The 144,179-nt window shown below is 47.1% G+C and overlaps 1 protein-coding gene across 2 annotated transcripts; it reads right to left on the reverse strand.

The window, feature by feature from the left end:
* Nucleotides 1-26,127: 26,127 nt before the first annotated feature.
* On the reverse strand, nt 26,128-106,699 carry LOC134945656 (uncharacterized). Of its 2 annotated transcripts, XM_063935094.1 has the most exons (11): nt 106,600-106,699; nt 85,252-85,534; nt 75,547-75,738; nt 74,163-74,185; nt 48,525-48,572; nt 41,345-41,428; nt 35,422-35,499; nt 33,559-33,639; nt 29,873-29,941; nt 27,561-27,644; nt 26,128-26,267 (listed from the first exon to the last, which is right to left on the reverse strand). In XM_063935094.1, exons 2-11 carry the CDS (start codon nt 85,514-85,516, stop codon nt 26,208-26,210), a joined length of 984 nt encoding a protein of 327 aa, XP_063791164.1. In that variant the 5' UTR covers nt 85,517-85,534; nt 106,600-106,699; the 3' UTR covers nt 26,128-26,207. The 2 variants fall into 2 exon arrangements, with proteins under 2 accessions (XP_063791164.1, XP_063791165.1); XM_063935095.1 differs by lacking the exon at nt 48,525-48,572.
* Nucleotides 106,700-144,179: the final 37,480 nt, after the last annotated feature.

Consider the following 144,179-nt stretch of genomic DNA (forward strand, 5'->3'; position numbering starts at 1 on the left):
TATGCAATGACCTCCATGCTGCTAAATCTAAGAGACACTACTCTCTACTTATTCTACTTGATCTCTCTGCTGCTTTTGACACTGTAGACCATCCTCTCCTACTGCAAATCCTTCACTCCATTGGTCTGCGTGACACTGCCCTCTCTTGGTTGTCATCCTACCTTTCTGACCGTTCATTCTCTGTCTCCTCTCATGACTCCACCTCCCCTCACTTCCACTAACTGTAGGGGTACCCCAAGGTTCTGTCCTTGGTCCTCTTCTCTTCTATTCTCTATTCGTCCTCACTAGGTAAGCTCATTAGTTCTTTTGGTTTCCAATATCGGCCCTCATTCCGAGTTGTTCGCTCGCAAGCTGCTTTTAGCAGCTTTGCACACGCTAAGCCGCCGCCTACTGGGAGTGAATCTTACACCATGGAAAAATATGCAATATATAAACTCAAGCCGATATGAGACTCTACGAAAGCTAATAATGGTGACAACTGACGTCCTTGAACACATACTACGGACACGCGTCACCATGACAACGGCTGAGTACAGCAGTGGAAGTGATGCATTCGTTGCTATAGTAACGGACCAATGGGAAACTACAGGAGTCCGTAGTTCGCGATGCCCGCTAAACAGGAAGTCAGAAGCGGCAGGCAGGGCGGGGCGCGAAGAGGCTCATGGGACTTGTAGTATTCATATGTATAGGAGCCAACAGCACCCGCCCTGCACTACAAACGGAAGTGACGCACTGAGGACTTGTGGGAACCGTAGTTTCATTATACCTGATGGGACACACCAGGGTTAGCTGTACCGGGATTGGTAGGTTGATGTTTAAAAAGGGAAGCAATATGGTATTATACAATATTCTTGGAAGCCTTGAGAAAGCTTAGGGGAGAAACGCGTTGACACTTTAAACCTGACAATCGGAGGGAGATCCTGGACTCTTTACCGGACGGGAGAAGAAGTAGCTGCTGCTATTGCCGTGGACTGACATACATTACATGCCTTCTTTTCACCTTGATCCGGTAATTGTACATTTGGACTCCCTGTGTGGATATCTTATTTGCTGCTAGACACATTGCACTTTGTGTTACGTTTGTTGCTGCTTCTACACTGATCTACGTGTGGACAGATGTTTTAATCTTACATACTGAATGTTTTTTAATATAAATATTGAACTGTCCAGTATTTAACGGTTCTTCACTATATGCACTTTGTTTTTGTTTTTTTACCTATGGGAACCCATTTATGAGGACCATCAACCACAGTGGCACTCTTACATGAAGCGCTAGGTTGTATGTATTTGGTACCGTTTTCTCTTTGCATGATCATTTCCACTGGTTGGATGGGAGATTTTTTCTAGAGAGTTGCCTCCAGGTTACCATATTACGTCAATAAGCTGCTCCCATTAGTGCGCACTTAACTCGGTATCTATATCTACTCTGTTCTGGGAGTGAATCTTAGCTTATCAAAATTGCGACCGACGGATTCGCAATATTGCGATTAGACCTCTCTTAGCAGTTTCTGAGTAGCTCCAGACTTACTCGGCATCTGCAATCAGTTCAGTGCTTGCCGTTCCTGGTTTGACGTCACAAACACACCCAGCGTTAGTCCAGACACTCCCCCGTTTCTCCAGCCACTCCCGCGTTTTTCCCAGAAACGGTAGCGTTTTTTCGCACACACCCATAAAACGGCCAGTTTCCGCCCAGAAACACCCACTTCCTGTCAATCACATTACGATCACCAGAATGAAGAAAAAACCGTGAGTAAAATACCTAACTGCATAGCAAATTTACTTGGCGCAGTCGCAGTGCGGACATTGCGCATGTGCAGTTAGCGGAAAATCGCTGTGATGCGAAAAAAAATACAGAGCGAACAACTCAGAATGACCACCATCATCTCTATGCTGATGACACTCAAATCAATATTTCCTCTCCAGACCTCTCCCCTACTCTCCTCACTCGTATCTCCAACTGTCTCTCTGCTATCTCTTCCTGGATGTCCCAGCGCTTTCTTAAACTTAACATGTCTAAGACCGAGCTGATCATCTTCCCTCGCTCCCGCATAACCTCACCTCCTACAATCTCATTATCTATTGATGGCACTACTATCTCCTTTACCCCCCAAGTGCGCTGTCTTGGAGTAATCCTTGACTTCTCCCTCTCCTTCAAAACACACATTCAGCACCTCTCACAAACCTGCCGTTTTCATCTAAAAAATATTTGCAGGATCGGACCCTTTCTGACCCAGGATGATACTAAGACTCTTATCCACTCACTGGTCATCTCCAGACTGGACTACTGTAATCTCCTCCTGACTGGCATTCCTGACAAATACCTCTCTCCACTCCAAACTAGGGGTGTGCACTTGAAATTTTTTTCGGGTTTTGTGTTTTGGTTTTGGGTTCGGTTCCGCGGCCGTGTTTTGGGTACGAACGCGTTTTGGCAAAACCTCACCGAATTTTTTTTCTCGGATTCGGGTGTGTTTTGGATTCGGGTGTTTTTAAAAAAAAAAACTAAAGAACAGCTTAAATCATTGAATTTGGGGGTCATTCTGATCCCATAGTATTATTAACCTCAATAACCATAATTAACACTCATTTTCAGTCTATTCTGAACACCTTACACCTCACAATATTATTTTTAGTCCTAAAATTTGCACCGAGGTCGCTGGATGACTAAGCTCAGCGACCCAAGTGGCCGACACAAACACCTGGCCCATCTAGGAGTGGCACTGCAGTGTCACGCAGGATGGCCCTTCAAAAAACACTCCCCAAACAGCACATGACGCAAAGAAAAAAAGAGGCGCAATGAGGTAGCTGTGTGAGTAAGCTAAGCGACCCTAGTGGCCGACACAAACACCTGGCCCATCTAGTAGTGGCACTGCAGTGTCACGCAGGCTGGCCCTTCAAAAAACTACTCCCCAGTCCCCAAACAGCACATGACGCAAAGAAAAAAAAGAGGCGCAATGAGGTAGCTGTGTGACTAAGCTCAGCGACCCAAGTGGCCGACACAAACACCTGGCCCATCTAGGAGTGGCACTGCAGTGTCACGCAGGATGGCCCTTCAAAAAACACTCCCCAAACAGCACATGACGCAAAGAAAAAAAGAGGCGCAATGAGGTAGCTGTGTGAGTAAGCTAAGCGACCCTAGTGGCCGACACAAACACCTGGCCCATCTAGGAGTGGCACTGCAGTGTCACGCAGGATGGCCCTTCAAAAAACACTCCCCAAACAGCACATGACGCAAAGAAAAAAAGAGGCGCAATGAGGTAGCTGTGTGAGTAAGCTAAGCGACCCTAGTGGCCGACACAAACACCTGGCCCATCTAGGAGTGGCACTGCAGTGTCACGCAGGCTGGCCCTTCAAAAAACTACTCCCCAGTCCCCAAACAGCACATGACGCAAAGAAAAAAAAGAGGCGCAATGAGGTAGCTGTGTGACTAAGCTCAGCGACCCAAGTGGCCGACACAAAGACCTGGCCCATCTAGGAGTGGCACTGCAGTGTCACGCAGGATGGCCCTTCAAAAAACACTCCCCAAACAGCACATGATGCAAAGAAAAAAAGAGGCGCAATGAGGTAGCTGTGTGAGTAATCTAAGCGACCCTAGTGGCCGACACAAACACCTGGCCCATCTAGGAGTGGCACTGCAGTGTCACGCAGGATGGCCCTTCAAAAAACTACTCCCCAGTCCCCAAACAGCACATGACGCAAAGAAAAAAAGAGGCGCAATGAGGTAGCTGTGTGACTAAGCTAAGCGACCCTAGTGGCCGACACAAACACCTGGCCCATCTAGGAGTGGCACTGCAGTGTCACGGAGGATGGCCCTTCAAAAAACTACTCCCCAGTCCCCAAACAGCACATGACGCAAAGAAAAAAAGAGGCGCAATGAGGTAGCTGTGTGACTAAGCTCAGCGACCCTAGTGGCCGACACAAACACCTGGCCCATCTAGGAGTTGCACTGCAGTGTCACGCAGGCTGGCCCTTCAAAAAACTACTCCCCAGTCCCCAAACAGCACATGACGCAAAGAAAAAAAGAGGCGCAATGAGGTAGCTGTGTGACTAAGCTAAGCGACCCTAGTGGCCGACACAAACACCTGGCCCATCTAGGAGTGGCACTGCAGTGTCACGCAGGATGGCCCTTCAAAAAACTACTCCCCAGTCCCCAAACAGCACATGACGCAAAGAAAAAAAGAGGCGCAATGAGGTAGCTGTGTGACTAAGCTCAGCGACCCTAGTGGCCGACACAAACACCTGGCCCATCTAGGAGTTGCACTGCAGTGTCACACAGGCTGGCCCTTCAAAAAACTACTCCCCAGTCCCTAAACAGCACATGACGCAAAGAAGAAAAAAGAAAAAAGAGGTGCAAGATGGAATTGTCCTTGGGCCCTCCCACCCACCCTTATGTTGTATAAACAGGACATGCACACTTTAACCAACCCATCATTTCAGCGACAGGGTCTGCCACACGACTGTGACTGAAACGACTGGTTGGTTTGGGCCCCCACCAAAAAAGAAGCAATCAATCTCCCCTTGCACAAAATGGCTCTACAGAGGCAAGATGTCCACCTCATCATCATCGTCCGATTCATCACCCCTTTCACTGTGTACATCCCCCTCCTCACAGATTATTAATTCGTCCCCACTGGAATCCACCATCTCAGATCCCCGTGTACTTTCTGGAGGCAATTGCTGCTGGTGAATGTCTCCAAGGAGTAATTGATTATAATTCATTTTAATGAACATCATCTTCTCCACATTTTGTGGAAGTAGCCACGTACGCCGATTGCTGACAAGGTGAGCGGCGGCACTAAACACTCTTTCGGAGTACACACTGGAGGGAGGGCAACTTAGGTAGAATAAAGCCAGTTTGTGCAAGGGCCTCCAAATTGCCTCTTTCCCCTGCCAGTATACGTACGGACTGTCTGACGTGCCTACTTGGATGCGGTCACTCATATAATCCTCCACCATTCTTTCAATGGTGACAGAATCATATGCAGTGACAGTAGACGACATGTCAGTAATCATTGGCAGGTCCTTCAGTCCGGACCAGATGTCAGCATCAGACTGCCCTGCATCACCGCCAGTGGGTGGGCTGGCTCGGAATTCGTAGCCTTTTCCTCACACCCCCAATTGCGGGAGAATGTGAAGGAGGAGATGTTGACAGGTCGCGTTCCGCTTGACTTCACAATTTTCTGACCAGCAGTTCTTTGAACCCCTGCAGACTTGTGTCTGCCGGAAAGAGAGATCCAACGTAGGTTTTAAATCTAGGATCGAGCATGGTGGCCAAAATGTAGTGCTCTGATTTCAACAGATTGACCACACGTGAATCCTGGTTAAGCGAATGAAGGGCTCCATCCACAAGTCCCACATGCCTAGCGGAATCGCTTTGTTATAGCTCCTCCTTGTTAGGCGCCGGGGTCCGCTCGTCGGTGCGGCCCGGCGCCTAGCAACCAGGGACGCCATGCGCGTACAGCCGCCGGCTCCCTGGCAACGCTAGACGCCGGGCGCACGGAGCCGCACGGACCCTAGCAACGGGGACGCCACTGGCGGACCGCGTTCCCCGTTGCTGGGTCCATTGAAATTAGTAAGGGCACCTGTTTCCTGGCCGTGCAGCAAGGCAGCTGCACGGCATTCATGCAATCAGCACTGGCAGCAGGTGATTGGAGGGCTTCGGTTTATATGCTCTTGCAGTGCCTCACACAGACGCCGGTAATAGCTTCCTGCATGCTGTATCTGTTTGCTGAGAGTGTTTCCAGTCCTGCTGTATCCGGTCGTTCCTGTCCTCAGTTGTCCTGTACTCGGAAGTCGTCATCTGTTCCTGGAGTCCTGACTGAGCACCGTAAAACATCCAGTGGTGTTCGTGAGTCGCGGCGTAGCCGTGTGTTGCGGCTTGGCCGCTTTATTACTTATTATTTATTATTTGTGTTTTGGAGCTTTTGCGGAGGATTCCGCTCCCACAGATCCACTCTGGTATCCAGCGGTGCTGGGTAGGAGTAAATGGACTAGTGGATTTTGGTTGTCCTTTTATCTGGCGGTTTTTCCGTAGTTTGGTTAGTTAGCTTGTTGCCCTTGGCCTGTTGTTAGTCAGAGGTCCTCTTGTCATCATCCTGCCTCGGATTTCCCTTTGTCTCTCACTAAGACCGGGGGGCACCGGGGTTGGGCAGACATAATCCGCCTTTCAAACGTGGCTGCCAGGGACTCAAGAAACCATAGTCTTGCAAGGGATTTCCGATAGCACGGGTGAGACAATAGAGTTAGGGCGCCAGGGGCAACTAGTATTTCCTGCTCCCGTAACCAGCATTCCCTTCCAGTACTCTGGCCCTTGTCATAAGATCTCCTCCGGTCAGGAGTACTGGAATCATAACACTCCTTCAATGCCTCCAGCTTCTTCTGCAAAAGCCTGATGAGGGGAATGACCTGACTCAGGCTGGCAGTGTCTGAACTGACTTCACGTGTGGCAAGTTCAAAGGGCAGCAGAACCTTGCACAACGTTGAAATCATTCTCCACTGCGCTTGAGACAGGTGCATTCCACCTCCTTTGCCTATATCGTGGCCAGATGTATATGCTTGAATGGCCTTTTGCTGCTCCTCCATCCTCTGAAGCATATAGAGGGTTGAATTCCACCTCGTTACCACCTCTTGCTTCAGATGATGGCAGGGCAGGTTCAGGTCTTTTTGGTGGTGCTCCAGTCTTCTGTACGCGGTGCCTGCACGCCGAAAGTGGCCCGCAATTCTTCTGGCCACCGACAGCATCTCTTGCACGCCCCTGTCGTTTTTTAAATAATTCTGCACCACCAAATTCAAGGTATGTGCAAAACATGGGACGTGCTGGAATTTGCCCAGATGTAATGCACGCACAATATTGATGGCGTTGTCCGATGCCACAAATCCACAGGAGAGTCCATTTGGGGTAAGCCATTCTGCGATGATCTTCCTCAGTTGCCGTAAGAGGTTTTCAGCTGTGTGCGTATTCTGGAAAGCGGTGATACAAAGCGTAGCCTGCCTAGGAACGAGCTGGCGTTTGAGAGATCCTGCTACTGGTGCCGCCACTGCTGTCACAGTCATGTAGTCCTGAGTCTGCCCTGCTCCACTTGTCCACATGTCCGTGGTTAAGTGGACATTGGGTACAACTGCATTTTTTAGGACACTGGTGAGTCTTTTTCTGACGTCCGTGTACATTCTCGGTATCGCCTGCCAAGAGAAGTGGAACCTAGATGGTATTTGGTAACGGGGGCACACTACCTCAAGAAATTGTCTAGTTCCCTGTGAACTAACGGCGGATACCGGACGCACGTCTAACACCAACATAGTTGTCAAGGCCTCAGTTATCCGCTTTGCAGCAGGATGACTGCTGTGATATTTCATCTTCCTCGCAAAGGACTGCTGGACAGTCAATTGCTTACTGGAAGTAGTACAAGTGGTCTTCCGACTTCCCCTCTGGGATGCCGATCGACTCCCAGCAGCAACAACAGCAGCGCCAGCAGCAGTAGGCATTACACTCAAGGATGCATCGGAGGAATCCCAGGCAGGAGAGGACTCGTCAGAATTGCCAGTGACATGGCCTGCAGGACCATTGGCATTCCTGGGGAAGGAGGAAATTGACACTGAGGGAGTTGGTGGGGTGGTTTGTGTGAGCTTGGTTACAAGAGGAAGGGATTTACTGGTCAGTGGACTGCTTCCGCTGTCGCCCAAAGTTTTTGAACTTGTCACTGACTTATGATGAATGCGCTGCAGGTGACGTATAAGGGAGGATGTTCCGAGGTGGTTAACGCCCTTACCCCTACTTATTACAGTTTGACAAAGGCAACACACGGCTTGACACCTGTTGTCCGCATTTCTGTTGAAATACTTCCACACCGAAGAGCTGATTTTTTTGGTATTTTCACCAGGCATGTCAATGGCCATATTCCTCCCACGGACAACAGGTGTCTCCCCGGGTGCCTGACTTAAACAAACCACCTCACCATCAGAATCCTCCTGGTCAATTTCCTCCCCAGCGCCAGCAACACCTATATCCTCCTCATCCTGGTGTACTTCAACACTGATATCTTCAATCTGACTATCAGGAACTGGACTGCGGATGCTCCATCCAGCACTTGCAGGGGGCGTGCAAATGGTGGAAAGCGCATGCTCTTCACGTCCAGTGTTGGGAAGGTCAGGCATCGCAACCGACACAATTGGACTCTCCTTGTGGATTTGGGATTTCGAAGAACGCACAGTTCTTTGCTGTGCTTTTGCCAGCTTGAGTCGTTTCATTTTTCTAGCGAGAGGCTGAGTGCTTCCATCCTCATGTGAAGCTGAACCACTAGCCATGAACATAGGCCAGGGCCTCAGCCGTTCCTTGCCACTCCGTGTGGTAAATGGCATATTGGCAAGATTACGCTTCTCCTCCGACGATTTTAATTTAGATTTTTGAGTCCTTTTTTTACTGATATTAGGTGTTTTGGATTTTACATGCTCTGTACTATGACATTGGGCATCGGCCTTGGCAGACGACGTTGATGGCATTTCATCGTCTCGGCCATGACTAGTGGCAGCAGCTTCAGCACGAGGTGGAAGTGGATCTTGATCTTTCCCTATTTTTGGAACCTCAACATTTTTAGTCTCCATATTTTAATAGGCACAACTAAAAGGCACCTCAGGTAAACAATGGAGATGGATGGATACTAGTATACTTATGGATGGACGAGCGACTGCCGACACAGAGGTAGCTACAGCCGTGGACTACCGTACTGCGTCTGCTGCTAATATAGACTGGATGATGATGATATAAAAAATATATATATATCACTACTGCAGCCGGACAGGTATATATTATATAATGACGGACCTGCTGGACACTGTCAGCTCAGCACTGCAGACTCCTAAAGTAAGCTACTAGTATCAAGAAGATAGAAGAAGAAAAAAACACCACGGGTAGGTGGTATACAATTATGGATGGACGAGCGACTGCCGACACAGAGGTAGCTACAGCCGTGGACTACCGTACTGCGTCTGCTGTTAATATAGACTGGATGATGATGATATAAAAAATATATATATATCACTACTGCAGCCGGACAGGTATATATTATATAATGACGGACCTGCTGGACACTGTCAGCTCAGCACTGCAGACTCCTAAAGTAAGCTACTAGTATCAAGAAGATAGAAGAAAAAAAAAACACCACGGGTAGGTGGTATACAATTATGGATGGACGAGCGATTGCCGACACAGAGGTAGCTACAGCCGTGGACTACCGTACTGCGTCTGCTGCTAATATAGACTGGATGATAATGATATTAAAAATATATATATATCACTACTGCAGCCGGACAGGTATATATTATATAATGACGGACCTGCAGAATGCAGAATGCGTTTATAGAATAAAAACACCACATGACGAGTGTTTAACTTTTTCAGGCAGACAATCACAATATACTGGTGGTCAGTGGTCTCTGGTCAGTCACACTGGCAGTGGCACTCTGGCAGCAAAAGTGTGCACTGTTAAAATATGTACTCCTGCTATAACTGCTCCCCAGTCTCCCCCACAATTAAGCTGTGTGAGCAGTGAGCACTCAGCACAGTCAGATATACAGTATTACATAGATGATGCAGCACACTGAGGCTGAGCACAGATATGGTATCTATGTGACTGTGTCACACTGTGTATCGTTTTTTTTCAGGCAGAGAACGGATTAATTAAACTGGTGGTCACTGGTGGTCACACTATCAGCAAGTAGTACTCCTAATATGCTCCCCAAAATTAGTAAATCAAGTGTCTCTACTACTCTCTAGTCTAAACGGAGAGGACGCCAGCCACGTCCTCTCCCTATCAATCTCAATGCACGTGTGAAAATGGCGGCGACGCGCGGCTCCTTATATAGAATCCGAGTCTCGCAATAGAATCCGAGCCTCGCGAGAATCCGACAGCGGGATGATGACGTTCGGGCACGCTCGGGTTAACCGAGCAAGGCGGGAGGATCCGAGCCTGCTCGGCCCCGTGTAAAAAAAGCTGAAGTTTGGGGGGGTTCGGTTTCCGAGAAACCGAACCCGCTCATCACTACTCCAAACTATCCTCAATGCTGCTGCCCGGCTCATTTTCCTCACCAAACGCACTATGTCCACCTCTCCTCTCTTACTAGTCCTTCACTGGCTCCCCTTCCCTTTCAGAATCCATTTCAAGCTTCTCACACTTGCTTACAAAACCCTCACCCACTCCTCTCCAATCTACATCTCTGATCTTATCTCGCTTTACACTTCCACTCGTCCTCTTCGCTCTGCTAATGCACATCGACTCTCCTGCCTACTGATTATTTCCTCCCACTCCTACCTCCAAGATTTCTCACGTGCTGCACCACTTCTCTGGAATTCCCTACCTCTCCCCCTCAGACTCTCCACTTCTCTACAAAACTTCAAACAGGCTCTCAAGACCCACTTCTTCACCAAACCCAGCCAAATCTCATCCTAAACCTCTGTTCCACGCTTTCTATGTACCCCATCTGTCTTACCCCTGTCTGTCTACCCCTCCCCTTTAGAATGTAAGCTCTCACGAGCAGGGCCCTCTTCGCTCATGTGCTTACCCTTTTCTTACTTTAATAATCTTCAGCTGCACCAAATCCAGCAGTCTTCTGCCACCTGATACTTATTCCAGTGTCATCTGCTGATGTAGCTATGTTTATTTACCCTGTACTTGTCCTATATTGTCGTCAACTGTAAGTTGTTTTCCTGTTTGATTATTTGTTTATGTACTCTGCGGAACCCTTGAGGCGCCATATAAATAAAGGATAATAATAATATTAATAAAGACATCAGTATATGCACAGAGATTAGCGGCTACTGTTTACCATTCACCGCCTGCGGGGGGGGGGTATATTGTACTATAGAGCTTCTGTTTCCCCGGCGCTTTTCATTAATATTGCCTAAATTTAAATCCTGACAGTTTTTGATTAATAAGGGGTCAAAAATTAAACTAAACATAATTGTATGCTCAGAATAACTCTGTGTACACATGGGATCGCACACTTGCACAGCGAATTTACACTCCCCCTGGAGGCATCGACTATCTGAACGCAGGACAGCAAGTTTGCAGCCCAGCGATCAGGTCTAAATTACCCCCATAGTCATGAGAGGCAGAAGAAGATGCCTCACAGACAGTTGCAGAACCACAACTCATAAAGGTCAAGGCCTTAGCCTTTCCTTGCCACTTCGTGTGGTGAATCGCATGTCGGCAATTTTATGTTTTTTGCAGCAAACTTACCTTCCCTTTATTAGAGGTGTTTTTTTCTTTACCACTGTAAAATATTGGTTCTTTGATTTTAGATGCCCTGACTTAAACCTTCTATGCCCTTGTGCATAAGCTTTACTAGATGACGATGAAGAACTAGTATTGTCATTAGTGGTGGCAGCAGCTGCAAAGCTAGTACTTGGTTACTGCTTCATCTCTAGGGGTTGATCATCCTGATCCATATGACTGGACCCATTGACCAATAAACAAGTCAGCACAGCCTTTCTGTCTTGACTGAATGCACACACACACACACACACACACACACACACACACACACACACACACACACACACACACGTACTTTATAATAAAAATAAAATATATATATTTTTCTTTTTTTTTCTTGGGAGGGGGTTGGTTGCAGCATGCAACACCATTGCAATGTATTTTGGCAGTGGCCCTTGACTGGACCCACTGACTGTTAGACACAGTCTTCCTAAGTTGGCAACATGCAGCTTCATTTTTAAGAAAAGGGGTGAGGATGGGACTGCAAGAAGCAAATATCTTATTATGATGTTAGTCTATTCAAGGCCAAAAACTTGGTAAATCACACATGACTGATGGTTCAAACACGTTGACTGGAATATTGTCATACTGTACTGTAAGGGAGAGAATGCTGCACATTGGGTTTCATAGTATGAATTGGTATACCGTATTTGGCTGGTTATCAGCGGACAAATAAGAATGATTATAATTATTGTTATTCTGTGTAACCCTCTCATTACGGATGTTCACCAACAGACAGAGACTACCTATCCGCTCTAGTATGGCTACTGCCTGAGCTCTGGAGCTCAGCTCTCTGGATAGAAGCCATATAGATGGGAGCCTATGTTCCATAATTTCATGCTCTTGGTCGCAGAAACTAAGGAAGCCTCCTGCCGGAGGGACAGCAGGAGTCCTTCCACCATTTTTTTTGTTCGGAGCAGCTGCGCATGACAACAAAAAGCTGCCCTGAAAATGCCACCAACACGCCCCCGTTTCTTCCCTCGCTATTCCTGCAATGCTCCATCGCCACCCTCCGCCCGCCGCAGGAACGCGTCTGCATTTCAATCAGGCAGGGGCGTCCGCAGTTAATGCGAGCTAACCGCAAGTCAAAGATGAGCTGGCTTCTAGAGACCTGCCGTCATCCCTGAATGATCTAATTTCCTTGTGCATCAGGGTGGTTCTCTGCCGTAGAGAGAGAGCTCTTTAAAGAGATCAGTCACATTGTTTTAAGTTTCAAGTTAGTCCCTCTTGCTTTGGACAATACTGATGAAAAATTAAAATATTGCAATTTTAACATATTCATTTATACAATGAATATAAATTACGAAAACAGGACTATAATAAATATTACTATCAATGTAGGAACTTAAAAAAACTACAAATTACATGATGTTATCAAGTTTTGACTCAGTTTTAGATAGCCAGCTCCCTGCAGCCTTTGCGCAATACTGATGAAAAAGTTTTGAGGTGGTCATTTATTGACTGTAAATGAACACTAATAAAATGAATAGTAATGTAACAATTAAAAAAAATAATCTACAAATTACATGATGTACCCTATTATTGACTAATTTTAACGAAATCTAAAAAGAAAGCACACAAGGAATTTTGGACAAAGCCACAACACAAAAATGGTTTTAGAGCCAAAACCAATACCAGAACTAAAACACTGGAGCCAGTGCACATCTCTTTTCTATTTAAGAAAATTTATATATATATATATATATATATATATATTCATAGAAGAACAAACAGCGGCACTCAGGAGACTTCTTTAAAGGTAATAAAATGCAAAGATTTTAATCCATGTTGAAATCAGGTGACCAACGTTTCGGGGCCGTGGCGCCCCTTTGTCAAGGTGATACAAACAAAACTTAAAAGTGACATACCTTATAAGTGAGAGAAGACCCGCGAACGGGACACACGCCGAGGGAGGTGGGTGGGAACTGCATCCGTCCCTCAATCTCCTGGCCGTGCAAAACGTCAGCGCGTCTGAACCGCATCTGTCGTCACTTCCTGGAAACCAGAGCTCACTCGGTGACCATGGTAACCGGCGCTTCCTGGCAACCAGGACTCAGATAGGCGGCAGCGCTGCTGAAAAAACAAAGTGCATACATGGAACAATGGATGATATACCATTGTTGGTGCTAAATGAACAAAACAGTGCATGAACAAATACATGGACTACATCATTAAAAAGCATTGTAGTGAAACTGTAATAATTAATGTAAGAAAGCATTGTAGTAAAACTGTAATAATTAATATAAGAAACATTGCCATAGGGGAGTCAGTATATGAATCGACATACCAGGGCAGATACAGATAGACGAAAAACATAAAAATATTAATAGGCTAAATTTAAGCAAAGTATCGGTGTACGTCTATCATATATCCACATATATATAGCTGCCCACATATGTGATGGCCTTACCTGGCAGGCTGAATTACACCAGTTTGCCCGCAAACTACGCCTACAGGAATATTTTCAGGATCACTTATCTGTTCCTTCAAGTGACCCGCACCAGGATTTTCTTAAACAAAGGCTAAAATCATCGTTTGATCCACAGTCCAATAACTCGTCAATTAAGACGTTCACTAGGTTACTTGAGGACTCTGTCACCAAATATACCGCTGCTTCTACAGCTGCCAACCACAATTTGTCTAGATCCGAATACAGGGCATTGAAACAACTGAGTTCATATAGGGATATCATTATCCGCCCCGCCGACAAGGGCGGCGGGATAGTGATTATGAACCTTTCTCACTACAGGTCTGAAATTTACAAACAGCTAGCCGATAACACGTCTACATGAATCTTCTGTCTGATCCTACATCACGTTTCAAGTCTGAGCTGGATCGCATTTTAGACCAGGCTTGCAGGTCTTCACTAATATCTGACAAATTATGTTGTGCTCTCAAGCAGGAATTTCCCAGGGTTCCTATATTGTTTACAGTACCCAAGATCCACAAGGATGCGGCCTGTCCCACAGGCAGGCCGAACATCTCTGCTCATCAATCCATATACCAGCCCATTTCTGTATTTCTGGACAGCATTTTACAGTCACTCATTTCCAGACAACGTAATTTCATCAAGGATACCACCTCCTTCCTGAATCAACTGTCACTGCTTAAAGACATACCTGAGGGCAGAGCCGGCCCTAGGTATAGGCAAACTAGGCAATTGCCTAGGGCATCTGGTATGCCTAGGGGCACAAACAGCTTCTGCTGATTAAAATGATATGCGGCATGCCTGTAGTCTGTGTGTAGCATTTCGTATGCAGATACAGCCACAGTCACACACAGTATATAGGCATGCCGCATATCATTTTAATCAGGAAAAGCTGCTTGTGCATCCTAGCCACATAGCAATGCAAATAAGATGCATTTTCATCAAAAACAGGCACCTGAAGTTAGCAGAGCTACCAGTTGACTCGCGCCAGGCATCTCCTGCTGCATGGTGTAAGATTTATGTATCCAAGCAGAGGCAGAGGTCACAGTGTTAGCGGCCGTGTGAGTGCTGTGTGTGTGAGTGGGTTGGTTGTGCAATAGTGTTCAGCATATGTGTAAGGGTCATTATGGGTTTAATGTGTATAATGTATTAATGTGCAGCAAATGTGTACAGAAAGGGCACTAGTGTGTGGTCTAATGTGAATAAAGAGCAATATGTTATGGTGTAATGTGAATAAGGAGCAATACGGTGTGGTGTAATGATAACAAAGAGCAATATGGTGTGGTGTAATGTGAATAAGGAGCAATTCAGTATGATGTTATGTGAATGAGGGGCATTACTGTTGAGGAGTAACGTATATAAGGTAAAGTGGTACAACTTCGTGATGTAATGTGAATAAGGGATACTATCGCATGATAAATTGTGAACAAAGTTGCAGTACTGTGTGGCATAATTTGAATTGGGGGTACTATTGTGTTTCCATGACCCTTCCCAGCAAGAACACATACCTTTTTGGGCTGTGCGCTGAATGTGCACACTGTTCTTATTTAAATTACAGGGGGTAGGAAAACCAAAATAAGGACTGGTATAGGTGAGGGGTGATGGTGCTGGGAAAGGGGTGCAGGGTTAGAGGAGGAACTAGCGTTGGTGCTAGGGGGCACCAGCCAAAATCTTGCCTAGGGCATCATATTGGGTAGGGCCGGCTCTGCCTGAGGGTACCCTGATCTGTACCATTGATATATGTAGCTTATACACAAGTATCCCTCACAATAGCGGCCTTAGGGCTATGAAACACTTCCTCATCAGTGAAAACCTGACAACATTTGATGTGGGACTATTCCTCAAATTACTGGAGCTCACTTTGACAAAAAACAATTTTTTGTTCAATGGGACATTTTTCTGTCAGACCAGCGGATGTGCGATGGGGAGCAATGTCTCCCCCTCCTTTGCTAATGTATTTATGATTCAGTAGGAACAGGAGATGTTTTTTTCCGATGTCACCACTAGCCGACACATCCTATATTACGCACGCTACATCGATGATGTATTTATACTGTGGACAGGGGGCCAGATACTGGTCGACCAAATGGTCGCTGGAATCAACAACAGGGACTCTCCGATTAAGATTATGGCACAGAGTGACCTCGCCTCCCTCAGCTACCTTGATGTCAAAGTCACCTTGGATAAAGGGATAATTCATACCGAGGTATTCTACAAACCCAACGATAGAAATACCCTTTTACGAGCTAGTAGCCACCATACCTGGGCACTAAAGAAGGGGTTGCCCAGATCCCAATTAATGAGAGCTGCCAGGATCACAAGTGACCCGTCAAAATTGGATCAAGCACTGTGCACAGTAGTGGAGCGCTTTTCTGAGAGGGGATATGACCCTACTGAGCTCCGGAGACATAAGCAGGAGGTCATTAGCATACCTAGGGAAGTATTGTTGGATAAGGAGACAAGGCCTCAGCAACAAATCATGCCGCTGGTTACTAAATACAATACTTCTAGTCCCGTCTTGCCCAGGGCCTTAAAAGCAATGTGGCCAATAGTAGCTTCAGACAGGAAGTTACCCACATTCAGGGACAAACGTCCGTTGGTTTGCTACAAGAAGGGTAAGAGTATTAAAGATTACCTCATCCATATGGACATTACAGGATTCGAAGAGCACATGCCAACCAACTTTTTGACCAAAGCACCGGGTTGCTATAGGTGTCTCGGATGCACGACCTGTACCAGCATGAAGCCCGGGACCTCCTTTAGTTCTATGTCTAAAGGCAAAGTGTTTTCAATTAGACATGTGGTCACCTGTACCACCACCCACATAGTATACCTGATCACATGCCCCTGTAGGCTACAATACATGGGTAAAACTGTATGGTGCGCACGGAAACGGCTGGCCATGCACCGATCGGCTATCAAAAATGCCATTCCGGGAAAATTGTCGGACCAGCCGGTAGCAAAACACTTTGCGAAGCAAGGTCATTCATTCCAGGAACTGAAGTTTAAGATTATTGACCACATCCCCAAATCCATCAGAGGGGGCGACCGAGGTGGACAACTCCTACGGAAAGAGGCCAGATTGATGTACAGTCTGGAAACCATCAAACCGAAGGGCCTTAATGACAAGATCCAATGGAATGTCTTTCAGTAATATCCTAGACTGATTATGTCTATTAGGCAGTGTCAATTTGTCAATTAGGGTGCCATTTATGGGATCTAATGATTTGCCATACCATCTATTTAATTTTTGGTGACAGAGTGTGCATCCATATTTATGCTTTTATATATATATATATATATATATATATATATATATGTATGAAGCCACGTATGTGGGCAGCTATAAATATGTGGATATATGATAAACGTACACCGATACTTTGCTTAAATTTAGCCTATTAATATTTTTATGTTTTTCGTCTATCTGTATCTGCCCTGGTATGTCGATTCATATACTGACTCCCCTATGGCAATGTTTCTTATATTAATTATTACGGTTTCACTACAATGCTTTTTAATGATGTAGTCCATGTATTTGTTCATGCACTGTTTTGTTCATTTAGCACCAACAACGGTATATCATCCATTGTTCCATGTATGCACTTTGTTTTTCAGCAGCGCTGCCACCTATCTGAGTCCTGGTTGCCAGGAAGCGCCGGTTACCATGGTCGCCGAGTAAGCTCCGGTTTCCAGGAAGTGACAACAGATGCGGTTCAGACGCGCTGACGTTTTGCACGGCCAGGAGATTGAGGGACGGATGCAGTTCTCACCCACCTCCCACGGCGTGTGTCCCGTTCGCGGGTCTTCTCTCACTTATAAGGTATGTCACTTTTAAGTTTTGTTTGTATCACCTTGACAAAGGGGCGCCACGGCCCCGAAACGTTGGTCACCTGATTTCAACATGGATTAAAATCTTTGCATTTTATTACCTTTAAAGAAGTCTCCTGAGTGCCGCTGTTTGTTCTTCTATGAATATATGTGTATACTTCCAGAGGGCACCGAAGCATCAGTGAGGGGGAGTGCCAGTTCTAACAGTCGTATATATATATATATATATATATATATATACTTCTATATTTATATATACTTTGCTAGAGCTTTCGACACAGTACTGAACATGAGACTTATCTATAAGTTACAAGAACTAGGGCTAGGGAGCACAATATGCACTTGGGTCAAAAATTGGTTAGATAATAAGGAGCAGCACGTTGTGGTAAATGGAACTTTTTCAAATTGGACTGAAGTACTAAGTGGTGTGCCACAAGGGTCTGTACTTGGACCACTATTGTTCAACATTTTAATTAATGTTCTAGCAGTAGATCTGGAGAGCATGGTGTAAATTTTTGCAGAAGATACCAAATTGTAAGATTATAAATACGGAGGGGGATGCTGAGTCTCTTCAGAACAATTTAGCTAATCTGGAAGCATGGGCAGCCAAATGGAATATGCTCTTCAATACAGACAAGTGTAAGGTAATGCACTGTGGTAGAAGAACATAAATAACACCTACATATTAAATGGGGTAAAATTAGGGGATTCTCTACTGGAAAAAGACTTAGGTATTCACACAGATAGCAAACTAAGCAGCAGTAACCAAAGTAAGATAGCGGCAAAAAAGGCTAACAAAGTATTAGCATGCATAAAGCAGGGAATGTATGCAAGAGATGAGAGTGTTATACTCCCATTTTATAAATCACTAGTGAGGCCACATCTTGAATACTTTGCACAATTTTGGGCACCATACTACAAAAAAAGATATCTTTGAACTAGAAAAGGTTCAGAGGCGGGTGACCAAACTACTTAAAGGGATGGAGACGCCGGAATACGAGGAAAGGCTTGCAAGGTTTGGCATGTTTACACTGGAAAAGAGGAGACCATGAGGGGACATGATCAACATTTACAAATATATAAGGGGACAATACACAGAGATTGCAGGGGATCTGTTTTTGGTAAGATCAACACAGAGGACACGTGTACACTCGCTTAGGTTAGAGGAGAGGAGATTTAACACACAGAGGGAAAAATATTTTTTCACAGTAAAGACAATACGTGTTTGGAATTCCCTGCCTGAGAGAGTAGTAATGGTGGACTCGGTCAACACTTTTAAGAATGGGCTAGATAAATTCCTTATGGATAAGGATATACAGGGTTATTGTGCGTAGTCACGCACTATAGATATAAAAAAAAATGAGGAATAAACACAAAGGCCAACATTAGCAACAGATAAAATGAGTCCTAAAAATAATAGTGTGGGAGACTACAAATAGGTTGAACTCAATGTACAAATTGTCTTTTTTCAACCTCAGAAACTATGTTACTATATATATATATATATATATATATATAAACATATACAGTGGCAGAACTAGCGAGCGGTGGGCCCAGGTGTGAGAAAATGCTTTCATTCCATCTAAGTCCACCCACTCACCCCTAGAGAGGATCTGGTAAGGGGGACCTGCCCAGGGCCAGAGAAATGAATACCTAGCAACAGTGCTGTAACTAGACATTTTAGTGCTGTGTGCAAGAAATGGCATCGGAGGCCCCCTTTATGTAAAACAGGGGCAGTGCATTCCGTAGGCACGTGCAAAAAATATAGGGGCGTTGCTTCGTGGGGAAGGGGTGTGGCCACAAAATAATGCCAATTCATATAAAGGTGCACAGTAGTCTCCATTATTCAAATTATGCCGCACAGTAGCACCACTACACCAGGTAGAGCCCCTTTTACACCTTACGATGGACAGATTCCTCTTTAATACACATTACGGCAGACAGCGTCCCCCTTTTTACACATTACGGCAGACAGCGTGCCCTTTTTACACATTATAGCAGACAGCATCCCCTTTTTGCACATAACGGCAGACAGCGTCCCCTTTTTACACATTAAGGCAGACAGCGTCCCCCTTTTTACACATTATGACAGACAGCGTCCCTCTTTTTCCACATAACGGCAGACAGCATCCCCTTTTTACACATTACGGCAGACAGCGTCCCCCTTTTTACACATTATGGCAGACAGTCCCCCTCTTTACACATTATGGCAGACAGCGTCCCCTTTTTACACATTACAGCAGACAGCATCCCCTTTTTACACATTACGGCAGACAGCGTCCCCTTTTTACACATTATGGCAGACAGTGTCCCCTTTTTACACATTATGGCAGACAGCATCCCCCTTTTTACACATTACGGCAGACAGCGTCCCCCTTTTTACACATTACGGCAGACAGCGCCCCCCTTTTTACACATTAAGGCAGACAGGAAAGAAAGAAAGAATAGATTATACTTACTGTCTCCGCTGGCTCAGGCTCCATGGGCAACTTCTTCTAGCAGAGATCCCGGGCAGGGGAGAAGGAGGAGGAGAGGGGGACCCGCCACTGTCCAGGGGCCTAAAGCAGCAGGGCATGTAATAAGTCAAACTGACTAATTACATGCCACTGTGTGCTGCGGGCAACCGCCACCCGCAGCAAATAGCCGCCGCCAAGGAGAGGAGCGCAGCGGCCACAGTCGAGGAGGAGGGAGCCTTAGCAGCGCTGTATAAAGGGTGGAGGCGCTTCTGCAGCTGTCCTTCACCATAGGCTGTCCTCCGCCGCTGTGAATGCTGGGAAGCGCTTTCCAGCATTCACAGCAGTGGAGGAGAGCCTATGTTGAAGGAAAGGGACAGCAGCAGAAGCGCCTCCACCAATTACACAGTGCTGCTGAGGCTCCCTCCTCTACCTCCCTCCTCCTCCTTCTCCCCTGTGGCCGCTGCGCTCCTCTCCTCGGCGGCGGCTATGTGCTGCGGGCGGCAGTTGCCCGCAGCACACAGTGGCATGTAATTAGTCAGTTTGACTCATTACATGCCGCGCTGCTTTGGGCCCCTGGACAGTGGCGGGCCCCACTGCAAGGCACTGCTTGCACTGGCGGTTGTTCCACCACTGTAGATAGATAGATATGTCCTCATTTATATCCTGTGTGGTCCAGTGGGAAGACAGCCAGCTTCTACATTTGAACAGTGAAGGCTCCAGCCTTGGTACCTGAGAGGCAGCTTCACCAGGGTTTAGTTTTCTACTCCCTTGATCACATTTTCAACCAGAAGGAGAATCCAGACCCTGGAGGGAGGTGGAAAAAAATACACCAATGTCCCTGTTTTTCCAGTGCCTGGAATTGGCCAAGGGTTTGGCTTTCTCCCAGTTGAGCATCATGCACAGATGGGAGAATATCTTCTGTCCCCTGGAAAAAAATGTATACTTCTTATGCTGGATGCACATGTGATCTGTTTTAGGACTGTATAAAAGAAGGGATCTAAAAAAACAAATGTGTGTACATATGCATTGTGTCCAGGGTCAGAATTAAAGGGGACGTAACCTGTCTGCAGTCTGTGTGTGGCCCCCTCTCTCATCGGAAAATGTGCATAATAAGACCAGTGCCATTTCCCAGAGGTTTCTGTGATACTGATGGAAAGGAAAGTATTGTGTTTGGGTACACTCATTATAGCTATGCCCGTGCAGGTAATATCAACTGGGTAAAACAATCATTTTACAGCCACTTTACTGTACCAAAAATATCCATTCAATCACATGAGATATTCTTAGTACACACATACAGTATTCAGAACAACATTTGCTGATAGATGTTACAGCATTGCTACCATAGCTAGATTAAGGTGGGGGCAAAGGTTGTACTATACCCCAGGCCATGCTCTGTCAGGGGGCCCCGAGACCAGCGCACACTGACAATACAAGCTCTCCCTCTTGTGCAGCAGCAGAACCAGGCAGCCAGAATGGGAGCAAAACAGTATGTAGTGCAGGCAGACACACAGGAGTACCCGGTTTCATGAGCTACTAATAAAGCTTCCTGACCAGAGAAGAAATAGGGGAAGGGGGGGGGGGGGGGGGGGGGAGTGGTAAGTGACACAGGGATCCCAGATTCTCCTCCTTCCCACCTGGGTATTTGGCTCTTGTGTAACCTTTTATCTAATGAGAGCATTCGGGCTTAGTAAGACACACACAGAGATTCCTCCTGAGTCCTATCCCAGTGTGTAAGTAGTACAGAGGCTGCTGCTGTTGCATTTTTACAAGATAAATGATAATTTTATTTTCCTGTATGTGTATTTTAAGGTTGTTTAAGTTGTCTTTGTTCCAGCAAAAGGAACTTTATAAAATAATTGTCTCTCCATTAGTTAGAGCTGTAAACAGTACATAGGCGTTATTAAGCTTAGTTAAATATAATACACACCATTTGTTTAAATGTAATATACAAAATCCAGACATCCCAACATGACCCATTTCAAGAGGGAGAAAATGCTACCTGGAATTCCCTCTTAATTTATGATTGCCGGCACCTGTGGTGAAACACCTCTTTTATCAATTAAATAGTTCAACAGAGGTGATGGCAATCATATATTAAGAGGGAAGTCCAGGTAGTGAGCATTAGGTCCCTCCTGGAATAGGACATGTTGGGATGTATGCACAATTTAATATACAACTCCCCCTTCCTCCGGGCCCCCCTGTTTTAAGTCCCCCGGGTCCCCTCAAGGCTTAATACGGCCCTGATTGGTACAATGGGGCTGTGCTCTGCAAACACTTAACTATTAGTTGTCTAAGGAAACTGAGATACTTTACCCACAATTTAACCATACAATGAATACAATGACACACAGACCATCTTTCAGTGTTACAGTTGCAATATGACATTGTTTGGACATGTTCTTGATACAGAAATAAATAATTAGGAGAGTAACATGTTCAGAGCTGTAACATATGCAGAGAGTTTACATTTGTAGATAGATCATGAATAAAAGAAGTAACATAGCCTGTAACTGATAATACTTCATTATTTTCACAACTTTTATATTGTTTGCCGGTCCCCACAGCAAAATTATATGGGCCTTGCAATTGTAGTTTCATCTGAACATGGGCAGGGACAAGCATGAGCTGATGAGATAGCACCCGGCTGGAACTTCCATCTGCTCAGCTCACCCCAGTACACTTTCCATGGTACTTCTCCAAGATGGTATTACAATAACAGGAAGAGGTGTACATGCTCTGTGTGCTTCCCCACCCCACCCCCGATGTGTGGGCACAGTAGTAATTGTAGTCCCTGCGATCATGTAGTGGCATTAGGATAATTAGTGAGTGTGCACTTTGTCCAAGCTGTGGTTGTATAGATGCTATCTGTATAATGTGAGTAGAACTGAAAGTAAAAGTAATAAAATAGTAAAAAAACAAGTAATTATCTGAGGTCAGTACAAGTCACGGACAGTAATTACCTGCAATGTCTCACATATCACACAGAGCATAAAACTACAGTATGATTAACCAACATCCTAAAGTCCCTGATATCAATAATACACAGATAGTACACAGACTGCAAAATCCCATTTCTCATCTATAAATTCAATTAAATTAAACTTATGCTGAGAATGAGTTCTGATCCACACGGACGATTTAGGGTCTGATGCTGATGCAGGCGTGTTTTTTTGTAGAGATGAACGGTTTGAACTCTTTGGAATCCTTGACCGCCGGAACTTCCGGTATATGAGTTTATCCAAGCTGCAGCTCAGGTTTTCCTACCAGACTTAGATTGCGAATTGAGACAAAACGTCATCATCCTGGTGTCGGATTATTGCAGGTTTTGGATTCTCTATAAGGGACCTGTGATGGTGATTTGGCTCCATTACACTTTGTTCTCAGGCACGCTGCTGTATACTGCACTGTACTCTGCTGGTTTGTGGGTGTGCTCTGTCCAGACTGTGTCCAGACTCGATACTAGTTGCTGTACTGTGTCCATATAAGTGGCTGTGCTGTGTCTGGACTCTAGACAAGTGGCTGTACTTTCCAGATTCCATATACAAGTGGCTGTGCTGTGTCCTGACTCCAGACAAGTGGCTGTACTATATCCATCCATACAAATGGCTGTGCTGTGTCCAGATTCAATATACAAGTGGCTGTGCCCATCTAAAGTGGCTGTGCTGTGTCCATTAAGTGGCTGTCCAGTGTCCATTCGCTCCAGCGCTGTTGACTTACCTGTCTAGTGTACATCCACTCCAGTACTGCTGACTTACCTGTCCAGTGTCCATCTGCTCCAGGGCTGACAATGCAAATGTCCTGTGTCCATCTGCTCCAGTATTATAAAAGTTACAAGACATTTATAAAAACTGCTAAAATCACACAATTTGGCCCTGTTTTTGTCCCTAGAGTACTTCTTTCCATAGTAACAGTAATTTCCAGTGACTTCTATTTAAACACATCACTGCTCACAATATTATTTTCACATCTATTGTATGTGGCACATCTATCAAACATTGCCACACAGTAGTAAAAGAAAAGAAATGTGGTGAAAGATGGAATTGTCTTTGTGCCCTCTCACCCTTATGTTAGATATTAAAAAGGACATGCACAGTTTAACAAACCAAGCACTTTTGTGACAGGTACTGACACTTTTGTGGCTGAAGTGCTTGGTTTGTTTGGCCCACTACAATGGGTTTAAGGCAGCTAAGCTATCAGCTAAACAGTGGCATGTCATCATTATCATCCCCACCCTCAGCTATGTGTACACTATCCTTAAACAACTGGAATCCACCATTGCAGAATTCTTTGATGCTGGAAAAGGTCTTCCACTTCATTTCATTCTGATGAACATCATCTTTTCCACATGTTGAGGAGGTACTATAGCCTCCTACACCGACTGCTGACAAGGTTCCCGGCTGGGCTGAAAAATCTTTCCAACTATACATTAGAGGGTGGGCAGCTCAATGCAAAACAAGGTTATGCAAGGGCCTCCATATTGCCTTTAACACAATGAGACTCTTTTAATGTTGACCATATCAGATGGAATTATGGTAGATGTTAACTAAATTTGTGCAGTTCTTTTAGAACTGACCAGATGTCAAAATGCTGAGTTGATTCCTATTCATCACCACTGGGTCTCTTGGGGAAGTTTTTACCTGGAAACAGCAGTTATCAAAGAAAGTGAAGGAGACATTGTCATGTCAGGTACGACTTGAGCTCACACCTTGCTTACCAGGAGCTCATTGCATCACTTAAGACCTGGGTCAGTTGGACAGAAAGATACAAATTACGACTTAAACCTACAGTAGGATCAAGCACAGCCCCCTTAATGTAGGGATCCAATTTCAATATATTGACAATCCTTTGATCTTGGTGAAGCGAATAAATGACTTGATCTACAAGTGTGACATACTTGGCAGAATTACTTTGTTTAATCTCCTCATTTCATTTCTTGAGCTGCTTTTCCAAAAGTCTTATTGGGGGAATCACCTGACTCAAGCGGGCAGTGACTGAACTCACTTCACAGGTGAATACTTCAAATGGTTTCAGCTCCTTGCACAACATGGAAAGTATTCTCCACTGTGCTGTAGTAAGATACGTTCCCTTTCCTCTCCCAATGTCATGGCTTTTTGTTTAGTTTTAGATGACTTTTAACTTTTCTTATATCCACTGAAGCATGTAAAGGGTGGAGTTCCACTTGCTTCAGTTGGTGGAAGGGAAAATTGAACTGCTCTTTCAGATGCTGCAATCTCCTGCATGCTGTTGTGGAATGCTGAAAATGTAATTGATAATATGGATGGCTGCCATCGACTCCCTCTGGACAAAGTGGAACATCTGCTCTTGGACACAGCACTGCTGGCATGATAAGCTGTGTCATGAACAGTCCTTGCTTGGATTGTTGAATTTTGCTTGCAGTGGAGTCACTATGGCCATGATTTTCAGCATAACAGTTTGTCATCATTTTATTTGTCTGGCCTCTGAAATGAAATTCAATTATCTTAATAGCCTGGGTAATTTTTTTGAGTATTTCCAGGATTCTCTCCTCCGAGTTTCTCCTGTGGTAGCTAGTGCTCAGTTATACATATATATATATTGATCTTATTTCAGGGTGCACTTGGATGGTGCCTGGTGTGCTGCTCCTTGGTATTCAGACTGGGTTCAGAAAAGCTTAACCAGGAATTTTCTGCTGTTGGAGCTGTTCCCTATTATGGATGGTATCTAGATTTAGTGAATGTGTTTATGCAATCAGAGCATTGGGTCCTGGTGATACAATTTGGATATAGTTGAAGTTATCTACTAGCAGCTTTTCTTCTTCTTTTGTGCCAGAGTCTACTGTGCATGCGCAGGTCTCCGGAAACATGGTGCCCGCCATGATCCGGAGACCAATTTGGATACCGCGCATGCCCGGTGGCCATTTTGGCGGTGATTTCCACCGCGAATGCAGCTCCCGGCGCTGGACTCCGGAAAGGTAAGTATTAAAATCGGTGCAATGGGTGCGGTGTGGGCCCCACCGCACCCATTGCACCCATTATAGAAACGCCAATGGATCTGGAGAACGCCCGGCCCAGTATACAGTACTAGTGCATGAAATGTATATACAGGTAAGACTCTGGTGGTTAGGGTGGCAGTAAGTGAGTGCTAGAAATAAAGGGGAAATCACCGCAAACGTTACACATTTATTATACACATCGCGTGTGACACAGTGTAGATTCTGTTGTCCAATCACTTTGGTTTATGATAGAATCATTCAGATGCCAGGATAGCGGGAGAAAGGAGAATAACCCGATAGATCTGCCCTGATACCTGGAAGAGAAGAAATTACGTCATATATTTGTATATTTCATCATACTGTATGTGAGCACAATTACCGTATACCCTCGCTGGTTTACTGCTCTCGCCACACAATATAGCAGACAGCAATGGTTGGATGAATAATGAATTTTTTTAAATAATTTAAAAATAATTCAAAAACACAGTATCGCAAGGTAAGAATCAGGCATAGAAATAAAGCGTGAAAGAATAATGAGATTCTCAATTATAACTGCAGCACATTTCCCGGCACCCGGCGCCTCCTCAGTGGGTGTGGAGTTGAATAATAATGGTTTAATAAATTAATATTGTTCTATACCCAGCTAGCTATCCACACCCAATGTAAATGGCTGCCAGGGCGTGCTGACGCTCGATTATCCACAAGTGCCAGCATGCCCTGGCATACAGTCCTGGCATGCATTCTTATTCATTCCTATGAGATTTCCGGCATCAAATATCTCTAATATTATACCCAGAAATTGGTACATTGGGGGTCATTCCGTCGCCGCCAATGGGGGAGGGCATTTCTGCATAGCAAGGCTGCAATCGCTTGTGCAGCCCTGCTATGCAAAAAAAGTTTTGTGCAGAACTAGACCAGGGTATAAGTTACTTACCTGGTGCGATGGATCCAGCGATGAAGGTCCCGGAATTGACGTTAGACATCCGCCCTCCAAACGTCTGGACACACCTGCGTTTGCCGCACCACTCCCAGAAAACGGTCAATTGACACCCCAGAATGCCTTCCTCCTGCCAATCTTCTTGCGATCGCTGTAGCGATCGCTTTCTTCATTCTGCTTGTCGTTGCCCAGCAACGGCCGTCATTGGGTAACAACGCGCCTGCGCATTGCGGCCACCGCGCATGCACAGAACTGACCCGTTCGCACCGCTGCGAAAAACAGCAGCGTGCAAACGGGTCGGACGACCCCCTATATGTGTATAATTGTGTATATAACATTCCTGGAAACAATGCGCTTACAAATGCTGATTAATGATTTCAGGATTGTATAGATCGTTGGGGACTGTGTGTGATAAGAAAACATGTTTAATAAACAATACAGCAATATGTTACTGATTCCCTATCTGTGGAATAAATGACGATCTCCTATCTCTTTCACCCCTGTGACCGTCGCTCCTGTGTCAGAGTAACAGTCGCTATGAATAATAGTAATTACACTCCAGCTGTGTTTGTGAATCTGGAGACTACAATAGGGTTACACACAGGAGCGCAGTCTTCTCACCGGTGATGTCGATCTATAATGTGCGTATTACACAGTTACACATACTCACTTCAGTTGTGATTCGTGAATGCCAGGCTTTCCAAAAAGTGAACAGCGCTAGCCCGTACGCCATTATCCGCCAGACGGTGACACTCTAGAGGACAGCAGAGGGCACTGTATCAGTAACACACAGAACATAGACACATAGCTGGGCAGAGGAACGCCATTTGCACTTCCAGAAATAACGTAACGTCTATGCAGCTTCCCACAGTGATCTTCCTTAGACACAAGAGAATAAACCTCTAACGTACTTTGGGTGGGATGTACTAAAGTCGAAAATGGATCCAAAACTCTGAAAGTCCTGTTTTCTACCTTTTGGACGCATTTCCATAGGCAATACATTCCAGAGCCTGGACCAGGTGGGTGACGCCATCTTTATGTGACATTACCCAATAGAAGCCTATATGCTGCTCTTTACAATTTCCCCTGAAACGTATCACTCCCATCACCCCTGCCCCGCTCCCCGCCGCCCGCAGCCGCAGCGTCACTCTTTGTACATGCAAAGAAGGACTCCCTGGTCCTAAATCCCGGAAGTACTGTACATCTATCACAAAGAACAGTTCTTATCTAGAGACGTGCGATTTTAATTGCATTTCCCAGCATTATTAACACCGGCATGCAACTGAAAAGTGGATGCATCGTATTGCGGATGCGATGCTTAGTACATCCCACCCCCTTTGACTACACAAGATTATCTCTTTCATAAAATCCCACCATTTATTCATCCCCTTGAGACAGATTGTAATATTAAAGCAGAATCTATATTTTTTTTATTAAACTTTCCTTGTGACAATTCAAACCAATTCCTAATTTATACTCAGGTTGCACTGAATAACCCTAACGGTGCTTTACCGACGGACAACCGGTGGCTTCTCAGCGCTAAATGTCTGCTGCCAACATTTACATCTTCTTAGGTACAGTTTGTATTTGTTTTTGTATGCATTTGTTTTGTGTGTATGTATAACATGCTTATTTATAATGTGTTCGTTAATAAATGTGTATTTTAATCATTTTGTCCGCATGTTGAGTTAGGTACAGTACCTAATGAAGTTATAATAACTTCATGTGCCCTGTACCTCTGTCTGCACCTACAGTATAGTCATCCATTAAGGATGGAAAATGAGATAGGTTAAACTAAAACGGGGGGGTATTTGCACTTTTTGAAAAATTTCTCACCAATGAGTTTTCGCCGGTATCCAATTACATCGACCCATTTTTCTCACGAAAATACATAGGGTCCACAAAAAGCCGCAGACCTATGTATTTTCACAGCATTTATCGCGGCAAAAAATAATAACTTGTCGGGGATTTTGCTTCGCCAGCTTGAGGCTGGCAAAACCATTCCTGATAAGTGCCGGCTATCAGGGCTAATAGCAATACATAGCCCCCTAAAGTATTATACAATAAAAAAAATTGCATACAATATAGAAAGGCATTTACCTATTACAATGTCCATATGGCCTACAAATATTGGTCTTTCCAAAGCTAAAAACCAAAATTTCAAATAAGAATTTTCAAACAATCTGAGAACCATAATAAATGTCATTTCTATATGGAGCCTCTTTAAACAGTTTATTTATAAACGCAAACAAGACCCATCTCTACTATTGTACAAAGGGATAAAAGAGGTAAATAAATATTGGAGGGGTCTATACTTTAATAATATAAAATAAAGTGGAATAATAAAATGCAGCACACGGGTAAGCCGTGTCGATGAGACCAGGGACCCGTTCACACCATAGGAAGAGGCGGCACTCGGAGATCAACTCCAAATGCCGCCTCCGGAGGCGTCGGCGGTGATGTCACAAACCCGGCAATAAGCCAGGTCGGGCCGCCGACTTGCACCCGGGAAGGAGCCGTGTACAAATCCAGGGTGCGACTTGGCGTTAGCAGTTTTTATTGTTTCTATTTGATCCAGTTTATTTTATGTTGATTAGATAGACCGTAACAGATGTCTATATATAGCGCGTACCTCTTTGTATGTCAGTAATTATCTAGACTTGTTTTATCACTGTTCTATTGCTGCTTTGTTCCCAATTGTAACAGTAATTGTTAATAAATAATAAATATATACTAACACAAGGGACACAACATAATATAACAGGCCCATCTTATAGCACTCCAGGGTGATAATATTTGTGCTTTACCTATATGCACTTACTGTAGTGTCATATAAAGATGTATGTGTTTCTATGTGAGCTTACTTACACAAATAAGCGTATACAACTACCCACATACAGTAGGTATATTAATGCTAACATGTGTTTATATGTAGCAAGTTTTAGTTACATATAGACATAGTTTGTGATTAAAAATACTCACTGAACGTCTTTGTTTCCGATAGAATAAATGTCTTGAGCTGGCGGTAACCCACAGGACGGAGAGCGTAACCTGTATAACAGACAGTGAGACCTCACATAAATAACAATGTACTCACTCACTGAGCTCTTGTGAGTAGCCGAATACTGATGCTGTACAGCACGCACCACAATTCATGGGAGAACAGGCAGTAACAGGCGGGGAAAAAACAAGTCCAGAAAAGGAAAAGGAAAAGAGAAAATGACATTAAAGAGAAAATTACAATAAAGAGACAATGACAAAAAAAGAGACAATGGTGGTCATTCCGAGTTGTTCGCTCGGTATTTTTCTTCGCATCGCAGCGATTTTCCGCTAACTGCGCATGCGCAATGTTCGCAGTGCGACTGCGCCAAGTAAATTTGCTATGCAGTTAGGTATTTTACTCACGGTTTTTTCTTTGTTCTGGAGATCGTAATGTGATTGACAGGAAGTGGGTGTTTCTGGGCGGAAACTGGCCGTTTTATGGGTGTGTGCGAAAAAACGCTACCGTTTCTGGGAAAAACGCGGGAGTGGTTGGAGAAACGGGGGAGTGTCTGGGCGAACGCTGGGTGTGTTTGTGACGTCAAACCAGGAACGACAAGCACTGAACTGATCGCAGATGCCGAGTAAGTCTGGAGCTACTCAGAAACTTCTAAGAGAGGTCTAATCGTAATATTGCGAATCCGTCGGTCGCAATTTTAAGAAGCTAAGATTCACTCCCAGTAGGCGGTGGCTTAGCGTGTGCAAAGCTGCCAAAAGCAGCTTGCGAGCAAACAACTCAGAATGAGGGCCAATGAGAATAAAGAGAAAATGACAATGGACAAAGACAATAAAGAGAACATGACAATAAAGAGACAATGACAATAAGACAATGACAATAAAGAGAAAATGACAATAAAGAGACAATGAGAATAAAGAGACAATGGGAATAAAGAGAAAATTACAATAAAGAGACAATGACAATAAGGAGACATTGAGAATAAAGAGACAAAGGCCCTCATTCCGAGTTGTTCGCTCGCTAGCTGCTTTTAGCAGCTTTGCACACGCTAAGCCGCTGCCTACTGGGAGTGAATCTTAGCTTATCAAACTTGCGAACGAAGGATTAGCAGAATTGCGAATAGACCTCTCTTAGCAGTTTCTGAGTAGCTCCAGACTTACTCGGCATCTGCGATCAGTTCAGTGCTTGTCGTTCCTGGTTTGACGTCACAAACACACCCAGCGTTCGCCCAGACACTCCTCCGTTTCTCCAGCCACTTCCGCGTTTTTCCCAGAAACGGTAGCGTTTTTTCGCACACACCCATAAAACGGCCAGTTTCCGCCCAGAAACACCCACTTCCTGTCAATCACATTACGATCACCAGAACGAAGAAAAAACCTCGTAATGCCGTGAGTAAAATACCTGACTGCATAGCAAATTTACTTGGCGCAGTCGCACTGCGGACATTGCGCATGCGCATTAGCGACTAATCGCTGCGTTGCGAGAAAAAAATACAGAGCGAACAACTCAGAATGACACCCAATGACAAGAAAGAGAAAATGACAATAAAAAGTAAATGACAATAAAGAAAAATTACAATAAAGAGACAATGGGGTATATTCAAGTAGCAGCGATAACGGACTTTTCGCGCGAATAACCGGACTTTTCCCGCGAAACGCAATTACAGCCTATTCAATTTTCCGGGAAAATTTATCGGTGATCATATTTTCACTAATTTCACTTCACCTACTCTGAAGCAGGTGAAAAGTTGGGAAAAGTCACTATTTTAAGGTAAAAATGTTTGGATATGGGCCCTCATTCCGAGTTGTTCGCTCGGTATTTTTCATCGCATCGCAGTGAAAATCCGCTTAGTACGCATGCGCAATGTTCGCACTGCGACTGCGCCAAGTAACTTTACTATGAAGAAAGTATTTTTACTCACGGCTTTTTCTTCGCTCCGGCGATCGTAATGTGATTGACAGGAAATGGGTGTTACTGGGCGGAAACACGGCGTTTCAGGGGCGTGTGGCTGAAAACGCTACCGTTTCCGGAAAAAACGCAGGAGTGGCCGGAGAAACGGTGGGAGTGCCTGGGCGAACGCTGGGTGTGTTTGTGACGTCAACCAGGAACGACAAGCACTGAAATGATCGCACAGGCAGAGTAAGTCTGGAGCTACTCTGAAACTGCTAAGTAGTTAGTAATCGCAATATTGCGAATACATCGGTCGCAATTTTAAGAAGCTAAGATTCACTCCCAGTAGGCGTAGGCTTAGCGTGTGTAACTCTGCTAAATTCGCCTTGCGACCGATCAACTCGGAATGAGGGCCATGGTACAGAACTCCTGGGACACCCCCCTTAATGACTAATTAGGCACGTTGAAGTTTTTAATTATTTTTAATTGGCCAATAATGACTTGCAGATGGGAGTAATCGGTCTGTTTCCACTTTTTTTTTTAAAGTACTCTAAAATGACCCAAATATATACTTATACCCATTTTCATGTACCCCAAATTTAATGAGAGCATTTCTTTTGCTAAAAAAAAAACTTGCTTTCTATAATTTTTTTGCATTTAAAAAAAAAAATGCATATAACAGCCATTTCACACAATTTAAGTCCCCAAAAACTCTCTAATGTGATCTCTAACACACTTCTCTTCTGTTTTCCTATGTTAGTTAAGCATTTTTTGGGGTACAGGCTGATTTCCCCATTTTCACCTGCACTTTTCACTGCAAGAATTTTCACGTGAAACACGTTTGGAATTAAATAGGTCGAAAAACGGAGCGTTTTCGCTGCAATTTTCGCCCGATTGGCGCAAAAAATTTTTGGCGAATTTGCGGATAATTGAATACCCTAGTATGAGAATAAAGAGAAAATGACAATAAAGAGGCAATGACAATAAAGAGAAAATTACAATAAGACAATGAGAATAAAGAGAAAATGACAATAAAGAGACAATGACAATAAAGAGAAAATGACAATAAAGAGAAAATGACAATAAAGACAAAATGACAATAAAGAGAAAATTACAATAAAGAGACAATGAGAATAAAGAGAAAATAACAATAAATGGAAAATGACAATAAAGAGAAAATGACAAAAAAGAGGCAATGACAATTAAGAGAAAATTACAATAAGACAATGACAATAAAGAGAAAATGACAATAAAGAGACGATGACAATGAATAGAAAATGACAATAAAGAGAAAATGATAATAAAGAGACAATGACAATAAAGAGAAAATGAGAATAAAGAGAAAATGACAATAAAAAGAAAATGACAATACAGAGAAAATGACAAGCACTTTGGTAGATGAGGCTTTTGCTGCCCCCATACATAGACCTGCCCTATGCGTCTGCCTGATGCATCAGCCCCGACTCCCCCAAGGGCAGATTAGCAGCAATTAACAGGTGGCTGGACCCAGAGTAACACTCACAAGGTTCCTGAACATAAAATGCTATTTTAGAGTGACAGATGGAAACACCAAATGATAACTTCATGCAAATTTTTTTTTCATTAATACAAACAGTACAATATGGAGGTATAAGTGAGTCCATTTTATGTGGCTATGTCATGCTGGTGCTTGTAGTATTCTTGGACCATCCTCAATTCCCAGCGGAATCCTTTGTGTAGAGAAGAAGGAGATGACAGGCAGGAAATACAGGTGTAGATGGGAGGATAAGCACTTTATACTCACGTTGGCACAGCTGGGTTCGCGGTAAGCATTATAGGCACTGACCAGAGTCACTGTGTAGGATAAGCTGACTCGGAGGAAACGCTGAAATACAACATAGGTTTGGTCAGAAGGTCTATAATGGTCATCCATCCTGAAGGTCTATAATGGTCATCAGACTCTCTATCCCCCCCATTACACTCTCATCAACCCTCATTATATTAGTATAGTTCCTGTAGACTCATAACTTCAGAGAAGGTACTGCCCCTCTGTCCACTCCATAACCACCGTTCTTACACTGTTCCTGCCTCACAGGGGCCACACATACGCTCCCAGGTACACACACACTCCGCAACGCCTCATAGAGAGCAGTCATTGACATCAGTCCCTGTCCCTGTGGAGCTTACAATCTATATTCCCTATCACATTGACACCTACATACACACTAGGCATAATTTTTTTGTCAGAATCCAAATAATGTACTGTACCAGTATTTTTTGGCTTGTGGAGGGAAACCAAAGTACCCAGAAGAAACCCACCCAAACATAGGAGAAACATATTAACTAAATATCACAAACGAGACTTGGTGTGCATTATACACCTTCACTTGAGGTACACTGCCAGATATGTGATTTTTCCCTTATTCTGTTTTAATAAAAACTTTATTACACTATAAGACCCCTCCTGTTTCCTTTCACATATCTGAGATGAAGAATTGATGCTTCTCGCATCAGATTTGGATGATAGGAGGATAATCTGACAAATACAGTCTGAATTCTAAGACTAAGGACAAGTTTATTGGGCTATTTTTGAACAATGTACTTTCTACTCCAAAGAATCTAAGAGACCTGTTCTATTATTTGGAAGGACGTGAGAAATTTTAAATTTTATTGTGACTTTTTGTCTATCTTTTGAATCTTACCTTGAGACGTGAGAACCCTTACGATTTATTGTGACTTTTGAATTTTCCGTTACCACAATAAGAGATTGCGCCAGACCATACACTTTCTACTTTACCTAAATACTCCTATGCCCTACAGGTAAAAGGTTTTAGCTGCACTTTGCTTTGAAGCACTGAACTTTTTCTATATTCTATTTGCCACAAAGATATAATCCTTAGAGGTCAGCCTTGCAATATTGTAACTGTGTCATCAAAGGTCACCATTCTATCCCTTTAATACCGGCACTGTCAATCAAATAAACTGCTTTGCATATATTGGCAGATGTGTGTAGGTGGGACTTTATTTGTGGTCAACATGGTTTTGGAAACTCTTTATTAATTAAAGTTCAAATTGTAGTGTGTGATTTTACTATTTTGTATAAAGAACCAGGATTTTCCAAAAACTGCGCATTGTAGTTGTCCGGCGCATGTACACGCGTTTCTCCACTTACAATAGGTACAACAGGCAGGACTGACACAGATTCCAGTAGGAATAGAATAAGACCCATCACTGACAGATTATTGCCTGTGTGAAATTCAAACCCTTTAAACGCTTCATTCACTCACACCCCTTATCTCATTAGAGTGATCTCACCCCATAAACTCGTCAGTCATATGCAAGCTCCACAGAATGAGCCCCACCGCCGTACCTTCTCCCAACTGGATGAATTCACTCCACCAGATCATCCATCCTGCCTGTGCAAATCTCCGCTTCCCCGCAAATCAAATACATATACGTGCGTGACAGGTCCAAATAAATACATATATGTGCGCAATAGGTCCAAAGCGCTATTTGTGCTCCTGTGCTTTCTACATTACCTCCAGTATATTATCTCTTTGTAACATCATCCTTTTGATTTACAGAGCTGCCTAATATGTTGCCACTTTACAAATACAGGATATTAAAAATGATCATCATCATCAACCTTCAGTCACAAAATACTCACAATGGGTAGTATGGGCGTCGATGGCTTGCAGCATAAAATCCTCCAACACATTACGGCCCAGAGACTGGACAGCATTAGCTAAGCATGGAAGGAGAAGTGCGTCAGTTTGCACAGTACTGCGCCAAGTAGTGTAGAGTATTTCACATGACAATGATGTGCTTACGCTCAAAAGGCAGATGTACTACGTACTGCGCCTATGCAGATCAGCATGCATTTTGCACTTACAGTACCGATGTATGACCGGACAGGTGGAGTTAGGAGTAGGGAGTACAGTCTGGGGGTGTGTTGATGCTAATGTAGCTCATGTACGCCAGCTCATATACACATTGTAGGAGGCATATGTTTTGCACATGCTACAAGACAGGTATACATATGTGTCCTCATACACTGAGCGTCTTTACGTCATACAGCACGAGGCACCTGGTGCAATTGAGATGTTCCTAGTTGAGTAGCGTTCTGTATTTTATACACTGTGCATCTTAGTTGCGTCCCTGATGCAGCAAAAAGCCACTGTCAGTGTACCAGGGACGATGGGCTGTAACCTTAACGGCACAGGAATTGGTGTCATACACGTACCCTGCCAATGTGAAACGCTATACACCTTTTGGCATACTTACTTACTTTCCCAAAAGATGCTGGAGACTCACATTTTTTGGTGTAGACGGATCTCCCGCATCTCGCTCACTTTCTAGTGAAGGAAGCAGGTTGAAGGAGATAATACCACAGATCTTGAGTACATATAGTGGGGGCGTGACTAAATTACGTTAATCACTTCATATGCCACCTCTTCTCTGTGGACCCGAGATTCACAATATTTTACTGCAATAGGGACAGGGTCTAATGACGTGGAGAGATGGGCCCCACCCACTTAAGTGGTTGATGGACCTCCTCTACTTGCCAATAGTAGACAAGTATGCCTTGGGGTGTGTCTTGGGATGTGCCGTGAGATGTGCCTTGGGTTGTTCCTTGAGATGTGCTTTGTGGTGTACCTTGGGATGTGTCTTGGGATGTGCATTGGGTTGTGCCTTGGGATGTGCCTTGGGTTGTGCCTTGGGATGTGCCTTGGGTTGTGCCTTGGGATGTGCCTTGGGTTGTGCCTTGGGATGTGCCTTGGGATGTGCCTTGGGTTGTGCCTTGGGATGTGCCTTGGGTTGTGCCTTGGGATGTGCCTTGGGATGTGCCTTGGGTTGTGCCTTGGGTTGTGCCTTGGGTTGTGCCTTGGGATGTGCCTTGGGATGTGCCTTGGGATGTGTCTTGGGTTGTGCTTTGAGATGTGCATTGGGTTGTGCCTTGGGATGTGCCTTGGGTTGTGCCTTGGGATGCCAAAAAATGCAAAATCATGCACTTGGGTCTTAAAATCCTAAAGCTAAATACAGTATTAATGGCACTATACTGGAAGCTACTGAGGAGGAAAGGGATCTAGGAGTCACTATTTCAGGTGACATAAAGGATAAATATAGTATTAATGGCGCTATACTGGAGACTACTGAGGAGGAAAGGGATCTAGGAGTCACTATTTCAGGTGACATAAAGGATAAATATAGTATTAATGGCACTATACTGGGAACTACTGAGGAGGAAAGGGATCTAGGAGTCACTATTTCAGGTGACATAAAGGCAGGTAAGCAATGTAACAATGCAATGAGGAAGGCTAGTCAGATGCTTGGCTGCATTGGGAGAGGAATCAGCAGCAGAAAGAAAGAAGTAATAATGCCACTGTATAGGTAATTGGTATGGCCTCATCTAGAATACTGTATTCAGTTCTGGAGGCCATATCTTCAAAAGGATATTAATACATTAGAAACTGTACAAAGGAGGGCAACTAACATGGTGCATGGCCTACATCAAAAAACATACCCAGAAAGACTAAGAAATCTCAATATGTATAGTTTGGAGCAGAGAAGGGAAAGGGGGGACATGATAGAAACTGTCACATATATCAAGGGTTTTAACAAAGTCCAGGAGGGAAACATTCTCCAAATGAAGAGAAGCAATAGGACACGAGGACATGCACTGAGACTGGAGGGGGGGAAGTTCAGGGGAAATTTGAGGAAAACTTACTTCACAGAAAGGGTAGTGGACAAGTGGAATAGCCTTCCATCAGAGGTGGTAGAGGCTAAGACAGTAGAGCAATTTAAACATGCATGGGATAGACATAAGGATATCCTTACAAAGAAATAAGGCTCAAATAAGGTTAGAGATAAAAATAATATAAAAAAAAGGGGCAGACTAGATGGGCCAAGTGGTTCTTATCTGCCAAATTATATGTTTCTATGATGTGCTTTGGGTTGTGCCTTGGGTTGTGCCTTGGTTTGTGCCTTGGGATGTGCCTTGAGATGTGCTTGAGATGTGCATTGGGTTGTGCCTTGAGATGTGCTATGGGGTGTGCCTTGGGTTGTGCCTTGGCATGTGCCTTGGGATTTGCCTTGGGATGTGCCTTGGGATGTGCCTTGGGTTGTACCTTGGGATGTGCCTTGGGATGTGCCTTGGGTTGTGCCTTGGGATGTGCCTTGGGATGTGCCTTGGGATGTGCCTTGGGATGTGCCTTGGGATGTGCCTTGGGTTGTACCTTGGGATGTGCCTTGGGATGTGCCTTGGGGTGTGCCTTGGGAGGTGCCTTGGGTTGTGCCTTGGGATGTACCTTGGGATGTGCCTTGGGATGTGCCTTGGGATGTGTCTTGGGTTGTGCCTTGGTTTGTGCCTTGAGATGTGCTTTGAGATGTGCATTGGGTTGTGCCTTGAAATGTGCTATGGGGTGTGCCTTGGGCTGTGCCTTGGGGTGTGTCTTGGGTTGTGCCTTGAGATGTGCATTGGGTTGTGTCTTGGGCTGTGCCTTGGGTTGTGCCTTGGTTTGTGCCTTGGGATGTGCCTTGAGATGTGCATTGGGTTGTGCCTTGAAATGTGCTATGGGGTGTGCCTTGGGATGTGCCTTGAGATGTGCATTGGGTTGTGTCTTGGGCTGTGCCTTGGGTTGTGCCTTGGGTTGTGCCTTGGGATGTGCCTTGAGATGTGCATTGGGTTGTGTCTTGGGATGTGCCTTGGGTTGTGCCTTGGGATGTGCCTTGGGATGTGCTTTGGGTTGTGCCTTGGGATGTGCCTTCGGTTGTGCCTTGGGATGTGCCTTGGGATGTGTTTCGGGATTTGCCTTGGGTTGTGCCTTGGGATGTGCCTTTGGATGTGCCTTGGGATGTGCCTTGGGTTGTGCCTTGGGATGTGCCTTGGGTTGTACCTTGGGATGTGTCTTTGGTTGTGCCTTGGTTTGTGCCTTGGGATGTGCCTTGGGATGTGCCTTGGGTTGTACCTTGGGATGTGCCTTGGGATGTGCCTTGGGTTGTGCCTTGGGATGTGCCTTGGAATTTGCCTTTGGTTGTGCCTTGGGATGTGCCGTGAGATGTGCCTTGGGATGTGCCTTGGGTTGTTCCTTGAGATGTGCTTTGTGGTGTACCTTGGGATGTGTCTTGGGATGTGCATTGGGTTGTGCCTTGGGATGTGCCTTGGGTTGTGCCTTGGGTTGTGCCTTGGGATGTGCCTTGGGATTTGGCTTGGGTTGTGCCTTGGGATGTGCCTTGGGTTGTGCCTTGGGATGTGCCTTGGGTTGTGCCTTGGGATGTGCCTTGGGATGTGCTTTGGGTTGTGCCTTGGGATGTACCTTGGGATGTGCCTTGGGATGTGCCTTGGGATGTGCCTTGAAATGTGCCTTGGGTTGTGCCTTGGGATGTGCCTTGGGATGTGCCTTGGTTGTACCTGGGGATGTGCCTTGGGATTTGGCTTGGGTTGTGCCTTGGGATGTGCCTTGGGTTGTGCCTTGGGATGTGCCTTGGGATGTGCCTTGGGATGTGCCTTGGGTTGTGCCTTGGATTGTGCCTTGGGATGTGCCTTGGGTTGTGCCTTGGGATGTGCCTTGGGATGTGCTTTGGGTTGTGCCTTGGGATGTGCCTTGGGATGTGTTTCGGGATTTGCCTTGGGTTGTGCCTTGGGATGTGCCTTTGGATGTGCCTTGGGATGTGCCTTGGGTTGTGCTTTGGGATGTGCCTTGGGTTGTACCTTGGGATGTGTCTTTGGTTGTGCCTTGGTTTGTGCCTTGGGTTGTGCCTTGGGATGTGCCTTGGGATGTGCCTTGGGTTGTGCCTTGGGTTGTGCCTTGGGATGTGCCTTGGGATGTGCCTTGGGTTGTGCCTTGGGATGTGCCTTGGGATTTAGCTTGGGTTGTGCCTTGGGTTGTGCCTTGGGATGTGCCTTGGGTTGTGCCTTGGGATGTGCCTTGGGATGTGCTTTGGGTTGTGCCTTGGGATGTGCCTTGGGATGTGTTTCGGGATTTGCCTTGGGTTGTGCCTTGGGATGTGCCTTTGGATGTGCCTTGGGATGTGCCTTGGGTTGTGCCTTGGGATGTGCCTTGGGTTGTACCTTGGGATGTGTCTTTGGTTGTGCCTTGGTTTGTGCCTTGGGATGTGCCTTGGGATGTGCCTTGGGTTGTACCTTGGGATGTGCCTTGGGATGTGCCTTGGGTTGTGCCTTGGGATGTGCCTTGGGATGTGCCTTGGGATTTGCCTTTGGTTGTGCCTTGGGATGTGCCGTGAGATGTGCCTTGGGATGTGCCTTGGGTTGTTCCTTGAGATGTGCTTTGAGGTGTACCTTTGGATGTGTCTTGGGATGTGCATTGGGTTGTGCCTTGGGATGTGCCTTGGGTTGTGCCTTGGGTTGTGCCTTGGGATGTGCCTTGGGATTTGGCTTGGGTTGTGCCTTGGGTTGTGCCTTGGGATGTGCCTTGGGATGTGCCTTGGGTTGTGCCTTGGGATGTGCCTTGGGATGTGCTTTGGGTTGTGCCTTGGGATGTACCTTGGGATGTGCCTTGGGATGTGCCTTGAAATGTGCCTTGGGTTGTGCCTTGGGATGTGCCTTGGGATGTGCCTTGGTTGTACCTTGGGATGTGCCTTGGGTTGTGCCTTGGTTTGTGCCTTGAGATGTGCTTTGAGATGTGCATTGGGTTGTGCCTTGAAATGTGCTATGGGGTGTGCCTTGGGATGTGCCTTGGGTTGTGCCTTGGTTTGTGCCTTGGGATGTGCCTTGGGATGTGCCTTGGGATTTGCCTTTGGTTGTGCCTTGGGATGTGCCGTGAGATGTGCCTTGGGATGTGCCTTGGGTTGTTCCTTGAGATGTGCTTTGAGGTGTACCTTGGGATGTGTCTTGGGATGTGCATTGGGTTGTGCCTTGGGATGTGCCTTGGGTTGTGCCTTGGGTTGTGCCTTGGGATGTGCCTTGGGATTTGGCTTGGGTTGTGCCTTGGGTTGTGCCTTGGGATGTGCCTTGGGTTGTGCCTTGGGATGTGCCTTGGGATGTGCTTTGGGTTGTGCCTTGGGATGTACCTTGGGATGTGCCTTGGGATGTGCCTTGAAATGTGCCTTGGGTTGTGCCTTGGGATGTGCCTTGGGATGTGCCTTGGTTGTACCTTGGGATGTGCCTTGGGTTGTGCCTTGGTTTGTGCCTTGAGATGTGCTTTGAGATGTGCATTGGGTTGTGCCTTGGGATGTGCCTTGGGTTGTGCCTTGGTATGTGTCTTGGGATGTGCCTTGGGTTGTGCCTTGGGTTGTGCCTTGATAAGTATAATCATCATAGAAATACAAATGAAAGAACTCTTATCAAGTAAAGTGAATATTTGTCAGACTTCTCCAAAATATGGCTACATTGGGCTAATGCCATCTACACATGGCGCTATCTAACGGCGCCAAGTTTGGAATGGTTTGGTAAATCAGATCTCTACACAGGGGGTTCTGCACCCTATCCTCCTGCAGTAGCACCATACCTGGAAAGGAACTGGTTATACAAGGGCATAGAAGAATATAGATGTGACGAGCTTGTTGTGAAGCAAAGTAATTATGTATATTACTAACATTTCCCAGGCAGGCACATATACATAGGTACTCACATGTTTCCATTGTGGTGCGAGGTAAGTATCCCACCAGACACGCAGAGAAGGTGATAATACCGTTGCCACTTGCAGTATTCCCGTCTAAAACACAAAATGTACAACATGATGTGAACATTTAAAAACGAACAATTAAATATTGATTCTCAGACTGCGATACAATAATTGTGTGTATTATAGATAAATGTGTAATAAATCCCTAACTTTGATGACTAGTGATGTCAAAGAGTTATCTCACATCTCTCTGTGCCATGTTTGGTATATCCTGATGTCCTCTACTCATTCTACTATCCAGGTATAACCTGATATCCTGCACTCAGTCTGGTCTCTGGGTATTTCCTGATATGCTACATGCAGTCTAATATCCTGGTGTATCTGGCAGGGCCACAAAGACTTCAGACAGGCTGTGGTATTTGGGTGGCATGACCACAGTTATGCCCCATCATGGGCTTGGTTCTGAGAGTGGGTGTGGCTGCTGCATAGTAGGGGAAAAGTCACACCTCCCGTGCCCTCCCTATAAGTGCTCGGGTATTTGGTACCCGCCTGGCCTCCCGTGATATCTTGTTATTGTATACTCAGTCTGGTCTTCTGTTATCTCTTGACATTGGGAGTCATTCCGAGTTGATCGCTCGCTGCCGATTATCGCAGTGCAGCGTTCAGGTAAAAAAATGGCAAAACTACGCATGCGTATGTGCTGCAATGTGCATGCGTGTCTTACGGGTACAAAGAGCATCGTTGTTGTGCAATGGTTCTAGCGAAGAATCCATTCGCACAGCCGATCGCAAGGAGATTGACAGGAAGAGGGCGTTTATGGGTGTCAACTAGTGATGAGCGGGTTCGGTTTCCGAGAAACCGAACCCCCACGAACTTCACCCTTTTTACACGGGTCCGAGGCAGGTTCGAACCTTCCAGCCTTGCTCAGCTAACCCGATCGCGCCCGAACGTCATTATCCCGCTGTCGGATTCTCGCGAGATTTGGATTCTATATAAGCAGCCGCGCGTCGCCGCCATTTTCACTTGTGCATTGGAGATGTTAGGGAGAGGACGTGGCTGGCGTCCTCTCCGTTTATGTTGAACTTGATTGCGCATTATTGCTTAATTGTGGGGAGGACTGGGGAGCAGCTGTATAATATAGCAGGAGTACAGTGCAGAGTTTTGCTGACAGTGACCACCAGTATACGTTGTCTGCCTGAAAAACACTCCATATCTGTGCTCAGTGTGCTGCTTTATTGTGGAGACTGGGGACCACCAGTATAATTAATATTATATAGGAGGAGTACAGTGCAGAGTTTTGCTGACCAGTGACCACCAGTATACTATATATAGCAGTATGGTACAGATGGCCACTGCTGTACCTACCTCTGTGTCGTCATTAAGTGTACTATCCATCTACATTCTATACCTGTGGTGCATTTTAGTATTGCAGTTTGCTGACAGGATCCGGATTGAAAGTCGACAGTAACCAGGTCGATAATGTCTAGGTCGACCACTATTGGTCGACAGTAACTAGGTCGACAGGGTCAAAAGGTCGACATGTTCTAGGTCGACAGGTCAAAAGGTCGACATGAGTTTTTCACAAATTTTTTCTTTTTTTGAACCTTTTCATACTTAACGATCCACGTGGACTACGATTGGAACAGTAATCTGTGCCGAGCGAAGCGAAGGCACCATGCCCGAAGCATGGCGAGCGAAGCGAGCCATGCGAGGGGACGCGGTGCACTAATTGGGGTTCCTGGTCACTCTACGAAGAAAATGCCACCAAAATAACATAAAAAAATTCATGTCGACCCTTTGACGTGTCGACCTAGAACATGTCGACATTTTGACCCTGTCGACCTTTTGACCCTGTCGACCTAGTTACTGTCGACCTAGACATTGTCGACCTAGTTACTGTCGACTTCAATACCACAATACCTTTGCTGACACAGTAACCACCAGTATACTATATATAGCAGTACGGTACGGTACGGAAGACCACTGCTGTACCTACCTCTGTGTCGTCATTAAGTATACTATCCATCTACATTCTATACCTGTGGTGCATTATAGTTTTGCAGTTTGCTGACACAGTGACCACCAGTATACTATATATAGCATTACGGTACAGTAGGCCACTGCTGTACCTACCTCTGTGTCGTCATTAAGTATACTATCCATCTACATTCTATACCTGTGGTGCATTTTAGTTTTGCAGTTTGCTGACATAGTGACCACCAGTATACTATATATAGCAGTACGGTACGGAAGGCCACTGCTGTACCCACCTCTGTGTCGTCATTAAGTATACTATCCATCTACATTCTATACCTGTGGTGCATTTCAGTTGTGCGCAGTATATATAGTAGTAGGCCATTGCTATTGATACTGGCATATAATTACACACATTAAAAAATGGAGAACAAAAATGTGGAGGTTAAAATAGGGAAAGATCAGGATCCACTTCCACCTCGTGCTGAAGCTGCTGCCACTAGTCATGGCCGAGACGATGAAATGCCATCAACGTCGTCTGCCAAGGCCGATGCCCAATGTCATAGTACAGAGCATGTAAAATCCAAAAAACAAAAGTTCAGTAAAATGACCCAAAAATCAAAATTGAAAGCGTCTGATGAGAAGCGTAAACTTGCCAATATGCCATTTACGACATGAAGTGGCAAGGAACGGTTGAGGCCCTGTCCTATGTTCATGGCTAGTGGTTCAGATTCACATGAGGATGGAAGCACTCATCCTCTCGCTAGAAAACTGCAGTGCCACTCCTAGATGGGCCAGGTGTTTGTGTCGGCCACTTGTGTCGCTTATCTTAGTCACACAGCGACCTTGGTGCGCCTCTTTTTTTCTTTGCATCATGTGCTGTTTGGGGAGTAGTTTTTGGAAGGGCCATCCTGCCTGACACTGCAGTGCCACTCCTAGATGGGCCAGGTGTTTGTGCCGCCCACTTGTGTCGCTTAGCTTAGCCATCCAGCGACCTTGGTGCAAATTTTAGGACTAAAAATAATATTGTGAGGTGTGAGGTGTTCAGAATAGACTGGAAATGAGTGGAAACTATGGTTATTGATGTTAATAATACTATGGGATCAAAATGACCCCCAAATTCTATGATTTAAGCTGTTTTTAATGGTTTTTTGAAAAAAAACACCTGAATCCAAAACACACCCGAATCCGACAAAAAGATTTCGGTGAGGCTTTGCCAAAATGCGTCCGAATCCAAAACACGGCCGCGGACCCGAATCCAAAACCAAAACCCAAAACCCGAAAAATGTCCGGTGCACATCACTAGTGTCAACTGACCGTTTTCTGGGAGTATTTGGGAAAGCGCAGGGGTGTCCAGGCGTTTGCAGGGCGGGTGTCTGATGTCAATTCCGGAACCTCCGTCACTGGATTCATCGCGCAGGATAAGTAACTACAGGGCTGGTCTTGTTCTGCACAAAATGTTTTAGCAGAGCTCGGCTGCACAGGAGATCGCACACTTGCAAAGCGAAAATACACTCCCCCGTGTGCGGCGACTATGCGTTTGCACGGCTGCTAAAAGTAGCTAGCGAGCCATCAACTGAGAATGAGGGCCACTGTGCAGTCATTATCAAGGTATTCATATGCAGCATTGACTAATGATTTATATTGGCACTTATCGCTGGGGCAGCGGTAGAGGAATTGTACCACTTCACCAGCCACTACAGCATGCATCCGCACAGGTGTGAATTTGCTTTGACAGTTACAAAGTTACAAAAAGATAAATGAAAATGTAAGAAACAAAAACAACAATTGAACAAGCTGTAATTTGAGGATCAGGTTAAGACCCTGGCGTTTGGGATCCTGACACTGCACGGAATACTGATGCAGGGATCCTGACATGGATCAACATAGACTCCGAATGCCGGAATCCCAAACAAAGAACTGCTGGGACTCCACACTGGTAGCCATGTATGTGTGTGTGTGGGGGGGTTATAGGTTTAGGCTGTGGGGGAGAGGGTTACGGTTAAGCACCACCATGGACGGTTAGGCTGCTTTGGAGGAAGGTTTAGAGTTACACTGCGGGGAGAGGGGTTAGGGTGGCACCACCACTGAGGGTTAGAGTTAGGCTGCAGTGAGGGAGGTCAGGCTGCGGGTCAGGCTGTGGGTAAGGACAGTTAGGGTTAGGAAGGTGAGAGGTTAGGGCTAGTCTACTTACCACCTTGGTGTTGGAATTCTGAGCGTCGGGATGCTGCTGTCGGTAGTCTGACTGAGCGCCAGGATCCCGATACGTCCCGTAATTTGTGTTGGAAAAAAATACTTAAAGGATTTTGTTAATCACTGTCTGCTGGTACTGCCATCAAGAGATGCCGATAGAAACAAGGGCTATAGCGGTATGCTTACCACTACGCACCGTGCATTGTAGTGACAATATGCCTCCAGAGATACAGCAAATTGATTCACCGGCATGGTCTACCACCAGTGACAGCCAGAGGTAACTCTTTAGTAAATAAGGAGAAGCCTAGCTTTCAGGGTACTTGTTAATCGGATTCCCAGCGATCCCGGCTGCAAAAGGTGATAGGGGCCTTACTGTTAAGGCAGGTAAACCTGGAGGTGACCGCGCATGTGTTGCCGGTTCACACACGCGCAATGGCTGCAAGTCGGGATTAGGGTTTCCAGATCCGCTTTCGGCAAAAAAAAAAAAAAAAAAGAAGACAGAAATATAATTAAGAAAAAAAAAAGGATTAAAAATATTGTTTAAATATACTTATCTAAAAAAAAAAAAACCTAGTCTTTCCTGTAAGGCAGTGGTTCTCAAACTCGGTCCTCAGGACCCCACACAGTGCATGTTTTGCAGGTCTCCTCACAGAATCACAAGTGAAATAATTAGCTCCACCTGTGGACCTTTTAAAATGTGTCAGTGAGTAATCAATACACCTGTGCACCTGCTGGGTTACCTGCAAAACATGCACTGTGTGGGGTCCTGAGGACCGAGTTTGAGAACCTCTGCTCTAAGGCGACGATCACTATTGGAAGACACCTGTGGTACTTATGCTGTCACCCCCCTTATTAAATGGGCTTTCCCGTGTGCAGAATTCTTTGCCAGAGATTTGGTGAAAGTAGTTGCTTTTTTTATGTTTTTCCAACTTTGGCTCGATTTACCATCCACGTGTACTACGATTGGGAATAGTAACCTATGGTGACGCAGTTGTAGTGGAGTGAGCCGCCTTGCCCTAGCGAGCCTGTGAGGATATACCTTTTCAAATTGGGCTCACATATGGTTAAATATATAAAATAACACCTAAAAATAAGATAAAAACTGTCGACCATTTTTGTGTTGACCGTTTCCAGTTTTTGACCCTGTCAATGTTTTGTACCTGTCTACCTTTTCCACGTCGGCCTTATTACCCTAATTCATGTTGATCGTATGGGGTCAACAATGATACCCGCACATCGTCAGCAACAAATGCAGCATAGACCCCCGCTCCCCACCGCCGTCGCTTGCCGATGCCGGAGCCGCCGCCGAGTCCCGTCGCTGACGATATCGCACTGGATACATATCGTTTAATGTGTGCCCAGCACAAGTTTTATCTCCTGGTGCCTTGTGTTCAGTCTGATCTCCTGAGGGTTTATTTACTAAGCAGCGGCGGTTGCTTCCCAGTGTGTTCAAGCCCAAGATTTCAGAGGGCATTGCTGCTCATTGCAAAACATACTGTAGCATTCGTATTTTACATTTTGAGCTTAAACAAGTTGGGAATTGGTGGCTTATAAACCCCCTGGAATCCTTTGTGACGCAATATTCTGCATTCTGCCTCTCACAGGCTGCTTTCCCGGGAATTGTACACACCGAATCTCTCATGGGGTGGTCTTCAGTATGCCGACTGATGAGATCCCGGCGCACAGTATACCGGCGCCGGAATCCAGACAGCCGGCATACCGACACTTATTCTTCCTCGTGGGGGTCCACAACCCCCCTGGAGGGAGAATAAAATAGCGTGGCGAGTGCAGCGAGCCCGCAAGGGGCTCATTTGCGCTCTCCACACTGTCGGTAAACCGGGGGTCAGCCTCCCAGCTCCGGTATGCTGGTCGCCGGGGCCCGACCGCTGGCATATCGTAGTGAACCCCTCTCAGGTGTGTACACACGGTAGATAAATCTGTAAGATTTTGACTATATAGTCAAAATCTTATGAAAAGTTAGTGCATATCTGAAGGTGTTAAGGGCCCTACACACTGCGCGATAGTAATGAAAGATATGAACGATCTCGTTCATTTATGAACAAGATACCGTTCATATTGTTCAGTGTAGAGGCCCCAGCGATGAACGATGAGCGGCCCTGCACTCGTTCATCACTGGTGCCCCGTCACTTGTGCACGCCGTCGGGCAGCTCGGCGGCAGATCACGCTGTATGTAGGGCCCATTAGACAGCTTGCAATACAGATTCGATCCCGATGCGCACTCCCGTGGGGTCAGTATCGTAAGGATAGATAGACTGTGCAGGCAAGTCACTCTTGACTATCTATTATACTATCTAGTACAAAGTATAGTCACAATTGGCACTTAGGGGGTAATTCCAAGTTGATCGCAGCAGGAATTTTTATTTTAGCAGTTGGGCAAAACCATGTGCACTGCAGGGGAGGCAGATATAACATGTGCAGAGAGAGAGAGATTTGGGTGGGGTGTGTTCAATCTGCAATCTAAATTGTAAAAATAAAGCAGCCAGTATTTACCCTGCACAGAAACAAAATAACCCACCCAAATCTAACTCTCTCTGCACATGTTATATCTGCCTCCCCTGCAGTGCACATGGTTTTGCCCAACTGCTATCAAAATTCCTGCTGCGATCAACTTGGAATTACCCCCTTAGTCAAAATCTCACGCACAGATAAAAAAAATCTGTACAATCTGTGCTATCTGGGCTCTGGGGGAGTTTAAGGGAAATCGCATAGTCAACATGGGGCATAGCGAGGATCTCACCGTGTGTACGCACCGTTACTGTCATTAGTCTATAGTAAAGTGAAGAAGAGGAGAGCACCTGAGAAGGGGAAACGGTTGTTGTGTCGACTCAACTTAGGTCGACAGTCATTGGGACAACCATGATAGGTTGACATGTGTTAGGTCGATAGAATGACTAGGTCAACGTGGTCATAAGGTCGACAGGTCAAAAGGTCAACATGAGTTTTTGGATTTTTTTGGGTGTCGTTGTCGTGTGCAGTAATAGATAGGAAACGTCTGTACCTTATACCTTCTCCGGCCACTGCTGCTGTCCCTGTCTATTATTGGTATCTGTACAGAGAAGAGAAAGAAGCATCAGTGTTACATCTTCCATGGATGTTCCCATTAATGCACTGTCCTAAAGATGCTGGAAGAGCGGCAGCTGTCTGTAATGGGGTGACTGTACTGTAACAGAGCGGCAGCCATGGCCGTCTTTCCATATGGGCTCAATGAGCTCTTGCCCAAGGGCCCGAGGAGTCTAAGGGCCATTGTCTGATAGCTGAGGGTCTCCTCTTTCCAGCAGTAGCAGACTTTTGGAAATCGGCACTAGGAAACCTGAGATATTTGACTTCTAAGCAGTGGTCTTCATCTGAGACTGGGACTCTCCCCTTTTGGAGGACACTGGCAGCTTGTCTCTCCTCTGCCCAGAACCAGAGATATCAGCCTTCCAGCAGCCGGTCCCTGCTCCAGCTCCACATGCCTGGTATGCAGTTTTATATTTTCGTTGGTGGATAACTTTGGCTCCTGAATGCTGATCCCCAAGTCGCCAGTACCTCCTGAAAGGTGTCCCCAGTACCTGCTGAATGTTTGGACTCTCTAGTGTTTTACCTCATTGAAAGCTAAGCAGTCTATTTCCAGGAACTGGAGATATCTGCAGTCAAGCAAGCTGCCCTCCCACCAGAAAATTATGAACATTAAGCCCACTCCACTATCCACCACTCCTGTGTATTAAACCCTGCCCTACCCCCCTGGAAGTCATGTACCGGGCCCCTTCATTCTTCCCAATGCCCCCTTCTAAAGTTTAGTGTTCTCCATCCGGCCCCATCTCCCACCATCCGTGCAGTAAAGGAGTAATTAGCAGAGATAACTGCTCCAGGTCCTACATGCTGAGCGGAAGATATAACACCCCCTACCGCCCGCGGGACATCAAAGCTGACGCTTATAGCATCTTCCACTCCCACCGCTGCGGGATGGGTAGGGGCACCAGTGCATTACTTTGCTCAGGGGCCTACACTGCTGTTAATACGGTCTGGCGGCAGCTGTCTGTACTTAGATTACTGTACTGTAACCAGTGGCATAAATTTGTCCCAGTTGCCCGGAGGCAAGAAAAATATTGGTGCCCCCCCACCCCCCCCTTCCCCACTATATATCATCCGTAAGCCATTAAGATGCCATTTTGAGAACCGAGTAAAACCGAACCCACTCATCTCTAATTCTAACTATATGAAGCTACTACAAAACCGTTGCAACTAGGCAGATCTATGTAGTGGTCCAACCACATACTACATAGATCTGCTCAGTCACTCACAATGCTGATTATTTCTCTGACAATTCATTTGCAAGTGTCGTATCCAGGATTAGAACCCAGAACCTATAACACTGGAAGCATGCACCTTACTGATGGAGATATCTGCTCTTGCATAGGAAATATGAGAATTCTAACTATATGACGTTACTTGTAATTGTCAGAGAAATAACTTCCTATAGTTAGAATTCTCATGTTTCCTTTATAGGGGCAAATAGCTTCATCAGTAAGGTGTCTGCTTCCAGTGTATCTATAATAAAGAGGGTGTGATTTGTAAGGTGTAGTGACTAGTGGGGAAGTCAGCTACGGAAGAGATACCGGCTGCTGTCAATTAACTTAATTGATTAATGTCGCTGAACACACGGAACAGGAGGAGAGGTGCCCCCCTTCAAAGCAGGAGCAAGGCGGCAGGTGACTCCATTGTCTCCCAGAGTTCTGTCTCTGACTGTAACAGAGCGTCAGTAGTATGTAATGGGATCACTGTACAGTAACAGAGCGGCAGCTGTCTGTAATGGGATCACTGTATTGTAACAGAGCGGCAGCTGTCTGTAATGGGATCACTGTACTGTAACAGAGCGGCAGCTGTCTGTAATGGGATCACTGTACAGTAACAGAGCGGCAGCTGTCTGTAATGGGATCACTGTACTGTAACAGAGCGGCAGCTGTCTGTAATGGGATCACTGTACTGTAACAGAGCGGCAGCTGTCTGTAATGGGATCACTGTACTGTAACAGAGCGGCAGCTGTCTGTAATGGGATCACTGTACTGTAACAGAGCGGCAGCTGTCTGTAATGGGATCACTGTACTGTAACAGAGCGGCAGCTGTCTGTAATGGGATCACTGTACTGTAACAGAGCGGCAGCTGTCTGTAATGGGATCACTGTACTGTAACAGAGCGGCAGCTGTCTGTAATGGGATCACTGTACTGTAACATAGCGGCAGCTGTCTGTAATGGGATCACTGTACTGTAACAGAGCGGCAGCTGTCTGTAATGGGATCACTGTACTGTAACAGAGCGGCAGCTGTCTGTAATGGGATCACTGTACTGTAACAGAGCGGCAGCTGTCTGTAATGGGATCACTGTACTGTAACAGAGCGGCAGCTGTCTGTAATGGTATCACTGTACTGTAACAGAGCGGCAGCTGTATGTAATGGGATCACTGTACTGTAACAGAGCAGCAGCTGTCTGTAATGGGATCACTGTACTGTAACATAGCGGCAGCTGTCTGTAATGGGATCACTGTACTGTAACATAGCGGCAGCTGTCTGTAATGGGATCACTTTACTGTAACATAGCGGCAGCTGTCTGTAATGGGATCACTGTACTGTAACAGAGTGGCAGCTGTCTGTAATAGGATCACTGTACTGTAACAGAGCAGCAGCTGTCTGTAATGGGATCACTGTACTGTAACAGAGCAGCAGCTGTCTGTAATGGGATCACTGTACTGTAACAGAGCGGCAGCTGTATGTAATGGGATCACTGTACTGTAACAGAGCGGCAGCTGTCTGTAATGGGATCACTGTACTGTAACAGAGCGGCAGCTGTCTGTAATGGGATCACTGTACAGTAACAGAGCGGCAGCTGTCTGTAATGGGATCACTGTACTGTAACAGAGCGTCAGTAGTATGTAATGGGATCACTGTACAGTAACAGAGCGGCAGCTGTCTGTAATGGGATCACTGTACTGTAACAGAGCGGCAGCTGTCTGTAATGGGATCACTGTACTGTAACAGAGCGGCAGCTGTCTGTAATGGGATCACTGTACAGTAACAGAGCGTCCAGCTGTCTGTAATGGGATCACTGTACTGTAACAGAGCGGCAGCTGTCTGTAATGGGATCACTGTACTGTAACAGAGCGGCAGCTGTCTGTAATGGGATCACTGTACAGTAACAGAGCGGCAGCTGTCTGTAATGGGATCACTGTACTGTAACAGAGCGGCAGCTGTCTGTAATGGGATCACTGTACTGTAACAGAGCGGCAGCTGTCTGTAATGGGATCACTGTACTGTAACAGAGCGGCAGCTGTCTGTAATGGGATCACTGTACTGTAACAGAGCGGCAGCTGTCTGTAATGGGATCACTGTACTGTAACAGAGCGGCAGCTGTCTGTAATGGTATCACTGTACTGTAACAGAGAGGCAGCTGTATGTAATGGGATCACTGTACTGTAACAGAGCGGCAGCTGTCTGTAATGGTATCACTGTACTGTAACAGAGCGCCAGCTGTCTGTAATGGTATCACTGTACTGTAACAGAGCGGCAGCTGTCTGTAATGGGATCACTGTACTGTAACATAGCGGCAGCTGTCTGTAATGGGATCACTGTACTGTAACATAGCGGCAGCTGTCTGTAATGGGATCACTGTACTGTAACAGAGTGGCAGCTGTCTGTAATAGGATCACTGTACTGTAACAGAGCAGCAGCTGTCTGTAATGGGATCACTGTACTGTAACATAGCGGCAGCTGTCTGTAATGGGATCACTGTACTGTAACAGAGCAGCAGCTGTCTGTAATGGGATCACTGTACTGTAACAGAGCGGCAGCTGTCTGTAATGGGATCACTGTACTGTAACAGAGCGGCAGCTGTCTGTAATGGGATCACTGTACTGTAACAGAGCGGCAGCTGTCTGTAATGGGATCACTGTACTGTAACAGAGCGGCAGCTGTCTGTAATGGGATCACTGTACAGTAACAGAGCGGCAGCTGTCTGTAATGGGATCACTGTACTGTAACAGAGCGGCAGCTGTCTGTAATGGGATCACTGTACTGTAACATAGCGGCAGCTGTCTGTAATGGGATCACTGTACTGTAACATAGCGGCAGCTGTCTGTAATGGGATCACTGTACTGTAACAGAGTGGCAGCTGTCTGTAATAGGATCACTGTACTGTAACAGAGCGGCAGCTGTCTGTAATGGGATCACTGTACTGTAACATAGCGGCAGCTGTCTGTAATGGGATCACTGTACTGTAACAGAGTGGCAGCTGTCTGTAATAGGATCACTGTACTGTAACAGAGCGGCAGCTGTCTGTAATGGGATCACTGTACTGTAACAGAGCGGCAGCTGTATGTAATGGGATCACTGTACTGTAACAGAGCGGCAGCTGTCTGTAATGGGATCACTGTACTGTAACAGAGCGGCAGCTGTCTGTAATGGGATCACTGTACTGTAACAGAGTGGAAGCTGTCTGTAATGGAATCACTGTACTGTAACATAGCGGCAGCTGTCTGTAATGGGATCACTGTACTGTAACAGAGTGGCAGCTGTCTGTAATAGGATCACTGTACTGTAACAGAGCAGCAGCTGTCTGTAATGGGATCACTGTACTGTAACATAGCGGCAGCTGTCTGTAATGGGATCACTGTACTGTAACAGAGCAGCAGCTGTCTGTAATGGGATCACTGTACTGTAACAGAGCGGCAGCTGTCTGTAATGGGATCACTGTACTGTAACAGAGCGGCAGCTGTCTGTAATTGGATCACTGTACTGTAACAGAGCGGCAGCTGTCTGTAATGGGATCACTGTACTGTAACAGAGCGGCAGCTGTCTGTAATGGGATCACTGTACAGTAACAGAGCGGCAGCTGTCTGTAATGGGATCACTGTACTGTAACAGAGCGGCAGCTGTCTGTAATGGGATCACTGTACTGTAACATAGCGGCAGCTGTCTGTAATGGGATCACTGTACTGTAACATAGCGGCAGCTGTCTGTAATGGGATCACTGTACTGTAACAGAGTGGCAGCTGTCTGTAATAGGATCACTGTACTGTAACAGAGCGGCAGCTGTCTGTAATGGGATCACTGTACTGTAACATAGCGGCAGCTGTCTGTAATGGGATCACTGTACTGTAACAGAGTGGCAGCTGTCTGTAATAGGATCACTGTACTGTAACAGAGCGGCAGCTGTCTGTAATGGGATCACTGTACTGTAACAGAGCGGCAGCTGTATGTAATGGGATCACTGTACTGTAACAGAGCGGCAGCTGTCTGTAATGGGATCACTGTACTGTAACAGAGCGACAGCTGTATGTAATGGGATCACTGTACTGTAACAGAGTGGCAGCTGTCTGTAGTGGGATCACTGTACTGTAACAGAGCGGCAGCTGTCTGTAATGGGATCACTGTACTGTAACAGAGCGGCAGCTGTCTGTAATGGTATCACTGTACTGTAACAGAGCGGCAGCTGTCTGTAGTGGGATCGCTGTACTGTAACAGAGCGGCAGCTGTCTGTAATGGGATCACTGTACTGTAACATAGCGGCAGCTGTCTGTAATGGGATCACTGTACTGTAACAGAGCAGCAGCTCTCTGTAATGGGATCACTGTACTGTAACAGAGCGGCAGCTGTATGTAATGGGATCACTGTACTGTAACAGAGCGGCAGCTGTCTGTAATGGGATCACTGTACTGTAACATAGCGGCAGCTGTCTGTAATGGTATCACTGTACTGTAACAGAGCGGCAGCTGTCTGTAGTGGGATCGCTGTACTGTAACAGAGCGGCAGCTGTCTGTAATGGGATCACTGTACTGTAACATAGCGGCAGCTGTCTGTAATGGGATCACTGTACTGTAACAGAGCAGCAGCTCTCTGTAATGGGATCACTGTACTGTAACAGAGCGGCAGCTGTATGTAATGGGATCACTGTACTGTAACAGAGCGGCAGCTGTCTGTAATGGGATCACTGTACTGTAACAGAGCGGCAGCTGTCTGTAATGGGATCACTGTACTGTAACAGAGCGGCAGCTGTCTGTAATGGGATCACTGTACTGTAACAGAGCGGCAGCTGTCTGTAATGGGATCACTGTACTGTAACATAGCGGCAGCTGTCTGTGATGGGATCACTGTACTGTAACAGAGCGGCAGCTGTCTGTAATGGTATCACTGTACTGTAACAGAGCGGCAGCTGTCTGTAATGGGATCACTGTACTGTAACAGAGCGGCAGCTGTCTGTAATGGGATCACTGTACTGTAACATAGCGGCAGCTGTCTGTTATGGGATCACTGTACTGTAACAGAGCGGCAGCTGTCTGTAATGGGATCACTGTACTGTAACAGAGCGGCAGCTGTCTGTAATGGTATCACTGTACTGTAACAGAGCGGCAGCTGTCTGTAATGGGATCACTGTACTGTAACAGAGCGGCAGCTGTCTGTAATGGGGTCACTGTACTGTAACATAGCGGCAGCTGTCTGTAATGGGATCACTGTACTGTAACAGAGCGGCAGCTGTCTGTAATGGGATCACTGTACTGTAACATAGCGGCAGCTGTCTGTAATGGGATCACTGTACTGTAACAGAGTGGCAGCTGTCTGTAATAGGATCACTGTACTGTGACATACCGGCAGCTGTCTGTAATGGGATCACTGTACTGTAACAGAGTGGCAGCTGTCTGTAATGGGATCACTGTACTGTAACAGAGCGGCAGCTGTCTGTAATGGGATCACTGTACTGTAACAGAGCGGCAGCTGTCTGTAATGGGATCACTGTACTGTAACAGAGCGGCAGCTGTCTGTAATGGGATCACTGTACTGTAACATAGCGGCAGCTGTCTGTAATGGGATCACTGTACTGTAACAGAGCGGCAGCTGTCTGTAATGGTATCACTGTACTGTAACAGAGCGGCAGCTGTCTGTAATGGGATCACTGTACTGTAACAGAGCGGCAGCTGTCTGTAATGGGATCACTGTACTGTAACATAGCGGCAGCTGTCTGTAATGGGATCACTGTACTGTAACAGAGCGGCAGCTGTCTGTAATGGTATCACTGTGCTGTAGCAGAGCGGCAGCTGTCTGTAATGGGATCACTGTACTGTAACAGAGCGGCAGCTGTCTGTAATGGGGTTACTGTACTGTAACAGAGTGGCAGCTGTCTGTAATGGGATCACTGTAACAGAGCGGCAGCTGTCTGTAATGGGATCACTGTACTGTAACAGAGCGGCAGCTGTCTGTAATGGGATCACTGTACTGTAACAGAGCGGCAGCTGTGTGTAATGGGATCACTGTACTGTAACAGAGCGGCAGCTGTGTGTAATGGGATCACTGTACTGTAACATAGCGGCAGCTGTCTGTAATGGGATCACTGTACTGTAACAGAGCGGCAGCTGTCTGTAATGGGATCACTGTACTGTAACAGAGCGGCAGCTTTCTGTAATGGTATCACTGTACTGTAACAGAGCGGCAGCTGTCTGTAATGGGATCACTGTACTGTAACATAGCGGCAGCTGTCTGTAATGGGATCACTGTACTGTAACAGAGAAGCAGCTGTCTGTAATGGGATCACTGTACTGTAACAGAGCGGCAGCTGTCTGTAATGGGATCACTGTACTGTAACAGAGCGGCAGCTGTCTGTAATGGGGTCACTGTACTGTAACATAGCGGCAGCTGTCTGTAATGGGATCACTGTACTGTAACAGAGCGGCAGCTGTCTGTAATGGGATCACTGTACTGTAACAGAGCGGCAGCTGTCTGTAATGGGATCACTGTACTGTAACATAGCGGCAGCTGTCTGTAATGGGATCACTGTACTGTAACAGAGTGGCAGCTGTCTGTAATAGGATCACTGTACTGTAACAGAGCAGCAGCTGTCTGTAATGGGATCACTGTACTGTAACAGAGCGGCAGCTGTCTGTAATGGGATCACTGTACTGTAACAGAGCGGCAGCTGTCTGTAATGGGATACCTGTACTGTAACAGAGCGGCAGCTGTCTGTAATGGGATCACATTACTGTAACAGAGTGGCAGCTGTCTGTAATGGGATCACTGTACTGTAACAGAGCGGCAGCTGTCTGTAATGGGATCAATGTACTGTAACAGAGCGGCAGCTGTATGTAATGGGATCACTGTACTGTAACAGAGCGGCAGCTGTCTGTAATGGGATCACTGTACTGTAACAGAGCGGCAGCTGTCTGTAATGGGATCACTGTACTGTAACAGAGCGGCAGCTGTCTGTAATGGGATCACTGTACTGTAACAGAGCGGCAGCTGTCTGTAATGGGATCACTGTACTGTAACATAGCGGCAGCTGTCTGTAATGGGATCACTGTACTGTAACAGAGCGGCAGCTGTCTGTAATGGTATCACTGTACTGTAACAGAGCGGCAGCTGTCTGTAATGGGATCACTGTACTGTAACAGAGCGGCAGCTGTCTGTAATGGGATCACTGTACTGTAACATAGCGGCAGCTGTCTGTAATGGGATCACTGTACTGTAACAGAGCGGCAGCTGTCTGTAATGGGATCACTGTACTGTAACAGAGCGGCAGCTGTCTGTAATAGGATCACTGTACTGTAACAGAGCGGCAGCTGTCTGTAATGGGATCACTGTACTGTAACATAGCGGCAGCTGTCTGTAATGGGATCACTGTACTGTAACAGAGAAGCAGCTGTCTGTAATGGGGTCACTGTACTGTAACATAGCGGCAGCTGTCTGTAATGGGGTCACTGTACTGTAACAGAGAAGCAGCTGTATGTAATGGGATCACTGTACTGCAATGGGATCACTGTACTGTAACAGAGCGGCAGCTGTCTGTAATGGGATCACTGTACTGTAACATAGCGGCAGCGGTCTGTAATGGGATCACTGTACTGTAACAGAGAAGCAGCTGTCTGTAATGGGATCACTGTACTGTAACAGAGCGGCAGCTGTCTGTAATGGGATCACTGTACTGTAACAGAGCGGCAGCTATCTGTAATGGGATCACTGTACTGTAACAGAGCGGCAGCTGTCTGTAATGGGATCGCTGTACTGTAACATAGCGGCAGCTGTCTGAAATGGGATCACTGTACTGTAACAGAGTGGCAGCTGTCTGTAATAGGATCACTATACTGTAACAGAGCGGCAGCTGTCTGTAATGGGATCACTGTACAGTAACAGAGCGGCAGCTGTCTGTAATGGTATCACTGTACTGTAACAGAGCAGCAGCTGTCTGTAATGGGATCACTGTATTGTAACAGAGCGGCAGCTGTGTGTAATGGGATCACTGTACTGTAACAGAGCGGCAGCTGTGTGTAATGGGATCACTGTACTGTAACATAGCGGCAGCTGTCTGTAATGGGATCACTGTACTGTAACAGAGCGGCAGCTGTCTGTGATGGGATCACTGTACTGTAACAGAGTGGCAGCTGTCTGTAATGGTATCACTGTACTGTAACAGAGCGGCAGCTGTCTGTAATGGGATCACTGTACTGTAACATAGCGGCAGCTGTCTGTAATGGGATCACTGTACTGTAACAGAGAAGCAGCTGTCTGTAATGGGATCACTGTACTGTAACAGAGCGGCAGCTGTCTGTAATGGGATCACTGTACTGTAACAGAGCGGCAGCTGTCTGTAATGGGGTCACTGTACTGTAACATAGCGGCAGCTGTCTGTAATGGGATCACTGTACTGTAACAGAGCGGCAGCTGTCTGTAATGGGATCACTGTACTGTAACAGAGCGGCAGCTGTCTGTAATGGGATCACTGTACTGTAACATAGCGGCAGCTGTCTGTAATGGGATCACTGTACTGTAACAGAGTGGCAGCTGTCTGTAATAGGATCACTGTACTGTAACAGAGCAGCAGCTGTCTGTAATGGGATCACTGTACTGTAACATAGCGGCAGCTGTCTGTAATGGGATCACTGTACTGTAACAGAGCGGCAGCTGTCTGTAATGGGATACCTGTACTGTAACAGAGCGGCAGCTGTCTGTAATGGGATCACTGTACTGTAACAGAGTGGCAGCTGTCTGTAATGGGATCACTGTACTGTAACAGAGCGGCAGCTGTCTGTAATGGGATCACTGTACTGTAACAGAGCGGCAGCTGTATGTAATGGGATCACTGTACTGTAACAGAGCGGCAGCTGTCTGTAATGGGATCACTGTACTGTAACAGAGCGGCAGCTGTCTGTAATGGGATCACTGTACTGTAACAGAGCGGCAGCTGTCTGTAATGGGATCACTGTACTGTAACAGAGCGGCAGCTGTCTGTAATGGGATCACTGTACTGTAACATAGCGGCAGCTGTCTGTAATGGGATCACTGTACTGTAACAGAGCGGCAGCTGTCTGTAATGGTATCACTGTACTGTAACAGAGCGGCAGCTGTCTGTAATGGTATCACTGTACTGTAACAGAGCGGCAGCTGTCTGTAATGGGATCACTGTACTGTAACATAGCGGCAGCTGTCTGTAATGGGATCACTGTACTGTAACAGAGCGGCAGCTGTCTGTAATGGGATCACTGTACTGTAACAGAGCGGCAGCTGTCTGTAATAGGATCACTGTACTGTAACAGAGCGGCAGCTGTCTGTAATGGGATCACTGTACTGTAACATAGCGGCAGCTGTCTGTAATGGGATCACTGTACTGTAACAGAGAAGCAGCTGTCTGTAATGGGGTCACTGTACTGTAACATAGCGGCAGCTGTCTGTAATGGGGTCACTGTACTGTAACAGAGAAGCAGCTGTATGTAATGGGATCACTGTACTGCAATGGGATCACTGTACTGTAACAGAGCGGCAGCTGTCTGTAATGGGATCACTGTACTGTAACATAGCGGCAGCGGTCTGTAATGGGATCACTGTACTGTAACAGAGAAGCAGCTGTCTGTAATGGGATCACTGTACTGTAACAGAGCGGCAGCTGTCTGTAATGGGATCACTGTACTGTAACAGAGCGGCAGCTATCTGTAATGGGATCACTGTACTGTAACAGAGCGGCAGCTGTCTGTAATGGGATCACTGTACTGTAACATAGCGGCAGCTGTCTGAAATGGGATCACTGTACTGTAACAGAGTGGCAGCTGTCTGTAATAGGATCACTATACTGTAACAGAGCGGCAGCTGTCTGTAATGGGATCACTGTACAGTAACAGAGCGGCAGCTGTCTGTAATGGTATCACTGTACTGTAACAGAGCAGCAGCTGTCTGTGATGGGATCACTGTACTGTAACATAGCGGCAGCTGTCTGTAATGGGATCACTGTACTGTAACAGAGCGGCAGCTGTCTGTAATGGGATCACTGTACTGTAACAGAGCGGCAGCTGTCTGTAATGGGATCACTGTACTGTAACAGAGCGGCAGCTGTCTGTAATGGGATCACTGTACTGTAACATAGCGGCAGCTGCCTGTAATGGGATCACTGTACTGTAACAGAGAAGCAGCTGTCTGTAATGGGGTCACTGTACTGTAACAGAGCGGCAGCTGTATGTAATGGGATCACTGTACTGTAACAGAGCGGCAGCTGTCTGTAATGGGATCACTGTACTGTAACAGAGCGGCAGCTGTCTGTAATGGGATCACTGTACTGTAACAGAGCGGCAGCTGTCTGTAATGGGATCACTGTACTGTAACAGAGCGGCAGCTGTCTGTAATGGGATCACTGTACTGTAACATAGCGGCAGCTGTCTGTAATGGGATCACTGTACTGTAACAGAGCGGCAGCTGTCTGTAATGGTATCACTGTACTGTAACAGAGCGGCAGCTGTCTGTAATGGGATCACTGTACTGTAACATAGCGGCAGCTGTCTGTAATGGGATCACTGTACTGTAACAGAGCGGCAGCTGTCTGTAATGGGATCACTGTACTGTAACAGAGCGGCAGCTCTCTGTAATAGGATCACTGTACTGTAACAGAGCGGCAGCTGTCTGTAATGGGATCACTGTACTGTAACATAGCGGCAGCTGTCTGTAATGGGATCACTGTACTGTAACAGAGAAGCAGCTGTCTGTAATGGGGTCACTGTACTGTAACATAGCGGCAGCTGTCTGTAATGGGGTCACTGTACTGTAACAGAGAAGCAGCTGTATGTAATGGGATCACTGTACTGCAATGGGATCACTGTACTGTAACAGAGCGGCAGCTGTCTGTAATGGGATCACTGTACTGTAACATAGCGGCAGCGGTCTGTAATGGGATCACTGTACTGTAACAGAGAAGCAGCTGTCTGTAATGGGATCACTGTACTGTAACAGAGCGGCAGCTGTCTGTAATGGGATCAATGTACTGTAACAGAGCGGCAGCTATCTGTAATGGGATCACTGTACTGTAACAGAGCGGCAGCTGTCTGTAATGGGATCACTGTACTGTAACATAGCGGCAGCTGTCTGAAATGGGATCACTGTACTGTAACAGAGTGGCAGCTGTCTGTAATAGGATCACTATACTGTAACAGAGCGGCAGCTGTCTGTAATGGGATCACTGTACAGTAACAGAGCGGCAGCTGTCTGTAATGGTATCACTGTACTGTAACAGAGCAGCAGCTGTCTGTAATGGGATCACTGTACTGTAACAGAGCGGCAGCTGTCTGTAATGGGATCACTGTACTGTAACATAGCGGCAGCTGTCTGAAATGGGATCACTGTACTGTAACAGAGTGGCAGCTGTCTGTAATGGGATCACTGTACAGTAACAGAGCGGCAGCTGTCTGTAATGGGGTGACTGTACTGTAACAGAGCAGCAGCTGTCTGTAATGGGATCACTGTACTGTAACATAGCGGCAGCTGTCTGTAATGGGATCACTGTACTGTAACAGAGCGGCAGCTGTCTGTAATGGGATCACTGTACTGTAACAGAGCGGCAGCTGTCTGTAATGGGATCACTGTACTGTAACAGAGCGGCAGCTGTCTGTAATGGGATCACTGTACTGTAACATAGCGGCAGCTGTCTGTAATGGGATCACTGTACTGTAACAGAGAAGCAGCTGTCTGTAATGGGGTCACTGTACTGTAACAGAGCGGCAGCTGTATGTAATGGGATCACTGAACTGTAACAGAGCGGCAGCTGTCTGTAATGGGATCACTGTACTGTAACAGAGCGGCAGCTGTCTGTAATGGGATCACTGTACTGTAACAGAGCGGCAGCTGTCTGTAATGGGATCACTGTACTGTAACAGAGCGGCAGCTGTCTGTAATGGGATCACTGTACTGTAACATAGCGGCAGCTGTCTGTAATGGGATCACTGTACTGTAACAGAGCGGCAGCTGTCTGTAATGGTATCACTGTACTGTAACAGAGCGGCAGCTGTCTGTAATGGTATCACTGTACTGTAACAGAGCGGCAGCTGTCTGTAATGGGATCACTGTACTGTAACATAGCGGCAGCTGTCTGTAATGGGATCACTGTACTGTAACAGAGCGGCAGCTGTCTGTAATGGGATCACTGTACTGTAACAGAGCGGCAGCTCTCTGTAATAGGATCACTGTACTGTAACAGAGCGGCAGCTGTCTGTAATGGGATCACTGTACTGTAACATAGCGGCAGCTGTCTGTAATGGGATCACTGTACTGTAACAGAGAAGCAGCTGTCTGTAATGGGGTGACTGTACTGTAACAGAGCGGCAGCTGTCTGTAATGGGGTCACTGTACTGTAACAGAGCGGCAGCTGTCTGTAATGGGGTGACTGTACTGTAACAGAGCGGCAGCTGTCTGTAATGGGGTGACTGTACTGTAACAGAGCGGCAGCTGTCTGTAATGGGGTGACTGTACTGTAACAGAGCGGCAGCTGTCTGTAATGGGGTGACTGTACTGTAACAGAGCGGCAGCTGTCTGTAATGGGGTGACTGTACTGTAACAGAGCGGTAGCTGTCTGTAATGGGGTGACTGTACTGTAACAGAGCGGCAGCTGTCTGTAATGGGGTGACTGTACTGTAACAGAGCGGCAGCTGTCTGTAATGGGGTGACTGTACTGTAACAGAGCGGCAGCTGTCTGTAATGGGGTGACTGTACTGTAACAGAGCGGCCGCTGTCTGTAATGGGGTGACTGTACTGTAACAGAGCGGCAGCTGTCTGTAATGGGGTGACTGTACTGTAACAGAGCGGCAGCTGTCTGTAATGGGGTGACTGTACTGTAACAGAGCGGCAGCTGTCTGTAATGGGGTGACTGTACTGTAACAGAGCGGCAGCTGTCTGTAATGGGGTGACTGTACTGTAACAGAGCGGCAGCTCTCTGTAATAGGATCACTGTACTGTAACAGAGCGGCAGCTGTCTGTAATGGGATCACTGTACTGTAACATAGCGGCAGCTGTCTGTAATGGGATCACTGTACTGTAACAGAGAAGCAGCTGTCTGTAATGGGGTGACTGTACTGTAACAGAGCGGCAGCTGTCTGTAATGGGGTCACTGTACTGTAACAGAGCGGCAGCTGTCTGTAATGGGGTGACTGTACTGTAACAGAGCGGCAGCTGTCTGTAATGGGGTGACTGTACTGTAACAGAGCGGCAGCTGTCTGTAATGGGGTGACTGTACTGTAACAGAGCGGCAGCTGTCTGTAATGGGGTGACTGTACTGTAACAGAGCGGCAGCTGTCTGTAATGGGGTGACTGTACTGTAACAGAGCGGTAGCTGTCTGTAATGGGGTGACTGTACTGTAACAGAGCGGCAGCTGTCTGTAATGGGGTGACTGTACTGTAACAGAGCGGCAGCTGTCTGTAATGGGGTGACTGTACTGTAACAGAGCGGCAGCTGTCTGTAATGGGGTGACTGTACTGTAACAGAGCGGCCGCTGTCTGTAATGGGGTGACTGTACTGTAACAGAGCGGCAGCTGTCTGTAATGGGGTGACTGTACTGTAACAGAGCGGCAGCTGTCTGTAATGGGGTGACTGTACTGTAACAGAGCGGCAGCTGTCTGTAATGGGGTGACTGTACTGTAACAGAGCGGCAGCTGTCTGTAATGGGGTGACTGTAATGTAACAGAGCGGCAGCTGTCTGTAATGGGGTGACTGTACTGTAACAGAGCGGCAGCTGTCTGTAATGGGGTCACTGTACTGTAACAGAGCGGCAGCTGTCTGTAATGGGGTCACTGTACTGTAACAGAGCGGCAGCTGTCTGTAATGGGGTGACTGTACTGTAACAGAGCGGCAGCTGTCTGTAATGGGGTGACTGTACTGTAACAGAGCGGCAGCTGTCTGTAATGGGGTGACTGTACTGTAACAGAGCGGCAGCTGTCTGTAATGGGGTGACTGTACTGTAACAGAGCGGCAGCTGTCTGTAATGTGGTGACTGTACTGTAACAGAGCGGCAGCTGTCTGTAATGGGGTGACTGTACTGTAACAGAGCGGCAGCTGTCTGTAATGGGGTGACTGTACTGTAACAGAGCGGCAGCTGTCTGTAATGGGGTGACTGTACTGTAACAGAGCGGCAGCTGTCTGTAATGGGGTGACTGTACTGTAACAGAGCGGCAGCTGTCTGTAATGGGGTGACTGTACTGTAACAGAGCGGCAGCTGTCTGTAATGGGGTGACTGTACTGTAACAGAGCGGCAGCTGTCTGTAATGGGGTGACTGTACTGTAACAGAGCGGCAGCTGTCTGTAATGGGGTGACTGTACTGTAACAGAGCGGCAGCTGTCTGTAATGGGATCACTGTACAGTAACAGAGCGACAGCTGTCTGTAATGGGATCACTGTACTGTAACAGAGCGGCAGCTGTCTGTAATGGGGTGACTGTACTGTAACAGAGCGGCAGCTGTCTGTAATGGGGTCACTGTACTGTAACAGAGCGGCAGCTGTCTGTAATGGGGTGACTGTACTGTAACAGAGCGGCAGCTGTCTGTAATGGGGTGACTGTACTGTAACAGAGCGGCAGCTGTCTGTAATGGGGTGACTGTACTGTAACAGAGCGGCAGCTGTCTGTAATGGGGTGACTGTACTGTAACAGAGCGGCAGCTGTCTGTAATGGGGTGACTGTACTGTAACAAGAGCGGCAGCTGTCTGTAATGGGGTGACTGTACTGTAACAGAGCGGCAGCTGTCTGTAATGGGGTGACTGTACTGTAACAGAGCGGCAGCTGTCTGTAATGGGGTGACTGTACTGTAACAGAGCGGCAGCTGTCTGTAATGGGGTGACTGTACTGTAACAGAGCGGCAGCTGTCTGTAATGGGGTGACTGTACTGTAACAGAGCGGCAGCTGTCTGTAATGGGGTGACTGTACTGTAACAGAGCGGCAGCTGTCTGTAATGGGGTGACTGTACTGTAACAGAGCGGCAGCTGTCTGTAATGGGGTGACTGTACTGTAACAGAGCGGCAGCTGTCTGTAATGGGGTGACTGTACTGTAACAGAGCGGCAGCTGTCTGTAATGGGGTGACTGTACTGTAACAGAGCGGCAGCTGTCTGTAATGGGGTGACTGTACTGTAACAGAGCGGCAGCTGTCTGTAATGGGGTGACTGTACTGTAACAGAGCGGCCGCTGTCTGTAATGGGGTGACTGTACTGTAACAGAGCGGCAGCTGTCTGTAATGGGGTGACTGTACTGTAACAGAGCGGCAGCTGTCTGTAATGGGGTGACTGTACTGTAACAGAGCGGCAGCTGTCTGTAATGGGGTGACTGTACTGTAACAGAGCGGCAGCTGTCTGTAATGGGGTGACTGTACTGTAACAGAGCGGCAGCTGTCTGTAATGGGGTGACTGTACTGTAACAGAGCGGCAGCTGTCTGTAATGGGGTGACTGTACTGTAACAGAGCGGCAACTGTCTGTAATGGGGTGACTGTACTGTAACAGAGCGGCAGCTGTCTGTAATGGGGTGACTGTACTGTAACAGAGCGGCAGCTGTCTGTAATGGGGTGACTGTACTGTAACAGAGCGGCAGCTGTCTGTAATGGGGTGACTGTACTGTAACAGAGCGGCAGCTGTCTGTAATGGGGTGACTGTACTGTAACAGAGCGGCAGCTGTCTGTAATGGGATCACTGTACTGTAACAGAGCGGCAGCTGTCTGTAATGGGATCACTGTACTGTAACAGAGCGGCAGCTGTCTGTAATGGGATCACTGTACTGTAACAGAGCGGCAGCTGTCTGTAATGGGATCACTGTACTGTAACAGAGCGGCAGCTGTCTGTAATGGGGTGACTGTACTGTAACAGAGCGGCAGCTGTCTGTAATGGGGTGACTGTACTGTAACATAGCGGCAGCTGTCTGTAATGGGATCACTGTACTGTAACAGAGCGGCAGCTGTCTGTAATGGGGTGACTGTACTGTAACAGAGCGGCAGCTGTCTGTAATGGGGTGACTGTACTGTAACAGAGCGGCAGCTGTCTGTAATGGGGTGACTGTACTGTAACAGAGCGGCAGCTGTCTGTAATGGGGTGACTGTACTGTAACAGAGCGGCAGCTGTCTGTAATGGGGTCACTGTACTGTAACAGAGCGGCAGCTGTCTGTAATGGGGTGACTGTACTGTAACATAGCGGCAGCTGTCTGTAATGGGATCACTGTACTGTAACAGAGCGGCAGCTGTCTGTAATGGGATCACTGTACTGTAACAGAGCGGCAGCTGTCTGTAATAGGATCACTGTACTGTAACAGAGCGGCAGCTGTCTGTAATGGGATCACTGTACTGTAACAGAGCGGCAGCTGTCTGTAATGGGGTGACTGTACTGTAACAGAGCGGCAGCTGTCTGTAATGGGATCGCTGTACTGTAACAGAGCGGCAGCTGTCTGTAATGGGATCGCTGTACTGTAACAGAGCAGCAGCTGTCTGTAATGGGATCCCTGCACTGTAACTGAGCTGCAGCTGTCTGTAATGGGATCCCTGTACTGTAACAGAGCGGAAGCTGTCTGTAATGGGATCCCTGTACTGTAACAGAGCGGCAGCTGTCTGTAATGGGATCACTGTACTGTAACAGAGCGGCAGCTGTCTGTAATGGGGTGACTGTACTGTAACAGAGCGGCAGCTGTCTGTAATGGGGTCACTGTACTGTAACAGAGCGGCAGCTGTCTGTAATGGGGTGACTGTACTGTAACAGAGCGGCAGCTGTCTGTAATGGGGTGACTGTACTGTAACAGAGCGGCAGCTGTCTGTAATGGGGTGACTGTACTGTAACAGAGCGGCAGCTGTCTGTAATGGGGTGACTGTACTGTAACAGAGCGGCAGCTGTCTGTAATGGGGTGACTGTACTGTAACAAGAGCGGCAGCTGTCTGTAATGGGGTGACTGTACTGTAACAGAGCGGCAGCTGTCTGTAATGGGGTGACTGTACTGTAACAGAGCGGCAGCTGTCTGTAATGGGGTGACGGTACTGTAACAGAGCGGCAGCTGTCTGTAATGGGGTCACTGTACTGTAACAGAGCGGCAGCTGTCTGTAATGGGGTGACTGTACTGTAACAGAGCGGCAGCTGTCTGTAATGGGGTGACTGTACTGTAACAGAGCGGCAGCTGTCTGTAATGGGGTGACTGTACTGTAACAGAGCGGCAGCTGTCTGTAATGGGGTGACTGTACTGTAACAGAGCGGCAGCTGTCTGTAATGGGGTGACTGTACTGTAACAGAGCGGCAGCTGTCTGTAATGGGGTGACTGTACTGTAACAGAGCGGCAGCTGTCTGTAATGGGGTGACTGTACTGTAACAGAGCGGCAGCTGTCTGTAATGGGGTGACTGTACTGTAACAGAGCGGCAGCTGTCTGTAATGGGGTGACTGTACTGTAACAGAGCGGCAGCTGTCTGTAATGGGGTGACTGTACTGTAACAGAGCGGCAGCTGTCTGTAATGGGGTGACTGTACTGTAACAGAGCGGCCGCTGTCTGTAATGGGGTGACTGTACTGTAACAGAGCGGCAGCTGTCTGTAAAAGGGTGACTGTACTGTAACAGAGCAGCAGGTGTTTGTAATGGGGTGACTGTACTGTAACAGAGCGGCAGCTGTCTGTAATGGGGTGACTGTACTGTAACAGAGCGGCAGCTGTCTGTAATGGGGTGACTGTACTGTAACAGAGCGGCAGCTGTCTGTAATGGGGTGACTGTACTGTAACAGAGCGGCAGCTGTCTGTAATGGGGTGACTGTACTGTAACAGAGCGGCAACTGTCTGTAATGGGGTGACTGTACTGTAACAGAGCGGCAGCTGTCTGTAATGGGGTGACTGTACTGTAACAGAGCGGCAGCTGTCTGTAATGGGGTGACTGTACTGTAACAGAGCGGCAGCTGTCTGTAATGGGGTGACTGTACTGTAACAGAGCGGCAGCTGTCTGTAATGGGATCACTGTACTGTAACAGAGCGGCAGCTGTCTGTAATGGGATCACTGTACTGTAACAGAGCGGCAGCTGTCTGTAATGGGATCACTGTACTGTAACAGAGCGGCAGCTGTCTGTAATGGGGTGACTGTACTGTAACAGAGCAGCAGCTGTCTGTAATGGGGTGACTGTACTGTAACAGAGCGGCAGCTGTCTGTAATGGGGTGACTGTACTGTAACAGAGCGGCAGCTGTCTGTAATGGGGTGACTGTACTGTAACAGAGCGGCAGCTGTCTGTAATGTGGTGACTGTACTGTAACAGAGCGGCAGCTGTCTGTAATGGGGTGACTGTACTGTAACAGAGCGGCAGCTGTCTGTAATGGGGTCACTGTACTGTAACAGAGCGGCAGCTGTCTGTAATGGGGTGACTGTACTGTAACAGAGCGGCAGCTGTCTGTAATGGGGTGACTGTACTGTAACAGAGCGGCAGCTGTCTGTAATGGGGTCACTGTACTGTAACAGAGCGGCAGCTGTCTGTAATGGGGTCACTGTACTGTAACAGAGCGGCAGCTGTCTGTAATGGGGTCACTGTACTGTAACAGAGCGGCAGCTGTCTGTAATGGGGTGACTGTACTGTAACAGAGCGGCAGCTGTCTGTAATGGGGTGACTGTACTGTAACAGAGCGGCAGCTGTCTGTAATGTGGTGACTGTACTGTAACAGAGCGGCAGCTGTCTGTAATGGGGTGACTGTACTGTAACAGAGCGGCAGCTGTCTGTAATGGGGTGACTGTACTGTAACAGAGCGGCAGCTGTCTGTAATGGGGTGACTGTACTGTAACAGAGCGGCAGCTGTCTGTAATGGGGTGACTGTACTGTAACAGAGCGGCAGCTGTCTGTAATGGGGTGACTGTACTGTAACAGAGCGGCAGCTGTCTGTAATGGGGTGACTGTACTGTAACAGAGCGGCAGCTGTCTGTAATGGGGTGACTGTACTGTAACAGAGCGGCAGCTGTCTGTAATGGGGTGACTGTACTGTAACAGAGCGGCAGCTGTCTGTAATGGGGTGACTGTACTGTAACAGAGCGGCAGCTGTCTGTAATGGGGTGACTGTACTGTAACAGAGCGGCAGCTGTCTGTAATGGGGTCACTGTACTGTAACAGAGCGGCAGCTGTCTGTAATGGGGTCACTGTACTGTAACAGAGCGGCAGCTGTCTGTAATGGGGTCACTGTACTGTAACAGAGCGGCAGCTGTCTGTAATGGGGTCACTGTACTGTAACAGAGCGGCAGCTGTCTGTAATGGGGTGACTGTACTGTAACAGAGCGGCAGCTGTCTGTAATGGGGTGACTGTACTGTAACAGAGCGGCAGCTGTCTGTAATGTGGTGACTGTACTGTAACAGAGCGGCAGCTGTCTGTAATGGGGTGACTGTACTGTAACAGAGCGGCAGCTGTCTGTAATGGGGTGACTGTACTGTAACAGAGCGGCAGCTGTCTGTAATGGGGTCACTGTACTGTAACAGAGCGGCAGCTGTCTGTAATGGGGTGACTGTACTGTAACAGAGCGGCAGCTGTCTGTAATGGGGTGACTGTACTGTAACAGAGCGGCAGCTGTCTGTAATGGGGTGACTGTACTGTAACAGAGCGGCAGCTGTCTGTAATGGGGTGACTGTACTGTAACAGAGCGGCAGCTGTCTGTAATGGGGTGACTGTACTGTAACAGAGCGGCAGCTGTCTGTAATGGGGTGACTGTACTGTAACAGAGCGGCAGCTGTCTGTAATGGGGTGACTGTACTGTAACAGAGCGGCAGCTGTCTGTAATGGGATCACTGTACTGTAACAGAGCGGCAGCTGTCTGTAATGGGGTGACTGTACTGTAACAGAGCGGCAGCTGTCTGTAATGGGGTCACTGTACTGTAACAGAGCGGCAGCTGTCTGTAATGGGGTGACTGTACTGTAACAGAGCGGCAGCTGTCTGTAATGGGGTGACTGTACTGTAACAGAGCGGCAGCTGTCTGTAATGGGGTGACTGTACTGTAACAGAGCGGCAGCTGTCTGTAATGGGGTGACTGTACTGTAACAGAGCGGCAGCTGTCTGTAATGGGGTGACTGTACTGTAACAAGAGCGGCAGCTGTCTGTAATGGGGTGACTGTACTGTAACAGAGCGGCAGCTGTCTGTAATGGGGTGACTGTACTGTAACAGAGCGGCAGCTGTCTGTAATGGGGTCACTGTACTGTAACAGAGCGGCAGCTGTCTGTAATGGGGTCACTGTACTGTAACAGAGCGGCAGCTGTCTGTAATGGGATCACTGTACTGTAACAGAGCGGCAGCTGTCTGTAATGGGATCACTGTACTGTAACAGAGCGGCAGCTGTCTGTAATGGGGTGACTGTACTGTAACAGAGCGGCAGCTGTCTGTAATGGGGTGACTGTACTGTAACATAGCGGCAGCTGTCTGTAATGGGATCACTGTACTGTAACAGAGCGGCAGCTGTCTGTAATGGGGTGACTGTACTGTAACAGAGCGGCAGCTGTCTGTAATGGGGTGACTGTACTGTAACAGAGCGGCAGCTGTCTGTAATGGGGTGACTGTACTGTAACAGAGCGGCAGCTGTCTGTAATGGGGTGACTGTACTGTAACAGAGCGGCAGCTGTCTGTAATGGGGTCACTGTACTGTAACAGAGCGGCAGCTGTCTGTAATGGGGTGACTGTACTGTAACATAGCGGCAGCTGTCTGTAATGGGATCACTGTACTGTAACAGAGCGGCAGCTGTCTGTAATGGGATCACTGTACTGTAACAGAGCGGCAGCTGTCTGTAATAGGATCACTGTACTGTAACAGAGCGGCAGCTGTCTGTAATGGGATCACTGTACTGTAACAGAGCGGCAGCTGTCTGTAATGGGGTGACTGTACTGTAACAGAGCGGCAGCTGTCTGTAATGGGATCGCTGTACTGTAACAGAGCGGCAGCTGTCTGTAATGGGATCGCTGTACTGTAACAGAGCAGCAGCTGTCTGTAATGGGATCCCTGCACTGTAACTGAGCTGCAGCTGTCTGTAATGGGATCGCTGTACTGTAACTGAGCTGCAGCTGTCTGTAATGGGATCACTGTACTGTAACAGAGGGGCAGCTGTCTGTAATGGGATCACTGTACTGTAACAGAGCGGCAGCTGTCTGTAATGTGGTGACTGTACTGTAACAGAGCGGCAGCTGTCTATAATGGTATCACTGTACTGTAACAGAGCGGCAGCTGTCTGTAATGGGATCACTGTACTGTAACAGAGCGGCAGCTGTCTGTAATGGGATCACTGTACTATAACAGAGCGGCAGCTGTATGTAATGGGATCACTGTACTGTAACAGAGCGGCAGCTGTCTGTAATGGGATCCCTGTACTGTAACAGAGCGGCAGCTGTCTGTAATGGTACCGCTGTACTGTAACATAGCGGCAGCTGTCTGTAATGGGATCACTGTACTGTAGCAGAGCGGCAGCTGTCTGTAATGGGATCACTGTACTGTAACAGAGCGGCAGCTGTCTGTAATGGGATCCCTGTACTGTAACAGAGCGGCAGCTGTCTGTAATGGGATCACTGTACTGTAACAGAGCGGCAGCTGTCTGTAATGGGATCCCTGTACTGTAACAGAGCGGCAGCTGTCTGTAATGGGATCACTGTACTGTAACAGAGCGGCAGCTGTCTGTAATGGGATCACTGTACTGTAGCAGAGCGGCAGCTGTCTGTAATGGGATCACTGTACTGTAACAGAGCGGCAGCTGTCTGTAATGGGATCACTGTACTGTAACAGAGCGGCAGCTGTCTGTAATGGGATCCCTGTACTGTAACAGAGCGGCAGCTGTCTGTAATGGGATCACTGTACTGTAACAGAGCGGCAGCTGTATGTAATGGGATCACTGTACTGTAACATAGCGGCAGCTGTCTGTAATGGGATCACTGTACTGTAACATACCGGCAGCTGTCTGTAATTGGATCGCTGTACTGTAACAGAGCAGCAGCTGTATGTAATGGGATCACTGTACTGTAACAGAGCGGCAGCTGTCTGTAATGGGATCACTGTACTGTAATAGAGCGGCAGCTGTCTGTAATGGGATCACTGTACTGTAACAGAGCGGCAGCTGTCTGTAATGGGATCACTGTACTGTAACAGAGCGGCAGCTGTCTGTAATGGGATCACTGTACTGTAACATGGCTGCAGCTGTCTGTAATGGGATCACTGTAACAGAGCGGCAGCTGTCTGTAATGGGATCGCTGTACTGTAACAGAGCAGCAGCTGTCTGTAATGGGATCGCTGTACAGTAACAGAGCAGCAGCTGTCTGTAATGGGATCCCTGCACTGTAACTGAGCTGCAGCTGTCTGTAATGGGATCCCTGTACTGTAACAGAGCGGCAGTTGTCTGTAATGGGATCCCTGTACTGTAACATAGCGGCAGCTGTCTGTAATGGGATTACTGTACTGTAACAGAGCGGCAGCTGTCTGTAATGGGATCACTGTACTATAACAGAGCAGCAGCTGTCTGTAATGGGATCGCTGTACTGTAACTGAGCTGCAGCTGTCTGTAATGGGATCACTGTACTGTAATAGAGCGGCAGCTGTCTGTAATGGGATCACTGTACTGTAACAGAGGGGCAGCTGTCTGTAATGGGATCACTGTACTGTAACAGAGCGGCAGCTGTCTGTAATGTGGTGACTGTACTGTAACAGAGCGGCAGCTGTCTATAATGGTATCACTGTACTGTAACAGAGCGGCAGCTGTCTGTAATGGGATCACTGTACTGTAACAGAGCGGCAGCTGTCTGTAATGGGATCACTGTACTATAACAGAGCGGCAGCTGTATGTAATGGGATCACTGTACTGTAACAGAGCGGCAGCTGTCTGTAATGGGATCCCTGTACTGTAACAGAGCGGCAGCTGTCTGTAATGGTACCGCTGTACTGTAACATAGCGGCAGCTGTCTGTAATGGGATCACTGTACTGTAGCAGAGCGGCAGCTGTCTGTAATGGGATCACTGTACTGTAACAGAGCGGCAGCTGTCTGTAATGGGATCCCTGTACTGTAACAGAGCGGCAGCTGTCTGTAATGGGATCACTGTACTGTAACAGAGCGGCAGCTGTCTGTAATGGGATCACTGTACTGTAACAGAGCGGCAGCTGTCTGTAATGGGATCACTGTACTGTAGCAGAGCGGCAGCTGTCTGTAATGGGATCACTGTACTGTAACAGAGCGGCAGCTGTCTGTAATGGGATCACTGTACTGTAACAGAGCGGCAGCTGTCTGTAATGGGATCCCTGTACTGTAACAGAGCGGCAGCTGTCTGTAATGGGATCACTGTACTGTAACAGAGCGGCAGCTGTATGTAATGGGATCACTGTACTGTAACATAGCGGCAGCTGTATGTAATGGGATCACTGTACTGTAACATACCGGCAGCTGTCTGTAATTGGATCGCTGTACTGTAACAGAGCAGCAGCTGTATGTAATGGGATCACTGTACTGTAACAGAGCGGCAGCTGTCTGTAATGGGATCACTGTACTGTAATAGAGCGGCAGCTGTCTGTAATGGGATCACTGTACTGTAACAGAGCGGCAGCTGTCTGTAATGGGATCACTGTACTGTAACAGAGCGGCAGCTGTCTGTAATGGGATCACTGTACTGTAACATGGCTGCAGCTGTCTGTAATGGGATCACTGTAACAGAGCGGCAGCTGTCTGTAATGGGATCACTGTACTGTAACAGAGCGGCAGCTGTCTGTAATGGGATCACTGTACTGTAACAGAGCGGCAGCTGTCTGTAATGGGGTTACTGTACTGTAACAGAGTGGCAGCTGTCTGTAATGGGATCCCTGTACTGTAACAGAGCGGCAGCTGTCTGTAATGGGATCACTGTACTGTAACAGAGCGGCAGCTGTCTATAATGGGATCACTGTACTGCAACAGAGCGGCAGCTGTCTGTAATGGGATCCCTGTACTGTAACAGAGCGGCAGCTGTCTGTAATGGGGTTACTGTACTGTAACAGAGAGGCAGCTGTCTGTAATGGTACCTCTGTACTGTAACAGAGCGGCAGCTGTCTGTAATGGGATCACTGTACTGTAACAGAGCGGCAGCTGTCTGTAATGGGATCCCTGTACTGTAACAGAGCGGCAGCTGTCTGTAATGGGATCACTGTACTGTAACAGAGCGTCAGGGAAAGTAAATAAAATGCTTTATATTTGCCAATGTAAAGAAAGTTATATAAAGTATAGAAATTACATTTACTGTAAACCAAAACCAAGTTTAAGTAGTCTTATCCTATTTTGTAATAAAGCGTTATGTTTCTATGTTAAAGGATAAAGTGTCTCTTCATGTAATGGCATTATATGATGACACTGTGATACTGTGTATGTTGGTTCTTACAGATAATTGCTACTGAACATTTGTCAGGCCGGTACTCACAGAAATAGCGACTGACTCCGTATCTGTAATGACACAAAAATTACACGTTATATTAACGGTCAGTTCTCAATAGTCATAGTATGGAACAGCATTAACACTTTGTGGATCACGTCATTAGTCCCGCCCACTTGTGTGAACCTACAGACCTCATGGGAGAGCTACATGCACAACTCATGAGCGGACCTAGGAAGTCATACTACATGTATAATACAGATCATGATGTCACAATACCTAGAACCTGGAGTTTCATGTGAGACTTGCGGCATTTCACAAGTGTTTTGTATTTAATATTGATGGTCTTTGTAAGTACTGTGGCCAGAAATGGAGACACGTGGAGGCTTTGGTATGAAACCTGCCTGAATACTGAGTATGGCCATCAGTATAATCATCTAGCGGTCTCTGATTGTACCGTTGTGCATCGGCTCCTTTACCTGATAGTTTGTACCTCCCAACTGTCCCGATTTTCGCGGGACATTCCTGTTTTTCTGGGGCTGTCCCACCCACGGGCAGCAGTATCCCGCAGAAGGAGGGGACAGTTGGGAGACTGCACACAGCATCTATTCACAGAAGGCAGAGGAAGAAGGGGCATGCCAGCAGCTGACAGAGCGCTGGGCATGCCCGCTCAGTGACGAAAATGGAAGGCGTGGAAAGCGGTGCGGCACTGATGCAAAGCCACACCCCCTTTTGGATGGGTGTGGCTTCGCCGCGCATAAGGGGCCCTCATTCTACAAGTTAGATGTTGGGAGGTATGCTGTTGGGTCAGTGTTTTTTCAATGATAGAAAGTTTCCAGTCCTTACACAGAAGGTGCTGTTACTCAGCTACAGCGTGACACAAGATACACAGCAGCTGCCACAGACGTCACCAGACGTAATGTCTTTCTCTGTCTCCAACTAGTTACAAGAATTATACAGCAAAGAAATAAAGAGCAGATTACCATAAGAAACCGACACAGATGTGGCAACTTCTATGGTGTCACAATTGAGCGATGATGCTCGCAGTGGGGAATAAGTCGTAGAGGCCGTTTGGGGGAGGTAAAGGGGAGTGGCTGTAAAAACGCAGGCGTGTTGTTACGGTTCTCAGGGAGTGTCTTGGTGTTCAACTGCAATCTGGTACACACAGTATATGGCACCAACGTTGCTGCTCCCGCGGCTATTCTGCGCAGTCATGGAGGCACTCAAGGAGTCTGTGCTTCTCGCATATGCTTTGTGGTTGCGATGGAGTACGCAGCTGCTGAGCAGGTTGCGATGGCTTCAGTGGACATCTTTTTTCACTTGTGGATGGCTGCTACACTTGCATTGCCACGCAGTTCCATCACTAAAGCAGATCACTGCAGTTTCGGTAATGCGAGGGCATGTGAATGAGGCTCTATATTATCTCACTTACCATAAGAAATCCATTCTATTATGATTTGCACTTTAAGTCTCAGTACTTCAGGATCCACCTTATCTTGTACGGTGAATAGTGAGATATCTCGGGTCAGATCCCTCAGACTTGGCTGCTGTTCCAGAATCCTTCGCTTTGTATCATCGCTGCTGTCTTCCAGGTCATCAATTACCACTATGACTTGGTTTTTACCTGAAACATAAGAAGGAACAATAATAATATTTATCATAATCATCTTTAGAGAATATACTGTACCATGTAATTATTGTCACTGAGCAAGCCAGAGTGTAAGAGAAACCCAGTGTAGACACTGGAGAAGTACTGTAGCATCATACACTGGAGATGTACCACCAGACACTGCAGATGTATCACCAGACACTGGAGAGGTAGCATTAGATACTGGAGATGTACCACCAGACACTGGAGAGGTAGCATTAGATACTGGAGATGTACCACCAGACACTGCAGATGTATCACCAGACACTGGAGAGGTAGCATTAGATAATGGAGCTGTACCACCAGACACTGGAGATGTACCACCAGACACTGGAGAGGTAGCATTAGATAATGGAGATGTACCACCAGACACTGGAGAGGTAGCATTAGATAATGGAGATGTACCACCAGACACTGGAGATGTACCACCAGACACTGGAGCGGTAGCATTAGATACTGGAGATGTACCACCAGACACTGGAGATGTACCACCAGACACTGGAGATGTACCACCAGACACTGGAGAGGTAGCATTAGATACTGGAGATGTACCACCAGACACTGGAGATGTACCACCAGACACTGGAGAGGTAGCATTAGATACTGGAGATGTACCACCAGACACTGGAGAGGTAGCATTAGATACTGGAGATGTACCACCAGACACTGGAGAGGTGCAGTAGCATCACACACTGGAGAGGTAGCATTAGATACTGGAGATGTACCACCAGACACTGGAGATGTACCACCAGACACTGGAGAGGTAGCATTAGGTACTGGAGATGTACCACCAGACACTGGAGAGGTAGCATTAGATACTGGAGATGTACCACCAGACACTGGAGATGTACCACCAGACACTGGAGAGGTAGCATTAGATACTGGAGATGTACCACCAGACACTGGAGAGGTAACATTAGATACTGGAGATGTACCACCAGACACCGGAGATGTATTACCAGACATTTGGGATGTACCACCAGACACTGGAGAGGTAGCATTAGATACTGGAGATGTACCACCAGACACCGGAGATGTATTACCAGACATTTGGGATGTACCACCAGACACTGGAGAGGTAGCATTAGATACTGGAGATGTACCACCAGACACTGGAGATGTACCACCAGACACTGGAGAGGTAGCATTAGATAATGGAGATGTACCACCAGACACTGGAGATGTACCACCAGACACTGGAGCGGTAGCATTAGATACTGGAGATGTACCACCAGACACTGGAGATGTACCACCAGACACTGGAGATGTACCACCAGACACTGGAGAGGTAGCATTAGATACTGGAGATGTACCACCAGACACTGGAGATGTACCACCAGACACTGGAGAGGTAGCATTAGATACTGGAGATGTACCACCAGACACTGGAGAGGTAGCATTAGATACTGGAGATGTACCACCAGACACTGGAGAGGTGCAGTAGCATCACACACTGGAGAGGTAGCATTAGATACTGGAGATGTACCACCAGACACTGGAGATGTACCACCAGACACTGGAGAGGTAGCATTAGGTACTGGAGATGTACCACCAGACACTGGAGAGGTAGCATTAGATACTGGAGATGTACCACCAGACACTGGAGATGTACCACCAGACACTGGAGAGGTAGCATTAGATACTGGAGATGTACCACCAGACACTGGAGAGGTAACATTAGATACTGGAGATGTACCACCAGACACCGGAGATGTATTACCAGACATTTGGGATGTACCACCAGACACTGGAGAGGTAGCATTAGATACTGGAGATGTACCACCAGACACCGGAGATGTATTACCAGACATTTGGGATGTACCACCAGACACTGGAGAGGTAGCATTAGATACTGGAGATGTACCACCAGACACTGGAGATGTACCACCAGACACCGGAGATGTATTACCAGACATTTGGGATGTACCACCAGACACTGGAGAGGTAGCATTAGATACTGGAGATGTACCACCAGACACTGGAGAGGTACCACCAGACACTGGAGAGGTAGCATTAGATACTGGAGATGTACCACCAGACACTGGAGAGGTACCACCAGACACTGGAGAGGTAGCATTAGATACTGGAGATGTACCACCAGACACCAGAGATGAATTACCAGACATTTGGGATGTACCACCAGACACCAATGGTGGATTTTACACTGGGCACTGTCACGATCCGGGTATCTGGACGCCATTTCTTACCCATCAGATGCCTCCTAAGGCTGGCTCAGCGCTCCAGGACTGGATCCCATCTGTTATCCTGATGTGTACATTCCTGTATCCTCTCCTGTCACTCTGGGACGCTGTCACAGTAAACGCCATATTACACCTGGCATGGCGTCTCCCGCGGCCTCCGCCGCCGTCCCTGCTCTTTTGCATGCAGAGTGTCTGAGTGGCGATTACGTCAGCCGCGGCCTCCGCTGTGTCCGCGTGGTTGGATGTGCATCTGTCTCCGGTGGCCGGCGCCGCCATTACTGTTTTCATTACCACATGGATTACAAACCAAACTTCCCTCCAAGTGTCTGCATGGGCGCAGCCATCTTGGATTCTGTCAGCTGATCATTTCCACCAATCTGTTCTCAGTATTGATAATCTGCATAATTGCCTAGCCAATCCCTTCCTTGCTGCAGGTATAAATACACTGTGCCTGAGCAAGGAAGGCGTCAGTGCTTTGGTTGTCAAACCTAGTTCCTGTTTGTCTCTCTCCTGTGATTGTCTTCCAGGTTCCAGCTCCTGTCTCAAGACTTTCACCATAGAGACCCGCACCAGCATTCCACCTGCGGTGTAGCCTGACTCTCCAATCCATTGTGGATTCATCTGTTTCCAGCTACAACATTACCTGCTTCCAGCTCAGCTTCCAGCAGAGTACAGCTTCCCTTAAAGGGCCGGTGTCCTTTCTACACTTTACCACTCTCCACCGGTATTATTATTTCTCCGCTCTCAAGTTCTACATTTCAGTTCATATTTCATCGCTCCCAAGTTCATTTATTATTTAACTGGTTCCAGCCAGTATCCACTCCGTGCTAACAACAGTCTGGTTCCAGCCAGTATCCACAGCAGCTGTTTTATCTTCAGCAACCCAGCTTTTCCTGGAACACCAGCTGGCACAATCCTGGGTTATCTCCATTGCTACAGTCGGGCCTGGTAAGGACTTTCCATCTAGAAGATCATAAGAACTATCTCACACTACCAGTGCCCTGTGGCTCCTGCCATCCTGTAGTACCCAGGAACTGTATTTATTCTTTGCTGACTTTTACGTTTTCTTTTACTGCTGCTGTGTTGCGGAGTTGTCATAATAAACATCATTGACTTTTATCCAAGTTGTCGTGGTCACGCCTTCGGGCAATTATTATTCATGTTACTTACATGTCCAGGGGTCTGATACAACCTCCCAGGTTCCGGTACATCTCAGCCCCTACAACTGAGGCTGCCTCCCGTCAGCTCAGGCCCTCAGTTGTGACAGTAAGCACTGACCTAATGAATCCAGCCGGAGACCAGGATCAAGCGGCCAGGCCGATGCAAGAACTGGCAGCCCGACTAGAACATCAGGAGGCTGCACAGGGCCACATCATCCGCTGTCTCCAGGATCTCTCTACTCGGCTGGATGGGATTCAGACAACTCTCCGTGGATCAGGCGCGTCTGGTGCGTCAACCACAGTGACTCCAGCTATAACCCCACCCACCTTACCCATTTCTGCTCCACGTCTTCATCTTCCAACGCCAGCAAAATTTGACGGATCTCCAAGATTCTGCAGGGGATTTCTCAACCAGTGTGAGATTCAGTTTGAGCTACAACCTGGCAATTTTCCCAGTGACCGTACAAAAATTGCCTACATTATTTCTCTTCTCAGTGGCTCAGCCCTTGATTGGGCATCACCGTTATGGGAGAGGTCCGACACCCTGCTATCTTCCTACACTGCCTTCGTGTCAACATTCAGGCGCATCTTCGACGAGCCAGGCCGGGTAACCTTAGCTTCATCCGAGATTCTCCGTTTACGCCAGGGGTCACGTACTGTAGGACAATATCTGATACAGTTCCAGATCCTGGCATCCGAACTGGCATGGAACGACGAGGCCCTGTATGCTGCATTCTGGCATGGCTTATCTGAGCGTATTAAAGATGAGTTAGCTACCAGAGACTTACCTTCTAAGTTAGATGAGCTAATCTCACTCTGCACGAAAGTTGATTTACGTTTCAGAGAGAGAGCAACTGAGCGTGGAAGATCATCTGCTCCAAAATCTTCTGCTCCTCCTCCTCGTCAACTGTCACCATCTAAAGATGAGCCCATGCAACTTGGCCGTTCCCGTTTAACTCCTGCTGAGCGCCGAAGACGTCTCTCCGAGTTTCTCTGTCTCTATTGTGCAGCTCCGTCTCACACCATTAATGCCTGTCCCAAACGTCCGGGAAACTCCAAATCCTAGCTCGCCAAGGAGAGGGCCGGCTAGGAGTAATGATCTCCTCTCCATCTCCTCAAGATTGTAATCTCCCAGTCTCGCTTCAAGTTGCTCAACGTTATCGGAACGTCATTGCCCTCCTTGATTCCGGAGCAGCTGGGAACTTTATTACCGAAGCCTATGTTAAACGGTGGTCCCTACCCACCGAGAGACTTCCTTCGTCCATTTCTTTAACTGCCGTGGATGGCAGCAAAATTTTTGATGCAGTTATTTCTTTAAGGACTCTACCAGTTCGTCTGAGAGTGGGAGTTCTTCATTCCGAACTTATTTATTTTTTAGTGATTCCAAGAGCCACACATCCTGTGGTCCTGGGCCTTCCATGGCTCCGTCTTCACAATCCTACAATTGATTGGACGACTACGCAAATCCTGGCATGGGGTTCCTCCTGTGCTGAGACATGTTTGTTTAAAGTATTGCCTGTCTGTTCTTCCTCCCCCAGGTCGTCTGATGTTCCACCTCCTCCATATCAAGATTTCACGGATGTGTTCAGTAAAGCTTCTGCTGATATCCTTCCTCCTCATAGAGAATGGGACTGTCCGATTGATCTCGTTCCAGGGAAGGTTCCACCTCGAGGCCGAACTTATCCGTTGTCTCTGCCTGAGACGCATTCTATGGAGGAATATATTAAAGAGAACCTAGCAAAGGGGTTCATTCGACCTTCTTCTTCTCCAGCCGGCGCAGGCTTCTTTTTTGTAAAAAAGAAAGATGGTGGTCTGCGGCCGTGCATCGACTACAGAGGTTTGAACGACATTACCATCAAGAACCGTTATCCTTTACCCCTGATTACTGAGCTCTTTGACAGAGTTAGCGGAGCTACCATCTTTACAAAGCTGGACTTGCGAGGTGCATACAATCTCATCCGGATCCGTGAGGGTGACGAGTGGAAGACCGCCTTTAACACCCGTGACGGACATTATGAGTACCTCGTCATGCCCTTCGGATTGAGCAATGCTCCAGCTGTCTTCCAGCATTTTGTCAATGAGATCTTCAGAGACATTCTATACCGTCATGTCGTGGTCTATCTAGACGATATCCTCATTTTTGCCAACGATTTAGAGGAACATCGTTTTTGGGTTAAAGAGGTTCTGTCCCGTCTCCGTGGCAATCATCTCTATTGCAAATTAGAAAAATGCGTCTTTGAAGTCAAGTCCATTCCGTTTCTAGGGTACATTGTGTCCGGTTCCGGACTAGAGATGGATCCTGAGAAACTACAAGCAATCCAAAATTGGCCGGTACCCTTAACCCTCAAAGGGGTCCAGAGGTTCTTAGGGTTCGCCAACTATTACCGAAAGTTTATACGAGACTTTTCCACCATTGTGGCGCCTATTACTGCTTTCACTTAGAAGGGTGCTAACCCGTCCAAGTGGTCTGAAGAAGCCATGCAAGCATTTCATCTTTTAAAACAAAGGTTCATCTCTGCGCCTGTTCTGAAACAGCCTGACATCGACTCTCCTTTCATCTTAGAGGTGGATGCCTCCTCCGTTGGAGTAGGAGCGGTGTTATCTCAGAGGGCTAAAGATGGCCATTTACACCCTTGCAGTTTCTTCTCCCGGAAGTTCTCCCCAGCTGAGCGCAACTATGCCATTGGCGACCAGGAGTTGCTAGCCATCAAGCTCGCTCTAGAAGAGTGGAGGTATCTGTTGGAGGGAGCTTCTCATTCAATCACCATACTTACAGACCACAAGAACCTTTTATACCTGAAGGGCGCACAATGTCTCAACCCTCGTCAGGCCAGATGGGCACTTTTCTTTTCCAGGTTCGACTTTAAACTCCAGTTCTGTCCGGGCTCTCAGAATCGCAAGGCCGATGCCCTTTCCCGCTCATGGGAGCAAGAAAATGAGTCAGAGTCTTCAGACAAGCATCCTATTATAAATCCGTTGGCATTCTCCACGGTAGGGATGGACTCTACGCCCCCATCAGGGAAAAGTTTTGTGAAGCCGATGCTAAGGAAGAAGCTCATGCATTGGGCCCATGCTTCCCGTTTTGCCGGACATACAGGTATCCAAAAAACCCTGGAGTTTATCTCTAGGTCCTATTGGTGGCCAACTCTGAAAAAGGACGTCTTGGAGTTTATTGCATCTTGCCCAAAGTGTGCCCAACATAAAGTATCCCGCCAGTCGCCTGCGGGGCAACTGGTTCCACTATCCGTTCCCCGTCGACCATGGACCCACTTGTCGATGGATTTCATTACAGACTTACCCATGTGCAACAAGTTCAATACCATCTGGGTGGTAGTTGACCGGTTCACCAAGATGGCACACTTCATTCCTCTCACCGGTCTTCCGTCAGCTTCCAAGTTGGCTCAAGTATTCATACAAGAGATCTTCCGACTCCACGGTCTTCCTGAAGAAATTATCTCAGATCGAGGAGTTCAATTCACAGCCAAATTCTGGCGAAGTTTATGTCAAGTCCTCCAAGTCAAGCTAAAGTTTTCCACGGCTTACCATCCTCAGACCAATGGTCAAACCGAGAGGGTGAATCAGGACTTGGAGGCCTTCCTCCGCATCTATGTGTCCTCCTCTCAAGATGACTGGGTTCAATTACTTCCCTGGGCCGAGTTCTGTCATAACAACCAGTATCATTCTTCATCTGCTTCAACACCATTCTTCACTAACTTTGGATTCCACCCTAAAGTCCCTGAGTTCCAACCGCTTCCAGCAACTTCTGTTCCCGCAGTGGATATCACCTTGCATCAGTTTGCCAATATCTGGAAGAGCGTACGATCAGCTCTGCTCAAGGCATCGTTCAGGTACAAGAAGTTTGCGGATAAGAAGCGTCGAGCAGTTCCTGCTCTCAAGGTGGGTGATCGGGTATGGTTATCCACGAAGAATTTGAGGTTAAGAGTTCCCAGTATGAAGTTTGCACCTCGCTATATCGGTCCTTTCAAGATTGAACAAGTCATCAATCCTGTTGCTTACAGACTCCAGTTGCCTCCCTTCTTAAAAATACCCAGGACATTCCATGTTTCCCTGTTGAAACCGTTGATCTTGAATCGGTTTCATTCCTCACTTCCTCCAACTCCGAAAGTCCAAACTCAACGAGGCGTTGAGTATGAAGTGGCCAAGATCCTGGACTCACGTCACCGTTACGGTCAACTACAATATCTTATTGACTGGAAGGGTTATGGTCCTGGGGAACGTTCATGGACCAATGCTTCTGATGTCCATGCTCCTGCCTTGGTCCGGAGATTCCATTCCAAGTTTCCTCAAAAGCAAAAGAAGTGTCCTGGGGCCACTCCTAAAGGGGGGGGGTGCTGTCACGATCCGGGTATCTGGACGCCATTTCTTACCCATCAGATGCCTCCTAAGGCTGGCTCAGCGCTCCAGGACCGGATCCCATCTGTTATCCTGATGTGTACATTCCTGTATCCTCTCCTGTCACTCTGGGACGCTGTCACAGTAAACGCCATATTACACCTGGCATGGCGTCTCCCGCGGCCTCCGCCGCCGTCCCTGCTCTTTTGCATGCAGAGTGTCTGAGTGGCGATTACGTCAGCCGCGGCCTCCGCTGTGTCCGCGTGGTTGGATGTGCATCTGTCTCCGGTGGCCGGCGCCGCCATTACTGTTTTCATTACCACATGGATTACAAACCAAACTTCCCTCCAAGTGTCTGCATGGGCGCAGCCATCTTGGATTCTGTCAGCTGATCATTTCCACCAATCTGTTCTCAGTATTGATAATCTGCATAATTGCCTAGCCAATCCCTTCCTTGCTGCAGGTATAAATACACTGTGCCTGAGCAAGGAAGGCGTCAGTGCTTTGGTTGTCAAACCTAGTTCCTGTTTGTCTCTCTCCTGTGATTGTCTTCCAGGTTCCAGCTCCTGTCTCAAGACTTTCACCATAGAGACCCGCACCAGCATTCCACCTGCGGTGTAGCCTGACTCTCCAATCCATTGTGGATTCATCTGTTTCCAGCTACAACATTACCTGCTTCCAGCTCAGCTTCCAGCAGAGTACAGCTTCCCTTAAAGGGCCGGTGTCCTTTCTACACTTTACCACTCTCCACCGGTATTATTATTTCTCCGCTCTCAAGTTCTACATTTCAGTTCATATTTCATCGCTCCCAAGTTCATTTATTATTTAACTGGTTCCAGCCAGTATCCACTCCGTGCTAACAACAGTCTGGTTCCAGCCAGTATCCACAGCAGCTGTTTTATCTTCAGCAACCTAGCTTTTCCTGGAACACCAGCTGGCACAATCCTGGGTTATCTCCATTGCTACAGTCGGGCCTGGTAAGGACTTTCCATCTAGAAGATCATAAGAACTATCTCACACTACCAGTGCCCTGTGGCTCCTGCCATCCTGTAGTACCCAGGAACTGTATTTATTCTTTGCTGACTTTTACGTTTTCTTTTACTGCTGCTGTGTTGCGGAGTTGTCATAATAAACATCATTGACTTTTATCCAAGTTGTCGTGGTCACGCCTTCGGGCAATTATTATTCATGTTACTTACATGTCCAGGGGTCTGATACAACCTCCCAGGTTCCGGTACATCTCAGCCCCTACAACTGAGGCTGCCTCCCGTCAGCTCAGGCCCTCAGTTGTGACAGGCACATCATGTTCACATCACCTAGCTTGAGAGCCCTGCTAGGCTGATGGCCAGATAAGGCCAGGTGATTCCTTTTTTTTTTTTACAGTACCACATTTTTATTTTATTTTGTAACTGGTGATGGAGGAGGGGATGTAGGGCAGGTGAGGTTGATGCTGCTTTGTGGTTGGGAGGCTCCAATATAAAGAGTGCAGTGACATGATGGGATGTGACCAATAATGTTGTGCCTAGGGATGGCTTAAATTTGCCCCTGCCAGACACTGGAGAGTTACAGTAGCATCAGAGAGTGGAGAGGTACAGTAGCCTCAGACACTGCAGAGGTAGCCTCAGACACTGGAGAGGTAGCCTCAGACACTTTGGGTGGAAAGCTTTTCCTCCTGTGTAATGGAAGGCACTTTGTACACCTACAGTACATGTTGTACTTCAGCAGAGAATCACATATCTAGGCCCAGAATAGGCAATGCATAATATTTTTCTTACCAAGCTCACGGGACAGAACTTTTATTTCCTCATCATACAGTGAATCAGTGACATTGGTGATGTTGACTCGTCCTCTGTTTTTCGTGTGGTACAATATAGCAAACCTGCAGTTCCGGACTTCTTGTATGAACTGCAGGTGATTGCTGTTGGAGATGAGGAAGGTGCCCACAGTGAAATCTTCACTCAGGATACTAAGTAGCCAGCGGTAATCATTCTCTTCTGACCTGGAGAATATTGCAACGTCTGCGCTCTCACCGCGCTCCATGTAGAGTCACTGGAAGGGCTGAAAACACAATGTTATTACTAAGAGAAGATCCCAGCTGTAATCTGCTGTCACCACCACCCTCTCCCAGGTGTCCTCTACCCTGCAATGGCTGGAAACACAATGTTATTACTAAGAGAAGATCCCAGCTGTAATCTGCTGCCACCACAACCCTCTCCCAGGTGTCCTCTACCCTGCAATGGCTGAAAACACAATGTTATTACTGAGAGAAGATCCCAGCTGTAATCTGCTGTCACCACCAGGGTAGATTACACATTGCAGGTGTAATCTACCTTGCAATGGCTGGAAACAATAAGATTTTAAACCTACCAGTAAATCTTTTTCACGTAGTCCGTAGAGGATGCTGGGGACTCCGTAAGGACCATGGGGATAGACGGGCTCCGCAGGAGACATGGGCACTTTAAGAAAGACTTTGGATCTGGGTGTGCACTGGCTCCTCCCTGTATGACCCTCCTCCAGACCTCAGTTAGAGAAACTGTTCCCAGAGGAGACGGACAGTACGAGGAAAGAATTTTAGTTAATGCAAGGGCAAGATTCATACCAGCCACACCATCCACACCGTATAACCTGTAATACACTATCTAGTTAACAGTATGAAAAAACAACATAGCATCGGTCCAAAACCGATGAAACTATAACATAACCCTTATGTAAGCAAAAACTATATACAAGTCTTGCAGAAGTAGTCCGCACTTGGGACGGGCGCCCAGCATCCTCTACGGACTACGAGAAAAAGATTTACCGGTAGGTTTAAAATCTTATTTTCTCTAACGTCATAGAGGATGCTGGGGACTCCGTAAGGACCATGGGGATTATACCAAAGCACCCAAACGGGCGGGAGAGTGCGGATGACTCTGCAGCACCGATTGAGCAAACAGGAGGTCATCCTCAGCCAGGGTATCAAACTTCTAGAACTTTGTAAAGGTGTTTGACCCCGACCAAGTAGCAGCTCGGCACAGCTGCAGTGCCGAGACCCCTCGGGCAGCCGCCCAATAAGAGCCCACCTTCCTAGTGGAATGGGCCTTAACCGATTTTGGTAACGGCAATCCTGCCATAGAATGCTCCTGCTGAATCGTGTTACAGATCCAGCGAGCAATAGTCTGCTTTGAAGCGGGAGCGCCAACCTTGTTGGCTGCATACAGGACAAACAGTGCTTCTGTCTTCCTGACTCTAGCCATTCTGGCCACTTACATTTTCAAAGCCCTGACCACATCAAGGGACTCGGAATCCTCCAAGTCACGCGTAGCCACAGGCATGACAATAAGTTGGTTCATATGAAAGGATGAGACCACTTTAGGTAGGAATTGAGGACGAGTCCGCAATTCCGCCCTATCCATATGAAAAACCAGATAGGGGCTTTTATGTGATAAAGCCACTAATTCCGAAATTTGCCTAGCCGAAGCTAATGCTAACAACATGACCACCTTCCAAGTGAGATATTTTAACTCCACCGTTTTGAGTGGTTCAAACCAAGGTGACTTAAGGAAACTTAAGGTCCCAAGGCGCCACCAGAGGTACAAAAGGAGGCTGAATATGCAGTACTCCCTTCACAAACGTCTGTACATCGGGAAGAGAGGCCAATTCCTTTTGAAAGAAAATGGATAAGGCCGAAATCTGAACCTTAATAGATCCTAATTTTAGGCCCAAATTCACTCCAGTTTGTAGGAAGTGAAGGAAGCGGCCCAGATGGAATTCTTCCGTAGGAGCATTCCTGGCCTCACACCAAGAAACATATTTTCGCCATATTCGGTGATAATGTTTCGATGTCACGTCTTTCCTAGCCTTTATTAGTGTAGGAATGACCTCATCCAGAATACCTTTTTCCGCTAGGATCTGGCGTTCAACCGCCATGCCGTCAAAGGCAGCCCCGGTAAGTCTTGGAACGGACCGGGCCCCTGCTGCAGCAGGTCCTGTCTTAGAGGAAGAGGCCACGGATCTTCTGTGAGCATCTCCTGCAGATCCGGATACCAGGTCCTTCGTGGCCAATCTGGAACAATGAGGATTGTTCTCACTCCTCTTTGTCTTATTATTCTCAACACCTTGGAGAGGAAGAGGAGGAAATACATAGAACGACCGGAACACCCACGGTGTCACCAGGGCGTCCACAGCTACCACCTGAGGATCTCTTGACCTGGCACAATACCTTTTTAGCTTTTTGTTGAGACTGGATGCCATCATGTCTATTTGGGGCAGTCCCCACCGACTTGCAATCTGCGCAAAGACTTCCTGATGAAGTCCCCACTCCCCCGAGTGCCGATCATGTATGCTGAGAAAGTCTGCTTCCCAGTGGTCCACTCTTGGAATGAACACTGCTGACAGTGCGCTTTCATGATTTTCCGCCCAGCGAAGAATCCTGGTGGACTCCGCCATTGTCACTCTGCTCCTTGTGCCACCTTGGCGGTTGACATGAGCTACTGCGGTGACATTGTCTGACTGGATCAGAACTGGTTTGTCGCAAAGTAATGCTTCCGCTTGATGTAGGGCGTTGTATATGGCCCTCAACTCCAGGACGTTGATGTGGAGACAAGTCTCTAGACTTGACCAAAGACCTTGGAAATTTCTTCCCTGTGTGACTGCTCCCCAACCTCGGAGGCTTGCGTCCGTGGTCACCAGGATCCAGTCCTGAATGCCGAACCTGCGGCCCTTTAGGAGGTGAGCACTCTGCAGCCACCACAGGAGAGATACCCTGGCTCTAGGGGATAGGGTGATCCGCTGATGAATTTGTAGATGTGACCCGGACCACTTGTCCAGTAGGTCCCATTGGAAGGTCCTCGCATGGAACCTACCGAAGGGAATGTCTTCGTATGATGCCACCATCTTCCCCAGGACTCGAGTGCAGTGATGCACTGACACCTGTTTTGGCTTCAACAGGTTCCTGACCAGAGTCATGAGTTCCTGAGTTTTTTCCGTTGGAAGAAAAACCCTTTTCTGGTCTGTGTCCAGAATCATGCCCAAGAAGGTCAGACGAGTCGTAGGAACCAGCTGCGACTTCGGGATATTGAGAATCCAGCCGTGTTGCTGTGACACCTTCAATGAAAGTGACACGCTATTCAGTAATGTCTCTCGAGATCTCTCTTTTATGAGGAGATCGTCCAAGTATGGGATAATTGTGACACCTTGCTTGCGCAGGAGCACCATCAATTCCGCCATTACCTTGGTGAAAATCCTCGGGGCCGTGGAAAGCCCAAACGGCAACGTCTGAAATTGGTAATGACAATCCTGTACCGCAAATCTCAGGTACGCCTGATGAGGTAGATATATTGGAACATGAAGGTACGCATCCTTTATGTCTAGGAATACCATAAAATCCCCCCCTTCCAGGCTGACGATGACCGCTCTGAGTGATTCCATCTTGAACTTGAACCTTTTCAAGTATAGGTTCAGGGATTTTAAATTTAAAATGGGTCTGACCGAACCGTCCGGTTTCGGGACCACAAACAGGGTTGAGTAATATCCCCTCCCTTGTTGTAGCAGGGGAACCTTGACCACCACCTGTTGAAGATACAATTTTTGAATCGCATTTAACACTAACTCCCTCTCTGAAGGAGAAGCTGGCAGGGTCGATTTGAAAAACCGGCGAGGGGGCACCTCCTCGAATTCCAGCTTGTATCCCTGAGAAACAATTTCAATTGCCCAGGGATCCACCTGTGAGTGAACCCAGATGTGGCTGAAAAGTCGAAGACGTGCCCCCACTGGAGCGGACTCCCTCAGGGGAGCCCCAGCGTCATGCGGTCGATTTTGCAGAGGCCGGGGAGGACTTCTGTTCCTGGGAACTAGCTGTGTTGTGCAGCGTTTTTACTCTGCCCTTATCTCTGGCAAGAAAGGACGATCCACGTACTCTTTTGCTTTTATTTGAACGAAATGACTGCATTTGATAATGAGGCGCTTTCTTAGGCTGTGAGGGAACATCAGGCAATAAACGAGACAAGGTCCGAGAGGCCTTCTCCAAATAATTCCTCACCTTTGTAAGGTAAAAACTCCATATGTTTCTTCGAGTCGGCATCGCCCGTCCACTGTCGGGTCCATAAGACTCGCCTAGCAGAAACAGACAAAGCGTTTATTCTGGAACTCAGTAAACAAATGTCTCTTTGAGCATCCCTCATATATAACACAGCATCTTTTATATGCACTAGGGTCATTAAAATGGTATCCTTATCTAGGGTCTCAATTTCCGCTGATAAGGAATCTGTCCATGCTGCTACAGCACCACAAACCCAAGCCGACGCAATTTCCGGTCTGAGTATTGTACCAGAATGTGTGTAAATGGACTTCATGGTAACCTCCTGCTTGCGGTCAGCAGGATCCTTGAGGGTAGCCGTATCTTGGGATGGCAGCGCTATCTTTTTTGATAAGCGTGTCAATGCTTTGTCTACCCTAGAGGATTCCCACCGTATTCTGTCCTTTTGCGGGAAAGGATACGCCATAACAATCCTTTTGGGAACCTGCAGCCTTTTGTCTGGGGTTTCCCAAGCTTTTTCGCATAATTCGTTCAGCTCATGTGAGGAGGAAAAGGAGACCTCAGGCTTTTTCCCTTTATACATGTGTACCCTTGTGTCAGGGACAGGGGGTTCCTCTGTGATATGCAAAACCTCTTTAATTGCAATAATCATATATCGAATACATTTAGCCACTCTTGGCTGTAATTTTGCATCATCGTAGTCGACACTGGAGTCTGAATCCGTGTCGGTATCTGTGTCAACTATTTGGGATAGTGTGCGCTTCTGAGACCCCGAAGGTCCCAGGGACATTGGGACAGACATGGTTTGACTACCTGATTGTTCCCTAGCCTCAGCTTTATCTAATCTTTTGTGCAATAAATTTACATTAGCACTTAAGACAATCCACATATCCATCCAGTCAGGTGTCGGCGCTGCCGATGGAGACCTTACATTCATACACTCCCCCTCCTCCTTAGGTGAGCCTTCAACCTCATACATGTCGACACACGCGTACCGACACACACCCCACACACAGGGAAGCTCTTCTCTGAAGACAGGTTCCCCACCAGGCTCTTTGGAGATACAGAGAGAGAGTATGCCAGCACACACCTCAGCGCTATATGACCCAGGAAAAAACACAGAATGTTTACCCAGTAGCGCTGTTATGAATATATATGCGCCAATTATGTGCCCCCCCCCCCCCCTCTTGAAAAACCCACTGTCACCGTCAGTAAGCAGGGGAGAGTCCGGGGAGCTTCCTCTCAGCGCTGTGCTGTGGAGAAAATGGCGCTGGTGAGTGCTGAGGGAGAAGCCCCGCCCCCTCAGCGGCAGGCTTCTGTCCTGCTCAAAATTCTTAAAAACATAGCAGGGGCTCTTTATATACATGTACAGTGCCCAGCTGTACATGTATATATGTACTTTTGCCATTAGAGAGGTTTATATTGCTGCCCAGGGCGCACCCCCCCCTGCGCCCTGCACCCTTACAGTGACCGATGTGTGTGAGATGAATGGAAGCAATGGCGCACAGCTTCACCGCTGTGCGTTACCTCTATGAAGATCAAGATGTCTTCTGCCGCCTCTGAAGTCTTCTTATCTTCTCATACTCAGCCGGCTTCTATCTTCCGGCTCTGCGAGGAGGACGGCGGCGCGGCTCTGGGACGGACGGCGAGGGGGAGACCAGCGTACCAATCCCTCTGGAGCTAATGGTGTCCAGTAGCCTAAGAAGCAGAGCCTTGAAACTCAGAGAAGTAGGTCTGTTTCTCTCTCCTCAGTCCCTCGATGCAGGGAGTCTGTTGCCAGCAGGCTCCCTGAAAATAAAAAAACAAACTAAAATACTTTCTTGACAGGAAACTCAGGAGAGCTCCCTGAAAGCACCCAGTCTCCACTGGGCACAGTATCAAACTGAGGTCTGGAGGAGGGGCATAGAGGGAGGAGCCAGTGCACACCCAGATCCAAAGTCTATTTTAAAGTGCCCATGTCTCCTGCGGAGCCCGTCTATCCCCATGGTCCTTACGGAGTCCCCAGCATCCTCTAGGACGTTAGAGAAACAATGTTATTACTAAGAGAAGATCCCAGCTGTAATCTGCTGCCACCACCACCCTCTGCCAGGTGTCCTCTACCCTGCAATGGCTGGTAACACAATGTTATTACTGAGAGAAGATCCCAGCTGTAATCTGCTGCCACCACCACCCTCTGTCAGGTGTCCTCTACCCTGCAATGGCTGGAAACACAATGTTATTACTGAGAGAAGATCCCACCTGTAATCTGCTGCCACCACCACCCTCTGTCAGGTGTCCTCTACCCTGCAATGGCTGGAAACACAATGTTGTTACTAAGAGAAGATCCCAGCTGTAATCTGCTGCCACCACCACCCTCTCCCAGGTGTCCTCTACCCTGCAATGGCTGGAAACACAATGTTATTACTAAGAGAAGATCCCAGCTGTAATCTGCTGCCACCACCACCCTCTGCCAGGTGTCCTCTACCCTGAAATGGCTGAAAACACAATGTTATTACTGAGAGAAGACCCCAGCTGTAATCTGCTGCCACCACCACCCTCTGTCAGGTGTCCTCTACCCTGAAATGGCTGAAAACACAATGTTATTACTGAGAGAAGATCCCAGCTGTAATCTGCTGCCACCACCACCCTCTGCCAGGTGTCCTCTACCCTGAAATGGCTGAAAACACAATGTTATTACTAAGAGAAGATCCCAGATGTAATCTGCTGTCACCACCACCCTCTCCCAGGTGTCCTCTACCCTGCAATGGCTGAAAACACAATGTTATTACTAAGAGAAGATCCCAGATGTAATCTGCTGCCACCACCACCCTCTGCCAGGTGTCCTCTACTCTGCAATGGCTGGAAACACAATGTTATTACTAAGAGAAGATCCCAGATGTAATCTGCTGTCACCACCACCCTCTGCCAGGTGTCCTCTACCCTGCAATGGCTGGAAACACAATGTTATTACTAAGAGAAGATCCCAGCTGTAATCTGCTGTCACCACCACCCTCTCCCAGGTGTCCTCTACCCTGCAATGGCTGAAAACACAATGTTATTACTAAGAGAAGATCCCAGCTGTAATCTGCTGCCACCACCACCCTCTGTCAGGTGTCCTCTACCCTGCAATGGCTGGAAACACAATGTTATTACTGAGAGAAGATCCCACCTGTAATCTGCTGCCACCACCACCACCCTCTGTCAGGTGTCCTCTACCCTGCAATGGCTGGAAACACAATGTTATTACTAAGAGAAGATCCCAGCTGTAATCTGCTGCCACCACCACCCTCTCCCAGGTGTCCTCTACCCTGCAATGGCTGGAAACACAATGTTATTACTAAGAGAAGATCCCAGCTGTAATCTGCTGCCACCACCACCCTCTGCCAGGTGTCCTCTACCCTGAAATGGCTGGAAACACAATGTTATTACTAAGAGAAGATTCCAGCTGTAATCTGCTGCCACCACCACCCTCTCCCAGGTGTCCTCTACCTTGCAATGGCTGGAAACACAATGTTATTACTGAGAGAAGATCCCAGCTGTAATCTGCTGTCACCACCACCCTCTGCCAGGTGTCCTCTACCCTGCAATGGCTGGAAACACAATGTTATTACTAAGAGAAGATCCCAGCTGTAATCTGCTGCCACCACCACCCTCTGTCAGGTGTCCTCTACCTTGGAAGCTATTGTGACCAGGTTCCGGTTATGGAAACAGGAATTATTTGTAGCAAGTGATGTATGTCACACCTATAATCACCACACATGCAATGTACATTAAAATTGCAGAAGTGACTGTAGCTGATGGAAAGTATATATCCAAACACTCATTAGTCACCTTCAATTCTATATGCATATTTTTAGTTGTTTTTCATGTTATGTATTCTTTCCCAACTACTGTATGAGGAGATTTCTAAAGCATTGGAGAGAGATAGAGTGGAGACATGTCCCAAAGAAACCAATCAGCACATAACTGTCATTTATCTAGTACAGTTGCTGATTGTTCCCTATGGGCAACCTCTCACTTTATCCATCTCCAAGGCTTGATACATCTCCCCCCTTGTACCAAGAACAACAGATCTCCTGGTAGCGGCCCCTGCAGGCAGCGGAGATTATACAGGTCTCCCTTATGTGGCACAGGTGTCTCAGTAACTACGCGTTATGTACTAACATCTGATATAAGATGTTCTATTATTGAGGACTACTGGTGGAGGGGATTGTACATCGCACGCAGATGTATTTTAGGGGACCAGCAAGTAAAGAAGGGAGATATTTCATGTGTCACCCCGTACTAATCTGGTACATGAAGCCGTTTCTTGCCCCATTGATGGATGTGTGTAGGAAATGTACTCAGCTGAATACATGGTATTTGATGGGAGAGTTCACCATAAAACACGCTATCTTCTTACATTTTCCTAAAGTTTGTTAATACAGGTTGAGTATCCCTTATCCAAAATTCAAAATCACACATTTTTGGTTCCCCTACTGAGATAATGACACATATACATATATATAATATATCTATATACACATAATATATAATATATATATGTCATTATCTCAGCAGGGGACCCAAATATGTGGGATTTTGAATTTTAGATAAGAGATACTCAACCCTGTATTTTTTTAAATGCCGCTTTTCAGATGTTTTTCATGCTGAGTTATTTCTCACAATACTGTATGCATCAAAAAGTCAGCGTATATCTACTACAGCATTTTACTACTACAAATATCTACTACAGCATTTTTCAAACTGTAAAATGTCATCTTTTTTTTCTCTCAAAAAGTCATACTTCTCAAATGTAACAAGCACGGAAAAGGATTTTAATTTTTGAATTAGATTTTTTCCCATCATTTAATAGTGAATTAGGGGCCTTATTCAGTATGGATGGCAGCAGCAGGGGCCGCACTGCGTGTGTGTGAGTAGGGAGATGCAATGTGAACGCCAATGACTGAGTAACAGCCAAAGGCGCTCTCACGGTGACGCAGCGTTGCAAAGGCAGTGCAGCGAAAATGCGGGTGGGTCGGGGCAGGTGTGTGACGTCACTCGCGGGCGCTGCAATGCAAAACATAGCGGCATTGCACCTGCCTTCGCAACTAGGCTGCGCAGGCAGCGGGCAACCCTTGCTTTGCCGGATCAGCGTTGCGATCACAATTGAATTGCGATCACAACGCTGGGCAGCCACTTGCATGCTGGGTGGCCTTGCCCTGTGTAATGCGGTCCCCAGCATGTGATTGCAGTTTTGGTAATTTATTTGGTAATAAGGCCAGAGGTACAATGGTTCTGCTTCATGTTTGTAAGTAAAGCAAAAACAAAACAAAAACAAGTAATTTTGTGACTGGAACAAACCATGTTACCATGCAAGTGGAGCAAATATATTTAGACTTTTCTGTGCAGGGGAAATACTGGCTGCTTCTGCATGCAGCCCACACATTTCAGACAGCTTTATTTTTACACTGCAATTTAGATTTAGGTTTAAGGTGCGGGGAGGTGGGGGTTAGATTTAGGCACCTAGAAGGGAGGATTAGGGTTAGGTTAGGGCAGGGAGAGGGTCAGACTACTTACTGCCCCTTGTCATGATTTCCACTGATGGGATGACGCTGTCAGTCTCCTGACCGCTGGCATCTAAACAGGCGGCATTTCCTACCCAACCCGGTCTAGGGACATGCAGTAAATGACTGAGGAGGCACCGGCTTGTACCAGAGCCAGATTTACACACAATATGTGAGCCAAAGGGTTCATGTGGGCATTATACACAGGTGCAGCAATATATACAGTGGGGCAAAAAAATGTTTGGACAGCCACCGATTGTTCTAGTTGACCCACTTAAAAAGATGAGTCTGTAATTTCAATCTTACACTTCAACTGTGAGAGATAGAATCAGGAGAAAAAAAACAGGAAATCACAGTGTATGAATTTTAAACAATTTACTTGTATATTCTTGTGGAAAATAAATATTTGGACACCTACCAAGCAGCAAAATTTTGGCTCTCACAGACCTGTAAGGGGCCCTACTCACTGGCCGACCCGCCGCCGAGCTGCCCGACGGCGGATACGGCCGACGAGCGACCCGGCGGCGGGGGAGCAGTGACGGGGGGAGTGAAGTTTCTTCACTCCCCCCGTCACGCGGCTGCATTGAAGTGCAGGCTAATATGGACGAGATCGTCCATATTGGCCTGCATGCACAGCCGACGGGAGACCAGCGATGAACGAGCGCGGGGACGCGCATCGTTCATCGCTGGAGTCTCCACACTGAAAGATATGAACGAGTTCTCGTTCATTTATGAACGAGATCGTTCATATCTTTCAGTATATCGGCCAGTGTGTAGGGCCTATTACTTCTTCATTAAGAAGCTCTTCTATCCTCAACTCATTACCTGTATTAATGGCACTGTTTGAACTGGTTATCTGTATAAAAGACACCTGCCCACACCCTCAAACAGTCAGACTGCTACCTCTCCACCATGGCCAAGACCAGAGAGCTGTCTAAGGACACCAGGGACAAAATTGTAGAGCTGCACAAAGCTGGGATGAGCTACTCGACAATAGGCAAGCACCTTGGTGAGAAGAGATCAATTGTTGGCACAGTTTTTAAAAATGGAAGAAATACAAGATCACTGACAATCTCCCTCGACCTGGGGCTCCATGCAAGATCTCACCTCGAGGGGTATCAATGATCTTGAGAATGGTGAGGAATCAGCCCAGAACTACATGGGGGGACCTGGTCAATGACCTCAAGAGAGCTGGGACCACAGTCACAAAGTTTACCATTAGTAACACACTATGTCATGAAATCCTGCAGCGCCCGAAAGGTCCCCCTGCTTAAGCCAGCACATGTCCAGGCCCGTCTAAATTTTGCAAGTGACCATCTGGATGATCCAGAGGAGGATTGGGAGAATGTAATGTGGTCAGATGAGAACAAAATCAATCTTTTTGGTATAAACTCCACTCGCCGTGTTTGGAGGGAGAAAATGATGAATGGCATCCCAAGTACACCATACCCACTGTGAAGCATGGGGGTGGAAACATCATGCTTTGGGGCTGCTTTTCTGCGAAGGGGACAGGACGACTGATCCGCATTAAGGAGAGGGTGAATGGGGCCATGTATCGTAAGATTTTGGGCAAATACCTCCTTCCCTCAGTAAGAGCATTGAAGATGGAACGTGGCTGGGTCTTCCAGCATGACAATGACCCCAAACACACCACCTGGGCAACTAAGGAGTGGCTCCGTAAGAAGCATTTCAAGGTCCTGGAGTGGCCTAGCCAGTCTCCAGACCTTAACCCAATAGAAAATCTGTGGAGGGAGTTGAAAGTCCGTGTTGCCCAGCGACAGCCCCAAAACATGACAGAACTAGAGAAGATCTGCATGGAAGAGTGGGCCAAAATACCTGCTACAGTGTGTGCAAACCTGGTCAAGAACTACAGGAAACGTTTGACCTCTGTAATTGCCAACCGAGGTTATATTACAAAGTATTGAGTTCAACTTTTTGATTGTCCAAATATTTATTTTCCGCAAGAATATACAAATAAATTGTTTAAAAATAATACAACGTGATTTCCTAGTTTGGTTTTTTTCAGATTCTGTCTCTCACAGTTGAAGTGACCTATGATGGAAATTACAGACCTCTCATCTTTTTAAGTGGGTCAACTTGCACAATCGGTGGCTGTCCAAATACTTTTTTGCCCCACTGTATATATAGTAGCAAATTATACTTACCGATAATTTCATTTCTTCGAGATACTCCATGGCAGCCATTACTCTGGGATTTATCCCTACTCCTAGATTTTAGACAGGAAGTTTTTTCTATTTTAGGCTCCGCCCCTCTGGGAATATAGGTCCGACCGCCCCTGGCTTCCCCAGTCTTTGAGTGTCTACTTGACGGAGCCTAAGAAAAAACAAAGATATATTGAGGTGGGAAAAACTAGGCTGCCATGGAGTATCTCGAAGAAATTAAATTATCGGTAAGTATAATTTGCTACTTTCTTCTACGCTACTCCATGGCAGCCATTACTCTGGGATATACCAAAGCATCCTAGTAGGGAGGGAAATAAACCACACAGAGCCCAAATGATGCTTAAAGTAAATTTTTATGCAGTTGCTTCCTTCAGTACTGCTTCTCCAAAGTGACCACCAGAGACATCTAAGCCATAGTGTCTGGTGAATGTATGGATGGACGACCATGTCGCTGCCGTACATATCTCTTTTATCGACACCTGCGCTCTTCTTGCCCAGGATGTAGCCACAGCCCTCGTAGAGTGTGTCTTAATGTGGTCTGGAACTGGTCGGCCATTTTCTTGATATGTGAATGCAATCAATTCCGTGATCCATCTAGCAATCGTGTTTTTAGAAAGTGATTCACCTTTTTTGACTCCAGAGTGTAGAACAAACAGATTCTTAACTTTCCGGAAGCCATTCACTCTCTCTAAGTATATAGAAACTGCCCGCAAGACATCCAACATATGCAGTCTTTCTTCGTAATCATCCGTTGGGTACGGAAAGAAAGATGGTAGAATGATCTCTTGACTCATATGGAAGTTTGATACTACTTTTGGCAGAAATTCAGGATTATTCCTTAATATTATTCTGTCTGGAAGAATATTCAGGTAGGGCTCCTCAGCCCAGAGAGCCTGTAGTTCTCCAACCCTTCTTGCCGAAGTTATTGCTGTGAGGAAAACTACCTTCCAGGTAAGCATTTTTAAAGAGATTTCCCGCAGAGGTTCAAAAGGTGAATCCATCAGCGTATTCAGAACAAGGTTCAGATCCCAGGTTGGCATTACTGATCTGACTCTAGGACATTCCCTCTTGATGGCTTGACAGAATCTCTGCACCAGGTAATCCTCCGACAACTTTCTATCCAGCAATATACTTAAGGCTGATATTTGCACCTTGATGGTTGATACTGCAAGACCCATCTGAAAACCTTCGCTTAGAAACTGCAGTACCTGCGGAACTTCAACCTTAGAGATTTCGACATCATCTCCTAACCAATCGCCAAATTTTCTCCACATTCTATAATAGGATTTTGAAGAGATGCTCTTCCTTGCTTTCATAAGTAAGGTGACAACCTGTTCTAAAAGTCCTTTACTTCTCAGGATTGACCTCTCAACTTCCACGCCGTCAAATGAAGACTCTGTGGGTTCGGATGACAGACTGCTCCTTGTCGTAGTAACTCTGGTTCTACTGGTAAGGTCCATGGACCCTGTATCGTCATTCTGAGGACTTTGGGAAACCACACTCTGTTTGGCCAATGAGGTAGAACTATTATAACTACGGCTTTCTCCTCTCTGATTTTCCGTAGAAATCGAGGTATCATTGGTAGTGGAGGGAACACATAACTGAGGCTGAAGTTCCATCTCTGGGAGAGAGCATCTGTCCCGCTGGAATTTGGGGACTGGTACCTTGAAAAGAAATGTCCCACTTTCGTATTCTGGGATGTGGCCATCAGGTCTATCTGAGGGTACCCAAACCTCTGTGTTATTAAGAGGAACACTTGAGGATTCAGCTCTCATTCTCCCGGTAATACATCGTGTCTGCTCAGGTAATCCGCCACTAAGTTGGATTCTCCTGGAACATGAAGGGCTGTTATGGACTTTAGATTTTGTACTGCCCAATCCAAAATCTTTGCTACTTCCACCCATAGATCTCCACTTCTGGTGCCTCCTTGTCGGTTTAAATATGCCACGACTGTCACATTGTCCGAGAACACTCTCAGATGAGACTGCACCAGCAACGTCTGAAAACAACGTATAGAATTTCACACTGCCCTCATTTCTCGCTTGTTGGAAGACATGAGTTTTTCTTGGGTGGACCATGACCCCTGGCATGTGTGACTTAACAGATGACCTCCCCAACCTGTGGCACTTGCATCTGTTGTCAAGACAGCGTACTTGGGTTGTGCTAAGGACACTGACCTCTGACTTAGGCTCTGGTCTATCCACCAATCCAGGGACTTCTTTGCTCCTTGAGTGAGGATTATCTTGTGGTCTAGGTCTCTGCCTATACGGACCGCTCTGATTATGTCCCACTGGAACGTTCTCATTTTCCACCTGGCCCAGGGTACAACTTCTATCGTAGAAGACAACATCCCTACAAGACGCAGGCCCAGACGGAGTGAAATGCTGTCCTCTACCTGAACCCGGGATGAGAGATCCTGAATCTTCTTGCATCTGTCTTCTGATAATGCTACCGTGTACTTCTTTGAATCTATCCAAACCCCTAAGAACTGTAGGCCTTGTGTCGGATCTAACTTGCTCTTCTTCCAGTTCACTAGCCATCCATGAGCTTGAAGAATCTGAAGAGTCCTCTGTACCGTTGCTATTAGAGTCGCTTTCGTACTTGCACAGATCAGCAAGTTGTCCAGGTACGGCCACAATGCTATGCCCGTCACTCTCATATGTGCCACTAGAGCTAGAAGCACTTTCGTGAAAACTCTTGGTGAGTAAGACAGGCCGAACGGCAGGCAGGTGAATTGAAGATGATTTCCAAGGACGTAAAACCTTAGGAACCTCTGGTCGTCCCTGTGAATTGGCACATGAAAGTAGGCGTCTTTCAGATCTATAGAGGCCATAAAGTATTCCTGCTTTATCCCTAATAATATGGTCTTCAATGTTTCCATGTGAAACCTTTTCTTTATAAGAAATTTGTTTAAACTTCTTAAATCCAGAATTGCCCTGAATTCCCCTGATGGTTTCTGAATCAAGAACATCCTGGAATAAAAACCTCTTCTCTCCTCTGCCACCGGTACCTTTACAACTGCATGTGTTTTGATGATGTTTTTTATAATATCTTGAAAGGCTATTATCTGTTCTTTTGACGTTAGAATTTTTGACTTTACAAAATTCCGCCCCGTCGGCTTCTTAATAAATTCTATGCGATAACCCTGGGAGATTACTTTTAATACCCAGGCTTCTTGAGTTGATTCCTGCCACTGATCCGCAAATTTCATTAATCTGCCTCCTACTGGCGCAGCACTCTGGGGCATCATATAGTCAGAATTTTCTATTGCCTCTTCTGCCAGACTGACGAAAGGACTGCCTGGTAGTTGTTGGAGTGTATCTACCATACTGCCCACCTCGCCTGTATGACCTGGCTTCCTTAAACTGCTGCTTAGGTGAAGAAGCCCTAAACCTTACTTTTCTATCATATGGCAGCTTTGCGGATTTACCGCCTGACATGACATTGATTATGGACTCCAGCTTACTTCCGAAAAGGCGAGCGCATACATAAGGAAGACCAACCAATCTATTTTTTGAGTGGACGTCCAGGTACGCAGCCGCAGTGACCTTCTAGCCGCTACACCTGCATGCTAATGATTTTGCCGCATACTCGACTACCTCAAGAGAGGCCTCACACAGATATTCCACCGCGTTCAGTATCACAGCCAGGTCTTTCTGCAGGTGATGTCTGGATACCTGATCCTCCAAATCACGATTCAGGTTGTTCCCCCACAGTCTCAGGGTTCTGGTTGTTGACGCCATCGCTACCCCAGCCTTTAGCGTCACTGCTGATGCTTTGTGGACTTTTTTCAAGGAACTCTCAACCTTCTTGTCCATCGCATCCTTAAGCACCGCACCGTCTTCTAACACGATGGTGGTTTTGGAAACAACTTCTGCTACTGCCGCATCCACTTTGGGCAATTCGCACCATTTAATAAATTCCTCATCCTGTACCGGAAACATACGATCTAACCTTTTCATATAATTGAGACGCTTGTCCGCAGTCTGCCACTGCACTGACATAATCTCCTTCATCACTTTATGCACCGGAAAACATCGGCTTTTCTTAATCCTATCCTCAAATAGAGGATCCTGAGCATCATCCTCCTGTGCTTCATCCTTAATATTTAAAGCTCTATACATATGCTTGAGTAAGCTATCCACTATATCCAAATTAAACGACCTATCTGGCTCCTGAGCCTCCTCCGACTCTGCCGGAGAGGGACTATCAGCATAATCCAATACAACAAAATTATCTGAATCCTCTGCAACGTCTAAACTTGTCTGCGACCTGGACCTTTTAGCCCCCTGAAGCTCCTTTAATTCATCCTTTGTTACAAATGACTTTTTCATCCATTCCATCAGATCCTGAATTTGCTTAGATTGGCCATGGGATGCTTCACAATCATCACATAACTTGCTATGTTTGTCTCCAGAAAAGCTTTTTCTACATCCAGAACAAGCCAAATGATGCTTCTTTTTACATGTTCTTTTCCTAGGAACTTCAGACACACTGCAACCAAAGCAAATGATATACTAAGCACCCTAACTACATAACATAATAAGTGCCCTAAATGAGACTGCTTACCATTCCTGGGCACATATAGGCGTGGAGGGAGACATCTCTTTATCCATGCTGACCAATTCTTCAGTATCTTTCTTCCAAATATTATTTGCCCCCTTATCTGGGAACACTGCTTCTCTCTCACTCTCAGCGGTGGACCGCGCCATCTTTATCCCCCTCTGACTCTCAGCCTCCGGGCGGCGCATGCGCTCCAGGCTCAGCGCTACTTCCGCCCTCCAGGCACAGCGTCTTGGCGGTCACCAGCGGTAATGGGAGCCAGCAGCATCACTTAAACGGGACGCACCTCTCCACATCCCGATGGGCACTCCAAAGAGGTACACAATGGTAGCAAACAGCTGTACTCCTACAGGCAGTAATTACAGTTGCTCCAATATTAACATAGTGGTATCCAGCATTTATACTGCCACAGGCAGTAATTATAATGGTGCCATCCAGCATTTGTACTGCCACAGGCAGTAATACAATGCTCCTCCATGGGTCCCGGGTGCCAAACCCCTTCCAGCCGCGGCTCACAGAGGCGCATTAGGCCGGGAAAAATCCTGGTAAGCCTCATATTTGAAAAAATAACAAACAACTACACTATCACTATCTAAGGAGACAGGAAAAAGACTGGGGAAGCCAGGGGCGGTCGGACCTATATTCCCAGAGGGGGGGAGCCTAAAATAGAAAAAACTTCCTGTCTAAAATCTAGGAGTAGGGATAAATCCCAGAGTAATGGCTGCCATGGAGTAGCGTAGAAGAAATATATATATATATATATATATGTAGGCATTATACACAGGTGCAAAAGTATATACATGTGGGCATTATACACAGGTGCAGCAGTATATACATGTGGGCATTATACACAGGTGCAGCATGATATACATGTGGGCATTATACACAGGTGCAGCAGTATATACATGTGGGCATTATACACAGGTGCAGCAGTATATACATGTGGGCATTATACACAGGTGCAGCAGTATATACATGTGTGTATTATACACAGGTGCAGCGGTATATACATGTGGGCATTATACACAGGTGCAGCGGTATATACATGTGGGCATTATACACAGGTGCAGCAGTATATACATGTGGGCATTATACACAGGTGCAGCAGTATATACATGTGGGCATTATACACAGGTGCAGCAGTATATACATGTGGGCATTATACACAGGTGCAGCAGTATATACATGTGGGCATTATACACAGGTGCAGCAGTAAATACATGTGGGCATTATACACAGGTGCAGCAGTATACACATGTGGGCGTTATACACAGGTGCTGCAGTATATACATGTGGGCATTATACACAGGTGCAGCAGTATATACATGTGGGCATTATACACAGGTGCAGCAGTATATACATGTGGGCATTATACACAGGGATGCAGCAGTATATACATGTGGGCATTATACACAGGTGCAGCAGTATATACATGTGGGCATTATACTCTGCCTCACCTCACCGCACATCAATGATAGTATCACTAGTGCCAGCCAGTATTATTAGCCTAGTACTAGCCAGGGTCTAGTGTGCATGTGCAGGTTTCCGGGGCAATGCCACAGTGGCCATTTTCCCAGTGATTTTCCTACAGCGCATACGCAAACCACCAGGAAAATGCCCACCTCGCCATCTTCCAGATGATTTGTGCAGCCCTGCTGCCGCCGATGCGAGTCTCTGGAGAGGTAAACAGGTTTAGGGTGTGCAGTACCGTGTGCACCGTCCACCTTTCACCCATTATAGATACTCCACTGTCTCTAGTTACTTCATTACCCGCTACATGGTCAGGCAACCTGTGCCACTTCAGCTGCTGCAGAACTACATATCCCAGCAAGCCCTGCCCCAGTTTTGCTGTAGTTTTGCAGGAGTGCCACCGCTTACAGGGTGTGGTATTGAAAGTATACAATAACTAGGTCGACAATGCCTAGGTCGACCTCTATTGGTCGACAGTAACTAGGTCGACAGGGTCTTTAGGTCGACATGTTCTAGGTCGACAGGTCAAAAGGTCGACATGAGTTTTTAATGTTATTTTGGTGTCGTTTTCTTCGTAGAGTGACCGGGAACCCCAATTAGTGCACCGCGTTCGCTCGCCATGCTTCGGGCATAGTGCCTTCGCTCCGCTACCGCTTCGCTCGGCACAGATTACCGTTCCAATCGTTGTCCCTGTGAATCGTTAAGTATGAAAAGGTTCAAAAAAAGTAAAAAAATTGTGAAAAATTCATGTCGACCTTTTGACCTGTCGACCTAGAACATGTCGACCTAACGACCCTGTCGACCTAGACACCCTGTCCACCTAGTTACTGTCGACCAATAGTGGTCGACCTAGACATTGTTGACCTAGTTACTGTCGACTTTCAGTCCGGATCCCCAGCTTACAATACAATAGCTTTTAAATAGCTTATAAAATACTTATGTTTCTTACATAGGGGGGTAATTCCAAGTTGATCGCAGCAGGACATTTTTTAGCAGTTGGGCAAAACCATGTGCACTGCAGGGGAGGCAGATATAACATGTGCAGAGAGAGTTAGATTTGGGTGTGGTGAGTTAAATCTGCAATCTAAATTGCAGTGTAAAATTAAAGCAGCCAGTATTTACCCTGCACAGAAACTAAATAACCCACCCAAATCTCTCTCTCTCTACAAATGTTATATCAGCCCCCCCTGCAGTGCACATGGTTTTGCCCAACTGCTAAAAAATTTCCTGCTGCGATCAACTTGGAATTACCCCCATAGTAATTACCTTTGCTATAAGTGTTTGTACTGCTCACATCTTGTGGCCCTTTTTCATTGAAAATACACTTTTCTTATTTCAATTCACTTTGATACATTCAATAGTGATAATTAGTGATGAATAATGCGATTAATAATATATCTACCTTCACGCTGTACTTGACATAATAGAGGTGTGAAACTGACATTAGCAGAATCTGAATCTGCGGAAAAGGTTCAAAGGGGGGCATGTAATAGGGTGTGAGAATCAGCAAGTGAGGGATTTTGGGGGCTATTCAGTTGTTAGCAAACCAAAAAAGTTACCAATTGGGCAAAACCATGTGCACTGCAGGGAGGGCAGATGTAACATGTGCAGAGAGAGTTAGATTTGGGTGTGGTGTGTTGAAAGTGAAATCTAAATTGCGGTGTAAAAATAAATCAGCCAATATTTACCCTGCACAGAAACAACATAACCCACCCAAATCTTACTCTCTCTCTCTGCACATGTTACATCTGCACGTTACGTTCCCCCCAAAATGTTTAGATGCGGTATAAAACAATAACATTTATTTGTTAAAAAGAAAAAAAAGTTACTGGTCTGTCCATAAAGGACCAACTTTCAATTCCATAAATCACCAGTACTCCCATCCTCTATCCCAATAAGGAGCTGGATATATTATTATATTACATTGTTAAACTGTAGTATTAGATTACTATATTAGTAAGTGCAGACCATAAAGCTTGTTCCTCTAGAGCAGGTCTGGCCAACCTGCGGCTCTCCGGATGTTGTGAAACTACTAGTACCAGCATGCCCTGCCACAGATTGCTATTAGGGACTGGTAATACTATGGCGGGACATGCTGGGATGTGTAGATTCACAGCTTAGGGACAGTGCTAGGGACAGAGCAGGGACAGTGCTAGGGACAGAGCAGGGACAGTGCTAGGGACAGTGCAGGGACAGTGCTAGGGACAGTGCAGGGACAGTGCTAGGGACAGTGCTAGAGACAGAGCAGGGACAATGCAGGGACAGTGTAGGGACAGTGCTAGGGACAATGCAGGGACAGTGCTAGGGACAGTGCTAGGGACAGAGCAGGGACAATGCTAGGGGCAGGAACAGTGCAGGGACAGTGCTAGGGACAGTGCAGAGACAATGCTAGGGGCAGGGACAGTGCTAGGGACAGTGCAGGGACAGTGCTAGGGACAGTGCTAGAGACAGAGCAGGGACAGTGTAGGGACAGTGCTAGGGACAGTGCAGAGACAGTGATAGGGACAATGCAGGGACAGTGCAGGGACAGTGCTAGGGACAGTGCTAGGGACAGAGCAGGGACAATGCTAGGGGCAGGGACAGTGCAGGGACAGTGCTAGGGACAGTGCAGGGACAGTGCTAGGGGCAGTGCAGGGACAGTGCTAGGGACAGTGCTAGAGACAGAGTAGGGACAGTGCTAGGGACAGTGCAGGGACAGTGCAGGGACAGTGCTAGGGACAGTGCTAGGGACAGTGCAGGGACAGTGCTAGGGGCAGTGCAGGGACAGTGCTAGGGACAGTGCAGGGACAGTGGACAGTGCTAGGGGCAGTGCAGGGACAGTGCTAGGGACAGTGCAGGGACAGTGCTAGGGGCAGTGCAGGGACAGTGCTAGGGACAGTGCTAGAGACAGAGCAGGGACAATGCAGGGACAGTGTAGGGACAGTGCAGGGACAGTTCTAGGGATAGTGCAGGGACAGTGCTAGGGACAGTGCAGGGACAGTTCTAGGGACAATGCAGGGACAGTGCAGGGACAGTGCTAGGGACAGTGCAGGGACAGTTCTAGGGACAATGCAGGGACAGTCCTAGGGACAGTGCAGGGACAGTGCTAGGGACAGTGCAGGGACAGTGCTAGGGACAGTGCTAGGTACAGAGCAGGGACAGTGCTAGGGACAGTGCAGGGACAGGGCCACTGGGGACCACCTGGTAACAATGTGACTGTTATGTGCAATGTGTCTGTTCCTGCAGATGTCTGTGTAGGGGCACCAGTCAGCCCCCTCCCCACACACAGGCTCCCTTCTCCCCCTCTCATCCCTACCGTCCTTCCCCTTACACCTGCTGACACAATACACCCCCCACCACCTGCCTGTGCCCCCCTCTCCATACTACCTGGTCTCCTGGCTTCCTCTCTTCCACCCGAGTCTCCCCTGTAATAGACTAAAGTGCAGCAGTAGTCAAAGTGAAAGTGAAAGTGCATGACACTATTACAGGGATGGGAGGGGCAGGGTGTATATCCCCAGCACAGGACGAGGCTGACGTTAGCTTCTTATTCACTTCTTATTCCGATCCAGCTTCTTATTCACAAAATGTTCTATTAAAACAGTGAAATTAGGATAGGTTACTAAGTTAACATTGTATACACAAAATATTGTGTCCCTTACACCAATTTACATGACATTGGGGGTAATTTAGCACTTCTACGATCAGTTTCATAGACATGCGGGGGGACGCCCAGCACAGGGCTAGTCCCCCCCCCGTCCCCGTCCCCCCCCCCCGCATGTCTGGCCCTCCCTCCCCTGCACAGGTACAAAAGCATCGCAAGGCGGCAATGCTTTTGTACCTGAAGAGTAGCTCCTTACCAGTGCAGCTCCTGCACGCTGGCAGGGAGCTACCCATCGCTCTCCGGGTCGCAGCGGCTGCGTGTGATGTCACACAGCCGCCACGGCCCGCCCCCCCCCCAACGGTCCTGACACTCCTCCGTTGTCCGGATTGCACCCCGCCAACGGTGTTCTAACGCCATTGGAACACCCCCTCCCGCCCTGTGACCGCCTCTGCCTGTCAATCAGGCAGAAGCAATCGCACCAGTGAGATGCTGATAGCATCTCACTGGTGCACATGCGCAGTGCGCACTGCGCATAGTGGGGGTAATTCTAAGTTGATTGCAGCAGGAATTTTGTTAGCAGTTGGGCAAAACCATGTGCACTGCAGGGGGGGCAGATATAACATGTGCAGAGAGAGTACGATTTGGGTGGGTTATTTTATTTATGTGTAGGGTAAATACTGGCTGCTTTATTTTTACACTGCAAATTAGATTGCAGATTGAACACACCCCACCCAAATCTAACTCTCTCTGCACATGTTACATCTGCCTCCCCTGCAGTGCACATGGTTTTGCCCAACTGCTAACAAAATTCCTGCTGCGATCAACTTGGAATTACCCCCAGTAATTCAGACTGCAATCGCTGCTGCAGCGATCCAGTCTGAATAACTCCCATTATCCTTTAAACAAAAAGGATTTGGGCATAAATATGGGCGGTAAAGCGGGCACAGGCACCAGATTGTGTAATTTTAAATAAGAAGCTGTAGTTCTGCAAGAGTTAAACAACGTTGGTCAACAGATTTCAGGTATTAAATCTGTTGACCAATGCTGTTTAGCCTTTGCAGAAACACAGCTTCTTCTTCAAAATGATGAAATCTGGTGCCAGTGTCCTCTTTACCACCCACTTTCATGGCCAAATGCTTGTTGGTCAAGGCAAATTGCAAGTGGGTGATATGTAAGTGACCACCCTCTGTGGGTTTCAAGTGTCAAATCTTTAGACCAACGCTGTTTAACCTTTGCAGAACTACAGCTTCTTATTCAAAATGACAAAATCTGGTGCCTGTGCCCGCTTTGACACCCATTTTTATGCCCAAATTCTTTTTGTTTAAGGCAAAATACAATGTAAATTGGTGTAAGGGACACAATTTGCTTTATACAAGGTTAACTTAGTGATCTATCCTAATTTAAGTGTCTTAATATAACATTTTCTGAATAAGAAGCTGGAGTCGAATAAGAAGCTAAATTCAGCCACATCAGTACACGTCCAGTTCTATCAGCAGTGTCTGTGATCTGGGTTACTGTATAATCTGATCTGTGTCACTGTATATATATATATAGAGAGAGAGAGAGAGAGAGAGAGAGAGAGAGAGAGAGAGAGAGAAAGAAAGTGTTATGGTAGACTTACCATTGTTAACTATCTTTCTGCGAGGTACATTGGTTCCACAGGGAAACATCAGGGTGTAGAGATGGATCCTTGATCCAGGCATTAACAGTCTAAAGCTTTAGGCTGTCCCAGGATGCATTGGGGCCTTCTCTATAACCCCGCCTCCAGGCACTGTGAGCTCAGTTTCGTTAACCAGTCCAATGTAAGAGTAGGTAAGAGAGAAGGCAGATGTTAGTCACCACATTCTCACAACAGGAGAAGGTACCAGCGGTTAATGCCATACAAACCCATAGAAGCTGGGTGCGCAAGGGTGGGCGCCCTGTGGAACCTAATGCACCTCGTAGAAAGAGAGTTAACAATGGTAACTCTACCACAAATCTCCTTTACTGCAGCAGGGTACATTGGTTTACACAGGGAAACATTGGGGATGTCCTAAAGCAGTACCTCAAGGGAGGGGACGTGCCTAAGCGGGCATGAGAACCCTGAGTCCAAAGGAAGCATCCTGGGAGGCAGAACAATCACAGGCATAGTACCTAATGAATGTGTGAGGACCACGTAGCCGCCTTGCACAATTGTTCAGCGGATATGGCACGGTGGGCCGTCCAAGAAGGTCCAACAGACCGAGTAGAATGGGCATTAATAGCAGCAGGAGCTGGGAGTCCAGCCTGCTCATACGCTTGTGCAATCACCATTCTAATCCATCTAGCCAAGGTTTGCCTATTTGCAGGCCAGCCATGTAAACCAAACAGTACAAAAAGGGCATCTGACCTCCTGATAGAGGCAGTCCTCTTCACATAAATCCGGAGAGCCCTCACCACATTCAAAGACCGCTCTTTGGAGGACAAATCAGATGAATTGAAGGCTGGAACCACAATCATTTGGTTTTAGTGAAAAGATGACACCACCTTAGGTAAATAACCAGGCTGAGTTCGTAGAAATGCCCGGTCATGATGAAATATCAGAAAGGGTGGACGACAGAACAAATCTCCTAAATCCGACACCCTCATAGCAGAGGCAATAGCCAGCAAGAACAGGACCTTGGCCATGAGCCATTTAAGATCCACTGACTCAAGAGGTTCAAATGGAGAATCTTGCAGGGAGTTCAGGACAACAGACAGATCCCATGGGGCCACAGGAGGGACATAGGACGGCTGAAACCGTAAAACACCCTGGGTGAAAGTATGAACGTCAGGTATAGACGCTATTTTTCTCTGAAACCATACCGACAAGATAGATATGTGAACCTTGAGGGAGGCCAGATGAAGGCCTAAGTCCAGGCCTCAGTGCAGAAAAGCCAGTTCTGACTCTGGATACATCATAATTCTTATCAGCACACCAGGTGAAGTAAGAATTCCAGACCCTGTAATAAATCAGGGCAGATGCCGGTTTACGGGCTTACAACATAGGCCCTTGAAAGGATTTGCCCTTATATTCTTTAACCCTCGATGTGATGGCCTCTCAGACGTCTGGGAGTGTAAACCTTTATGCTATCAGTTACATGCACAACACAAGCAGTAAAAATTCACACTGGTTTATTGTTCGTTTAACAAAAGTATATAAGACAATGCATATGGGTGTAACTGACATGTTGTTACATTCCCATTGGCTCGTTGGTAGTTACCAGGCAGAATTGAAAAAGGCGGATGTTCATATATGGGTTTTCTACAAGTTTCTCAAAACATTTAACAAAGTCTGTAACAGGTTTCATCTGGTATAGAACTGACCTTGAGAAACAGACACATACAAGCCTGGTATCTGTATGAGAGACAAAGGCACCTAGCACAGGGCAGCACGCATCCATGCAAACACATAAGAGTTCATATAGCATGTTTTAACCCTTCATTAGGGAGGTAGAAATATTCACTTTTACACTGTAACTATTATAAGGAAATTGATCATATAAAAAGTAATATTTACAAAGCATTGAAGAGTTAACCCTTCAATCCCCTCTTAGAATCATGATTATTATATGACATGATTCTTGAGTGAGGCTCCTTTCTTGTTCCTCCAGTTCTTGAGATATTGGACATAGTCGTCGGGTCCCTTACTATCAGAGGAGGTGACAGGACTGGTGGTTATATCATAGTACATCAGGGCCTTATCAATGCCTTTGGAGGTAAGTTTCTTTCCACAGGGAATTACACAATAAACTATAATGCCTACAAGAATTAAAGGTACAAGTATGAATATGCTTATTTGCACAAGAGCCTGTTTCCAATTTTCAAACCACCCAAAATATTGGCTCCATGGGTTATCAATACCTGAATTTTTCTTAAGTTCTATGGATAAGGTTTCTAACTTGTTTATGGCTAAAGTAACCTTACCATTGGGACCAGTGTTGTCAGGAATATATGTACAACAGCCTTCCACCTTACTAATGTAAACACATGTACCGCCTTTTTCTGCTAGGATCATGTCAAGGGCCATTCTATTTTGGAATGTCATTTGGGAAGTGGCTTCTAGCTGTTCAGCTATACCTTTAAGAGCATCTTTGGTATCATTAACAAATCTTTGTTGATTATAATATATATAATTAATCCAGGCTACGTTTTTATTTACAGTTACTATAGGAAACAATGACTCAAAACCCGCAGCCACCTCATCTCTAGCTTTGAACTCATTTGGAACACCTCTTGGGACCCCTATAGCATCAATGTATACGTGGGGGTCAAAGCTACCTCCTGGGAGTGCTCTTTTCTTTCGATTAGCAGGAGTATTAGAGGGAGGAGTGGGGTCATCGGTGATCATTAAAAAGGCTGAAAAAACAATTTTCCTGTTCTAGGGGTATATTAAGGGGCACTGTACCTAGGTGGGGCCTAGATTTGCCACAGACATAACAGTTGCTTTTATTGTGTTTGTTAGCACTATACTTCATCCACTCCAACCAAAATTAATGTCAGAGAAACCAGTTTCAATAGCTAGGGTGTCTTCAAAGGTAGGGTTAGTAATAGCCACCATATCTTTAGAAGTGGCAATATGGGGCTTTAAAGGTTTGTTTTGGGGATATTTGCTATATCTATTTTTTGCAAATGATGGGCCATATTTCCAATCTGCTCCTGTATTCCACCCCACAGCTTCCCAGGAATTACAATTAGATCCATAATATCTAATGTCATAGTACCATTCGTCAGTAACACAAATATATACTGTCTCAGACATTCCTGATTTCCTCCTTTGTTGTATATAATATTTGTCATCAGCAATTTTGGGGAACATAAAATAATCAAGGATGTATGTGGCTACGTGTGTATTGGAGGAATTGTACCACAAGGTGGGGACCCCATCTGTTTGTGTGATGTCGACTTCACATATTGTAAGGTGAATGAGGGCCAGTAGGGCTATCGAGATAGTCCCCAGGATAGAGATAGGGGACAGGTTCCTCATCTTCTTCTGTTCTTCTTTCTTCGCTAGGTGGGAGGTCAGGGCTGTCTGCCCCGGTTCGTACCTCACTGGAATCACTTGCTTCCCTCTCTAGGTCTGGTCTAGGAACCTTTTTTACTCGGGATGCATGGATCCAGGTAGGACTTTCCTCTGTCAGGACTGCTGTTCGGGTAACTGCTACGACCTCTGTCTCTGGACCATAGGTGAAGTCTCCTGGGCTCTTGTTCCTGGGGAGCACCTTCACCACGACTCTGTCTCTGACTTTAAAGGGGTGTGTAGGTTCCTGTGGATTCAAAGGGTTTTTACAAACAACCTCATGTTCAATTTCATTCAGTTTTGTTATCAGGGACCTGACATACTCTTCCCTTATAAGTTCTAGATCTCCTTCCTGTATTACTAGTGGTTTCTTAGCCCAGGGTGTAGGAAAAGGGTCTACCCATTAGTATTTCAAAGGGTGAGTATCCTAGAGTTTTCTGTGGGGTATTCAAGATGCTGGTGTTTAGCTTTATTAGGGTTGTTCCTGAGGCAAGTGATGCATCTGCTAACATACTGGTCCACAAGTGATTTGGCATTAGTAACATAAAAATCATTGGTTAGTAGGAGGAGTGTTGTGGCTTCACCACGGTGACCAACACCACGGCACTGGGCAACGAGCAAAGGGGCACTGGACTGGGGTATACAGGGTTTCCCCTCTTTGCAGATTAATCCTGATTTAGGATTTTTTCTGCAGAATTGGGTAAGTCCAGTCGGAGAGATCAGTATTAGTCGCAGCAGCTTGAAGTTGAGTGAGCAGATGGACGTTGTCAAGGGAGGGACATGCTCTAGTGAGTGCAATGAGTTCTGCAGCTTGCGCGGACTGATAAGGTATTGGCAGGGTTTCCAACACAGTGTCAGGGAGGGTGACAATGGCATAGCCAGCCTGGTATGTATTGTCATTGGGCCTACTACAGGAGCCGTCAACAAAAACTATGTCTGCGCCTGGTATGGGAACGGGAGACATGTCAAGTCTGGGAGAAGTTTCAGCTTCAATGGAAGCAGCACAGTCATGTAGGTCGGGTGGTTCATCCTCAGGACCTTTCAAGCCTAAAAGGGCATTGAGAATGGGTGCAGGGCCAGAAGAACTAGCAGTGTACTTAATGGTAAGGGTAGGGTTACTCAAAAGGAGTACTTCATATCCACTAAGGCGTTGTGCTGACATGTGCTGTGTGTAAGCCTTTAAGTATTGCCAGGACATCATGTGTGGTGTGGAGTACTGTGATGTGGCCTAAAGTGAGGGTAGTGGTCATTTCTGCAACCATTGCACAGGCTGCCAAAGCCCTGAGGCAGGCAGGCATACCTTGCACAGACACTGGCATGACTTTGGAAAAAAAATGCCACGGGGCGCAACTTCCCTCCATGAAACTGTGTGAGCACCCCCGCCATGGTTTTACAATTGTCCCTTGCATATAGATGGAAAGGTAGCACATAACTGGGGAGGCCAAGTGCCGGACTTTTTATCAACATACATTTTAAACTTTCATATGCAGTTAACATTTCTTGTGACCATTGTACAGTTTTAGGTTTGTCCTTCAGTGTGGCTTGTCTCAAAATGTTATCATAATAAGAGCAATCAGATATCCACTGTCTGCAGTAATTTACCATACCCAGGAAGGACAATAGTTCCTTCTGGGTAGTTGGGGTGACCAGGCCCAATACAGACTGTATGCGTTGTGGACTGACTTTCCTCTCTCCCTGAGTGAGCACAAAACCTAAGCAATCAACATGCTTTTTACACCATTGCATTTTTACATTCACAAAGCCAGTTTAGTAATGAAACACCATCCTCTCGGCAGGCCTCCTCAGTTTTACTACAGAGCAGCAGATCATCTGCATACTGTAGCAGGACTGAACCATGGTGAGGTTGCCAGGGCCTCAATGTGGCCTGGAGACAACAGGTGCGTCAATAATCTGCACCAGGTAAGTTGTTTACCCTCAAAAGAAAAGGCAAAAGTAATTGTGTCTGTGAATCTACAGGTATGCTGAAAAAAGGCATTCTTCAAATCAATTACAGAGAAGAACGCAGCATCTGCAGGGATTGCAGAAATGAGTGAGTTTTTACATCTGGAACAATTGGTGCAATTGGGACAATTGGCTGATTGATCGCTCTGAGATTCTGTACAAATCTTATACTGCCATCAGCTTTGGCAACAGGGTTCACAGGAGTACAGTATGGTGATACAATATGTCTGAGAATACCCTGTTGTAAGAATTGTTGTATCATGGGGCGGAGACCTTCTATCTTTTCTGGTGAGAGGGGATACTGCATAGGTCAGTACACAAAACACTGGTTGTTGCACCGCTGTCCACTAAAAAGGGAATTTTACTTCCATTTATAATAAGTGGCAGCAGAGGTGAATCTTTACTATGACGGGAGAGTAGAATAAAGGCTGGGATACCCTCCTCCGGGCCCCGTCAGTGCGCGGGGTCTTTGGAATCTTCCCTGACTGCGGGGTTGGTTCTGTCTGTCAAAGCGTCTGGAGTTCTGATAGGTATGAGTGAGTGCAGGTTTCTTTTTACATCAAAACACCCTGCAGCCTCTTTCTCATATAAATGTATAGCTGCGTCCTTTGCAAGCTTTGCGCAAATAAGATATACAGCCATCGAGGGTAATAGTGGGCTTGGGACAGTGTTTTACTATTATCTAAACTCTGGGTTATTGGTGCTAGGGATAGAGCTAGTGGACGCACCCTCCAGCAGTGGAGCTGGAGGCAATCCCATTTGGTGTGAAAGGGTTACTGCTGCCAAGAGATCTGTGTCCTCAAGCGCAGGATACATTGGAATGCAAGGGGGGAGGCGAGAGGGATACAGTTTCTCACTGCTTCGCTTCTGTGCTGTTGGGAACTGACATTTTTAATCCTCCATATAGAAAGGGTAATTACTGCCTTCCCGTAGGAATGGGTCCTGTCCTGCTTTCTCTGTCCATCCCGCTAAATTATCCACCCATGGGTTAACTAAGTAATACTCTGAGGTAGAGTTGCGGGCGACATACATCTTGCATGTCTCACCAGGGAGGGGCGGGGAATATGTAGGTTTTTTTACTCTGACTAGAGCCCATTGTCAGACAGTAATATAAATCAACAGTACAACTTTAAAAGAAAATATCTAAAATATACAACACTCTACTTACTATACATGCATCAGCTTAACCAGTTAATTAGTCATTGACAATATCACAATATTATCTGTACAGTGAGAACATGAAATCTTTTGACGTGTACGATACTTACCATTCGTACAAGATGTCAGAAAAATACAGCGTTTTAGACAGGAAGCAAGAAAAGTGTTTGAGTAAAGATATCTGGCAGACGAAAACTTACCAGCCGTCTGGACCAAATATAAGAACTTATCTCACTACAAACATACAAAAATATATAGACGATCAAATCGAGGTATTCTCTACGTTACGTATAGACCCCAGGTCTATTTTAAGTATCCCAGATACTGACGTCTTTGGAGAATTGCGCTTGGACCCCTGGTCCTTTCTCAGACGTATCTTTAAGTCCCAGACATTAAAGATTCTATGGTATCCCTGATACCTGTTTTATGCTTTTACATAAAACTTCGTAATATTAAGTCCCGGACTTAAATATTACCTTGTCACGTGTTCCCGGAACACTGACACGGATTCAGCTTCAGTGTATGACCGCAATCCTGTATGGCAAAGACAGACAATAAATTCTCTATCTTACCATTCAGGGACGATCACTGAATCGCGGACGTAGCCCCCAGCTGAAAGGATTTGCCCTTATATTCTTTAACCCTCGATGTGATGGCCTCTCAGACGTCTGGGAGTGTAAACCTTTATGCTATCAGTTACATGCACAACACAAGCAGTAAAAATTCACACTGGTTTATTGTTCGTTTAACAAAAGTATATAAGACAATGCATATGGGTGTAACTGACATGTTGTTACATTCCCATTGGCTCGTTGGTAGTTACCAGGCAGAATTGAAAAAGGCGGATGTTCATATATGGGTTTTCTACAAGTTTCTCAAAACATTTAACAAAGTCTGTAACAGGTTTCATCTGGTATAGAACTGACCTTGAGAAACAGACACATACAAGCCTGGTATCTGTATGAGAGACAAAGGCACCTAGCACAGGGCAGCACGCATCCATGCAAACACATAAGAGTTCATATAGCATGTTTTAACCCTTCATTAGGGAGGTAGAAATATTCACTTTTACACTGTAACTATTATAAGGAAATTGATCATATAAAAAGTAATATTTGCAAAGCATTGAAGAGTTAACCCTTCAGCCCTCATTCCGAGTTGATCGCTAAGTTTTTCGGTCGCACAACATATTCGCAAAGTTGCGTTAATGTAGTAAATATGCGAACCTCCGCCCCCAACGTATTTTTGCACATTCGTACGCAGTATTACACAAAGTGGGCGTACGCCAAATGACATCGCAGTAATGCGAAACCATCGCAGCATTGCGAATCCATCGCAATAACACATACTTAATCGTAAAAATACTAAGTTTTAGTAGATTTACACATTTTACCGTAAAAGTGCACACTTTTAAGGAAAAACGCACAAAAATGTTTTTTTTGGCTATTAAGTGAAATTACACCATTCCTTTTAAAGTCAACAAGCCCTTTTCAATTACGAATCCAATTAGTGTAATGATTGATAATGTTCCTAAACAATTAAGTCAGCAAAAAAAACCTGATTAACACTTTGTTGCCCTAATTGCCCATCAACATGTAAAAGTGTAAAAAAAATTTTTTTTGTTTTTTCCCTTTGTTTGTTTTTAAAGGTGTTGTTTGTGAATGAAGGTGTTCACATGTTTCTTAACACAATAATCTCCTGTTTTTTTTGTTATTAATCTAACGTTAGATGTGTGTAATGTTTTTTGCAAACAATTTCTGCCTGCCAATCTGCTGATCCTTTTTTGCATTAATAAACACAACACCCGGTTAACTTTAATCAAATTTTTTTTTTTTTTTTTTTAAATTAAATCAGTTTTTTTTTTCTTAAAATAAACAAAATCATGCAAATTTTTGCAATTGATCAACACAATGCATTAATCCTTGCAGGTGTTGGCGCATGGTGTAAAGAATGCCTCCAAAACTTGTTGGATCTCCAACTGCAACATCTGAAATTAAGATGCAACACAAACATTAATAACTTAATTACATTACTTATTATCCAAGCAAGGCGCAAAGCACACTTAAATGCAGGCATGTCCAAACTGCTGGACTCCAGCTGTTGTGAAACTACATATACCAGCATGCCTTGACACAGTTTTGTGGTCAGGGAATGCCAAAGCTGTGTCAGGGCATGCTGGGATGTGTAGTTTATCAACAGTTGGAGGGCCGCAGTTTGGACAGGCCTGCTTTAATGGCAGAGTTACTACATCCTGGCTGTTTTATGGTACAATCATTAGCAGAACAACACACAAGCCTGCTCAGCCTTTTTTTAAGATTTTAAAGTGTTCCAGACCATGGGTTACATTTACTACTATGTGAGTTATATTTAAGATGGAACGTTGCCCATAGCAAACAAGCAAAAATATGAATATTATATTGTAGAAGTGGTTCCCAATTTTTAAAGTATAATCTTATTGGTTGCTATGGCCGACATCCCATGTTAAAGATAACTACCATCTTCGTCAATGTTACACCATGTTGGCATTCATTCCCATTTGGTGTTTTTTTTGTTTATTTTTTTTAGGGGGTTGGTCCTGCATCATCACACTGCATATCAACATCTTCAGAAGGACAACATATCCTAGCATGCCCACACTCCATGAAAGCTGCCCTTACTAAATAAGGTCAAACAGGTTTGACTTTATCCAATAATCATTTTGTGAGTGTAACTTTCACACCACAAATCATTGTGTCGTTAGGCTGCCTAACAAAGTGAAGCATGTGATTTGTAAGTGTAAATATTAAGAATACACAGGCACAAGTGTAAAAGAACAACAACATACTAAACTCCACTCAGGTCTAACTGTTTCCCAGAAAACCTAACACATATAAACCCTGTTGTCCTGCCAACCCTGTTGACCTAATGAGTGTCGACCTAGAGTGGACACACAAAACATGGCACACATAAACACTGGACATATAATGACACTCAAATAAATGTAAATGCAACATGTACACCATGAAGAAAAACACAAATAATTTTCCTTGGTACAAGAATTCCAACAGTACAACACTGCATGTTTTGTCATTGTAAGTGTAAGTAGGTAATCATTTTTAACAAAATGTTAAAACACTTACTTTCCTCGGCAACATGAAGACTCCCTGAACTGTCTTCAGGGGCTTCCTCTGCCCATTCACTGGGTGGGGATGGCGGCTGGATGGGGGAAGGCGGCTGGATGGGGGAAGGAGGAGGGATTGGGGAAGGAGGCTGGATGGGGGAAGGAGGCTTGATGGGGGAAGGAGGCTGGATGGGGGAAGGAGGTTGGATTGGAGATGTAATTTCAGAGGGTGGGTCTGATTGAGAGGGCGAGGGGGGCGGTGAAAATGTTAGGCCAATAGAGGGTGAGTGGGGCTGAGAAGGTGAGTTGGAAGTAGAAGGAGAAGGGGTATGGGAAGGAGGAGAAGGGGTCACAGAAAGAGAAGGAGAGGTGGGCTGAGAAGGGGAGTGGAAAGTGGAGTGGGCCTGGGAAGCTGAGGGGGCCTGGGAAGCTGAGGGGGCCTGGGAAGCTGAGGGTGACTGGGAAGCTGAGGTGGATTGTGAAGCTGAGGGTGATTGGGAAGCTGAGGTGGATTGGGAAGCTGAGGGGGATTGGGAAGCTGAGGGGGATTGGGAAGGGGAGGGGGAGTGAGAAGGGGAGGGGGAGTGAGAAGGGGAGGGGGACTGGGAAGTGGAGGGGGAGTGAGAAGGGGAAGGGTGCTGAGCTGGTGCATCATGTGGTGCTTGCCGTTGTGGTCATCCTAGAATGATTTTATAAATAAAATTAAATTTGCATGTTAAATTACATACTAATCAATTGTAATTTTCACTGTTCTGTTCCATGTAAAAGACAGTTTTTTTTTTAGAATTTTAAATAAAAAATGAATCAAACCTCTTCATGTTGCCCACTGCAAACAAAATTATTAAAAAAAAATATTTTGGCGGTCATTCCTGTATCTATTCCATTGAGACATATTGATTTGTCTAGCCAACATCACCAGATCACTATTCAAGCTACCTTATTATATAGCCAGCACTGATCTCGTTTTTTGGTACAGTTTCCTGCCTGGTTACTAATTATGTAAAACATGCACTTGTTTAGGGACACTTTGCTACAGTCAGTAATGTTTGCCCTAACCACACACACTGTCCTATTTTTACAAAATGTTCACTCAGTGTTGCAATTAGCCTACCACTTAGTGAAAATTTGCACTATTTATGCTAATAATCTTATGTAATGTTACTTACTGCGTGCATGCATAGTGCGGATTTGCTGGCGGATCTCCGCCAACAGCTCTGGAGTCCTCCTTCGGAGATCACTCCATCTCCGCTCTAACTGGATGATGGTCCGCCTGCTGCGGACGCGAGACCGCAGCAGGCGACGGACCTCCGCGTAGGCCTCGCGCTTAACACGATTGGGGATGAATCGCCCAACGCGGCCTACGCGGCGGTCCATCACAGCAACCAGGACGCGGAGCTCCCGCCTGGTGAAAGGTGCCGCACGCATCATGGCAATGGCGTTTTCCTTATTTGGGCATATATTTATAGTGTCTGTTAGCATGTGATTGGTCCACAATCTATGCTGTCATATGTCATTTATAATAACTTTATTGATCTTTGCAATGCTGTGAAGAGCAGAGTGTTATTTCGCACGAGCGGAACTACGCATTCGCATAAGCAAAATTTTAGCAAAACACAACCAAAAAATTAAAAAAAAAGAAACACAGACACAGACACACACACAGTTTTATATCAATTTATAAACATATCTGAGTACTCACCTCAGTTTGTGTGGTCTTTCAGCTGGACATTCACAAAGTGGGCAACATTCAGTTTCATTTGTTTGTGTTTTTGTTTAAATAATCATGATGTTAGAATAGTAAAAAAATAAGGACACTATTTAGCAACATCGCAGTATTGTTTTACACAAAATTAAATTGTCAGCTTAACGTGTTATTGTTTTTTGAAGATTAAAAAAAAAACAGATTCAAACACACAAAAAGCATTACACAATGACCTTACAATAGCAAACACAATTTCTACATTTAAATAAAAAATGATGCATACTGTGCTTTTATTTTGGTTACAATAGAGTAAAAAAAAAACACTATACCTGAAAAATTCAGCAACAATGCTTGCCCTGACTTGGCTCCCCCTCCTTGTAACACTCCCCCCACCGAAGTGTCGGACAACCCCTGGCTCCTCATCAGGCAATTCCTCTGTCTGAGGAAGCTCTACGCTACTCCTTACCGCGATATTGTGGAGTATAGCGCACAGGACCACTAGTTTACTTGCCATCTCCGGCGAATACATGATGTCGCCACCAGTGCGGTGGAGCACACGAAACCGCCCTTTAAGGACCCCAATTGTGCGCTCCACCAGCTGCCTAGTGGCAGTAAGCGCGGAGTTAAATGCCGTCTGTGGTCCTGGCCTGGGATTACGGTAAGGAGTCATGAGCCAGGGGGTGCAAGGATATCCACGGTCTCCTGTTGGATGAAAACCCAAAATTAGAAAGAGATTTTTTTGAAAAAATGTAAATTTTGTTCCAAAAAAATGTGGACCAACTCACCCAATAACCACATGTCTGCTCGTTGACTTGATCTTAATCTGCGCCATATCCCTGATTGTCGAATGACATATGCATCATGGGAGTTCCCAGGAAACTTGGCATTCAGGGAAAGGATCTGGAGGGATGGCCCACAAACAACCATTACATTCAGAGAATGAAACAGTTTCCTGTTTCTAAAAATTTCTTCATTATGTCTTGGTGGCTGAATAGCTACATGTGTGCCATCCACAACCCCAATAACATGTGGGAAGCGACTACCACCTTCCGCAAATTGCCGCTTCACCACATCTAGGGCACCAACATCCAAAGGCATAGCAATAAATTGCTTCACACTCTTGAGGAAAGCCTGGCAGACACGCCGCAGGACCTTACTGAACTGGCCCTGCGACATGCCAACCAGGTCTCCAACCACATGCTGGTAAGACCCTGTTGCCAAAAAATGTAACACAGAAAGGAATTGTGTCAATGGTGGTATTGCTGTAGGATACCGAATTGAAGACTCCAGATCAATCTCTATTATGGAGAGAGTGTCTAGGATTAGATGTGGTGGCAGCCTGTATCTCCGCACAACCACATCATCTGGCATCCCAAAAAGTAGGACACGGGTTCTGAAAATTGGTGGCCTAGCACGCCTCCGTTGCCTTGGTTGATGAGGAGCCGGCTGTGGTTGTGGGGCTTGCGGTTGGGGTGGGAGTGGTGCCGTGGGTTGGGGAGGTAGGGCTTCTGCTGCTATGAAGACTGACATCACACACTTTAACCAAAAAAAAAAACATGTTGAATCAGACAAAAGAAAAGGTCAAAATATAAAATTCTAGAAAATAAAATGGGGGTGTCAACTTACTGCAGGAGCATAAGACATATTTTCTGTGTTCAAATCAGGATCCAAGTGAAAATGATTCCACAATTAATTTTTAGAAAAAAAATAAAAACAGACATATTTATATTGAAAAATTTAAAAAAACTAAGCCAAATAAAAAAACAGACCATCAAACACATCACAAACACCTTCGAAAAAAATATGAATAATAGGTTATAACTTTTGATCCAAACATAACAAAACAAAAATAACCTTTAGTCGCTAGTACAGACAAAAACAGCACTACTTTGCAAATCAATACAGAAAAATAAAAAAATAAAAAATTTCAAGATGGCAGACAAACATAAGCAAAACACTTTGAACAAACACAAACATGCACGGACACAGGCCAAGGCCACTTACCTGCTCCTACAAAATCAAAATATTAATTAGTGATAAATCTCACTATAAATCAGTCCAAATTAAAGGGGTTAATTCACCCAAAAAGAAACACCTACAAGAGAACCAAAAAAGGACATTAAACACAACATAGTAACATTAACACAAACAGCCAGCAACACAGGCCAAGGCCACTTACCTGATCCAAAACAAACAAAGTAATAATTAGTGATAAATCTCACTAAAAATCAGTCCAAATTAAAGGGGTTAATTCACCCAAAAAGAAACACCTACAAGAGAACCAAAAAAGGACATTAAACACAACATAGTAACATTAACACAAACAGCCAGCAACACAGGCCAAGGCCACTTACCTGATCCAAAACAAACAAAGTAATAATAGTGATAAATCTCACTAAAAATCAGTCCAAATTAAAGGGGTTAATTCACCCAAAAAGAAACACCTACAAGAGAACCAAAAAAGGACATTAAACACAACATAGTAACATTAACACAAACAGCCAGCAACACAGGCCAAGGCCACTTACCTGATCCAAAACAAACAAAGTAATAATAGTGATAAATCTCACTAAAAATCAGTCCAAATTAAAGGGGTTAATTCACCCAAAAAGAAACACCTACAAGAGAACCAAAAAAGGACATTAAACACAACATAGTAACATTAACACAAAACAGCAACACTGATGCACAGGTTTAGTGTAATAAATGTACAAGGAAAATATATATGTGAAAACAAGAAAAACAAATAAGGCAAAAAAACCAACTAGTTTTACAATTTTGAACTACAAGACGAATGCACGAATACTCACAAACGGATATTCGCAAATTATAAAAATAACACTGTATATTCTAAACGCAAACAACTAACTAATGTATGCAGGCAAAGTACTCACTTTGAAAACCACAATCTGACCTTTACGCACAGCTCTACAAACTCCACTGAAAGCCAAACACCAAACTACCTCCACTCACAGCGTGCAAAGTAGGCCCTTAAATAAGCAGGGCAATCATTAACACGATTAACACTGTACACCTGTGTGAATTAACGCGCCGCACGTAGGTATAAATAAACACACACCGCGCCAGACACACGTCATTGCAAACCAGTGGCGTGCGGTGAGGTCAGTGTCTGGTGAGGCACTGCAGCCATAATGTCCACCGAGTCCCGCCGATGACCCCTACCACCGCCGAGCCGAAGCCTGCTACTGCCCCCAAGCCTCTGCCCACTACCACCACCACTAATGGCCTCTGCCCATGCCAATGGCTGCTACCTTCCTGCCCTTCTCCCCCCAGCGCCACCTTCCTGCCCTGTCTCCCTCCATTGCCACCATCCTGCTCTGTCTCCTTCCAGGGTCACCATCCTGCCCTGTCTCCCTCCAGCGCCACAATCCTGTCCTGTCTCCCTCCATTGCAGCCATCTTGCTCTGTCTCCTTCCAGTGTCACCACCCTGCCCTGTCTCCTTCCACACCACCATGCTGCCCTGTCTCCCTCCATTGCCACCATCCTGCTCTGTCTCCCTCCATTGCCACCACAGGTGGAGATGGGAGAGATGGACAGGAGGAAACAGGAGAAAGAAAGGAAGAATATGGAGAGTGGAGGAATAGGGATACAGAAGAGAGTGCAGAGGAATAGGGGTAGATGAAAGAGAGAGAGGAGGAATAGGGGGAGACGGGAAAGAGAGAGGAGGAATAGGGGGAGACGGGAGAGAGAGAGGAGGAATAGGGGGAGACGGGAGAGAGAGAGAAGGAATTGGGCAAGGCAGAGAGAGGAGGAAGAGGCGAAGGCAGGAGGAGAGTGAGAAATGAGGAATAGGGGGAGATGGCAGAGAGACAGGAGGAAAGGAATGGGGAAACGTCAAAGAGCTGTAATATCCATTTACACCCAGTCAGAGCAGTAGATGGCAGCAAGGTAGTGACCTAGCAGTAGTATATTTCTGGCTGCAGTCACCCTGTTTCATTTGGCCACTGGCGGTCTTTGCAGTGACTATGTCCACTAACATCCGGACCTGATGCCGCCCGCACTGGAAGAGCTGTAACACCACCCGCACACGCTCAGCTCCTCATACCAGTGTGCGTCACCAAAAACACAGCTGCGTAACGTTACATTATGACATCACGACACAGCCACATCTTACACAAACCATGTGGTATTTAGTCAGGGCTACTTACTGTAGATGCAGGGGTTAGAGTTGGATTAGGGGTTTGGGATTAGTTAGGGTAATAGTGTTAAGAGTATTAGAGTCACAGTTCGAATTAAGGGTAAGGGTTGAGGTGTTAAGGTAGTAGAATTAATTGTGAGGGTTTTGAGTATAAGTATTAGGGTTTAAGATTAGGGGTGAGGGTTAGGGTATTAGTGTTTGGGGTTAGGAATGATGATAAAAATAATTGTATTTCTATAGTACACTTTCACCAAAAGGACTCAAGGCACTTAAGGGTGAGGGTTAAGGTATTAGTGTTAGGATTAAAGGTGAGGGTTATACCTCCTGGGATGTTCTTTTTAAAAATGGTTACTATGCATGTGTGTATTATGAGATAAAAACGATTTAAAAAGGGTATTTTGATTTCACATTATTGTGAAATAACCAAACCTGTATATATTTCTGTCCTGAAATATTATCACCACATTACACACACAAACAAAATTTACTTCATGAACCCATTCAGAGATCCATCTAACCTCCCACCATATCCATGTTAATACTGTAACGATACTTTTAAAACAATTACTAAAGACTTCCAAATGATTCTGCCATTTAGTCATCATGCTGCACAATGTTATCAGATTAATAATCGTTTAGTACTAAAAAAGGGACAAAATACAAATTACTATGCAGCCTCATATTACTATTTGGAGTATGTTTTTTTTTCTGGATTAAACACAAGATAAAAACTCCCCGGCTCATAACTGTGTGATTGCTGTTGTGAATATCAGAGCAAAGCTTCACACAGAGGGTACCATGGGAACACCCCTGCAGTCAAATCCCTGACCCAAAGAGCTTGCACTCTAAAGAGGAGTAAGGAGCAGGCAGGTGGCACACAGGGCATGGCAGAGGGGTCACTAGCCAAATGGACAAGCTGTGTACACAGCTACAGATGGGATATTAATATATACTGCTCACATACCACATAAGATAGCCCCCCTCAGTAACTATTGTGCAATTGAGAGGTCACCGTGTACCAGTGGCTGCCTGGCTCACCATCACCCGAAGAGATGCCTGCAGGCAGGTGCCAGCTGATGTATGTGGGAGGGGTCAAGGAGTGTGGGGATGAAAAGAGAAAGGTTTCTGCCTTGAGCACACTGTCCGGGGAGCAATGTACAGGATGGCTCCCTGTCTGCCTGACACTTCTCTTTCCCTGCTCCTCGTTCAGGATTCTCCTGGTTCACAGCAGCTGAAGCACTCCCATCTTCCTGCAGAGAGGGCTGTGGGCTGTCACCATGTCCAAAAGTGTCCACAGCCCTGTGTGGCTACTTTTGTTTCTGTATAGTCACCTTAGTCTAGGTGTAGACAATGTCTCCAATGTGTGGGCGGCCATTTTATGGTGGTCGTACTGGCACTTCTGTAAACGGCAGAATTAGTATAAACAAACCCCACCTACCGAGCGCAGCGTTGCTAGGCTGGACCAGGCTACTGGAGGACGGGCAGGCACGTGTTCATATAATCTAATTTCATAATTATTATTATTATTATTAGCAGTTTCTTATATAGCGCAGCATATTCCGTTGCGCTTTACAATTAGAACAACAATTATAGAACAAAACTGGGCAAAGACAGACAGACAGAGGTAGGAAGGCCCTGCTCGCAAGCTTACAATCTATAGGGATAATTAGTGCACGCCTCCGCCCATGGAATCGCCCACTGCCCAATCACATGAGATTCAGTGACAGGGGCGTGCTTGCTGTCAGCACGCCCCTATCAAAGCGGCACTTCTACAGGTGTCGCTTATAGGTTTTTGTTAATTGGACTATGACTGCCCTTATGCTTGGCCCCGCCCCCCGCTTCCGGCCCTGTATCATTGACAGCGGGAGGCACCGAGAGCGGTGCCTCCAGAACACATTTAAAACTGTTTTTTAGTAGGTAAAAAATGATTCAAATAATGCAAAGGCTAAAGTATATACTTATGACACAAAATATGTGTCATAAGTATATTCTTTGTATTATTTTAATCATTAATGACAGGGGAGGCACTGCCTCCCCTGCCTCCCCTGACTGCACGTCGCTGTTGCAAACATGGCTTCTCGTGAGGAAATCGCAGCAGAGATGGCCCGCATAGCAGAGCAGCAGATCGCATTGGCGAAAAAACGCCTAGACTGCCAAAGACGCATGCTTGAATCCGCCTCTGCGGATGGTGAAGAGGCAGGACCTAGTACTCTGCAAATGTCTGCTACTGAGACCCAAGAATTGAGTGGGGATACCCAGCCACACACACATACTGGGCAAACTGAGGGAGATTCGACAATAGCCACACAAACACAACAGACAGAAGCTGCTAGTGAGGAGGAAGATGGAGAGGAGCAACAAGAAGAAACCTCACAGGCTACCTCCAGACGGAAGAAAAGACAGCCTGCATTCACTAAGAGGGAGTTGCGTGTCTTGGTGACGCAGGCCATGTCCAAAATACATAGAGGGCCCAAAAACATGGGGGCTGCTACAAAAGAACGCATCTGGAGGGACATCACACATTCTGTGAATGAAGTTGGCTCTATCGTCAGAACATCACAGGAAGTGAGACGACGGTAAGTGCATCTTGGCAGTCCTTTTTCTGTGCTAAGTTGACTAAAAAAGGTAGTTACATGTGATGTTATGTCTAGCAAACACAAGCAGAACATGTGTGCTATATATTTACTTATACCAATAATAATACTCTACTTTGTCCCTCTTTCACAATACATATGTAGGTGGGCCGACTTCAAATCCCGCCTGAAGGCAAAAAGGTCTGCTGAGTGGAATGCCTCAAGGGCTACAGGAGGAGGACCACCTGTCGCTGTGGAGTTTACTGACTTGGAGGAGATGGCGATGGACTGTGTCAGTTATGAGGAGGGCCAAGGGGTGTCTCATATGGACACGGACCTGCCTGAAATCCTGGTGGGACATGACTTGCCAGGTAAGTTTACACATGTATTGGTGTTGCATTTTAAAAGTATATTTTAACAAAAAACTAATTTTATTTCTTTTTTATCCCACACATTCTTCTGTTTGCTTGCTACAAAACACAGCACAGGGGGGTGATCATTTTGAGTCACAGGAAGGTTATGTGGCTGAGGCTGAGGTGGAGGGACCTAGTGGGTCTGCCAGTGTGGGGCCTCAAATTCCACCTCTGCAGGTTCCTACTGGCCCCCCCACCCAACCCTCTGCTATCCCGGAGATCCTGCTTGAAATCGCTAGGTATGGTGAGAGCCTAAATGCGTTTCAAGACAGGGTCATCCAGGAGGTAAGCCAGATAGCTGTCCGGCTCACTGAGCACCGAACCAGTGTTGAGCAAGGTGTTGCTCAACTCTGCCAAGGTCTGGCAGAGATCAGGCAGGGCCAAGGACAACTTGCCTCCTCATTCCAAAGCCTTGCAAATAACATCTTGCAAGGCCTCCAGGCCATCGCTGTCTCCCTTGCCCACAGTGGCAGAGAGCCAAACACATCGGCACCCTCCCCTGCCCCTGGCCAGGAAGAACAGGCCACTGGGCAGGCCCAACGAAGGTCACTCCGCAGAACAAGCAAAGAAGAACAGCCTCAGGCGGGGAGAAAAAGAAGAAAGTGATGTCTCTCCAGATGGGCAGCACCCATGCTTTTCATGTTGCCTCTATGTTATTTTGGAGTTGGCTTGTGTGACAGGACGGTACAGTACGGAAGCACTCGCCGCTTGCCGCGTCCCGTCGACTGCGCACAGAATGGAAGGTCAAGCCGCACGAGGCCTGACCACATAGGGGATTCCCGCTTACCGTCAGTAACCGCCTGTTACTGACTCCACCCACTGCACTGTGGGCGGGTTCTCGCTGCCACCACCAAACTCCTAACCTGCCGTGGCGTTTGGAACCACGGTTCTGCTCTGTATGTGCCGACGCACTGCTTTACCACACCTGTGTGGTGTCGACGAATCCCCACTAGCCACTTGCTAGGCCTCTACCGGTAGCTGGCGGAAGGCGGAACTTGGAGACGTCAGGTGCTTCCCTGGACAGCCAGAGAACGGGGCTAGGTTTGGCCTAACCCTGTTGGTCACAAGATGAAGCAGTCTTCGTGAGGCAAAGATGTTTATTGCTCAAATAACCTTTAAAAAGGCTCCTCCCTATTGCTAGGGGCAACAGCATACAATCAAGATGTTTTCAGCAGAAGAAGATGTTACAACTACAACTCTGGAGGCACGCAGGTCTCCTTTTTATGTCAGTTTTCCACACAGTACCACAGGGGGGTAAGCCCTCCCTGTCTTCTCCAACCAATCAGGTTATTTTACAAAATACCAATAAATTACATTTTACAAGGATATAAGTGCAATAAAACAATATCCTCCTTCCTGTCACCCAGACAACGTTTGGTATCAGATTAACATTCACTATTGATAAATTTATCACATATCTTCAAAATACAGATGTTTCTGGTCATTTACATCTCCAGGCAATCCCAGTGTTTAAGATTACAACAGGAATGGCTACAATACAAACAAACAGTCTTCCTTCCTTTATCTTCCATTCAGGGATCGTATATCAAATCCAAGCCCATAAACCCAATGATTAGCATCTCTCTCTAAGGAACTTACACATCAAAAGGTATTGTCCTTCACACCTCTCTGATAGAACAGGGCCATTAGCATGCCACTTCCTATTTCCAGAGGATAAGAGATGCGTATTCAGACATCTATAGTAACTGCATTTTTTCCTTTAAATATACACCAAGCCTGTCTTGAATATAAAATAGATACAGTTAAACATGCATTCCTGCAATAGTGCACAGAGCACTACATATGACATGTTAAAAGTAAAACACATGATTTAACAAACTTTTAAACAGTCCGCAACATGGCGCTGGGCACGAGGGTTAACCCCTTCAGTGCCGCAGACGCCATTACACGTGTGGCTGGCTAGTGTCTCCGGCCACATTCCTTCCCCCCCATTCAAGCGGGTCAACCAGGGACCCATGTCCCAACGATTTGGGTCCTGGTCCCGCAGTCCGTTGGGGTGAAGGGGACGCTACCTGGGATGTGTAGGCTCCGGCCTAGACAGTTCATCCATAGTGCAGTGGGCCTCTCTTCGTGGGTGCACAATGTTCAAATAGTCCACCTGAAGTCCAAGTTCAAGGCTCCACCACAAAAGTGTGTCCAATTTCCCCAAGGTAGGTTGCAGCCACCTAACAGGTAGGTGGTAAGTCACCACGGTGGGGGGCCGGTTACAAACAAGTGCCACCCAAGGTGTCCCAAACGTGGCATACCCCACCTCCCACAATAGCAGTATACTGCTCAACCAGGCCACAGGGTGCTCCTGCCCATATGGCTCTTTCTGGCTCGGTACTGCTCCCAGTCCGTGCAGTGGCGCAGTAGTTCGTAACACACAGTCCTGGTCAAGAATGTGCGCCATCAGCACTGGAGCGGGTACCCGAGCCTCCTTCAATGACTGGAATGCCAACTCGCAAGCGGGTGCAAAGTCCACTGACTTGGGAATGCCCTTCCTAGCCATCTCTGTCAAGGGGTTCACTACAGGACTAAAGTTAATGACAACATGTCCGTAGGGCCTTACAGGTATTAAGGTCAGTACCGGTCTGGGTGATGTGGGTCGGGGACAGCCTCTGGTTGCCTCCACCTCCTCTGGTTTGGGCCTACCCCTGTCTCCTCCCACGTGGTGCCCCAGGCACTGCACCTCCGTCATACCTATCTGGCAACTGTCTGCCCTAACTGTCAGACCTGCCCTCCAATCCTCTTCTGTCGACCTATGACTCGGGAAACCTACCCTGTCACCTAGGCCTACTCCTTCCTCCTCGTCCGCTACCTGTGCCACAGTGATGGCGGCCAGACCACCAGCCTCTGGATCCTGTGTGGCATCCACTACAGGGAGGCTGCGTGTCTTCCCCGATCTACTGCGCACAGGCAGGGGACCTGCTATGTCCACAGCAACTTGCTGCAAGGGTTCTCCTATGGGCAGAGGCCCAGAGACAACACAACCGCTGGAGTGCCCCGGCTGCCAACGCATGGCACCAGCCTTACATGTGGTCTGGGCGTCATCCGACATTCCAGACCAGGGTAAGCTCTGTGTCAGGCACTTCAGGGTACGGTCTGTCTCCGGGTTGCTGTCCAAAGGGGTTTCGCTGGCAACCGACACCGGTTGCACAGGAACGTTCCCTGAGGGGACCAGTTGGACACATTCCCTATCTGGTCTATCCCCTCCCACTTTCCTTGCTAACCTGTACCTTAACCCTTCCCGCCAGGTCAAACTCCCCGCCCCAACCCTGTCAAGGCCGCTGCCAGAGTGGCGCCTCATGCCTTTCGGGGATGGGTCAGAGAGTTGCGCCTCCCTAAACTCCTGCCTGTGGCCCTCAATCTCTCCTAAATTGGGACACTCTACAGGGGGATCTAGGTGGGGACTACTAGGGTCAGTCTGGTAGGGGTCAGTCATGGAAAAATCAGTGTGGTTTCTCATACTCACCGCCGGAGTTGGCAAACCTCTTGGGTCAGGAGCATCATTGGGCACCCCCACAGGATCACACGAGCTGGAACCGACATCCCCTGCGTTGCTAGCGGACGTAGGCATACCAGAGGCAAAAGGCATGCGGGGTCGATGTACTGATCTAGCCGCTGTGATCTTTTCCTCTGGGCTGGTTGATGCTGTGGTTGGCTGTGCTGGCAGTTGTCTAGCAGCTGTAGTCTTTTCCTCTGGGCTGGGCTGTGCTGGAGTAGCTGATGTCAACGGTGGTTTTGGAACTTGACTCCGGGGAATGGCGCCAACAAACGTAGTGACGATCCCACCACCCAGATCATTTCCTAGGACCACATCAGTTGGGAGACCATCCATGACGGCAACTTCTCGCAACTCTGGTCCAGCTCCCCAGTCCAGGTAGACTCTTGCCATGGGAACCGCTTTTTCTGTTCCTTCTGCCAGGGTGACCGTGGCAGTGCGACCCTGCAATACTGCAGCAGGATCTATGAGGTGGGGGCTCACCACAGTGATTGAGGCCCCAGAGTCTCTTAGGCCTTCTCCCTGCAGGGGTCCCACGTGGACCGGCTGCAGGTGCCTCCACATGTTGTGGAGGGGCTGTTTGGCCATGCAGGTGACTCTCTCCGCCGAGTGCACCTGTCTCTCGCCACACTCCATCAGACTGACTGGAGGGGGAACAGTCTCTGTAGGCTCATCTCCTCTCGTCAAACAAGCGATCCGGACTCCAGCACTCGGATTTGGGGCACGAGTCTGGGGTGCTTGGGATGCAGGACAGTTCATCCTCAGATGTCCGATTTTCCCACAGCCGTAGCACTTCTTCTCCAGTCGTGGCACCGATGATCTCTGATCAGTTGCAGGGACGCTGCGGTGCGGTTGCTGGCCAAGAGCACCCGTGTTGGAAGATGCTTGTCTTTGGGGGTGATGAGCTGAAGAGGTGGGTCCCCTTGGTGGTACAGTCTGTTGGAGCTGGCTGCTGGCAGGGCGCTTCTTCCCCCGTGGCCGAATTGCCACATATTTGTCGGCTAATTGGGCAGCCATTTTTAAGCTGGGTGGCTCCCGATCTAGCACCCACTCCTTCACTTCTTGGGCGCACCTGCGGTAGAACTGCTCCCTGCAGATCAGGTCGATCAGTGCGTCCCATGTAGTGGCTTCAGAATCCTTCACCCACTTCACCACGTACTGCCGCAGCTGGTTGGCGAACTGCTCATGGGTGCTGCTAGGATTCTTGGGCAAGTCTCTGAATTTCTTCCTGTAAGACTCTGGAGTGATGAAGAATCGCTGGAGGAGGGCCTTCGCGACTTCGTCGTAGTTCCCACAGTCCTCCGTCGCCACTCCTCGATAGGCCTCCAAGGCCTCTCCATGCAGAGTGGGCACAAGGTGTCTCACCCACTCTGACTTGGGTAGATCGTGTAGTTTGCAAGTCCTTTCAAAAACTTGTAAATGTCCATCAATGTCCCCATCACTGTCTGCAAACTTGGCAAACTGAATACGTCCTGATCTGTGTACAACAGCTGACAACGGCTCCCGGGGTACCACGGCCTGTGGTGCCCGCTCCGCATGCCACATCCGGATGACAAGCATGCGTTCTTGCTCCGTTGCCCTTTCCCCCAATTCCGCTAGCCGATCTGCTAGGGTATCCGGGTCGCCCCCCCTGGGACGTTGGGATCCTGGCCCTGCTAGGGATTGCTGGGAAACATTGCTGCTGTGAGAGAGGGCGGGGCTTGTGGTTCTCACCGGTTCCTTACGAAGGTCCACTGTTGGGCCGTCCTCTGCGATGCTGACGCCGTCAGTGCTCTCCACCTCCGCCCGATGAGACTCCTCCACGCTCCTGAGCGCCGCCTTCATGACGCTTCTGGACGCGTTGGAAGGGATATCCACACCCTTCCCCTGGCATACGATCTCCAGATCCTCCCTGGACATTCCGCCGAATTCCGCCATCTTGTGCGTTCTCCTGCGCTGCAGTTACTCCTCTCCTGAGTAACTCGGCTTCTCCAATCAGGTGATGAAAAGCCGCCTGGGAATATCCCACCACTATGCCACCAATTTCTGTGACAGGACGGTACAGTACGGACGCACTCGCCGCTTGCCGCGTCCCATCGACTGCGCACAGAATGGAAGGTCAAGCCGCACGAGGCCTGACCACATAGGGGATTCCCGCTTACCGTCAGTAACCGCCTGTTACTGACTCCACCCACTGTACTGTGGGCGGGTTCTCGCTGCCACCACCAAACTCCTAACCTGCCATGGCGTTTGGAACCACGGTTCTGCTCTGTATGTGCCGACGCACTGCTTTACCACACCTGTGTGGTGTAGACGAATCCCCACTAGCCACTTGCTAGGCCTCTACCGGTAGCTGGCGGAAGGCGGAGCTTGGAGACGTCAGGTGCTTCCCTGGACAGCCGGAGAACGGGGCTAGGTTTGGCCTAACCCTGTTGGTCACAAGATGAAGCAGTCTTCGTGAGGCAAAGATGTTTATTGCTCAAATAACCTTTAAAAAGGCTCCTCCCTATTGCTAGGGGCAACAGCATACAATCAAGATGTTTTCAGCAGAAGAAGATGTTACAACTACAACTCTGGAGGCACGCAGGTCTCCTTTTTATGTCAGTTTTCCACACAGTACCACAGGGGGGTAAGCCCTCCCTGTCTTCTCCAACCAATCAGGTTATTTTACAAAATACCAATAAATTACATTTTACAAGGATATAAGTGCAATAAAACAATATCCTCCTTCCTGTCACCCAGACAACGTTTGGTATCAGATTAACATTCACTATTGATAAATTTATCACATATCTTCAAAATACAGATGTTTCTGGTCATTTACATCTCCAGGCAATCCCAGTGTTTAAGATTACAACAGGAATGGCTACAATACAAACAAACAGTCTTCCTTCCTTTATCTTCCATTCAGGGATCGTATATCAAATCCAAGCCCATAAACCCAATGATTAGCATCTCTCTCTAAGGAACTTACACATCAAAAGGTATTGTCCTTCACACCTCTCTGATAGAACAGGGCCATTAGCATGCCACTTCCTATTTCCAGAGGATAAGAGATGCGTATTCAGACATCTATAGTAACTGCATTTTTTCCTTTAAATATACACCAAGCCTGTCTTGAATATAAAATAGATACAGTTAAACATGCATTCCTGCAATAGTGCACAGAGCACTACATATGACATGTTAAAAGTAAAACACATGATTCAACAAACTTTTAAACAGTCCGCAACATGGCGCTGGGCACGAGGGTTAACCCCTTCAGTGCCGCAGACGCCATTACACGTGTGGCTGGCTAGTGTCTCCGGCCACATTCCTTCCCCCCCATTCAAGCGGGTCAACCAGGGACCCATGTCCCAACGATTTGGGTCCTGGTCCCGCAGTCCGTTGGGGTGAAGGGGACGCTACCTGGGATGTGTAGGCTCCGGCCTAGACAGTTCATCCATAGTGCAGTGGGCCTCTCTTCGTGGGTGCACAATGTTCAAATAGTCCACCTGAAGTCCAAGTTCAAGGCTCCACCACAAAAGTGTGTCCAATTTCCCCAAGGTAGGTTGCAGCCACCTAACAGGTAGGTGGTAAGTCACCACGGTGGGGGGCCGGTTACAAACAAGTGCCACCCAAGGTGTCCCAAACGTGGCATACCCCACCTCCCACAATAGCAGTATACTGCTCAACCAGGCCACAGGGTGCTCCTGCCCATATGGCTCTTTCTGGCTCGGTACTGCTCCCAGTCCGTGCAGTGGCGCAGTAGTTCGTAACACACAGTCCTGGTCAAGAATGTGCGCCATCAGCACTGGAGCGGGTACCCGAGCCTCCTTCAATGACTGGAATGCCAACTCGCAAGCGGGTGCAAAGTCCACTGACTTGGGAATGCCCTTCCTAGCCATCTCTGTCAAGGGGTTCACTACAGGACTAAAGTTAATGACAACATGTCCGTAGGGCCTTACAGGTATTAAGGTCAGTACCGGTCTGGGTGATGTGGGTCGGGGACAGCCTCTGGTTGCCTCCACCTCCTCTGGTTTGGGCCTACCCCTGTCTCCTCCCACGTGGTGCCCCAGGCACTGCACCTCCGTCATACCTATCTGGCAACTGTCTGCCCTAACTGTCAGACCTGCCCTCCAATCCTCTTCTGTCGACCTATGACTCGGGAAACCTACCCTGTCACCTAGGCCTACTCCTTCCTCCTCGTCCGCTACCTGTGCCACAGTGATGGCGGCCAGACCACCAGCCTCTGGATCCTGTGTGGCATCCACTACAGGGAGGCTGCGTGTCTTCCCCGATCTACTGCGCACAGGCAGGGGACCTGCTATGTCCACAGCAACTTGCTGCAAGGGTTCTCCTATGGGCAGAGGCCCAGAGACAACACAACCGCTGGAGTGCCCCGGCTGCCAACGCATGGCACCAGCCTTACATGTGGTCTGGGCGTCATCCGACATTCCAGACCAGGGTAAGCTCTGTGTCAGGCACTTCAGGGTACGGTCTGTCTCCGGGTTGCTGTCCAAAGGGGTTTCGCTGGCAACCGACACCGGTTGCACAGGAACGTTCCCTGAGGGGACCAGTTGGACACATTCCCTATCTGGTCTATCCCCTCCCACTTTCCTTGCTAACCTGTACCTTAACCCTTCCCGCCAGGTCAAACTCCCCGCCCCAACCCTGTCAAGGCCGCTGCCAGAGTGGCGCCTCATGCCTTTCGGGGATGGGTCAGAGAGTTGCGCCTCCCTAAACTCCTGCCTGTGGCCCTCAATCTCTCCTAAATTGGGACACTCTACAGGGGGATCTAGGTGGGGACTACTAGGGTCAGTCTGGTAGGGGTCAGTCATGGAAAAATCAGTGTGGTTTCTCATACTCACCGCCGGAGTTGGCAAACCTCTTGGGTCAGGAGCATCATTGGGCACCCCCACAGGATCACACGAGCTGGAACCGACATCCCCTGCGTTGCTAGCGGACGTAGGCATACCAGAGGCAAAAGGCATGCGGGGTCGATGTACTGATCTAGCCGCTGTGATCTTTTCCTCTGGGCTGGTTGATGCTGTGGTTGGCTGTGCTGGCAGTTGTCTAGCAGCTGTAGTCTTTTCCTCTGGGCTGGGCTGTGCTGGAGTAGCTGATGTCAACGGTGGTTTTGGAACTTGACTCCGGGGAATGGCGCCAACAAACGTAGTGACGATCCCACCACCCAGATCATTTCCTAGGACCACATCAGTTGGGAGACCATCCATGACTGCAACTTCTCGCAACTCTGGTCCAGCTCCCCAGTCCAGGTAGACTCTTGCCATGGGAACCGCTTTTTCTGTTCCTTCTGCCAGGGTGACCGTGGCAGTGCGACCCTGCAATACTGCAGCAGGATCTATGAGGTGGGGGCTCACCACAGTGATTGAGGCCCCAGAGTCTCTTAGGCCTTCTCCCTGCAGGGGTCCCACGTGGACCGGCTGCAGGTGCCTCCACATGTTGTGGAGGGGCTGTTTGGCCATGCAGGTGACTCTCTCCGCCGAGTGCACCTGTCTCTCGCCACACTCCATCAGACTGACTGGAGGGGGAACAGTCTCTGTAGGCTCATCTCCTCTCGTCAAACAAGCGATCCGGACTCCAGCATTAGGATTTGGGGCACGAGTCTGGGGTGCTTGGGATGCAGGACAGTTCATCCTCAGATGTCCGATTTTCCCACAGCCGTAGCACTTCTTCTCCAGTCGTGGCACCGATGATCTCTGATCAGTTGCAGGGACGCTGCGGTGCGGTTGCTGGCCAAGAGCACCCGGGTTGGAAGATGCTTGTCTTTGGGGGTGATGAGCTGAAGAGGTGGGTCCCCTTGGTGGTACAGTCTGTTGGAGCTGGCTGCTGGCAGGGCGCTTCTTCCCCCGTGGCCGAATTGCCACATATTTGTCGGCTAATTGGGCAGCCATTTTTAAGCTGGGTGGCTCCCGATCTAGCACCCACTCCTTCACTTCTTGGGCGCACCTGCGGTAGAACTGCTCCCTGCAGATCAGGTCGATCAGTGCGTCCCATGTAGTGGCTTCAGAATCCTTCACCCACTTCACCACGTACTGCCGCAGCTGGTTGGCGAACTGCTCATGGGTGCTGCTAGGATTCTTGGGCAAGTCTCTGAATTTCTTCCTGTAAGACTCTGGAGTGATGAAGAATCGCTGGAGGAGGGCCTTCGCGACTTCGTCGTAGTTCCCACAGTCCTCCGTCGCCACTCCTCGATAGGCCTCCAAGGCCTCTCCATGCAGAGTGGGCACAAGGTGTCTCACCCACTCTGACTTGGGTAGATCGTGTAGTTTGCAAGTCCTTTCAAAAACTTGTAAATGTCCATCAATGTCCCCATCACTGTCTGCAAACTTGGCAAACTGAATACGTCCTGATCTGTGTACAACAGCTGACAACGGCTCCCGGGGTACCACGGCCTGTGGTGCCCGCTCCGCATGCCACATCCGGATGACAAGCATGCGTTCTTGCTCCGTTGCCCTTTCCCCCAATTCCGCTAGCCGATCTGCTAGGGTATCCGGGTCGCCCCCCCTGGGACGTTGGGATCCTGGCCCTGCTAGGGATTGCTGGGAAACATTGCTGCTGTGAGAGAGGGCGGGGCTTGTGGTTCTCACCGGTTCCTTACGAAGGTCCACTGTTGGGCCGTCCTCTGCGATGCTGACGCCGTCAGTGCTCTCCACCTCCGCCCGATGAGACTCCTCCACGCTCCTGAGCGCCGCCTTCATGACGCTTCTGGACGCGTTGGAAGGGATATCCACACCCTTCCCCTGGCATACGATCTCCAGATCCTCCCTGGACATTCCGCCGAATTCCGCCATCTTGTGCGTTCTCCTGCGCTGCAGTTACTCCTCTCCTGAGTAACTCGGCTTCTCCAATCAGGTGATGAAAAGCCGCCTGGGAATATCCCACCACTATGCCACCAATTTCTGTGACAGGACGGTACAGTACGGACGCACTCGCCGCTTGCCGCGTCCCGTCGACTGCGCACAGAATGGAAGGTCAAGCCGCACGAGGCCTGACCACATAGGGGATTCCCGCTTACCGTCAGTAACCGCCTGTTACTGACTCCACCCACTGTACTGTGGGCGGGTTCTCGCTGCCACCACCAAACTCCTAACCTGCCATGGCGTTTGGAACCACGGTTCTGCTCTGTATGTGCCGACGCACTGCTTTACCACACCTGTGTGGTGTAGACGAATCCCCACTAGCCACTTGCTACCGGTAGGTGGCGGAAGGCGGAGCTTGGAGACGTCAGGTGCTTCCCTGGACAGCCGGAGAACGGGGCTAGGTTTGGCCTAACCCTGTTGGTCACAAGATGAAGCAGTCTTTGTGAGGCAAAGATGTTTATTGCTCAAATAACCTTTAAAAAGGCTCCTCCCTATTGCTAGGGGCAACAGCATACAATCAAGATGTTTTCAGCAGAAGAAGATGTTACAACTACAACTCTGGAGGCACGCAGGTCTCCTTTTTATGTCAGTTTTCCACACAGTACCACAGGGGGGTAAGCCCTCCCTGTCTTCTCCAACCAATCAGGTTATTTTACAAAATACCAATAAATTACATTTTACAAGGATATAAGTGCAATAAAACAATATCCTCCTTCCTGTCACCCAGACAACGTTTGGTATCAGATTAACATTCACTATTGATAAATTTATCACATATCTTCAAAATACAGATGTTTCTGGTCATTTACATCTCCAGGCAATCCCAGTGTTTAAGATTACAACAGGAATGGCTACAATACAAACAAACAGTCTTCCTTCCTTTATCTTCCATTCAGGGATCGTATATCAAATCCAAGCCCATAAACCCAATGATTAGCATCTCTCTCTAAGGAACTTACACATCAAAAGGTATTGTCCTTCACACCTCTCTGATAGAACAGGGCCATTAGCATGCCACTTCCTATTTCCAGAGGATAAGAGATGCGTATTCAGACATCTATAGTAACTGCATTTTTTCCTTTAAATATACACCAAGCCTGTCTTGAATATAAAATAGATACAGTTAAACATGCATTCCTGCAATAGTGCACAGAGCACTACATATGACATGTTAAAAGTAAAACACATGATTCAACAAACTTTTAAACAGTCCGCAACATGGCGCTGGGCACGAGGGTTAACCCCTTCAGTGCCGCAGACGCCATTACACGTGTGGCTGGCTAGTGTCTCCGGCCACAGCTTGTGTTGCCAGAATGGATAACTCCCTCTTAGTGAAATGTTTCTTTTCTGTTTGGAGGTATTGTAGCCTGTGATGTGTTTTGTAATCAAAAACAGAGCCCTCTTCCTCTTACTAGTGTGCTAGGTCTTGTTGTGTTTGTGTGGTGTTTTCCAAAATCTTTCTCAGTTTGCTAAAAATGTTTGTGTGGCAGGGTGTGTAATATATATTGTTTATTTTTATAATTATATTTTACAAATGTCAGAAGCAGACTTTTGCAGAGTACTGAGTTGTGCTCTATCATTTGTGTCAGTGCCATATGCTTGCTGCTTGGTCCATCTCTGGCTGTGAGCCTTACGTGTTGCCATGTTGATTTCATGTTCTTAAAAATTACTACACTAATAAAATTAAAAAAAAAAAAAAAAACAAGTTATTGAAGTTGCATTAGGTACATCTTAGTTCCCTAACGATTAGGTCAGCATATAGACACTTGTAGACCAATCTGCAATTTATATACTACAAAAATAAAAAAATAAAAAATACAGGTATGCTTGGGCATAAATAAAAATGAGAATATTAAGTAAACTGACACTACAATTTTAACATTGATCTATGCTCAACAGGACTTCATTTTAAACCTTGTCAGATATTCAAAACACATATTAATGTTCAATTACATACAAAATTTAAGTGTCTGCTGCATTATGTGGGTGTCTGTTTCTTTTTAAAAAATGTTGGTGGTTTTAAAAAATAGTTAATCACATTTCACTTGTTTGTATTTGTTAGTCGTACATACATTATATAAAATAAAAAAAAAGGTTACACAACAACTTGAACACAAAGAACAACCTTATTTGGCACTGTGTGAGATTTATATGTGAGTAGAATAAACATGTAATGTGGGTTCTGACAATTGGTGGTTGCTAACTTTCATCTGTGCATTAATTACCAAGTAATTGGGCATCAGATGAATGTGCTCTCCAATTACCTGCTAATTACTGCATACACACACTTGTAACAGAACTTCGCAGATGTAGAGTAACTGCAGACCTACTCGGCTGCTGCGTGAAGGTAGCTACGGATTCCTGTGATACATTTAACAGCGACAATGTTTTCTTGCGAAATACACGCCCATTGCGAGTTGCATACACCCACACTGTACGCCCACTTTCACGCCCATGTCGTAGCATTGCGAAGTCTCGCCTCCGCCACGCCCACGCCACTCCTCGTTTTCGTTTGACAGTTACGGGGGTTTTTTGTTTGAGTAAATTTGCACCATTGTCGTACGGATATACTCGCGCATGCGTAATCACGCTTTTGCGCATGCGCAGAAACTTACATTTCGCACAATTGCGTTGCGAAGACTCTTAGCGATCAACTCGGAATGAGGGCCATAGTTTGGAGAACAGCCTCAGGGAAACTTTTGTCCCTCAGGAATGATGCTTCAAGAGCCACACCGTCTAAGCTAGTCTGGCCAGGTCCAGGTAGACACAAGGGCCCTGTACGAGGTCTGGACGCTGAGGAAGTGGAAGAGGATGCTCTGTCGATAGACCCTGTATATGAATATATATATATAACATAGCGCGTTCCCAGACCGGAGGTATATATCAGAATACTTGTACAATATATCCTGTAACAGGTACACTTTTTCTTAACTAACACTGTCTGTATAGAGACATGTAGAATACTCAAGTGTTTGTAAAGACACAACGCTGTGTACAGGCGACTATACAAGGGAGACCTTGCCCTGCAGTCCAAGAGACCAGCCACAACTATGCTTATAAGATGGCTCCCAGCCAGGGGCGTATCTACCTATTGGACAGAATGGCACTAGCCAGGGGCGCCAGCCAAAGAGGGGCACCATCCAGTGGTGCCACCCACGGACAGTAGGTAGATTACATTTTAATGGCAGCCACTGTCCACCCCCGCACACCCCCACCTCACCACCACTGATAGTTCCTCACCGACACTGACGCCCAGGAACGATCATAGCAGGCAGCAGCGGCAGCCACTGTAGCGCGGTGTCGGACACTGGAAGCGGCGGATTGGGCCACCGGGTCAGTTTACCAATGGGCCAGTCCAATCCCCTCTCTGCCGGGCTGGCTTACATTACCTCTCAGGTCGGTGCACACTGCCTGCCAGTCGTCACTCCGGGAGCCCTCACTGGTCCTGCCAGCGGCTTCCCTGCACTGATTGGTGAGCAGTGGGAGCCCCATGTGATATATGCCTGCCGCAGGAGCTCTGGATGTCTAACAGTAGTCAGCAGCCTCACACACAGCATACAGGAGGCTTGACTGCAGTGTGGATCCAGAGTATGGGACCCGATGCCGGCATAAAGTAAGTTATCGGTGCTATACACACAGGCCACCTAAAGCCTGCATCTTGGCACTTTCTTGCTTGCGGTACGTATAGCTTACTGCCCTCATGAGCAGCTGTGACAACCCCCGAGTGTACAGTATGTGGGGGAGGATGCCCTGCTCATTCATTACATATCTGGGTTCAGCAGTAAGTGCCCAGAGGGGGGGGGGGGGCGGGGGGGGGGTATCAGCTTGTCATCCATAGTCCATGTACACACAGCTCTGGTCTCCTGGGGGGGGGGGGGGGGATGTTATTGAAAATGATTCATAGCAAATAAAAGCCATTCTAAACTTCCCTGATAGATCAGATCAGCATGGTTTCCTTTTGTAGGAGGAGAATGGAGGGTTACTTGTGCCTCGTGCCTCATGCCTCATGTCTCTGCTTGCTCAGGACTACTTTTACTCTTATCTGCATTGTGTGATTCCCTATGGCCTATGGTTTACATTAGGTTTGTCAACAATGACACGTCCATCATCTGGATTATTGAAAATGGTCAGTTTTTTAATATATAGAGTGGAACAGTATACAATAACATGGTGCTAAGTATCCTAACTGTGTATTCTCTTTGTACTTGTGTGGGTTTCCTCTGGGTGCTCCAGTTTCCTACCATAATCCAAAAATATACTGGTAGGTTAATTGGCTCCAGACTAAATATTGACCCTAGCGTTAACTGTGTGCGAGTACATGGGCAGACTTGATGGGCCGAGTGGTTCTTATCTGCCATCAAAATCCATGTTTCTATAATCTATCCGGACAAGCATTAGCCCCTCCTAGCACCAGTGTCCCCGCCTCCTCCTCTGCTCCTTACAGCAACTTCTTCCTCCTGGCTCCTACCTTTCACCTAATCTTCTCTACTCCCTACGGGGGCTAGGTGCATCAGCTCCTACGCATCCATTTCCCACCGCTCTCCTCCTCCCAATATGGTGCTGCTGCTGCCTCGAACCCTCACTAATGTTATCTGATGGGCTTGCTGCTATTTGTTCGCTGTGGAGCAGTCTTCCATCCCTAGGCACCATGAGGCTGTTATTCTGGTGAATCGTGCACATCTCTAACCGATATTCACCTTTATCTTCTCACTGTCTTCATCGTTCTTTTACTTTGTCTACAGTATGTGGCCCCTGGCATAGGTGAGTGAGACTCCGAGGCTCTGGGGGCACCAAGGCGTGGAGAGACAATTTTACTTAAAGTAGGACACCGGCACCAATTACAATCAAGAAACGACATAAACTACAACTCCCAGCAACCCTTGCTGCCAGGAGCTCACTGCGGCAAGGACTGCTTAGAGGTGTAGTTTATGTATGTAACCCCCTTCTCTGATTATAGTTACAATACTATTAAATATTAATGTGCCTCCAACCAAACTTTTGTTCTATGCGTGTATTAGCTATAGAAAAGGGATTAGTTTAGGACAACCTTTTAAGTTAATATTATGTTCTCTTTACAGGAGCTCCTTAATTATACTCTTCTCATCATGGGACATTTACCCTTCCCAATATCCCACAACATCAGGTAAGTATAACACAAAGTATATACCATATTTATCATAGGCTTATTTTACTTTAAACATATATTTTCAGTCAATATATAAATGTATATATATATATATATATATATATATTATGACAAACATACAATTGTATACGTTAAAATATTAGCTTAGAATAATAGAATGACAAATTTGAACAATACACATGTAGCATTAGTCCAATTATAGTCCCATAGTATTATAATTCCAAGAAAGAGTAGTTCTTAGTTCCTCTGTAATCTTGAAAATGTTATATATATGCATATATATGAACTAGGTGCTTCATCGCGCCCTACAGTCGCTCTTCACACCGTCGCAAGGGGCTACGCTACCTTAACCCTTGCATGCCTTTCTGGGGTTCAATATTTGTATTATATAGAGTATTACCTGCATTCCTTTGTTAGTGGTTAAATATTGCACAATGAAAGGGTGTGCGATGGTGAAGGAGGCGCAGCCCCTTGCGACGGCGTGAACAGCACCTGCAGGGCACAATGTACAGAATGTAGCAGGTGCGGGGGGGGGGGGGCTGTGGATGGGGGAGGGTGTCTGTAGATGCTGCGGGTAGAGGTGGGGTGGAAGCGGGGGGCCCGGATGGGGAAGGGTCGGGAGATGCTGCGGGTGGGGGAGGGGCAGAGGAGTGGGGGCTGCAGATGGGGGATGGGGTCCGGAGGCACTGCCGGTGGGGGAAGGGCAGGGGTGCCAATGGTGGAGAGGGGCAGGTGCGGGGATGTTGCGGATGGGTGAAGGGTTCCGGAGGTGCTGTGGGATGGGAAGGGGCGGGGGTGGGGTAGGGGGTCCGGAGGTGCCGTGAGTAAGGGAGGGGCAGGTACAGGTGGTGCGGCGGATGGGGAAGGGGGTCCGGAGGTGCTGCAGGTGGTGGAGGGGCAGGTGGGGGAGGGGTGGATGAGGGGGGGCACCGCGGATGGAGGAGGGTGTCTGCAGATGCTGCGGGTGGAGGGGGGGGCAGGTGTGGGGGGAGACATATATGGGGGGTGGATGGTGGAGGGGGTCTGGAGGTGCTGTGGGTGGTGGAGGGGCGGAGGAGTGGAAGCCGCGGGTGGTGTATGGGGTCTGGAGGCACAGTGTGTGGGGGAGGGGTGGGGTGCCGCATGTGGTAGAGGGGAAGGTGCGGAGGTGTGGTGCATTGGGGAGGGGTCTGGAGGCGCTACGGGTACTGTACCTGCCAAAAAGGTAGTTGGAGGGTATGCAGTAACAGGGCCAGGACAGGGGTGACAGGGTCAGGACAGGGGTGACGGGGCCAGGACAGGGGTGACAGGGTCAGAATATGGGTGACAGAGTCAGAACAGGGGTGAGAGGGCCAGGACAGGGGTGACGGGGCCAGAACAGGGGCGACGGGGCCAGGATAGAAATTACAGGGACAGGATAGGGGTGACATGGCCATGGTAGGGGCGGCAGGACCAGGACAGGGGTGACAGGGCCAGTATAGGGTTGACAGGGCAAGCACAGGGGTGACAGGGCCTGGATAGGGGTGACAGGGCCAGGATAAGGGTGACAGGGCCAGGATGACGGTGACAGGGACATGACCGAACACAGGGCACGGGACAGATTGGTATTAGGGACAGAACAGTGGTGACAGACAGATGTGTCTTACCGGAGTCACTGCTGCTGGCTGCTGCTGTTCCACTCCAACCTGTTGGGATCTGCTGCTGGTTGAGACTTGGCATGGCTGACTCTCTCAGGCTGGAGTCCTGCTTCCTCTGCCCGTCCCCATCCCTCCCCCCCTCCTCAGTCACACACCGCAGACCTTGAGC

Source organism: Pseudophryne corroboree, chromosome 7 (genome assembly GCF_028390025.1).
Source record: "Pseudophryne corroboree isolate aPseCor3 chromosome 7, aPseCor3.hap2, whole genome shotgun sequence".
Taxonomy (NCBI): domain Eukaryota; kingdom Metazoa; phylum Chordata; class Amphibia; order Anura; family Myobatrachidae; genus Pseudophryne; species Pseudophryne corroboree.

Excerpts from the sequence above, each read along its gene's own strand:
- LOC134945656 (XM_063935094.1), bottom strand. The coding sequence starts at position 85,516 with ATGGAGCGCGGTGAGAGCGCAGACGTTGCAATATTCTCCAGGTCAGAA. Across the intron at positions 75,739-85,251 it reads AGTTCTGTCCCGTGAGCTTG|GTAAAAACCAAGTCATAGTG; the intron begins GTAAGAAAAATA and ends CTTATGTTTCAG. Across the intron at positions 33,640-35,421 it reads CGACGCCCATACTACCCATT|CGTTTCCTCCGAGTCAGCTT; the intron begins GTGAGTATTTTG and ends GTTGTATTTCAG.